The sequence below is a fragment of the Lolium perenne genome, chromosome 5 (genome assembly GCF_019359855.2).
Source record: "Lolium perenne isolate Kyuss_39 chromosome 5, Kyuss_2.0, whole genome shotgun sequence".
NCBI lineage: Eukaryota > Viridiplantae > Streptophyta > Magnoliopsida > Poales > Poaceae > Lolium > Lolium perenne.
Genome location: NC_067248.2, coordinates 40,761,839 through 40,906,017, shown reverse-complemented (window position 1 = coordinate 40,906,017; position 144,179 = coordinate 40,761,839). Strand labels below are relative to the sequence as shown.

Genomic DNA, 144,179 nt, shown 5'->3' with positions numbered 1-144,179 from the left:
AATTGATTCATCTATTAATAAATGCGTTGTAGTTGAAACTGCTGATCATGTTATTCCTGAAGCTTATATTGAAAAAACTCCTTTCCCTGCTAAAATGAAGGAGTATTCTGTTATAAATAGAGCGGTTCATAAAAGTGAAAAGAAGCCTGTAGAACCTGAAGAACAAATAAAAGTTGAACCTGCTGTTGCAATAGTTAAAGATCTTGTGACTGAAAATGTGGAGGATGGTCATATTATTTTCTGTCAAGATGCTTCTAATATTGTTTCACATCCTAATAAACCCAAACAAGTTAGTGTTCCTATGCTATCTGTTAGAATTGGTGATCATTGCTATTATGGTTTATGTGATATTGGTGCAAGTGTTAGTGCTATTCCTTATGAGCTTTACACGGAGATTATGCACGAAATTGATTCTTGTGAACTTGAAGATATTGATGTGGTTATTCAGCTGGCTAATAGAGAAACTATTTCTCCAATTGGTATTGTTCGAGATGTGGAAGTTCTATGTGGTAAGATTAAATATCCTGCTGACTTTTTGGTACTTGGTTCTGCTGCTAGTGATTATTGTCCTATCATTTTTGGTAGACCTTTTCTAAATACTTGTGGAGCTATTATAGATTGCAAGAAAGAGAAAATTTTGACTAAATTTGCTGGTGAATCTTATGAGTTTAACTTCTCTAAATTTACCAAAACTCCTTATAAAGCTGATTTGCCTAGTGATGATTTTAAAATGGAGCAGTGTGCATCTATTGTTCTTGTTCCTAATAATCCTTTGCAGCAACATTTGGAGAATAGCGAGAGTGAAGTTTTTAGGAAAGAAAGAGACGAGCTTGAGGAAATTTTTCTTCGCCAACCTATTCTCAAGCATGATTTACCGGTGGAAGATTTGGGTACAACACCGCCACCAAAGGAAGATTCTGTTTTTGAATTAAACCTTTGCCTGATAATCCTAAATATGCTCATATTGATGATAAGAAAATATATCATGTTATTATTAGTTCTAAGCTTTCAGAGATTGAGGAAGAAAGGTTATTGGAAATATTGAAGAAACACCGAGGAGCTATTGGCTACACTCTTGATGATTTGAAGGGGATTTCTCCTTCTATTTGCCAACATGCTATTAATATGGAAGATGATGCAAAGCCTGTTGTTGAACATCAGCGTCGTCTAATTCCGAAGATGAAGGAGGTGGTAAGGAATGAGGTATTAAAACTTCTTGAAGCTGGTATTATATATCCTATTGCTGATAGTAGATGGGTTAGTCCTGTGCATTGCGTTCCCAAGAAAGGAGGAATGACTGTTGTACCTAATGATAATGATGAGCTCATCCCTCAAAGAGTAGTTGTAGGGTATAGAATGTGCATTGATTTTCGAAAAGTTAATAAAGTTACTAAGAAAGATCATTACCCTTTACCATTTATTGATCAAATGCTAGAGAGATTGTCTAAAAATACTCATTTTTGTTTTCTTGATGGTTATTCTGGGTTTTCACAAATTGTTGTTAAAACTAAAGATCAAGAGAAAACCACTTTTACTTGTCCCTATGGAACTTATGCTTATAGGCGTATGCCTTTTGGTTTATGTAATGCTCCTGCTACTTTTCAAAGATGCATGTCTGCTATTTTTCATGGCTTTTGTGAGAGTATTGTGGAAGTATTCATGGATGATTTTTCCGTCTATGGGAATTCTTTTGATAGTTGCTTGCGAAACCTTTATAAAGTTTTGCAGAGATGTGAAGAAACTAACCTTGTTCTTAATTGGGAGAAATGCCACTTTATGGTTAATGAAGGAATTGTATTGGAACATAAAATTTCTGAGAGAGGTATTGAAGTTGATAGAGCTAAAGTTGAAGCAATTGAGAAGATGCCCTATCCGAGGGATGTTAAAGGTATTCGTAGTGTTCTTGGTCATGCTGGGTTTTATAGGAGATTTATTAAAGATTTCTCCAAGATTTCAAAGCCTCTTACTAATCTTCTTCAAAAAGACGTACCTTTTGTTTTTGATGATGATTGTAAGGAAGCTTTTGAAGCTCTAAAGAAAGCCTTAACAACTGCTCCTGTAGTTGAACCTCCTGATTGGAATTTGCCTTTTGAAATTATGTGTGATGCTAGTGATTTTGCTGTAGGCGCTGTTCTTGGACAACGAGTAGATAGAAAACTGAATGTTATTCATTATGCTAGTAAAACTCTTGATGCTGCTCAAAGAAATTATGCTACAATTGAAAAAGAATTATTAGCTGTAGTCTTGGCTTGTGATAAATTTAGATCTTATATTGTTGATTCAAAAGTTACGATTCATACTGATCATGCTGCAATTAGATACCTTATGACAAAGAAAGATGCTAAGCCGAGGCTTATTAGATGGGTACTTCTTTTGCAAGAGTTTGATTTACATATTGTAGATAGGAAAGGTGCTGATAATCCTGTCGCTGATAATTTGTCTAGATTGGAAAATATTGCTTATGATCCTGTTCGTGTTAATGATAGTTTTCCAAATGAACAATTGGCTGTAATAAAGGTGAGCTCGCGAGACAGTCCTTGGTATGCTGATTATGCTAACTTTATTGTTTCCAAGTACTTGCCTCCAACCTTTTCAGCTCAGCAAAGGAGGAAATTCTTTTATGACTTGAGGCATTATTTCTGGGATGACCCACACTTATATAAAGAAGGAGTGGATGGTATTCTGCGAAGGTGTGTTCCCGAATATGAACAACAAGAGATATTGAGTAAATGTCATGGTAGTGCTTATGGAGGACATCACGCCGGAGAAAGAACCGCGCAAAAGGTTCTACAATCAGGTTTTTATTGGCCAACTCTCTTCAAGGATGCGAGAAAGTTTATTTTATCTTGTGATGAATGCCAAAGGGTTGGTAATATCTCCAGACGTAATGAAATGCCTATGAATTATACTCTTGTTATTGAACCATTTGATTGTTGGGGATTTGACTTCATGGGACCTTTTCCGTCTTCAGAAGGTAACACTCATATACTTGTTGCTGTTGATTATGTTACTAAATGGGTGGAAGCCATACCTACAAAAAGTGCTGATGGTGAGACCTCTTTAAGAATGCTTTTAGACATTATTTTTCCTAGATTTGGAGTGCCTAGATATATTATGACTGATGGAGGTTCTCATTTTATTCATGGAGGTTTTAGAAAAACTCTTGCTAGGTATGGTATTAATCATAGAATTGCTTCCGCTTATCATCCTCAAACTAGTGGTCAAGTAGAATTATCAAATAGAGAGATTAAATCTATCTTGCAAAAGACTGTTAATAAAACTAGAAAGAATTGGGCTAGTAAATTGAAGGATGCACTATGGGCTTATAGAACTGCTTATAAAAATCCCATGGGAATGTCACCTTATAAAATGGTTTACGGAAAAGCTTGTCATTTACCTTTAGAACTAGAGCACAAAGCTTATTGGGCTGTTAGAGAGTTAAATAAAGATCCTAAACTTGCCGGTAACAAGAGGTTGTTGCAATTGAGTTCTCTAGATGAATGGAGAAGTGAAGCTTATGAAAATGCTAAACTCTTTAAAGAGAAAGTTAAAAAATGGCATGATAGAAGGATTATCAAAAGAGAATTTAATATTGGGGATAAAGTCCTATTGTATCGGTCTCGTCTCAGATTCTTTGTAGGGAAATTACTCTCGAAATGGGAAGGACCGTATGTTGTTGAGGAGGTGTATCGTTCAGGAGCAATTAAAATTAGCTCTCTCCAAGGCAATGCTACGCAAGTGGTGAATGGACAAAGACTCAAGCATTATATCTCAGGTGATTCCTATAATGTTGATGTTGATATTATTCGAGTGGAAACGCCGGAGGCTTTCATCAAAGGACAAGTTGACAGTCCGCCAGAACTCGACTTTGAATAGGTAACAGTACTGGTAATGAAAAGTATGCAATTTACTTTCCGAACAATATTTTTGCTGTTTTTGGAAAATATAGAAAATTACGAGATCGAAACGGAGTGGAAAAGACGCACGAGGGCGTGCCACCATAGGCCGGCGCGGCCTGGCCTAGGCCCGCGCCGCCCTATGGTCTGGCCACCTCGTCGCCCCTTTCCGACTCTGGTTCGATCTGGTACTTTCCTTTTGTCGAATTTTTTTTTGCTATATAATCCCCCGGACCCCTGGAGGTCCGTATATCGTTTTCTCGACGTGTTTTGTTTCGAGCTGTTTCTGCCAGGATCTATTTTCAGTTTAGAAGCACCATGGTCTCCAAGAACAAGGGCAAGGAGCTTCCGGATGAAGATAATCAAGATCTTGAGTGGAAAGAGGAGGACAAGAGCGTCAAGGAGGAGGATGAAGAAGAAGTGGAGGAAGACTCGCGCGCACACCCGCGTGCTACCGTCGCAAGCATCAATGTGGTGGACAACCCTTTTAGTGCAAACAAAAGCGCAAGAATTCACACCGGAGGATGGGTTCCACGTCATTACCTAGCTCCGAAGACATCTTTATCAGGCACTCACCACCCCTTCCACAATCTAATTTTCAATAATCAAATTGAAGGGACTCCCAAGGCAGCATTGCCTAGCAATTGGGATATAGATCGCTCTAACACTGCAGGAAGGAGGAAGCCTGAGGGTGAAGAGTGGGGAAATAACTCCAAGAGTTGGGACTCGCCGTCAGACAGACTTCTTAACCGCGTCAATCACAATTCGGAGATGATTCGCAATCTCACATACAAGATTGATGAGCTTCAGGAACTTATTGAAAAGCTTGTCAGGAATTCATCACCACCATCGCCGAAGGAGTAATTCATCATCGGTATTGGCATCCCCTTGGTTTGTTCCAAGCTTGGGGGAGTGCCGCGGTATCACATCATCACTACCTTTTACTTTTTATTGTCAAGTAGTGTCATATCATGAGTAGGGAAGTTATCATATAAGATGGGTTGCAGTTTGGAAGTATCTCTCCTTTAGTTGGTTATCTATGTACCCCTTGGTGTGAGTTATCGTTATGGAATATTAATGAGAAGTCTTATCATTTACATATTGCACATCTTATTTTAGTTTGCAATCTCTATTATATGATTTACCTTGTTGTTAGTATTGGTATCACTTTGGGAGCATTGAATAAATCTATTTGGTTTTGGCAAACTTAGCATTGGTCAATAGCAACAACACTTTGAGGTTTAAGTAGAAAAGAGAAATACATGTAGTTATTTCATTGTCTTTCTTTCTTGTTAGCTCATAGCTTATTATTCTGAAGTTAAAATTGTTTGTGCTTACAAGGAAGATGCATGATTGTTTCTATCACATGTATATTTGGTTGTTTCCTTCAACTCTTATGCTTGCTAATTAACCTTGCTAGCCAAAAACCTGTACTGAGAGGGAATATCTCTCGTGCATCCAAACCTTAGCCCAAACCTATGTCATTTGTGTCCACCATACCTACCTACTACATGGTATTTTCTGCCATTCCAAGTAAATACTTCATGTGCTACCTTTAAACAATTCAAAACTTAGTATCTCTTATTTGTGTCAATGTTTTATAGCTCATGAGGAAGTGTGTGATGTTTTATCTTTCAATCTTGTTGGGCAACTTTCACCAATGGACTAGTGGCTTCATCCGCTTATCCAATAATTTTGCAAAAAGAGCTGGCAATGGGATTCCCAGTCCTGAATTAATTAAACTAAATAGACACTCCTTCATGGTATGTGATTGATGGATGGCACCCGAAGGATTCGGTTAGCCATGGCTTGTGTAAGCAAAGGTTGGGGGGAGTGTCATCATCATAATAAAACTAAAATAAAAAGGCACTCCTTCATGGTATGAGATTGTTGGCAGGCACCCGAGGATTCGGTTAGCCATGGTTTGTGAAAGAAAGGTTGGAAGGAGTGCCACACAAAATAAAAATAAAATGGGAGCCGCTCTTTGAAGGTTGTCTGGCAAGGGGATTAGAGTACCCGCTACCAGTCGTTGACAACAACAAACACCTCTCAAAATGTTACTTTTATTATCTTTATATGATTTCAAAACTGAAAAGCTCTAGCACATGATTTAATCCCTGCTTCCCTCTGCGAAGGGCCTGTCTTTTATTTTATGTTGAGTCAGTAAACCTATTTCCCTCCATCTCAAGCAAGCATTTGAGTAGTTGTGATCAAACCATTATATTGTGATTTGCTTTATCATGTCTTTTATTCTTCCTTGTTTAGTACAAGTTTTATCTGAATGAATATAGCTTTGCAAGTTATCAATGATCATGAGGAAACCATTATGATTGAGTATGCAAGTTGTACCTTATAAATTTTAACATGAGAGCGCTGCTCAATGAGATAAGTATAATCTGTTAATTGTTCTCTGACCAAGAACGAAGTTTGCCATCAACAACTATGATTTCTTATGCACCTTTATTTGTGATTACTTTATACTTGTTTCAAGTTGAGTTATATGAGGAAGTTGTTTACTAGAATGTCTTGTGTGAATGAATATGATGCTTCTTGTCCGTATTTTATTTATCGACTCTTCACTCCATAAACATGTGGTCCTGTTTACTGAGTTCAGTTTCGCTTGGGGACAAGCGAAGTCTAAGCTTGGGGGGAGTTGATACGTCCAATTTGCATCACTATTTTATATCATAATTTGCTGTTATTCATTGATATATTTCATATTGGGACACAATACTTATGTTATTTCATCTATTTTGCATGTTTCATCATTATTGGAGGATCAAGCACCTGAGCCAGGATTCTGCTGGAAAAAAGCACCGTCAGAACGCAATATTTCGGAAGATCAACTGTGGAAGGAAATTATACCAAAAATCCTATTTTTCAAGATGACGAAGGAAGCCAGAAGGAGGAGCTGAGAAGGCCCAAGGTGGGGCCAGGCCACAGGCCGGCGCGGCCCATGGCCTGGCCGCGCCACCTTGTGGTGTGGGGGCCCCACAGCCCCACAGCCCCTTTCGCCTCCTTTTCTGCGCGAAACCCTTCGTCCCGAAAACCTAAGCCACAGAGGGTACCTCACGAAGAGTTACAGCCGCCTCTGCGGGGCGGAGAACACCAGAGAGAAAAGAGCTCTCCGGCGGGCAGGAATCCGCCGGGGAAATTCCCTCCCGGAGGGGGAAATCGACGCCATCGTCACCGTCATCGAGCTGGACATCATCTCCACCGCCATCACCATCATCTTCATCATCATCACCGCCATCTCCACCGCAGCACCTCGTCACCGCTGTAGCAATTTGGGTTTGATCTTGATTGTTTGATAGGGGAAACTCTCCCGATATCGATTTCTACTTGTTGTTGATGCTATTGGGTGAAACCATTGAACCAAGATTTATGTTCAGATTGTTATTCATTATCATATCACCTCTGATCATGTTCCATACGATGTCTCGTGAGTAGTTCGTTTAGTTCTTGAGGACATGGGTGAAGTCTAAATGTTAGTAGTGAACTATGGTTGAGTAATATTCAATGGTATGATATTTAAGTTGTGGTGTTATTCTTCTAGTGGTGTCATGTGAACGTCGACTACATGACACTTCACCTTTATGGGCCTAGGGGAATGCATCTTGTACTCGTTTGCCGATTGCGGGGTTGCCGGAGTGACAGAAACCTAAACCCCCGTTGGTATATCGATGCAGGAGGGATAGCAGGATCTCAGAGTTTAAGGCTGTGGTTAGATTTATTCTTAATTACTTTCTTGTAGTTGCGGATGCTTGCAAGGGGTATAATCACAAGTATGTATTAGTCCTAGGAAGGGCGGTACATTAGCATAGGTTCACCCACACAACACTTATCATAACAATGAAGATTATTTAGCCGTATGTAGCGAAAGCACTAGACTAAAATCCCGTGTGTCCTCGAGAACGTTTGGTCATTATAAGTAAACAAACCGGCTTGTCCTTTGTGCTAAAAAGGATTGGGCCACTCGCTGCAATTGTTACTCTCGCACTTTACTTACTCGTACTTTATTCAACTGTTACATCAAAACCCCCTGAATACTTGTCTGTGAGCATTTACAGGGAATCCTTCATCGAAACTGCTTATCAACACCTTCTGCTCCTCGTTGGGATCGACATTCTTACTTATCGAAAATACTACGATACACCCCCTATACTTGTGGGTCATCATTCCTATGCTATCTGTTAGAATTGGTGATCATTGCTATTATGGTTTATGTGATATTGGTGCAAGTGTTAGTGCTATTCCTTATGAGCTTTACACGGAGATTATGCATGAAATTGATTCTTGTGAACTTGAAGATATTGATGTGGTTATTCAGCTGGCTAATAGAGAAACTATTTCTCCAACTGGTATTGTTCGAGATGTGGAAGTTCTATGTGGTAAGATTAAATATCCTGCTGACTTTTTGGTACTTGGTTCTGTTGCTAGTGATTATTGTCCTATCATTTTTGGTAGACCTTTTCTAAATACTTGTGGAGCTATTATAGATTGCAAGAAAGAGAAAATTTTGACTAAATTTGCTGGTGAATCTTATGAGTTTAACTTCTCTAAATTTACCAAAACTCCTTATAAAGCTGATTTGCCTAGTGATGATTTTAAAATGGAGCAGTGTGCATCTATTGTTCTTGTTCCTAATAGTCCTTTGCAGCAACATTTGGAGAATAGCGAGAGTGAAGTTTTTAGGAAAGAAAGAGATGAGCTTGAGGAAATTTTTCTTCGCCAACCTATTCTCAAGCATGATTTACAGGTGGAAGATTTGGGTACAACACCGCCACCAAAGGAAGATCCTATTTTTGATTTAAAGCCTTTGCCTGATAATCTTAAATATGCTCATATTGATGCTAAGAAAATATATCCTGTTATTATTAGTTCTAAGCTTTCAGAGATTGAGGAAGAAATGTTATTGCAAAATATTGAAGAAACACCGAGGAGCTATTGGCTACACTCTTGATGATTTGAAGGGGATTTCTCCTTCTATTTGCCAACATGCTATTAATATGGAAGATGATGCAAAGCCTGTTGTTGAACATCAGCGTCGTCTAATTCCGAAGATGAAGGAGGTGGTAAGGAATGAGGTATTAAAACTTCTTGAAGCTGGTATTATATATCCTATTGCTGATAGTAGATGGGTTAGTCCTGTGCATTGCGTTCCTAAGAAAGGAGGAATGACTGTTGTGCCTAATGATAATGATGAGCTCATCCCTCAAAGAGTAGTTGTAGGGTATAGAATGTGCATTGATTTTCGAAAAGTTAATAAAGTTACTAAGAAAGATCATTACCCTTTACCATTTATTGATCAAATGCTAGAAAGGTTGTCTAAAAATACTCATTTTTGCTTTCTTGATGGTTATTCTGGGTTTTCACAAATTGCTGTTAAAACTAAAGATCAAGAGAAAACCACTTTTACTTGTCCCTATGGAACTTATGCTTATAGGCGTATGCCTTTTGGTTTATGTAATGCTCCTGCTACTTTTCAAAGATGCATGTCTGCTATTTTTCATGGCTTTTGTGAGAGTATTGTGGAAGTATTCATGGATGATTTTTCTGTCTATGGGAATTCTTTTGATAGTTGCTTGCGAAACCTTGATAAAGTTTTGCAGAGATGTGAAGAAACTAACCTTGTTCTTAATTGGGAGAAATGCCACTTTATGGTTAATGAAGGAATTGTATTGGGACATAAAATTTCTGAGAGAGGTATTGAAGTTGATAGAGCTAAAGTTGAAGCAATTGAGAAGATGCCCTATCCGAGGGATGTTAAAGATATTCGTAGTGTTCTTGGTCATGCTGGGTTTTATAGGAGATTTATTAAAGATTTCTCCAAGATTTCAAAGCCTCTTACTAATCTTCTTCAAAAAGACGTACCTTTTGTTTTTGATGATGATTGTAAGGAAGCTTTTGAAACTCTAAAGAAAGCCTTAACAACTGCTCCTGTAGTTGAACCTCCTGATTGGAATTTGCCTTTTGAAATTATGTGTGATGCTAGTGATTTTGCTGTAGGCGCTGTTCTTGGACAGCGAGTAGATAAAAAACTGAATGTTATTCATTATGCTAGTAAAACTCTTGATGCTGCTCAAAGAAATTATGCTACAACTGAAAAAGAATTATTAGCTGTAGTCTTTGCTTGTGACAAGTTTAGATCCTATATTGTTGATTCAAAAGTCACAATTCATACTGATCATGCTGCAATTAGATACCTTATGACAAAGAAAGATGCTAAGCCGAGGCTTATTAGATGGGTACTTCTTTTGCAAGAATTTGATTTACATATTGTAGATAGGAAAGGTGCTGATAATCCTGTTGCTGGTAATTTATCTAGATTGGAAAATATTACTTATGATCCTGTTCCTGTTAATGATAGTTTTCCAAATGAACAATTGGCTGTAATAAAGGTGAGCTCGCGAGACAGTCCTTGGTATGCTGATTATGCTAACTTTATTGTTTCCAAGTACTTGCCTCCAACTTTTTCAGCTCAGCAGAGGAGGAAATTCTTTTATGACTTGAGGCATTATTTTTGGGATGACCCACACTTATATAAAGAAGGAGTGGATGGTATTCTGCGAAGGTGTGTTCCCGAATATGAACAACAAGAAATATTGAGTAAATGTCATGGTAGTGCTTATGGAGGACATCACGCCGGAGATAGAACCGCGCAAAAGGTTCTACAATCAGGTTTTTATTGGCCAACTCTCTTCAAAGATGCAAGGAAGTTTATTTTATCTTGTGATGAATGTCAAAGGGTTGGTAATATCTCCAGACGCAATGAAATGCCTATGAATTATACTCTTGTTATTGAACCATTTGATTGTTGGGGATTTGACTTCATGGGACCTTTTCCGTCTTCAGAAGGTAACACTCATATACTTGTTGCTGTTGATTATGTTACTAAATGGGTGGAAGCCATACCTACAAAAAGTGCTGACGGTGAGACTTCTTTAAGAATGCTTTTAGATATTATTTTTCCTAGATTTGGAGTTCCTAGATATATTATGACTGATGGAGGTTCTCATTTTATTCATGGAGGTTTTAGAAAAACTCTTGCTAGGTATGGTATTAATCATAGAATTGCTTCCGCTTATCACCCTCAAACTAGTGGTCAAGTAGAATTATCGAATAGAGAGATTAAATCTATTTTGGGAAAGACCGTTAATAAATCTAGAAAGAATTGGGCTAGTAAATTGAAGGAAGCACTATGGGCTTATAGAACTGCTTATAAAAATCCCATGGGAATGTCACCTTATAAAATGGTTTACGGAAAAGCTTGTCATTTACCTTTAGAACTAGAGCACAAAGCTTATTGGGCTGTTAGAGAACTAAATAAAGATCCTAAACTAGCCGGTAATAAGAGGTTGCTGCAATTAAGTTCTCTAGATGAATGGAGAAGTGAAGCTTATGAAAATGCTAAACTCTTTAAAGAGAAAGTTAAGAAATGGCATGATAGAAGGATCATCAAAAGAGAGTTTAATATTGGGGATAAAGTCCTATTGTATCGGTCTCATCTCAGATTCTTTGCAGGGAAATTACTCTCGAAATGGGAAGGACCATATGTTGTTGAGGAGGTGTATCGTTCAGGAGCAATTAAAATTAGCTCTCTCCAAGGCAATGCTACGCAAGTGGTGAATGGACAAAGACTCAAGCATTATATCTCGGGTGATTCTTATAATGTTGATGTTGATATTATTCAAGTGGAAACACCGGAGGCTTTCATCAAAGGAAAAATTGACAGTCCGCCAGAACTTGACTTTGAATAGGTAACAGTACTGGTAATGAGAAGTTCGCAATTTACTTTCCGAACAATATTTTTGCTGTTTTTGGAAAATATGAAAAATTACGAGATTGAAACGGAGTGGAGGAAACGCACGAGGGCGTGCCCCCATAGGCCGGCGCGAGCCCCAGCTTGGCCGCGCCGCCCTATGAGGACACCGCCTCGTCGCCCCTCTCCGACTCTGGTTCGACCTGGTACTTTCCGTTTGTTTTTTAAATTTTTTACTATATGATCCCCCGGACCCCTGGAGGTCCGTATATCGTTTTCTCGACGTGTTTTGTTTCGAGTTGTTTCTGCCAGGATTTGTCTTTGATCTAGAAGCACCATGGTCTCCCACAACAAGGACAAGGAGCCTTCGGAGGAAGGTATTCAAGACCCCGAGTTGAAGGAAGAAGTGAAGGAGGATGAAGAGGAAGTCGAAGAAGTTCCGGAAGTACGCCCGCGCACCACCATTGCAAGCATCGGAGTGGTGTCAAACCCGTTCAACGCCAAGAAAAGCGCACAGATTAGCACCGGAGGAGGAGTTCCACGCCATTACCTAGCTCCAAAGACATCTTCTTCAGGCACTTACCATCCCTTCCGCAATCTAATCTACAATAATCAAATTGAAAGGACTCCCAAGGCAGCATTGCCTAGCAATTGGGATATAGATCGTTCTAACACTGCAGGAAGGACGAAGCCTGAAGCTGAAGGGTGGGGAAATAACTCCAAGAATTGGGACTCGCCGTCAGACATACTTCTTAATCGCGTCGAGCACAATTCGGAGATGATCCGCAACCTCATGTACAAGATTGACGAGCTTCAGGAGCTTGTGGAGAAGCTTGTGAGGAATTCATCACCACCATCGCCAAAGGATTGATTCATCATCGGCATTCGCATCCCCTTGGTTTGTTCCAAGCTTGGGGGAGTGCCACGGTATCACATCATCACTACCTTTTACTTTTTACTATCAAGTAGTGTCATATCATGAGTAGGGAGGTTATCGTATAAGATGGGTTGCAGTTTGGAAGTATCTCTCCTTTAGTTTGTCTATGTATCCCTTGGTGTGAGTTATCGTTATGAAATATTAATGAGAAGTCTTATCATTTACATATTGCACACCTTATTTTAGTTTGCAATTTCTACTATATGATTGATCTTGATTTTAGTATTGGTACCACTGGGGGAGCATTGAGTAAATCTATTTGGTTTTGGCAAACTTAGCATTGGTCAAATAGCAACAACACCTTGAGGTTTAAGTAGAAAAAGAGAAATACATATAGTTGTTTCATTGTCTTCCTTTCTTGTTAGCTCATAGCTTATTATTCTGAAGTTAAGATTGTTTGTGCTTACAAGTAAGATGCATGATTGTTTCTATCACATGTATATTTGTTTGTTTCCCTCAACTCTTATGCTTGCTATTTAACCTTGCTAGCCAAAGGCCTCAGATCGAGAGGGAATGCTTCTCGTGCATCCAAACCTTTAAACCAAAACCCATGCCATGTGTGTCCACTATAACTACCTATTATGTGGTATTTCCTGCCATCCCAAGTAAATACTTCATGTGCTACCTTTAAACAATTCAAAATTTATTACTTCTTATTTGTGTCAATGTTTTATAGCTCATGAGGAAGTATGTGGTGTTTTATCTTTCAGTCTTGTTAGGCAGCTTCCACTAATGGACTAGTGGCTTCATCCACTTATCCTATAGTTTTGCAATAAGAGCTGGCAACGGGGTTCCCAGCCCCAATTAATCAACTTTCATTAATAATTCTCTTCACGTGTTTTGCTCTGATTCATCAGTAAGCAACTTAATTTTGCAATAGACACTCCTCCATGGTATGAGATTGTTGGAAGGCACCCGAGGATTCGGTTAGCCATGGCTTGTGTAAGCAAAGGTTGGGGGGAGTGTCATCCTTAAATAAACTAAAATACATGTGTAAACAAAAGAGAAGAGGGATGATCTACCTTGCTGGTAGAGATAACGTCCTTCATGGGAGCCGCTCTTTGGAGGTCTGGTTGGCAAGGGGGTTAGAGTACCCGCTACCAGTCGTTGACAACGACAAACACCTCTCAAAACTTTACTTTTATTCTCTTTATATGATTTCAAAACTGAAAAAGCTCTAGCACATGATTTAATCCCTGCTTCCCTCTGCGAAGGGCTTGTCTTTTACTTTATGTTGAGTCAGTAAACCTATTTCCCTCCATCTCAAGCAAGCATTTGAGTTGTTGTGATCAAACTATTATATTGTGATTTGCTTCATCATTTCTTTACTCTTCCTTGTTTAGTACAAGTTTTACCTGAATGAATATAGCTTTGAAAGTCATCAATGATTAATATGATTGAGTATGCAAGTTTACCATAAGCTTTAATATGAGAGCGCTGCTCAATAGATAAGTATAATCTGTTAACTGTTCTCTGACCAAGAACAAAGTTTGCCATCACCAATTATGATTCCCTATGCACCTTTATTTGTGATTACCTTATACTTATTTCAAGTTGAATTATATGAGGAAGTTGTTCACTAGAATGCCTTGTGTGAATTAATATGATGCTTCTTGTCCGTATTTTATTTATCGACTCTTCACTCCATAAACATGTGGTCCTGTTTACCGAGTTCAGTTTCGCTTGGGGACAAGCGAAGTCTAAGCTTGGGGGGAGTTGATACGTCCAATTTGCATCACTATTTTATATCATAATTTGCTGTTATTCATTGATATATTTCATATTGTGACACAATACTTATGTTATTTCATCTATTTTGCATGTTTCATGATTATTTGGAGATCGCGCACCGGAGCCAGGATTCTGCTGGAAAAAGCACCGTGAGGATGCAATATTTCGGAAGATCAACTGTGGAAGGAAATTATACCAAAAATCCTATTTTTCCAGATGACGGAGAAAGCCAGAAGGGGGAGTCGAGAAGACCCAAGGTGGGGCCAGACCACAGGCCGGCGCGGCCCATGGCCTGGCCGCGCCACCTTGTGGTGTGGGGGCCCCACAGCCCCTTTCGCCTCCTTTTCTTCGCGAAACCCTTCGTCCCGAAAACCTAAGCTCCAGAGGGTACGTCGCGAAGAGCCACAGCCGCCTCTGCGGGGCGGAGAACACCAGAGAGAAAAGAGCTCTCCGGCGGGCAGGAATCCGCCGGGGAAATTCCCTCCCGGAGGGGGAAATCGACGCCATCATCACCGCCATCGAGCTGGACATCATCTCCATCGCCATCACCATCATCTTCATCATCATCACCGCCATCTCCACCGCAGCACCTCGTCACCGCTGTAGCAATTTGGGTTTGATCTTGATTGTTTGATAGGGGAAACTCTCCCAGTGTTGATTTCTACTTGTTATTGATGCTATTGAGTGAAACCGTTGAACCAAGGTTTATATTCAGATTGTTATTCATTATCATATCACCTCTGATCATGTTCCATATGATGTCTCGTGAGTAGTTCGTTTAGTTCTTGAGGACATGGGTGAAGTCTAAATGTTAGTAGTGAATTATGGTTGAGTAATATTCAATGTTATGATATTTAAGTTGTGGTATCATTCTTCTAGTGGTGTCGTGTGAACGTCGACTACACGATACTTCACCATTTATGGGCCTAGGGGAATACATCGTGTACTCGTTTGCCAATTGCGGGGTTGCCGGAGTGACAGAAACCTGAGCCCCCGTTGGTATATCGATGCAGGAGGGATCGCAGGATCTCAGAGTTTAAGGCTGTGGTTAGATTTATCTTAATTACTTTCTTGTAGTTGCGGATGCTTGCAAGGGGTATAATCACAAGTATGTATTAGTCCTAGGAAGGGCGGTACATTAGCATAGGTTCACCCACACAACACTTATCAAAACAATGAAGATTAATCAGCTGTATGTAGCGAAAGCACTAGACTAAAATCCCGTGTGTCCTCAAGAACGTTTGGTCATTATAAGTAAACAAACCGGCTTGTCCTTTGTGCTAAAAAGGATTGGGCCACTCGCTGCAATTATTTCTCTCGCACTTTACTTACTCGTACTTTATTCATTTGTTACATCAAAACCCCCTGAATACTTGTCTGTGAGCATTACAGTGAATCCTTCATCGAAACTGCTTGTCAACACCTTCTGCTCCTCGTTGGGATCGACATTCTTACTTATCGAAGATACTACGATACACCCCCTATACTTGTGGGTCATCATCTCCCAAAAATCTCTTTCTTTATAGCCATTAAGATAGGCTGAGTAATTTGAGAAGATGCTCACATATGTAATATGAATTGAAGCAAAAGAGTGCATCAAGAAGAAAATATGCAACACATTTAAGTCTTACCCACTTCCTGTCCATGGGAATCTTGTATACAAATAAATTCACAAAGAACAAAGTGACAAGCATGTGAAGGTAAAACAAGAGTATCTTTAAAATTTTCATCATGTAGAGAGGTGTTTTAGTACCATGTAAATTCTTACAACCATATTTTCCTCTCTCATAATAATTTTCAGTAGCATCATGAATAAACTCAACAATATAACTATCACATAAAGCATGCTTTTCATGATCTTCAAACACATAATTTTTATCAAGCTCAAAAATAGTAGGATTAAAACAATCAAACCCACTTTTAGCAATTTTATAACAAGATGATTGATCATTCTCAAGAAGTATGAGACTACTAGTAGCAATCCTATTTTCAATAGCATTATAATTTATAGCATCAAGTAACATAGGACCATCATCTAGAGCTTTATCATAAACACTCTCCAAGCAAAATTCTTTAGTTACATGCATTTCAAAATTAGGCACAAATAAAGGATTATCATGAGATTTATCAAAATAGCATGGATTATTATAAATAACAGGGGCATAATTATCATCACAATTTTTACTCATAGGGAATATTTCAAGAGAATCCTTAGGAACATAACATTCATCCTCCTTTGGTGAGCATGGAGGGCAATCAAATAATGTAAGAGATAAAGAGTCACTCTCATTAGAAGGTAGGCATGGGTAGAATATCCATTCTTCCTCCTTTTGTTCATCACTCTCCTCATCTTTTTCATCTAATGAGCATTCAGGTTCAGCAACATCTTCTTCCACAGGTTTCTACAAATTGTGGATACATTCTTGTGCATAATTGAGTCTCTCTTTATAATCAATGATATAACAATTATTCTGAAATTTTCTGTGCAATAATCAAGGATAGAAGAGACATAATCTTTAAGGTCATGACAAGCAACACAAGTTTCATAATTTTTAGACATGAAGGATTCTATTTCAGAGGCTCCCATAAATAAGACAAATTGTTCTACTTCTTCGAATCCTAGATGAATATAGTTATTCCAATGATAGTTCGAAATTAAAACTTCTTCACTGAAGCCACATTGGAATTTAAGATGTTTAGTGTCCTATTTAGAGCAACAATTTATATCATGGCGTTTAAGCAAAATTTTAGCAATTGTATCCAACTTTTTCAACACGCCACTCATTACTTATCCCTTATATGATTCTCTATACTTCATAAATAATTCTACAAGTTTCATAGAGTATAAAGCAGGTCCTTCCATAACAACAGTTTTTAGTTTTTCGATTTTTCAATTTTTATGGATTTTAGATATATAGGAAAAATAAAACAAGACAAAAATAAACAAAACAAAACAAAATGAAATAAAAACAGCGAGAGAGGTGGAGTGTACTCCCCAGGTGAACTTATAAGTAGAGCTATGCTCCCCGGCAACGGCGTCAGAAAATAGTCTTGATGACCCACAAGTATAGGGGATAGCAACAGTCTTCGAGGGAAGTAAAACCCAAATTTGTTGATTCGACACAAGGGGAGTCAAAGAATACTTATAATCCTTGACAGCGGAGTTATCAATTCAGCTGCACCTGGAAAAGCACTAGCAACAGGGTGATGCGAAAGCAGTGGTAATATGATGCGGCACCAGAAAATAGTTGCTACTACTTTGATGGCATGTTGACAGGGAAATGTGATGCAGCAGTAATATGACAGCAATAGTAACACAACAGCAATGACACTGGAAAATATCTCAGCGCGCAGTTGATTGAAAAGAAATTATGATGAAATAAAGGACCGGGGTTCCCGGCTATCTGCACTAGTGGTAACTCTCTAAATAACAAGTGTTGGGTGAACAAATTACAACTGGGAAATTGACAGAATTGAATTTAGCATTAAGACAAAATATTCAGTCTATTAATATCGTAGGCATGTTTTCCATATATAGTCATACGTGCTCGCAATGAGAAACTTGCATAACATCTTTTGTCCTACCAGCCCGTTTGCAGCGGGCCCTCGAGGGAAACTACTGGTAATTAAGGTACTCCTTTTAATAGAGAACCGGGGCAAATCATTAACACTTGGTGAAAACATGTGATCCTCACATCAAATCCATCCCCTCTGGTTATCCCAATTCGAGATCACTTTGGGACCTCGGGTTCCGGACAAAGACATGTGCATACAATTTGTAGATACAATCTAAGCAGCAATTATAGAGCCTAGATCTAAGATCATGCCACTCGTGCACTAGTGACAAGCATTAAACATAACAATATTGCTGCAACAAATACTTCACAAACTTATAAGATATACTGAACATAATGATCAATCCATCAGATCCCAACAAACACAACACCGATTACATACAAACTGGATATCCAAACAAGTTACATGAAGTCTGAATTATCAGGCTGATTCCTAAACAGGAATGTACATCATATACGTTGGGAACTTATATCATATACACAGATTCGTGCCGAGACATCAAATTTTCTTGAATATAAATTAAGACACGACTTGTAATATAAATCCATTAATCTACACTAGATCTAAGACATGACTTGCAAGGATACCACAACTGAGAAAATAACAGAAAAGCGAGTAGGTTGGTGTTCATGTACTGTGACTTCCCATCATTGGGGAGCTAGTATTGATTTCATGCATAACAATGAATACACTCGTCATTCGTGGCGAGAATCATTCTAGAAACCATACTAGTATAAGCCAATACTAACCCAAAGTTAAAGGATGTATCACGCAGGACAAACAAAAAATGAACTACTTGACGAGATAGACATCAATGCAATACAGAGGGAGAGAGGGAAGGGAGGGTTACCGGAGAGAGGTAGACCGGAGCACCGGAATGGCGGAAGGTGGAAGCATCGGTCAGATTCCAAGAACGATAGAAATGTGGAGAGGCTTGGTGGGATCCATCCATCTCGTCATCGGCCAGATGCACCGCCTCCCCCGGAGCTCCCCCCCTCCCGCAGTTCTCGTCGCCGCCCTCGCAAATCACCTTGCGTGCCACCGCTCTAGGTTTTAGACGGGGACAAGGATAATACACAAGGTCTGGGTGGTGGATTGCTTTTACGCAAAAAAAACATGGGTTGGCTCGTGATGGGGTTTTCCAGAGATTGCTTGAGATTGTTTCGGCCCAAAACTCCACTACCAAACGGGCTTTGGGAAAACTGGAGAATCGAGGATGGGCCGGGATAATACTCCCTAAACCCCTGAATACTCTGGTACCAAAAGATTCCTAAGTATAGTTATTTAGGATCTCATCATAAAACCGTCAAGGCCCGAAAGAAAAGCAAACAGTCGTCTATAAATAATGAAAGTGGTATCCAAGAACCATGGATTCCTATTATGGCCCCTCTAGACTACAAGATAAGCCATACCACTGATCTTTAGCATACAACCGAGCCCTTCAGCATATGACAAGGGCATGGACAATGGTTGCTAAGACCGTCTTATGTTAATTCCACCACATAATCTAGATATAACAATAAAACAATTGGTTATTTCGTAGTCAATCTCTAGTAATGAGGCATCATCAATATGTGGTGAGAGATATTTTGCTCAAAGTGATCTGTTAATTAAGAGCAAAAAACCTTCTTTCTAATTCTCTCTCCTCCACATTGTCAATTATCCTAGTTGGCATTGTTAAGATATAACCAATGTACATACCCTAAGTGGCAAGGTAGAATGGCTCGAAAAAATTAGGGCATTTCACATTCATGCGAATAGTGAGGGTCTTTCAATTAAAAGAGAAACCTAGCTCGTTATTAGTTCAATAAACTGTACCAATTCGGTGGGCGGTGGGAAGCGTGAATTAACAGAAAGATACCCAATGCACCGGCAGTCGGTTCGCTAGGTCTATATGGTCAATCATTCAAATAAGTTCTACCTTATACCCCCACGCAGCTTTGCTAATATTTCTCACAACTAGCTAAATGGGGTGGATCCTAGGTTCAAGATTATTATCAGAGTGGGAGCGATAGCCGTTATATGGTCGCTTTGGCTATGTAAAAAATGACAAGGTTTTTAATGATAAAAATTCTTCTTGTATGTAGGTCATCTACCGGTGTACGGCTTGCTCCGTTTATGGTCACCGCTCCAACGTTTGGAGGACCGCGACCTTTTTACGGAGGTATCTACACGACTGGAGAATATAGTCAAGGAGTTTATTACCTAACATGAGTGGCTACATAATCGTAGGATTACGGCTCCTATCGAGTAATTAATTCCTCATACTTTTAAGAGTTTTTGTAATTTGCTTTCTATGACTGTATTTCGTTGGATGACTATGTGCATCTTAGCTATGCAGAGGCCGTGTGCTTTAAGTAATAAAACGCCCTTTATCGAAAAATACAAATTCAGCATGCCCAACCAGGAGTTAAAATTTGAAACTCTACACTTCTCTTCGAAGACAATATTGTTACCACCACTCATGCTAATTTTGGCTGACTGGAATGTTGGTAAAGTAAACCCAAACTCCTGTCGCGATAGACGAAACCAATCTGCAGAACAAAGCTGAGGCATGGAAGAAACGAATCATATGCTTAATTGCTTGTCCAAGAAAAATCATTCTACGCCATCTCCATCCACCAAGCGACCTCGATTCTTTGATCCCACATCAAGTCCTCTTTAATTTTCCTTCAGAATACGTATATCCGTATATAAAAACATACCATCGCCATCAGCACATGCACGTCCGGCGACCCAGCGTTGTCCGGCGACCGGCGGTAGGCAGAGAGGCATGGATAAGAATAACGTCGCCGGCGGCAGGGCATACGAAGAGGAGGAGGGGGAGGAGCTGGACCCGGCGGTGGAGTGGAAGCAGGCCGGCGAGGAGCAGGACGTGGTGGAGATCCGGCTGCCGGGATTCAGGAAGGAGCACGTGCGCGTGCAGGTGGACAACTACGGCGTGCTCCGCGTCACCGGCGGCAGGCCGGCCAGGGGCGGCCGGTGGGTCCGCTTCACCAAGGACCTCCGCCTCCCCGACGGCTGCGACGCCGACGGCGTCCGGGCCAGGTTCGAGGACGACAGGCTCCTCATCACCCTGCCCATCGTCCCCGCCGCCGCCGGTGACGCGGCCTCGCCGACGACACCGTCGCCTGAGCCGTTGCCGAGGACGTCATCGTTCCAGCCACCTTCCTCAGTGCCTCCTCCTCCTTTACCTCCACCTCCGTTGCTAGAGGAGATGAAGAAGAAAGAGAAAAAGAAGATGGAGGGCAGGAAAGCGAGAGAGACGGCGAACGCTGGAAATGGAACACCGCCGGAGGTGACCGAGAGAAGGGAAGTGTCACCGAATCTGCTGACGCCGGCGAGCAGGGATCCAATATCGACGACGGAGCTGGTGGCGAACATGGCTGCCGCGGCGGCAGTTCTGGTGGGGATTGCGGTGTCCGTGTGGCACACCATGAGCGGCAGCAGCTAGTAGTCGTAACTTGAATGCACTGTAAAGCATTTGACTTGATGACGCTACACTGCTCACTAATTTCATATGTACAATGTAAATAGCACAGAGGCTTTATTTAATCTGTAAAGGATACTATCATGAAGTTTAACACATGCAATGCAACGGAGGCAATGGCAGGACCTCACTATAAAGAATTGGTGAGGCACGATGACAGAGTCTACATTTTAACAAATTGGGCCTAAATTGTTAAGGGTAACTGAGCTGAAGCTACAAAATAAGCTAAGCTGGTTTAGACAAGATTCAGGTTTGTCAAAAACAAAAATCTATTTGCAGAAATTATTATGGGCTCATGGAGGCCCCTCTAGCGTGCAATATTGTCAGTACTGAACAATGTTCAACGGGATTGCCAGCAGCCACCGATACTACGTTGTTTTTTCGATAAAGGGAATATATTAATAACGAGAGATACCAATTACACCCAGCCTCTGCAACAACGCACCACCCTAATGGCACTACGGATGCACACAACCAAAAAAAGGAAAAGAAAACTAAGAAACAAAAGTCCCGCTACAGTATCACCGACCTAACAACAGCAATACAACCACCACCATGACAACACCTGAATTGCAGACTCTCCAAAAAACGACGCCTCCAAGAAGGGAACAGTGCTCCAACACCGTCGTCGCCCGATCAAAGATCTTAGGTTTTCACCCTGAAGATAGTCCCCACTCTCAAAACAATGCCTCCACTAAGGTCACTGTCAGGCACAACCAGTTAAGGCCAGACCTTGGGTTTTCACCCTGAAAGGTAGGACTCTGCGCTTCACATGTATTGTCGCCCCCACTTTCATACCGCTGCTGTGAAGCCCGGACACCAAGCAAGCCCCTCAACAGCGCGGAGACTTGAACCTCCCTTAGCTAGTCCTCCCATCCGGCCTTCATGAAATTCTCTTCTTCCGACTTTCATCATGAATCCATAGTCACTTGATGTCAACACAGAAAAAGAGCTTCGCGCCGCTCCCTCCAGAACCAAACGGTCGGAATAAACACATGGGTGCGCACGACCGAATACCTCCGATCCAGCAAACTCCAGGCAAATCACTGTTACATTGGCCGGCGGAGCCTTCCGGAACTCAACCCTCCGGCCAGATCACGAGTCCAGGCCTCCGGTAGGTCCTCCTCTACACGCAAGAGAGGCCCTAGGACCGCCGCCTTTATTCAGGCCGGACCCCCACGTCGGCGACCATCCCGGGCTGGCCAACCCAACCCTCCACCGGCGACACCATCGCCGGCTTCCATGCACATCCGTCTCACCGCCGGATGGCGTTGATAGATCAAAAATCCACCACCACCAACCGCAGGCCGACCCTCTCCGACGAAGAAGAGGCCACCTCCTCCGTCAAACCCAAGGCTGCTGCCCCGGGCGCCCTCGTGTCGCGGAAGATGCCCGAGATCGCCTCCGCGCACCAACGAGAGGCGGGGGTGGATGGCATGGCGCAGACCGAGGGTCTGGCCGCCGCCCACCACCAACCCCTGCCGGAGTACTGCGGGAAGCCGACGAGAAGAGGGAGACTGCAGCGCCGCCCATCCCACCCGCGCTGACCGGTCCGCCAGGGGACAGCCGACGGGAGGAGGACCGCCGCCGCCGTCGCCCGTCCCACGCGCGTCTTCTCCGCCAAGCATCGAGGAGGTGGGGATCCGGCCGCCGATCTCCACGCGGCGACGAGGAAGGGCCCCCGCCGCCGCCACGCTCCGAGGGACTTTGCCCCCGGCGGCGCTACCGGCGACGGCGGCGGCGGAGGGCAGGGTGCGGGAGGGTTAGGGTTGGGGGCGGCTCACCGATACTACGTTGTGAAGGCATATTTTCTGAAATAACAAAGACTCAGAAAATCTTTACTTGAACATCCAAACGAACATTGTATATGCTTACCTTCAAACTATAATGTATGACTTTGATAACCTGGCTGCAGCAAAAAAAAAAAATACCGATGCTGCAACCATTTATTTAGATAAAGAATAATTGCCTACCCACAAAAACAAAGAACCATTGTCATATACATGGTTAACACGTAAGTTTAAATGTGAGACATATCAGTAATATGTTACGACCTTAACAGTAGCTCCCAATATAGATGACAGATATGTCCCAAATTTAAAAGTATTGTCAGAGCTAGTGGAGGGGGCACATCTCCGGTCATCCTGGTCTCACAATGCAACAACAAAAACTGGTTGATTGCCATCTCAGAGTAATGCATCATATGAAAGTAAATATATATACTCATATGCGGAATATATGCGGAATATATGTTATGATCGACATGGGGAAGAAGTCGTGGTCACTGATTCCCGACATCCGTCCGGGACATGTGTTGGTTAATATGGGTCTTGTCAATGTCTCATTAATAGTTTTTTTTAAGTAACTTTTGGTCTAAATTTTGGACTAGAAATTTTCAGATGAACTAAAACCGGGCATTGGTGCGATCTCACTTGAGACCTTGTTGACTAACTTGGAGTGCTTGCGGGACTTGTGATCAATAAATTTTCTGTAAATTTTGTTTTTCTTGTTGAAATTTGTGTTATTTCTTTTTCTACAAGACCTCTTGGAAAAATTATGCAAACCGACATACATATTCCAGATTTATTAATTCATGTGTACAACCTGATTTTTTTATTGGCCACATCCATGCGATTAACACAAATCAACATATTATCATAACTCTTAGCACATATCATTTTTTTTTTTATAAATGGAATAAGGAGAAACCAAATATACCCAGCATCTGCAACAACGCAATATCCTAATGAAACTACGGATGTACACAGCCAAAAAAAAGAGAAAAATAAATTAAGAAGTAAAAGTCCCGCTACAGTATTCTAGGCCTAGTGTGGTGACCCTGCATACCACTGCATGTTGTAGTATGCCAGTCGTTGATATAACATTCACGAAGTACCATTCCGCAAATATTACATCCCTCAGAGTAGTACAACAGAACATAGCAGGTCCATAACTCATTCATTTATTATTACAAACATAATACACATATCGTCTTGGAGCTCCTCTTGGGTCCTAAGAGGGATACTCCTGTGTTCGAGGCGAACCCAACTTAATTTACAATATAGAAGTCTCATTAAGTTATACATTTATTTCCTCGAGCAGCTATGTACTAAGAGTTCGCACTGCTCGGCTACTACTACTACTCGGTGCTTCTAGGCTTGATCTCCTCCGGAAGCCTCCCCGGTTCCGTAGACTATAAGGTAGTCTACGCCTTCAACACCTCCTGAGAGGTCTGGTTCTTCATAGCCGATGATCTCGGCTCCTTCAGGGTTGTTGTAGTCCTCCTCCAGACGATTCAGACAATCTAAGCAAGGGATTTAAGAGTGGGATGAGTACGAGCGTACTCAACAAGTTCATTATAGATAAGAGGTGTTTAATGCACTAGCTACGATATTAGACCAGAAAGTCTAATACCAATGCAGGTTTTGATAAACATTTCTTCAAGAGATTGCTTTTATTTCAAAGAGCTATGTCCGTCAGCCTTCACCGGTTTACTAGAACTTCATGGAGCTCCTTTCCGGCCGCGTTCGCAGTTCCATATCCCGGAACAGGGAGTGACAGGTCACGGTTCTTTACACTCTGCAGAGGTGTGTTGCTTTACCCATAAGAGATCTTAACCTTGGTGCCAACCGGGCAGCTTTCCCATCCACACTTCCTTCGGTGTGAGGCCCGGTATAAGGTCTAGCCAATCATGTTCCTCCGCTACCTCGAACACCCACCCTTTGTTACATGACCCGACCCTGGGTCCTCGCCGGTCCCATTATTCCCATAGATTTCAGGGTGGACCCCGACCACGACGACAGTCTGGGATCGAACCAAACTCCTTCGCCGGTAGCTGCAACCCATCCTAGACCGCAATACCGTGGGGACTTAAGGCTTCCCCAGCCAACCGCTTGTTCTTCGGGCGACAAGTGTCTACGGACTATGCCGTGGGGACTTAAGGCTTCCCCAGCCTACCGCTTGCCCTGACAGATACAAGTGTCTATGGTAAAGCGCATCCGTTGATGAACGAGAGGTGGAAACACTTTTGACTACTCCGTCCCACTCCGGATCTTATGGTTAACACGGGTATTACGGCACAAGAATCACTGGCGACATTTGTTGTTTAATCCTAGATGGATATAAACCCTTGCAATGGAACCTCCACCATATCAACACAATCCATGGTTCCATTGCCAACCACATAGTCATATTCATAGTTATGAAAATAGTGGTTTTGGTTTTTATGCAATAGTGATAATCATAGTACTTTGCAAGTAATTTGATAAAGATACTCAAATGGTATGAGCAAGCGATGAACTTGCCTGAACACTGCAAAGTTTTGCAGTTGGATGGTGTGGACTGACCCTTGTCCTCTGTTTCTGAAAAATAGCATCATTGTCCGATAAGGGCAATGGTTAAAGAAGCAATTATGCATGATTCCAGTTTTAGGGTTTGTTCCCCCCTTCCGATGTCGTTATTATTTCATGTAAGAGGTTAATACTAAGAATAATTTAGGGATACTTTATTTAAAGTAAAAATACAACCTTGAAATGTTGTCAAGGTGTTTTTAAAGTCCAAATGCATTAATGGATTTATTTCCATTATTGAAAATAATATGTGTGATTTAAATGATTATTTAAATCATCCAATTAACACTTATTCTTAGTTGTCTTCAATAATTCTCTTTGATATGTTATTTAGGTAGAGAATTTTATGCTGATCAATTATCATATTTTTATTTATTTTTTTAGAGCCCTGAAACATTTTCTATTTATTTTCAAAGTTTCTGGTTTATTTAAAAATGTGAAATGTCTATATTGCCCCTGGGCCCACCTATCAGGGTGGCCCAGCGGGTTAGGTCGCACCCGAGCCACTCTGTTGGCTCGGTCAGCCCACTCGTCTTCTCCTCTCTCCTCGCGCAGAACCCTAATCCCCTCCGCTCTCTAGCGACGCTCTGTCGCCGCCACCGTCGCCGATTTGTTCCGGCGGACTCCGACCGTACCCGGCGCTGAGATCGGTCACGGATTGACCGCCTCTCGATGCCGCATCCAGTGATCCACGTTGATCTGGGATTCGTCCTCGCCATCGCGCGGCCCCAACTCGCCTGCAACCCAGGCCGCAAGGATCCATGGCGATGCGCCGCCCACCGGCGCCCCTGATGTTGCGGTGTTGCCGCGCCTGGCCGTGGTGGTGCTGGGCGCGGCGGCGCTGCCATGGCCAGGCCTGGCCTGGCGCTGCCATGCCTCCGGCGTGTGCCGCCGTGGCCGCCATGGCCGCCATGGCCGCGTTTCTTCGCCCGCGTCACCTGTAAGTGCTCCTCGCCTCCCCTTCTCTGCTATCTGTGCTACCTCCTCCTCCTATTCGTCTAGCTCCTCCACTGGCTTGCTCTCCCTGTGGAGAAGCTAGCCGTGTAGATGTACTGCTACGGCTATGCTCCTGTGGCCTTACTCTATTGCTGATGTGCTTCTACTGCCTTGCTTGCTTGCTATGCTGCTATTGCCATGCTTGCTGGCTGTGCTGCTACTGCCATGCTTGTACTTGCTATTCTCTCTGAATTCCTATTCTGTGCCTCTATTCTAGTTGCTACACTTGCCAGAGTTCAAGTGTATTCATGTGTGATACCCTGGCTGGTTTACAGTGTGCCATTTCTTGCAATTATGCAAGTGCCAGAGCCATTGTGGCTTATTCTGGTGCTCAGTTTGATGATTGTGCTCAATTGAGCATTACTGTGGCTTACAGTGTTGTTAAACAAGGATTTGATGTGTGCCTTGCTTGTGCATCTTGATCCAGTGGCTCATCATGCCCTTGATGTGATCTGGATATAATCATGGATTATTATTTGATTATCTGTGAAGCATCTATTGATTAACTGTGGCTGTTTAATTCATATATTTTCTGTGTGATGCCAGTGATTGATTCTAGCATGCTTTGGCATGCTCTAGCAGGCTCTGGTGATCAATTGATCACCACTTGCTTGTTGATTGCATGCTTGATTGCTGCATGTGCCTATCTGGGGCTCCCTCTGGTGTCTGTGTGACACACATGCCTATGCTGGTGTGTGCTGTGGTTGGCTCAAGCAATTGCTGTTGCTTGCAGTGATCAATTGGATCCACTGCAAGGCTCTGGTGTATTGATTTCTTGTATATTCATTTATCTGTGTTGTCTTGCTTGGCTAAGTGGATAAATGATGTGAACTGCTTGCAGTTGTGATCATCTGACAGTTAATTTGATTTAGCTAGAGGGATGCCAACATCTGTTGGGTACCCTAGCTCATACTAAACCCTCTTGGGTAATGATTTGATGGCTGGAAATGTTGGCTGTGGGTTGAGGTGGCCTTGTCAGTCATTTGGTGCTGTCATGGTAGCTCCCCCTTTTTCTGTGGCTTGCTGTGGTGAATTGTTGCTCACTGGCTTGACCATATTTGGTTGCCAGATGCTTTTGATGTTGACAAACCTGGATAGACACATGATAGTCTATCCTGTTTGATGGTGTAGTGGCCATAGGTGCTAAGTAAATCTGGCTAGCTAGATAGGATCATCCCTTGTTGGATTTCTTTGATTATGTCACTGGTTTGGCATAGCCAATGTTCCCAGGGTGCTTTCCTATTGGTTTTCCTCTTGCTTTCTTGCACCAATTTGGCTAGTAGCCAGATGATGACTCACATATAGGGTATCTACCCACTTTGCTTCCTGTGACTTGTGCAAATGATGGATTTGTATGAGCAAAACCCTGCTTGCTCATGATTTGTGGTATACCTCACTCCAGCTCCTAGAAATTTGGGTGTTGGTGTAGAGGATGGCTTCTGTTTGGTTGATTTGCTTCAGTGATGAACTGGTGCTTGTCCTGCTCCTCCTTGTGAGCTTGTGAAGCTTGATTTGGTTTTGTGGAGGTTTTGGACAGGTTGAACAGCTCTGGCTGTTCTTCCTGTTCTTGCTGTTCTTACCCTTTGGAGATTCTGCCGATGAGCTGCTAGGGTTTCTGGCTGTGAAAAGGTTTTATATGAACCTTTGTTGGCTCCTCTTGTCGACAGCTTGGCCTGGCACCAATTTGGTGACTCTCCTGGTTGTGTGTGTGTGCTGTTGTACATGCACAGTGCCTGGTGAGCAGGATGTGTGTGTGTGTAGCCTGATGCTGTGCACTTGGACTTGGAGAGGATCAGCTCGGCTGATCTTTGTTCATATCCCCTCTATTTCATTTCTTTGCTAACTTGCCAAGTGGTATTGCCACATGGCATAATGTGGTGTTAATTTTGTTTGTGTGCAGGGATCAAGCATTTGATCAAGATGGATATGAAGATCATTCAATCCAAGTTCAAGTGAAGATTACTATGTAGTATTTAGGATAGAATCATAACTTGTACCTTTCTTTTATTTTCATTTTCTATCTTTTCCAATTTGTGTAATGTGTTGTAATATATCATATTTATATTCTGGATATTGTAAATGACATTGTATTATGTGTGATTATCAATAAAGCTCAAGTTTTCCTTAATGAGCTTTATCTAATTGTTTTCTATTTAAATTCTCAATTACTTATAAGTGTTTATTGAATTATCTCAAGTTTGAATTATGTGATATCAATTTGATGTTTGAATTTGAAATTCAAATTCAAATTTGGTTTGAATTCAATCATGCAACTTAACTTTTAATTCAATCATGCAACTTAAGATTGCATCTCTTCTCTCTTCTCAAAACCCTAATCTAGTTAAGTAAGAACAAGTTCATCGCACTCTCGAAACCCTAACCCTGTAGGGTGTCGAGAGAGAAACCTGTCCCCCTTCGATGCAGTTTTGTTTTAAAAGCGCGAAATTTCCCCGTAATTTACAATGCAATGCACATCCCTTTCTAAAATCTACCCCTCGATCGTCTCTAAACCTGGGACATTACAGCCTTTCCCCCTTAAAGAAAACTTCGTCCCGAAGTTGTGGTTGTAATACCTGAAGAGTTCGGGGTATGTTTTCCTCAGGTCTTCCTCCTTTTCCCAGGTGGCTTCCCTCTCGGGATGATGCTTCCATTGTATCTTGCAGTATTTTATGGCTCGATTCCTGAGTTGTTTCCAGTTCTCCTCGAGAATCTTCGCTGGCTTCTCGATGTATGTCAAATCTGGTTGTAACTCGAGCTCTTCATGTGATACTGGCTCATCTGGGGTCTTCAAACACTTTCGGAGTTGCGACACATGGAATACGTTGTGAACCTGAGATAACCTTCCTGGTAGTTCCAATTCAAAGGCTAACCCTTGGTTTTGACTCAGAATCTTGAAAGGTCCGATGTACCTAGGGCTTAACTTCCCCTTTACTCCAAATCTCTGAAGTCCTTTCATCGGGCTCACCTTGAGATATACCATGTCTCCAACTTGTGGCTCCCATGTTCTTCTCTTCTGATCGGCGTAACTCTTTTGCCGACTTTGGGCTATCTTCAACCTATCTCTGATAATGTCAATTATTTGTTGCTTTTCCTTGACATAATCAGGATTGAACTCTTTGCTTGCTCCGGCTTCATACCAACATATCGGTGATCTACACTTCCTTCCATATAGAGCTTCGAATGGTGCCATCTTGATGCTGCTTTGATAGCTATTATTGTATGAAAACTCTGCTAGTGGCAAGTGTTCCTCCCATGATCCTCCGAAGTCTAGGGCACAAGCCCTAAGCATATCCTCTAGGATCTGATTAGTTCTCTCCGTTTGTCCACCTGTCTGAGGATGATAGGCGGTACTATAATCCAACTTGGATCCTAAGGCTTCGTGTAGTTGCTTCCAAAATGCTGACGTGAACACGGATCCTCGATCCGACACGATCTTCTTGGGCACTCCATGTTTACTCACGATCTCTTTGATGTAAAGATCGATGAGTTTCTCTCCTTTATCCTGCTGATTTACTGCTAAGAAGTGTGCACTTTTCGTCAACCGGTCCACGATTACCCATATCATGTCCTTCTTTTTATTGGTCATGGGTAGTCCGGTGATGAAATCCATTCCTATCTCCTCCCATTTCCATTCTGGAATGGGTAAAGGTTGTAACTTTCCTGCCGGACTCTGGTGCTCAGCCTTCACCCTTTGGCAGGTATGGCATTCCGCCACATATTGTGCTATCTCTCTCTTCATGTTGTTCCACCAGAATAGCTTCTTTAGATCCATGTACATCTTTGTACTTCCCGGATGAATGGAATATGGTGTTTGATGGGCTTCCCGGAGTATTACTTCCTTGATTTCAGCAATATCCGGAACACAGATCCTCTTCTGGAACCATAATGATCCCGATTCTCCGCGGTGAAATTCTGATGGTCTTCCTTCATCTATTCTTCTCATCTCCTCCACGATGAATGGATCGTCCAACTGACCCACCATTATCTCATTCTTCAAGTTAACATTTAGCTCATCGGCTACTTGTAAAGCCGATAGTCCTTCATGAGCTTCTTTCTCCCAAAGTTGTATTTGGGCTTGGCTTATTTCCTTCCTCAACTCTGGTGATAACTCTTGTTCCACTCCTCCAGTGCTCTTCCTACTCAAGGCATCTGCCACCACATTGGCCTTTCCTGGAGTATAATTGATGGTCAAATCATAATCCTTGATTAGTTCTAGCCATCTTTTCTGCCTCATATTGAGTTCCTTCTGAGTGAAGAAGTACTTGAGACTCTTATGATCCGTATAGAGCTCACACTTGGCTCCATAGAGAAAATGTCTCCAAGTTTTAAGTGCAAATACAACTGCTGCTAATTCTAAGTCATGTGTTGGATAATTCACTTCATGAGGTCTGAGTTGCCTCGATCCATAGGATATTACTTTCCGATCTTGCATGAGTACGCAACCCAATCCATGCTTGGATGCGTCACAGTACACTGTGTAATCCTTGCCAACTTCAGGAACTGCTAACACCGGTGCTGTGGTGAGTTTCTCCTTTAGAGTTTGAAAACTCTTCTCACACTCCTCTGACCACATGAATGGTGTGTTCTTTCTTAACAGCTTCGTCATTGGTCCTGCTATCTTAGAGAATCCTTCAATGAATCTCCGATAGTAACCCGCCATTCCTAGGAATCCTCGGATTTCCTTGACGGTCTTGGGTGCTTCCCATTCTAAAACTGCTGCTACCTTACTCGGGTTAACAGCTATTCCATCTTTGCTAATGACATGACCAAGAAATTCCACTTGATCTAGCCAAAATTCACACTTGCTGAACTTGGCATAGAGTTGATGTTCTCTTAGTGTTTGCAACACTAACCTCAGATGTTCAGCATGTTCTGCTTTGTCTTTAGAATAGATCAAGATATCATCAATGAATACGATGACAAACTTGTCTAGATATGGCATGAAAATCTTATTCATGAGATTCATGAAAATTGCTGGAGCATTGGTTAATCCAAAAGGCACTACAAGGTATTCATGATGTCCATACCTTGAGACAAAGGCTGTTTTCGGAACGTCTTCCTTCTTGATCTTTATCTGGTGATAACCGGATCTTAGATCAATTTTGGAAAAGACTCCCGCGCCTCTAACTTGATCGAATAGATCTTGTATTCTTGGAAGTGGATACTTGTTCTTGATTGTGACGTTGTTCAAATTCCTGTAATCTCCGCACATTCTTCTACCACCATCTCTTTTATCTACAAAGATCACAGGTGATCCCCATGGTGAAACACTTTCTTGTATAAATCCTTTCTGTTCCAAGTCATCCAATTGCTCCTTTAGTTCTTTCAACTCCTTAGGCCCCATTTTATATGGTGCTTTAGCAATCGGAGCTATTCCTGGAATTAGGTCGATAGTGAATTCTATCTCCCTATCTGGTGGCATTCCAGGTAATTCCTTAGGAAACACATCCTGGAATTCATTCACTACAGGTATATCCTCTAACTTCACCTCCTTCCTGCTGTTCAGCTGTAGCTCAACTTCAATCTGGGTATGCTTGTCTCCTTGGTAGATCATTCTACTTCCATCGGGGATTTTCAAAGATACAGTCTTGTTCACACAGTCGATCAATGCTCCGTTAGCTTCTAACCAGTTCATACCAAGAATGACATCAATGTCCTTCATCGGTAAAATGAATAGGTCTGCGTCAAATGCGCACTTATTGATCATGATGACTTGTTTTTGTTTGGTATGGGTTACTACTATCGTTCCCCCCGCAGAAAGTATGGTTATGGGTGTATCTAACTTAGTGCAACTAATCCCATGTTTGATGATGAATTGTTGGGAAATGAATGATGTAGTTGCACCAGTATCAAAAAGTACTTTGCCAGGATGAGTGAGTATCTGGAGCGTACCTATCACTGCCTGATCGGAGTTAACCACCTCCTCCAGGCTGGTGCAGTTCAACTTGCCGAAGGGTTTCTTGTTCTCCCCGTTCCCTCCGATATTTCCTCCTCGGCTTCCTCCTCCTCCTGACTGACCTCCTCCAGTATTTCTCTTGGGGCAGTCCTTCAGCATGTGCCCCTCCTGGCGACAACCAAAGCATATTATCCTTGGCTTCCTACAATCCTTGGAAAAATGTCCTGGAAGTCCACAGCTTCGGCAAACCATCGGATTTGCAGTCTGAAACGCTTGGTTCCTCCAGCTATTATAGTAGTTGCTGTTGTTGTTGTTGTTGTTGTTGTTGTTGTTGTTGTTGTTGTTGTACCTTGGCTTGAAACTCAAGCTGGTATTTGGCTTGTTGCTGACAAACCTCTTAGGCTCAAACTTGGCCTTCTTCCTCTTCTCTTCTTGCAGCTGTTTGAAATCATCTTCAAGAGTGATGGCTGCATCCACCAACTCTTGGAATTCCATCGCTCTCATCATTCGGAGCTGTACCTTGAACTGGGGACTTAACCCCCGCAAGAACCTCTTCTTTTTCTTGTCCTCGGTGTTGACCTCCTCAACAGCGTACCGAGACAACTTTGAAAACTCCCTGACATAAGTCAGGATAGCTTTATCCTTCTGCTCGAGACTTTCAAATTCTCGACGCTTCAGTTCCACAATGCTTTCAGGGACATTGGATTCCCTGAACTTCCTCGCAAACTCCTTCCAGGTGAATACTTTTCCAGCCGGATAAACGGCTACGATGTTGTCCCACCATGATGCGGCAGGTCCACACAACAAGTGTGTAGCATAACGGACCTTCTCTTGGTCGTTGCAACCAACAGTATTGAGCTTTCGCTCAGTGTCCATAAGCCAGTCTTCCGCGTCCTTTGGCTCGAGCGCGTATGCGAAAGATATAGGTTTGGTGTTCTGGAAGTCTGACAAAGTGACTCCCTGATTCTCGGGTCTCTCTACCCGGTTCTGTTGCAGCAGCTCCTGGAAGAATTTATTCTGCTGCTCCAACGTTACTCGTTGTCTCACTTCCATCATCTGCATGTACTGGACAAAATTCTGCTGCGTCATGGGTGGTGGTGGTGGTGGAAATTGATTCCTGGCTACTTCATCAGCCTCTTTCTTTTGCTTTGCCTCACGCTCCATGCGCTGCGCTTCTGTCTCCTCTCCTACCGGTCCCGACATAACCCCCTAGTTCTGCAACACAAGATGATACTCAAAATTACTCCATGCGCAAGTTTTCTGAGCTCAACTTTGTGCACAGAACTAGTCATGCAACGGAAATCAAGAAGCAAATCCAAATCATACAAAACATATACCATGTATATACATACTTAAGTGGTCTTATTACAATACTCAAGTCGATGTGAGTATGCAAACTCACTTATTAAAGTATATGTACAAATTTATACAAATATTACACACTACAATACACGTGGTACTTGTGTATTGTAGTCTTTCTTCCCTTGGTGGTCTCTAGTCGATCTTCACTCCCGGTACATCCCAGGCTTCCATCCGGTCGAACGTGTCGTCCTCCTGACAAAACCTGGAACATAAGGTCTCCCCGTCGGCTGGTAGTCGGAATCAGATGATGATCCTAGGGAGAAATAAGTGTTCACGAACTGGTCATTCAGTGCATCATAGTCCACCCATCGGGTGTACTCCCCGGTGGCTCCACCATAGGTATTTCCAACATTCGTATCCGACTAAACCTGTGTCGGATACCCTCCATCTTCTTCCCCATTCCACAGATAACTCTGGTTCTGGGTCGTGGCGTCCTCATTCATCTCCCCGTCATAATATACTGAAGTACTATGGGTTCCAGCATCAGACCCCCAACGCCAACCCGTGGAGTTCTCTATAGGAGTCACGGAACGCTGATTGTTTCCGGATTCCTCTCCACCCTCATATCCTCTATAGGAACTACTAAGATAGTTCCCAGGTGTAACGGGTGTAGTTTCTCGTTCAGGGTGGTCAATACTAATATAGTCACCAGCTGAGTAAACTGGTGTGTGCACCTCATTCTCCATAGGTTCCTTCCCCTTAGTCTCCTCCTTGGGTTCAGTAAACTCCTCTAACATTGTATCAATTGCTCCCATCAAATGACGGTTCAACTGAAAGAACAATGATAGTAAGTTGCGGCTATTGTCCATGTATTTTGCAGCTTCTGCTGGTTTGTGTTTTGCATATTTGAAGTGGTTAAGCATGGGATCCTCCTCCTCTTCCATATGAGGAATGTGTGTAAATTCGGAACCCATAAGCTCTTTCGTCTTATGCTCCCGAATATCGGTTATGGCTCTCATCACGGCTATATGGTAGGCTGTGTTGGTAGTTCTGGCCTCACCTGCTGGCATTACTACGCTCATTCCTAAAGATTCAGGAAGTCGTAGCCCTACCCTACACTTTGCCAATACAGTACCATCGTAGTACATGTATTTCTTTACTTGGATCTGGGGATCACACCCAAATTCAAGTAACATGGCACGTAGAATATCCGCGAGTCCTCCTTCATATTCACTAAGTGTGGAATCCATCACTTTCACGTTTCGTCCCGGACGTGAACTTGCCATTGTTGGCTGTAGAAATAGAAAGAATATAAGATTAGTAATAATGCATCATAATAGAGATAATAAAGAATTATCGCACTAAAAGATATGATTGTTGTATTATCAATTGAATATACACCATATTTTTAGAGAATTCTTTACTAGTCCTATTTGACTCCTAACGTTCGGTCCCATTTACTAGGTTCCAACCTAAGGTCAAAGCTTTTGCTCTGATACCAACTGTGGTGACCCTGCATACCACTGCATGTTGTAGTATGCCAGTCGTTGATATAACATTCACGAAGTACCATTCCGCAAATATTACATCCCTCAGAGTAGTACAACAGAACATAGCAGGTCCATAACTCATTCATTTATTATTACAAACATAATACACATATCGTCTTGGAGCTCCTCTTGGGTCCTAAGAGGGATACTCCTGGGTTCGAGGCGAACCCAACTTAACTTACAATATAGAAGTCTCATTAAGTTATACATTTATTTCCTCGAGCAGCTATGTACTAAGAGTTCGCACTGCTCGGCTACTACTACTACTCGGTGCTTCTAGGCTTGATCTCCTCCGGAAGCCTCCCCGGTTCCGTAGACTATAAGGTAGTCTACGCCTTCAACACCTCCTGAGAGGTCTTGTTCTTCATAGCCGATGATCTCGGCTCCTTCAGGGTTGTTGTAGTCCTCCTCCAGACGATTCAGACAATCTAAGCAAGGGATTTAAGAGTGGGATGAGTACGAGCGTACTCAACAAGTTCATTATAGATAAGAGGTGTTTAATGCACTAGCTACGATATTAGACCAGAAAGTCTAATACCAATGCAAGTTTTGATAAACATTTCTTCAAGAGATTGCCTTTATTTCAAAGAGCTATGTCCGTCAGCCTTCACCGGTTTACTAGAACTTCATGGAGCTCCTTTCTGGCCGCGTTCGCAGTTCCATATCCCGGAACAGGGAGTGACAGGTCACGGTTCTTTACACTCTGCAGAGGTGTGTTGCTTTACCCATAAGAGATCTTAACCTTGGTGCCAACCGGGCAGCTTTCCCATCCACACTTCCTTCGGTGTGAGGCCCGGTATAAGGTCTAGCCAATCATGTTCCTCCGCTACCTCGAACACCCACCCTTTGTTACATGACCCGACCCTGGGTCCTCGCCGGTCCCATTATTCCCATAGATTTCAGGGTGGACCCCGACCACGACGACAGTCTGGGATCGAACCAAACTCCTTCGCCGGTAGCTGCAACCCATCCTAGACCGCAATACCGTGGGGACTTAAGGCTTCCCCAGCCAACCGCTTGTTCTTCGGGCGACAAGTGTCTACGGACTATGCCGTGGGGACTTAAGGCTTCCCCAGCCAACCGCTCGCCCCCGACAGATACAAGTGTCTATGGTAAAGCGCATCCGTTGATGAACGAGAGGTGGAAACACTTTTGACTACTCCGTCCCACTCCGGATCTTATGGTTAACACGGGTATTACGGCACAAGAATCACTGGCGACATTTGTTGTTTAATCCTAGATGGATATAAACCCTTGCAATGGAACCTCCACCATATCAACACAATCCATGGTTCCATTGCCAACCACATAGTCATATTCATAGTTATGAAAATAGTGGTTTTGGTTTTTATGCAATAGTGATAATCATAGTACTTTGCAAGTAATTTGATAAAGATACTCAAATGGTATGAGCAAGCGATGAACTTGCCTGAACACTGCAAAGTTTTGCAGTTGGATGGTGTGGACTGACCCTTGTCCTCTGTTTCTGAAAAATAGCATCATTGTCTGATAAGGGCAATGGTTAAAGAAGCAATTATGCATGATTCCAGTTTTAGGGTTTGTTCCCCCCTTCCGATGTCGTTATTATTTCATGTAAGAGGTTAATACTAAGAATAATTTAGGGATACTTTATTTAAAGTAAAAATACAACCTTGAAATGTTGTCAAGGTGTTTTTAAAGTCCAAATGCATTAATGGATTTATTTCCATTATTGAAAATAATATGTGTGATTTAAATGATTATTTAAATCATCCAATTAAGACTTATTCTTAGTTGTCTTCAATAATTCTCTTTGATATGTTATTTAGGTAGAGAATTTTATGCTGATCAATTATCATATTTTTATTTATTTTTTTAGAGCCCTGAAACATTTTCTATTTATTTTCAAAGTTTCTGGTTTATTTAAAAATGTGAAATGTCTATATTGCCCCTGGGCCCACCTATCAGGGTGGCCCAGCGGGTTAGGTCGCACCCGAGCCACTCTGTTGGCTCGGTCAGCCCACTCGTCTTCTCCTCTCTCCTCGCGCAGAACCCTAATCCCCTCCGCTCTCTAGCGACGCTCTGTCGCCGCCACCGTCGCCGATTTGTTCCGGCGGACTCCGACCGTACCCGGCGCTGAGATCGGTCACGGATTGACCGCCTCTCGATGCCGCATCCAGTGATCCGCGTCGATCTGGGATTCGTCCTCGCCATCGCGCGGCCCCAACTCGCTCGCAACCCAGGCCGCAAGGATCCATGGCGATGCGCCGCCCACCGGCGCCCCTGATGTTGCGGTGTTGCCGCGCCTGGCCGTGGTGGTGCTGGGCGCGGCGGCGCTGCCATGGCCAGGCCTGGCCTGGCGCTGCCATGCCTCCGGCGTGTGCCGCCGTGGCCGCCATGGCCGCCATGGCCGCGTTTCTTCGCCCGCGTCACCTGTAAGTGCTCCTCGCCTCCCCTTCTCTGCTATCTGTGCTACCTCCTCCTCCTATTCGTCTAGCTCCTCCACTGGCTTGCTCTCCCTGTGGAGAAGCTTGCCGTGTAGATGTACTGCTGCGGCTATGCTCCTGTGGCCTTACTCTATTGCTGCTGTGCTTCTACTGCCTTGCTTGCTTGCTGTGCTGCTACTGCCATGCTTGCTGGTTGTGCTGCTACTGCCATGCTTGTACTTGCTATTCTCTCTGAATTCCTATTCTGTGCCTCTATTCTAGTTGCTACACTTGCCAGAGTTCAAGTGTATTCATGTGTGATACCCTGGCTGGTTTACAGTGTGCCATTTCTTGCAATTATGCAAGTGCCAGAGCCATTGTGGCTTATTCTGGTGCTCAGTTTGATGATTGTGCTCAATTGAGCATTACTGTGGCTTACAGTGTTGTTAAACAAGGATTTGATGTGTGCCTTGCTTGTGCATCTTGATCCAGTGGCTCATCATGCCCTTGATGTGATCTGGATATAATCATGGATTATTATTTGATTATCTGTGAAGCATCTATTGATTAACTGTGGCTGTTTAATTCATATATTTTCTGTGTGATGCCAGTGATTGATTCTAGCATGCTTTGGCATGCTCTAGCAGGCTCTGGTGATCAATTGATCACCACTTGCTTGTTGATTGCATGCTTGATTGCTGCCTGTGCCTATCTGGGGCTCCCTCTGGTGTCTGTGTGACACACATGCCTATGCTGGTGTGTGCTGTGGTTGGCTCAAGCAATTGCTGTTGCTTGCAGTGATCAATTGGATCCACTGCAAGGCTCTGGTGTATTGATTTCTTGTATATTCATTTATCTGTGTTGTCTTGCTTGGCTAAGTGGATAAATGATGTGAACTGCTTGCAGTTGTGATCATCTGACAGTTAATTTGATTTAGCTAGAGGGATGCCAACATCTGTTGGGTACTCTAGCTCAAACGGAACCCTCTTGGGTAATGATTTGATGGCTGGAAATGTTGGCTGTGGGTTGAGGTGGCCTTGACAGTCATTTGGTGCTGTCATGGTAGCTCCCCCTTTTCTGTGGCTTGCTGTGGTGAATTGTTGCTCACTGGCTTGACCATATTTGGTTGCCAGATGCTTTTGATGTTGACAAACCTGGATAGACACATGATAGTCTATCCTGTCTGATGGTGTAGTGGCCATAGGTGCTAAGTAAATCTGGCTAGCTAGATAGGATCATCCCTTGTTGGATTTCTTTGATTATGTCACTGGTTTGGCATAGCCAATGTTCCCAGGGTTCTTTCCTATTGGTTTTCCTCTTGCTTTCTTGCACCAATTTGGCTAGTAGCCAGATGATGACTCACATATAGGGTATCTACCCACTTTGCTTCCTGTGACTTGTGCAAATGATGGATTTGTATGAGCAAAACCCTGCTTGCTCATGATTTGTGGTATTCCTCACTCCAGCTCCTAGAAATTTGGGTGTTGGTGTAGAGGATGGCTTCTGTTTGGTTGATTTGCTTCAGTGATGAACTGGTGCTTGTCCTGCTCCTCCTTGTGAGCTTGTGAAGCTTGATTTGGTTCTGTGGTGGTTTTGGACAGGTTGAACAGCTCTGGCTATTCTTCCTGTTCTTGCTGTTCTTGGTGTTCTTACCCTTTGGAGATTCTGCCGATGAGCTGCTAGGGTTTCTGGCTGTGAAAAGGTTTTATATGAACCTTTGTTGGCTCCTCTGGTCGACAGCTTGGCCTGGCACCAATTTGGTGACTCTCCTGGTTGTGTGTGTGTGTGCTGGTGTACATGCACAGTGCCTGGTGAGCAGGCTGTGTGTGTGTAGCCTGATGCTGTGCACTTGGACTTGGAGAGGATCAGCTCGGCTGATCTTTGTTCATATCCCCTCTATTTCATTTCTTTGCTAACTTGCCAAGTGGTATTGCCACATGGCATAATGTGGTGTTAATTTTGTTTGTGTGCAGGGATCAAGCATTTGATCAAGATGGATATGAAGATCATTCAATCCAAGTTCAAGTGAAGATTACTATGTAGTATTTAGGATAGAATCATAACTTGTACCTTTCTTTTATTTTCATTTTCTATCTTTTCCAATTTGTGTAATGTGTTGTAATATATCATATTTATATTCTGGATATTGTAAATGACATTGTATTATGTGTGATTATCAATAAAGCTCAAGTTTTCCTTAATGAGCTTTATCTAATTGTTTTCTATTTAAATCTCAATTACTTATAAGTGTTTATTGAATTATCTCAAGTTTGAATTATGTGATATCAATTTGATGTTTGAATTTGAAATTCAAATTCAAATTTGGTTTGAATTCAATCATGCAACTTAACTTTTAATTCAATCATGCAACTTAAGATTGCAATGCAATATCTCTTCTCTCTTCTCAAAACCCTAATCTAGTTAAGTAAGAACAAGTTCATCGCACTCTCGAAACCCTAACCCTGTAGGGTGTCGAGAGAGAAACCTGTCCCCCTTCGATGCAGTTTTGTTTTAAAAGCGCGAAATTTCCCCGTAATTTACAATGCAATGCACATCCCTTTCTATACCCCTCGATCGTCTCTAAACCTGGGACATTACACCTAGCAACAACAATACATCCACCACCAAGGCAACACATGAAGATATTCTCCGCTCTCAAAATAATGCCTTCAATAAGGTCATTGCCAGACACAACCAATTAATGTCAGACCTTGGATTTTCACCCTGAAAGGTAAGACTCTGAATTTCACATGTACTGCCGCCTCCACTTTCATACTCCTGTTGCGAAGCTTGGAAAACCTAGCAAATCCCTCATTGCTAGTCCTCCAATCTGGTCTCTGTGATATTCTCTGCATTTGACTTCACCATGGATCAAAATATCACTAGATGATAACAGTTTCTCGTCACTCCCTCCGAAACCAAACGATCGGAATAAAAGGTTGGTTGCGTGCGACCGAATACCACCCGATCCAGCAAACTCCAGGCAAGAGGTGCACTGTTACATTCGCCGGTGGAACTTTCCTAAACTCAACACTCTAGCAGGCTTTCATCTTTGCACAACAGAAACCATAAGATCAAGAAGAACATACAACAGGCATGCTTTCATCTTTGCACAACAGAAACTATAGGACCGCCACCTTTATTAAAGAACCGCGCTGGTAGCCTCCACGCTCCCAGTGGACAACGAGAAGACGACGTGTCAGGGACGAAGCAACACGCGGCTGCGAGGCATCAACCGGAGCACAGGGAGCGACCAAGGCCGTGTCCCAACCACGAGATCTGGCCTGCGCCGCCGCCGGCCACGATGCTCATGAGGCACAATAGCTCGGCGTGATGTCATAACCAACCACCACGGACTCCTCGCCTGTGAGACCGTCGACAACATCGCTGGGCCATCTCCACGGGAGCTGCGCCAGAGGCCCGCCTCCACTACAGGTCAGCAGCAGCACCGCACGTAGCCCTCGGAGACGGCGTGCCGCGCCAACCGGATGGGGCCCACCTAGCCCATCGTAGATCCAGGTCGAGCCCGCATGGCTACAGCGCTGCCTGCAGCATCATGACCCTACCGGAGCCAACTGCCTCGGCACAGCCACGACACGCTGCGGACGCCGTTGCCCTCCATCCTCGCCGCCTTGTCGCCGCGCCTCCGGAAACAACAGATCGGGTGCCGCCATCGGAGTTTCCAAGAGAGCTGCGATCTTGGAGTCCTTCCGCCCCCGCGCTGATACATCTTTGCTCGACAACGCCTCTGGTAGGGGCAAGGAGAGAAGGGGGAGGTCCTCTGCTGGGCGGCGCTTGAAGCTCCGGTGCGACTCGACACAGCCGCATGGGAGCGAGCGCGAGTTCATCAGATGGGCTTGAGTTCCTCAGATGCGCGAGTTCTTAACACATATCATGGTTATATATGTTTTAACATTGTTGATTCGGAGGTGCAACATTAATCCATTTGTCCACAAAAATCAGCATTGGGGTGGTGGACAAATTGCCCGATCCGATGGCTTGTCGAGCGATTTTTACAGAGCTTGTTCTGACATCATCAAGTCTGGCATTCATGCAACCTTCCATCAGCCTTACCATCTTGATGCAGGGGCACTCTGAAAAATTAATTCCTCCCTCCTTGTGTTTATCCCTAAGAAAGATGGAGCTGACCCCCTGCATGACTTCAGTATGATCTCCCTAGTCCACAATTTGATCAAGATGTTCACAAAGGTGCTGGCTAGCCGCTTTGAACCAAAGTGTACTTGTACTTAGCTTGACTTATACTCTACATAGAATCTCCACTACTTAAAAAGGAGGAACGTGTTCCCTATTCTGCCACTACAACCCGTTTTCGTCGTACTCCTCTCCCCTCGCACGTGCGTCTAACTGGGCCAAGCCCAATTAAACTTTTCGGCGGTCGTAACTCCCTTTGGCTTTCTTCACCAGAGAGATCGCACCCGTACGGCCATGGATTCCGTCCGCCAGCACATCCACCCGTCGGCGGTCGCCTCGCATGTAGCTCCGCCCGCCAGCCTACCAATCCCGTGCCGGCCTCCCGCCTCCCGCCTCCACCACTCCCACCGGCGAGCCCCAACCTGCTCCTCCTAGGGTTTTGTACCGTCCTCCACGCCCCGGTCCTGCCGCCCGCCGCCCCGATCCCGCTGCCCACCTCCCCAATTTGCGCCGCCGTCATGCCGCTGCTGCTCGGATCTTCGCGGAGATTCTTCACCTGCATGAGCCGCCGCGACCAGCTCTGCTCGCCGTCCGATGGGTCGCCGCGACCAGCTCCACCTCCGTGCGGAGGGGCCGCCACGACCAGCTCCACCTTCAGCCGCCGCCCCACTCGCTGTCGCAGGGGCCGCCGAGACCAACTCCACCTCCGGCGGAGGGACTGCCTCTCCTCTCATCGTTGCAGGGGCCGCTACCAGCTCCACCTCCGGCCGCCGTCCGCCCCTCCGCTCGCCGTCGCGGGGGCCACTGTAACATCCCAAATTTCAATAAAAGAAAGTTAGAGAATTCCAGAGAGCAATTTTTCAAACCAACAAAAACCTTTTTAAATTGCATATAGTGCCATGCATACGACTTGTGCATTTGATTGATATGCCATGATGATTGTTGTTATGTGTATAAGCTAAACCCTAAAACCCTAATGTGATCATGAGAAGATCACCAACCAAATAAATCAAAAAGAGAAAGAAATCAAATAAATGAAAAACCCTAAAACCCTCACATATGCCCTATGGCATTTTTATAAATTTTTACCCTAGACCTATTTGGTCTTCACCATGAGTTGAATAATGTTACTAAACACTTATTACAACTGTTGGAATCAAAGAATCCCAAATCAAATGGTTTTCAAATACAAAAATTGCTCACATATGATAATGGCCAAATCTGCCAATTATAGTCTGACCACTACTTTGAGCCCTTGCAATTCAAAATTTCCGATGTCAAATATTTGAAATGTTGGTGAAATGACTTGTGAATTGGTGAATGGAATTGAAATCACCACTTGAATGGTGGGAATGACACTAATGTTCCCACTTGAGTTAGTTGGCACTTGAATAAGCTTTTTCTCAAATACTTGTGAACTAAAATTGGCTTTATGCAAATAAACTAGAGCTTAGCAAACCTTACTAGAATGTCTAGCACTTACATTAGTATTAGGTTGCGAGTACTTGAAGTACTCACGGCTTTGTCCCTGGCTATTCAAATGGCCAGAGTATGAAGATGAACAAGGAGATGACCAGCAGGACGCCTACGACAACTAGGAGTCTTCTGACGTCAAGCGTTGGCCTGTGGACTAGAGAGTCCTTGTATCTTACGCTTCCGCTATGAACTTGTGTTTGTTCGATGATCACTAGATCATCTATTCGTGTAATATGGATGATGTGATTCAAATTTTAAGACATTATGGTTTATAATGAATGATGACTGTGATACTTAACTATTATGCCTCGCAACAACAATATTCCTGGGATTGCGATGTATGACATAATAGGCATTCGGACTTAAAAATCTGGGTGTTGACAAGTTGGTATCAGAGCCATTGTTTGACCTTAGAAGGCCTTAGTTAGAATGGGCGTTCTGAAAAACTTAACTTTGAAAATCAAATGAAAAGAATATTTGTGAAAATTTACTTACACTCTTGTCTTTGAGACTTTTCTAAAAATTTGATGAATCATGTTCTATCTTATTTGAATCTACCTAAAATTTTGCCACAATTTGCACTCTCTAACTTACTCATCCAATTCTCTTTCAGATGGAGCCGAATGAACCCATCAACACCAAGTTTTACCAGCTTGGGAACGGAGGAAGCTTGATCTTCGAGCACGACCTCAACGCCATCTCTGACTTTCTTGGGCGCCCACACCCCGAGTTCCACGGGATTCAGGTGGACGACACGCCCGGAGAAGAGTTGCAGTGGGTGATCACTGCCGACTTGAGGGGAAAGATGGAGCCTCCCACCTCGGAGAGGATCCTCTTCTCCTTCCGCGAGAGCAACTGGCTCGATGGACTCGCACGTGGCCTTCGGGAGGCACTTGCGTGCCTCTGTGGACAGAACATGGTGCGCATCCTCACTTCACGCTTCGCGCATCTCGTGAGGCGTGATGCCATGGGAGTGCCCATGGAGCTGCAGCCGCACCCAGAGTTGAGGCACCATGCTGAGCACCTGGACTTCATGCTCTACCAGACTCAGAAGGACCTCGACGCCACTCGCGCGTACGCGAACCAGACCCATGCTCACATCATCGAGCAGGGTGAGGCGATCAAGCTACTCAACAACGACCGCAAGAGCCTTCGCCAGCAGCGTGCCAAGAAGGACGCTACGATCGTGCGCCTTCGCGCCAAGATCGCGTCACTTGAGGCCACTGTCAAGGCCCAGGAGGATCAGCTGAGAGAGATGGAGGATGACGACGGAGGCATCGACCTTCAGGGAGGAGGAGCCTTCCTGAGTGACGACGACGACTTTGAGGAGGATGAGTTCACCGAGGAGGAGGACTACGAGTTCCTGGAGGCAGGACCTGACGACTACGTCCCGATCGACGTAGAGGATGAGGAGTAGTTGCACTAGTTTCACTTATGTAGGTGTGAGTTGTATCCCGTCCTTTGTATCGTAGCATGAGAATGGTTCTTAAAACCATTGGAGTTTGAATATGTTAGTTTGTACTATGTGTTGAATGAATGAATGAATGTTTGTCATGAAAAGATTACAAATTTCAAATTTTTTTAAACTTACCCAAAATAAACCATAGAATGTTCCCTCTTATCTCATGATCTTCTATATCTTCAGATGGCCCCTCCCAATCGCACCAACGACGCGATGATGCAACTGCTGCAAACCCTGCTTGCCGACAGGGAGACATAAAGAGCTGAACGTCAAGCCAACCTCACAGCCTTGCAGAACATTGCCAACCAAGGCCATGGAAATCATGACCACCCCGGATCCAAGCTCAAGAACTTCCAGAACACCAACCCTCCGGTGTTTAGCAAGACCGAGGAACCCCTTGATGCCGACGAATAGCTCCAGACTATGGAGAACAACCTGGAGGTAGCCGGAGTGGAAGCCAACGAGAAGGTCTTGTTTGCAACCCACTATCTCGCCGGGCCAGCCCGCGCTTGGTGGACAAGCACCCGTGCCATGAACGGAGGACAGTTCATGACTTGGGAGGATTTCAAGCTAAAATTTAGAAAGTACCATGTACCCCCGGGTCTTATCAAAAACATGAGGGATGAGTTCCGTGAACTGAAACAAGGTCGCATGACGGTGGTAGAATACTGCGACAAGTTTCTTACACTGTTGAGGTACGCCCCTGATGAGACCGACACCGTTGAGAAGAGGAAGGAGAGATTCTTGAACGGACTGCATGATGAGATGCAGACTGTCCTCGTCAACATCTCCTTCGCCGACCTTGAAGCCCTTGTTGACTCCGCCATCCAGATGGAGGGCAAGCTGAACCAAGCCAATGAGAACCGCAAGCGCCGCATGGCGAATCAAAGTGGGTCTAGCCATACCCAGAAGTACCGCCCCAGCTCAAGTGGAGGTTTCACTCCAAGAAACAACAACAAACCCCCGATGCAGAACTTGCGCCCTGGGTATCAGAACCGGAGTGGAGGAAACTCCAAGCCAGGAGGCTACAACAACAACAACTACTACAACAACAACAACTACTACAACCGCGCTCCGCCCAGAGCCCCCAACAACAACAACAACAACACCAACACCGCTCCCAGAACCGGAAGCAACGCCTTCCCCATTGCGACCAAGGACAAGGCCACCATCACTTGTTATGAGTGTGGCTTAGTGGGGCACTACTCCAACGAGTGTCCCAAGCGACTCGCCAAGCTCGCCGGCAACACCGCAGCACCTGCTCAGCAGCAACGCCGTGTCTCCACCGGCAAGAAGTTTGCCCCAACAACCCCAATAACCGCAACGGCCGCCTCTACCACATGAACGCCGAAGAAGCCCAGGAAGCACCAGATGTTGTACTGGGTATGTTTTCTGTCAACCACATCCCTGCCAGAGTGTTGTTTGATTCCAGAGCATCTCATTCTTTTGTCACCGAAGACTTTGCATCAACAAGTAAAATTCAACCCCTCAGTTTGAAGCATGTTATGATAGTTCAAATCCCCGGATCAACCACCAAAGCCAGAAAATTTTGCAAAAATGTACCTATCAAAATCCATGATGTAGATTTCTATGCCAATCTAATCATTCTGGGAACCAAAGGTTTGGAAATCGTCCTAGGAATGGACTGGATGTCCAAACACAATGGATTGATAGACTGTGCCAAGAAAGCCATAACCATGACTAGCAGCACCGGTATCGTAGTAGAGCACGTCTCTGAAAAACTACCCAGAAAATTTACCTGCAACCAAAGTGTATCCAAGCCAACTCTGGATCAAATGAGGGTCGTGTGTCGCTACCCTGATGTGTTTCCGGATGATCTACCCGGTATGCCCCCGGATCGGGATATCGAGTTCATCATCGAGTTAATCCCCGGAACTGGACCCATAGCCCAGAGAGCCTACAACATGAACGCAACAGAGCTTGTGGAGCTGAAGAAACAGATAGATGATATGTTAGCCAAGGGTCTGATCAGACCAAGTGCATCCCCTGGAGATCACCAGTTTTGTTTGTGGACAAGAAGGATGGTGCAAATCGTTTATGTATGGACTATCGTAAGCTTAACGATGTCACCATCAAAAACAAATACCCCTTACCCAAGATAGAAGACTTGTTCGATCAACTCACCGGAGCCAGAGTTTTCTCCAAGATAGATCTTAGAACTGGATATCATCAGTTGAAAATCCGAGCCACCGACATTCCAAAAACTGCCTTCACCACCAGATATGGGTTGTATGAGTACAACGTCATGTCGTTCGGACTAACCAATGCCCCCGCTTATTTCATGAATCTCATGAATAAGATCTTCATGAACTTTTTGGACAAGTTTGTCGTTGTCTTCATCGATGACATCCTTGTGTACTCCAAGTCCGAAGAGGAACATGAACATCATCTGGAGACTGTCCTAGAAACCCTTAGACACCACCAGTTATATGCCAAGTTCAGCAAGTGTGAGTTTTGGTTGGAGGAAGTTGGATTCCTGGGACATATCTTGTCTGCAGGAGGAATTGCCGTAGATCCCACCAAGATCAAAACTGTTATGGAATGGCAAGCCCCAACCACCCAAACCGAGGTCCGCGCTTTTCTTGGATTAGTCGGATATTACCGCAGATTTGTAGAAGGCTTTTCGAGCATCGCTCGACCAATGACCCAACTGTTGAAGAAGGACAGAAAGTTCGTGTGGACCGATAAATGTGAAGAGAGCTTTCAACAGCTCAAGAGTAGACTGACCACAGCCCCAATCCTGATCATGCCAGACATCACAAAACCCTTTGACGTATATTGCGACGCCTCCAAGACTGGTCTTGGATGCGTGCTTATGCAAGAAGGCAAGGTTGTATCCTACCTTTCAAGACAGCTAAAGCAACATGAACAGAACTACCCAACCCATGACCTCGAGCTTGCAGCCGTGGTCGTAGCCTTGAAAGTTTGGCGTCATTACCTCATGGGTAATCGATGCGAGATCTACTCCGACCACAAGAGCCTGAAATATATCTTCACCCAGAAAGAGCTGAACATGAGACAACGCCGATAGATCGAATTGATCAAGGATTACGACATGGAGATTCACTACCACCCCGGCAAGGCCAATGTGGTAGCAGATGCTTTGAGTAGACTGCCGTGTCAGTTGAACTCCATGCTCGCAACCGAACAACCCAGCTTGCATCAAGAGTTTGAACAGTTCAGACTTGAACTTGTTAGTGAAGGATTCCTCGCCAGCATAGAACTGCAACCCACCCTGGTTAGCTAGATCAAGGAAGCCCAGAAGGACAACGCTAGCATTGACATAATCAAGAAACAGATAGCCGCAGGAAAAGCCCCTGGATTCACCATAGATGAAGCCAGAGTTCTTTGGTACAAAGAACGCCTCTGCGTACCATTGGACTCAGACTTGAAGCAAGTCATCCTGCAAGAAGCCCATGACACTCTTTACTCAATCCACCCCGGAAGTACCAAGATGTACCAAGACCTGAAGGAGCAATTCTGGTGGCATGGAATGAAGAGAGAAATCGGCAGCTACATCGCCAAGTGTGACATCTGTCAGAGAGTCAAGGCAGAACATCAACGACCCGCCGGACTGCTACAACCTCTCCAGATCCCAGAATGGAAATGGGATTCCGTAGGAATGGACTTTATCACCGGACTGCCCAAATCTAGCAAAGGCAATGCCAATATGGGTAGTTGTCGATAGATTGACCAAAGTCGCCCATTTCATAGCCGTCAAGACCACATACCAAGGCCCAAAGTTAGCTGAACTGTACATCTCCAGAATAGTCGCCCTGCACGGAACCCCGAAGTCGATAGTGTCAGATAGAGGATCACAATTCACCTCAAGATTCTGGCAGAAAGTGCATGAAGGACTAGGAACCCGTCTGAATTTCAGCACTGCCTATCACCCTCAGACCGACGGACAGACTGAGAGAGTCAACCAGATATTGGAGGACATGTTGAGAGCATGTGTACTAGAATATGGATCCAAGTGGGAAGACTGCTTACCTTACGCAGAATTCTCTTACAACAACAGCTATCAAGCTAGCCTACAGATGGCCCCCTTTGAAGCCTTGTACGGAAGGAAATGCCGTACCCCCCTGAACTGGTCGGAAGTTGGAGAAAGCCAAGTCTTTGGCCTAGATGTTCTTCGTGAAGCCGAAGAGAAAGTACACAAGATCCGAGAGTACCTCAAGACGGCGCAATCAAGACAGAAGAGCTACGCCGACAAGAGACGTCGGGAGATGACCTTCGAGATCGGAGACTTTGTCTATCTCAAGGTATCCCCCTTGAAAGGAATGCAGAGATTCCAGCTGAAAGGAAAGCTCGCACCCGATATGTCGGACCCTTCAAAGTTCTGAGCCACCGAGGCGAAGTATCTTATCAACTGGAGTTGCCTGAAGAGATGTCGGCTGTACACGACGTGTTTCATATCTCACTCCTCCGGAAGTGCCTTGAAGTCCCTGAGAAGACCGAAGTGTTCAAGAACATCGATCACCGATCTGTGGATATCAACAAGGACCTGACTTACCGAGAAGTGCCGATTCGCCTCCTGGAGGAAGCTTACCGAACCACCCGCACCCGAAGCATCAAGTTTCTGAAGATACAATGGAGCAATCACACTGAAGATGAAGCCACCTGGGAACGCGAAGACTTCATGAAGAAGGAGTACCCAGATCTCTTTAGTACCTAACTTTCTTCTCGATCTCGGGACGAGATCTTTTGTAAGGGGGAAGGGTTTGTAACATCCCAAATTTCAATAAAAGAAAGTTAGAGAATTCCAGAGAGCAATTTTTCAAAACAACAAAAACTTTTTTAAATTGCATATAGTGCCATGCATAGGACTTGTGCATTTGATTGATATGCCATGATGATTGTTGTTATGTGTATAAGCTAAACCCTAAAACCCTAATGTGATCATGATAAGATCACCAACCAAATAAATCAAAAAAAAGAAATCAAATAAATGAAAAACCCTAAAACCCTCACATATGCCCTATGGCATTTTTATAAATTTTTACCCTAGACCTATTTGGTCTTCACCATGAGTTGAATAATGTTACTAAACACTTATTACAACTTTTGGAATCAAAGAATCACAAATCAAATGGTTTTCAAATACAAAAATTGCTCACATATGATAATGGCCAAATCTGCCAATTATAGTCTGACCACTACTTTGAGCCCTTGCAATTCAAAATTTTCAAACTAAACCTTGCTAACTCTTTGCACCACATTCAAGACAACATCTAGGTGAACACTTTTTGTAAAGATCACCATGCCAAATTCTTTCTTGATCATTAGCTATGCTCATCCAAAGTTGCAACATTTTAATAGATGCAACAATCTCACACTTAGCCAAATTTGCAAAACTTTGAATTTAACAATTCCACCACCACACTCCATCACCTCTGGTCATTTCTAACTAAATGAAATACTCACAATTCAAAACTTGCAACCATTTGAATTTAATCAAAATTGGATAAAATTCACAAATAGCATCTATGTAACTATTTGACACTATTTAAAATAGTGCTCTACACAAACCTAATCTACACCACACTACTCTAAATGGTTCCCCTGCCCCCTCTCACCCTTAATGACAAATAGAAACCCTAAGGAGGAGCTAGGCATGGCATGGACATGGCCATGCCGGCCATGGACACCATGTCCACCCAACCCCTCTCTCCTTCCTTCCCCAACCCTGGCCACCGTGCCAATGCTTGCCACCACACCCTACTGGATCTCCTAGAGCAAGCCTTGGTCGAGGAGGAGCTCGACAGCCGCCGGAACGTGCGCGCCCAGCACGGCGACGCCATGCCGAGGACGTCGCACGTGTGCACGCCCGCAGACGCCGCTGGACACGCGCCGCCTCGCCACCCTACACCTTGCCTGGACCCCCTGTGAGCGAGTTGAGCACCTGCGTGACACCGCGACGCCGCCAGACACGCGCGCAACACCAACCCGAGCCCGCCGCCGCCGCCAGAGAAGGAGACCCTGATCCGCCGCAGACGCGCCCGACGCGGAAGCAATGCGACCAAACCACGCCCTGCACGACCAAGATGTCGCCACCCAGAGGACCGCCATGATGCACTGAGCAGTGCGCCACCCTCGCCTAGCTCGATAGACCGCCGGAGAAGCCGCGCCATGGTCGAGTTCACCGCAGCAACCACGGCCACCCCCTCGCCTATAAAAGGAGACCTCCCCTCATCGATCTAAGCACACAATCGCCGTCCCCTCTTCTCACTCGACCACCAGAGCCACTCCACCATCGACATTACCTACTGACGCCACCCAATCGAAGCCTCACTGCCCGTGATCGCCGCAGAAGCTCGCCGTCGATTGGAGCCACCCCAGGACAAGCCGACGGTACCAGGAGCTTCGCCGTCGTCGACATCGTCCTCGAGCACACTGCCCACCCTAGCTGGAGACACGATGAGCTCTCCGACCCCCTAGTGCCGCCACGCCAGTGAGCTCCTCTCGCTGGAGAAGACGATGGCCCTGTGCCGTCCGATTCGCTTCTAATCCAACGCGCCAGATTAGCTCATACCGTTTCGGGTTTGAATAGCCGCTGACATGCGGGACCCACCCTGTCAGCACGTCGCGCGTCTGTGGACCGTGGCTGGGCTGGACTGGGCCGTTTTAATTCGAATTGGCCCAGTTTCGTTTTCCCGCCGGCCCTGTAATTCAAATTCCATTTAATCAAATCCAAATAATTTCAATACTGCCCAAACTTTGAAAATCCATAGATTCAAATTGGCTTAACCAAATGCAATGAATTTTATATTGTTGGAAAGCTAGTAAAAAGATCTACAAAGTGCCACTGGTCCCATGTCAAGATTAGTTGTAGAATTAATCTGATAAAAAGAAGAAGACAGGGACTTTTCTCTATTCAAATAATTATTAAAAATCAACTAAAATAGATATTAAGTTAATTCCAACTCTAATAGCTCACATTTGACTTACACTAATTGTTTATGCAAGAAAATGGTGTGGTCACTTTGCATGATCATGCCCTAGTTTAATTAATTGACAATAGGGCTAGTTTATGTAGTTGATATTGTCCAAAACTATTAAGTAAATCATATGAAGTATTATACTTCATTTAAAACTTGTCTCAAATGAATTCATGTGATGTTTGGACCCCTGGCCAAACTCACTTATATGAATTACTTGGAGATTTAAATCATATGTAGCATTAATAAATGGTATGAGGTGGTCTACCTCATTTAAATCATTTTCTCAAATGATAATGATGAATGTTTGACTTAGGTCAATATAAGTTCATATATGATTGTTTGAGAAATTAAATCTTATGAAGATTTCAATGAGAGGAAATTATTTCTCAAGAACCTATGGAAACTATCATTTACATATTAAATAAAAAGAAGTAAATTCTCCTCAAGCAACACAACCCATGCACCCTAATTAGATTATTTGTGTGCATAGAATAGTTTGTGTGATTATATGTGATGTATGGAATAGCCATTGAATTAGTGAGTAATTATACTCGTATTCAAATTTAGACGCTAGCACCGGAGAGTACACGGAAGAAGAAGGTTGCTACCAGGAGGAGGAGGAGGAGAATTTTGAGAACTACCAAGGCAAGCTAATATTCTTGCAAAGTGCAAAGCCCCTTGGGGCAAGGCACCATAGTCTTACCTTTTCTTACCATAAGCCTATCCCAAGTTTCTACATTACAAGTTTTACTTGTTGTTTTCCAAGAGTTACTTTTATAATTAACTTTGGTCAAAGTGAAAGAAGTTACTAGAGTAGTAAAGTTAGTATCAATCTAGCAAAGCAAGGTAGCACCCCTCATGATTTAGAGCTAGTGCTAATGAAATAAAACTTGACTACTCTAGATGGGAACAATATGACTTGGAATGAATTTGAAACCTTGGAATGATGAAGCATTCCATTGAATGATTTTTGAAGGCGAATATGACCAAGAGAAGATGGTGATTTTTGATAAAAATGATATGGGTTTGAATGCGATACCTTTCCAATATTGAGTACCCCCACAATACCTGATTATGGGTAGGGCTTAACTGGAAGTTTATGCATTTTAGTATGGGTTCCCTCTGAACACACATCATAGGGGTTATGCTTGAGGCTGCCTCCGTTGTTGAGGAAAGATGTGAATTGAGGTGAATTGTACGGCCAAGCCCTGTGCAGTTCCCAAGTTGACAGTTGGTCTTCACTGGGAGGCCAAGCTCATGGGGAGAGGTGCTCATGCTAGGATTTATAAGTGAAAGGTTATGGTTGATGATCCGCGTACTGTGTTACGACGATTCGGGGTAATCCCGACGGATGAAATCAAATGTTGTGGCACAAGTGTGCAACCTCTGCAGAGTGTCAATCTATTCGAATAGCCGCGTCCACGGTTACGGACGGTTGGAAAGGCCATACAGTTTCCGATGTCAAATATTTGAAATGTTGGTGAAATGACTTGTGAATTGGTGAATGGAATTGAAATCACCACTTGAATGGTGGGAATGACACTAATGTTCCCACTTGAGTTAGTTGGCACTTGAATAAGCTTTTTCTCAAATACTTGTGAACTAAAATTGGCTTTATGCAAATAAACTAGAGCTTAGCAAACCTTACTAGAATGTCTAGCACTTACATTAGTATTAGGTTGCGAGTACTTGAAGTACTCACGGCTTTGTCCCTAGCTATTCAAATGGCCAGAGTATGAAGATGAACAAGGAGATGACCAACAGGATGCCTACGACAACTAGGAGTCTTCCGACGTCAAGCGTTGGCCTGTGGACTAGAGAGTCCTTGTATCTTACGCTTCCGCTATGAACTTGTGTTTGTTCGATGATCACTAGATCATCTATTCGTGTAATATGGATGATGTGATTCAAATTGTAAGACATTATGGTTTGTAATGAATGATGACTGTGATACTTAACTATTATGCCTCGCAACAACAATATTCCTAGGATTGCGATGTATGACATAATAGGCATTCGGACTTAAAAATCCGGGTGTTGACAGCCACCCAGACCAACTCCACTTCCGGCCGCAACTCTGCTCGCCGTTGCTGGGGCCGCGGCTAGCAGTTCCACCTCCGGCCGACGCTCTGCTCGCCGTTGCAAGCGGCACCGCTCTTCTCGCCGTCGGTTCAACGACGGAGGTGACGCGCAGGAGATCGCTAGCATTCGCGAACACACGCAGGGGCTCCGTACCTTGTGCTCGTCGTCGCTGCAACGATGAAGGCGACGCCCAGGAGCTCCGCCCCCGCCATCGTCTCTGGCTCCCTGGCGCAGGTCTGTATGATCTATTGCTCAAGTTCCCATTGTCTAGCGACCTGCAAATTTAAGATCAACAATGGGCATGGTGACATAGGCATCCCAAATGGGCCTGCCTAAGATAGTACCCGGGGTTTACTGAAGGCCCATTACCCGAAGAATAAAAGATTCGGGAGCCCAAGATATTATTAAGGAAGACTAGAGTTGTAATAGGAAGTGTTATTTGTAATCTTACGGGATGAGTTAGAAACCTTCCCGGACTCTGTAACTTGTACGGCACGAATCCCTCGGCTCCGCCTCCTATATAAGGGGGAGTCGAGGGACACAGAAATCATCGAATCATTGTTTACAAACCCTAGTTTCATAATCGTCGAGTACTTTTCGGCTGAAACCTTCGAGATCTACTTGCCCTCTACTTCCAACTAAACCCTAGTCTACAATCTGTAGGCATTGACAAGTTAATACCTTGTCAATTGGCGCCATCTGTGGGAACTAGAGGCGTCAAGGATCTGGTCTCGATGGCGCGTTCAAGATCATCGACTTCATCAACCGCAAAATCATCGACTTCATCAATCGCAAGCAACGCAATGGATCGAGGTAAACAGATCACTACTGGTCCTGTTGATTTTGTTCCTCACCCGCCCTCCCGTTTGGATGCATATGCGTATCTGGAGGAGCCTATGGAGATGACGTTCGGAAGGTTTCACTTTCGCGTCGAGAAAGAGGGATCGTATCGTGTCGAACTTCCGATTTCGTCGGGATCGTCGGCGGTCGATTCCGATTTTTCAAGCTATACATCGTCAACCGAATCAGGAGAGGAAGAAACTTCGTCGTCACGCTTCATCAGCACCAGGGCGAGAGAAAAACTCGCCAAGATCTTCAGCGACATGTCGTTTGAGTCATCTGCGGACTCATATATAAGCGATGGCTCAAGCAGTGTCGACAGCTACAACTTCATCGACAAATCTACTACAGTGGGCAAGGTCTTCGCCAATCTTAACGATGGTGTCACCAAACCCAACATAGATCTGAATACAAAATATCATCAGATTTATGTCATCGGAGAGCCAAGCCATGACCAAGAAGAAACATCTGAGGCTTTCGACGATTTGGGAAATCCATACATTGATCCCTCTGATTTGCGACGAGGTCTAGGCAATAAATATATCGGGCCACAGCCGCGAGACAGAGTTCGACTCCCGCAAGCAGCATGGGATAGAGCCGCGAGAGCTATGGATGGCTCAGAACCAATGGCCACCATAGCCACGCCAGAGGAATTACAAGCATATCAATATAGGCTTGCACGAGCGGCAAGGGAATTGGAAAAACAGGCAGCCGAGCTAAACAGAAGAAAGGAGGCAGCCTCTGCATCAAGTAAGCGAAGGGCAGAGCTGAGTCGACAATCTAGAACTTCGGGAGATAGCCACAGAGAAGCTCGGAACAGAGCAAGATCAAGGTTACAAAACGTACCTGAAGCAGAAAGAGAGCACTTGGTGCAAAACCTCGACATGTCTTTTATGTCGATAGACACGAGAGGAAACATCATACCCAAGACACCAGAAGCTGGGTATATGGCGACGCAAGCTTTTATCCTTGCATCCAAACCACCCCCAGGAGATCCAAGGGAAGCACTGTACAACATGGCAATGGCAGGAGTTGGAGCCATGGGAACGGCGTTTGTGACAACACCTCCCGAAGGAACAGCAAGGCAAAATAGTCCATGACCTGCGGCAGCAGTAGCGGCGGCTCCCGAAGGACCAAGTGGAGCAAGGGACACGGCAGCACAAGCAAGAGTCGACAGAGCACGACAAAGCAGGAGGGAACATCGGCAGTCCCCAGAATTAAACGACGAGGATATGTGCGGCTTGCCGTGCTTCACGAGGAGAGTGCGAAAAACTCGAGTCCCTTCGGGATTCAAGTTACCTGATAATTTCAAAAAATTTGACGGCCTTCAAGATCCAGAGGATTGGCTAGTTGATTATCTCGAGACGGTGAAGCTCACAGGAGGAACCAGAGCAACAGCTATGCAAAGCATCCAGGTGCATTTGAGTGGAGCCGCACGATCTTGGATAAAGAAACTTCCTCCAGGATCCATAGATAGCTGGGAAAGCTTCGAGGACGTGTTCGTCAAGAATTTCCGGTCCACGTGCAAGAAACCTGCGTCATTAGAGGAGTTGAGACTGTGCCGACAAAAGCCAGACGAGCCAATGAGAAAATATATCCAAAGATGGAACATCATCAAAAACTCGGCAGAAAATATATCTGACGAGAGAGCGATAGATGCGTTTGTCGCAGGAATCAGGCGTGGAGATTTTGTCGAGGACCTGGGGAGGACCAACCCAAAGACAGTATCTGTTTTAATGGAAATAGCAAACAGATGGGCAGATGGAGAAGATGCTGTTCACAACAAACGGCACAGGTCGCCAGAGGAAGACCGCGGTCGAAATTATCAGCCAAGGCGATGATTCCCTCGGCAGTACCCGAGCTATGATGCTCCAGGCCAAATCTCGGCAGGCTTCCGAGCAAACACCGGAGGAAACAATAGAGATGATTATCAAAGAAGCAATGAGCAGCGAAGCGACAATAGAGATGACTCTCGAAACAATAGGAAAAATAGCGGGCCAAGGTTCCCAAGGCCTTTCGTGTCTCCCGAAGAGATGATGAATGGGCCGTGTCAGATGCACTTTTTCCTCGACAGCAATGGGAAAAGACAGTCAGGACATCTGCAGAAAGATTGTCGCAATTTCCAGGCGATGTTAAGGTGGGCAGGGCATGCTAATGCTCAGGCAGCACAGAGAAATCCTCGAGAACCCAGGAGTGAGATTCACTTGCCACCTCCTCCCGCGATTACAGACGACAATCGACATCAGCTCAGAATAGCGGCAACACCTCCACCACCGCCCTATGTTGATCCTAATTCTAACGGTGCGGTCTCGATGATTCAGAAGGGAAGGCCATCCAACAGAACTCAGAAAGTAATCTCGCGACAGGTGTTTATGGCAGAAAAGATGCCTCCACCAACAGTCGAGTATCTTAATTGGTCAGGGCAAGACATCGGCTTCACCATCGCGGATCATCCACAGCAAGTTCCTCGACCAGGACAGTCAGCACTCATACTACCAGCGGTCATCGCAGGATTTGATGTGTCTCGCGTATTTATAGATGGAGGCAGCAGTTTAAACCTTATGTATGCAGATACATTGAGGAAGATGAACATATCCCTAGCAAATCTGAAGCCAACAGACACGAGGTTCCATGGTATCACACTGGAGAAACCAAGTTATCCACTGGGAAAGATTAATCTCGACGTTCAGTTTGGAACCCGAGAGAATTATAGAATCGAGAAGCTGGAGTTTGAAGTTGTGGATTTTCCGTCGCAGTATCACGCTCTGTTGGGACGACCAGCATATGCTAGATTTATGGCGGTACCACATTATACATACCTGTTGTGGAGGATGCCTGGACCTAAGGGATCAATCACAGTCAAAGGAAGCTTCGCCTTAGCCGATAAGTGCGATAAGGATTTTCATCGGATATCAGAAACTTTCGGGATGCAAGCTGAGTATTTGGCGTCAAGGAGTATGACTGACTATGACGTGCTGCCAGACGTTGGAAGGCCAAATAAAGAATCAACTTTCAATAATGAGAAAAATTCTAAGGAGGTGCAGATTCACCCGACAGACCCGAAAAAGACGACGTCCATCGCAAACGACATGGACCTCGTATAGGAAAGCGTGCTCGTCGAGTTCCTCCGTGAGAACTGGAAAATCTTTGCATGGTGTCCAGCTGACATGCCAGGAGTACCCAGGGAACTTGCCGAGCACCACCTAAACTTGGATCCACTAGCAAGACCAATCAAACAACCTTTGCGGCGTTTTTCGGAACCAAACCGCAAGGCTATGCTGTCAGAAATCGATCGACTACGAGAAGCTGGTTTTATCAAGGAACTGCACACAGAGGCCACATGGGTAGCAAATCCTGTGTTGGTGCCGAAGAAAAACACTAAGGTCCTTCGCATGTGCGTCGACTTTACGTGCCTCAATAAACATTGTCCAAAGGATCACTTTCCCCTCCCGAGGATCGATCAAATTATCGACTCCACGGCTGGATGTGAACGTCTTTCCTTCCTGGACGCATATTCTGGTTATAACCAGATCCGATTGAAAGAAGAAGATGAAGTAAAGACAGCGTTCATCACACCTTATGGCGTGTTTTGCTACAGAACAATGCCCTTTGGTCTGAAAAACGCGGGAGCAACATATCAGAGGATGATGCAGAAGTGTTTGGCGACACAGATTGGGAAAAACGTGCAAGTATACATCGACGATGTCGTCATAACGTCAAAAAAGGGGGCGACGCTGATCGAGGATCTCAAGGAAACCTTTGACAACCTCGACAAATTCTGCCTCAAGCTGAACGCGACGAAGTGTTCTTTCGGCGTCCCAGCAGGAGAACTTCTGGGGTTTCTAGTTTCAGCAAGAGGGATTGAAGCAAATCCCGACAAAATACAAGCTATCGTAACAATGAGGAAGCCAACGAAGTTGAAAGAAATACATCAGCTAACAGGGCGAGTCGCAGCTTTAAGCAGATTCGTCGCCAGGCTGGGAGAAAAAGCGTTACCATTTTACGCTCTGATAAAGCAAGGAGAAAAATTCCAGTGGAACGAAGAGGCCGACAGAGCTTTTGAGGATCTGAAGCGCACAATCTCGACACCACCAATCTTGGTGGCGCCGAAGGAAAAGGAACCTCTCCTGCTGTACATTGCAGCCACACCCCAAGTGGTTAGCACGGTGCTAGTTATTGAAAGAGAAGAAGAAGGAAAACTCCATGGAGTGCAAAGGCCGGTATATTTCATCAGTGAAGTTTTATCGCCTTCCAAACAGCGGTACCAGCGATGCAGAAACTAGCATATGGAGTAATTGCAACGGCAAGGAAGTTGCGCCACTATTTTTCAGCACACCCGATAATAGTAGTCAACGAAGCACCTCTTTCAAATATACTGAACAATCCAGAAGCTACAGGGCGTGTCTCCCTTTGGGGAATAGAACTTTCCCCTCGGGACATCACGTATGAAAAAAGAAAGGCAATCAAGTCGCAAGTTCTGCCAGATTTCATTGCAGAGTGGATGGAGTTGCAAAACACGGGACCCCCAGATTTGTCGAGAACTTGGACCATGAACTTCGATGGGTCCAAGAGAGTAGAAGGAGCTGGCGCAGGAGTGGTACTTATATCACCTGAAGGCGACAAGTTAAAATACGTCCTCCGGATGATGTTCCCTAACGCATCCAACAATGAAGCAGAATATGAAGCCCTCATACACGGGATGAAGATGGCGAAAGCTTGCGGTGCAACTCGATTAAAAATCTTTGGCGACTCACAATTGGTGGCTCAGCAAGTTATGAACCAATGTGACGCAGTCAATGATAGCATTATGGCATACAAGGAGGTGTACAATGAGCTCGAGAAGCTGTTTGATGGGTGCAAGGTAAATCACATCAGTAGATTGAGCAATGATGAAGCAGACGTTCTCGCAAACATCGGGTCGCAGTGCCTCCCAATCCCGCCAGGAGTATTTTGGGAAGAAATAGCGGAGAGATCCACGAAGCCGAAAAAGGTGTAGAAAAAAGCAAAGGAAGAAAAAACTTCGGCGCCCCTCAAAGAAACCACGGAGGACGAAGAGGACCAAGAGCTTGTGATGATGGTAGAAGTTCCTTGGATGCAAGCATATATATCATATATCCTCAGGAAAGAAATACCCGACGATCCAGTTGAGGCAAGGCGAGTTATTCGATGATCCAAAGCTTTCACAGTGGTCAAAGGGGAGTTATACAAGTGAAGTATTTCAGGCGTCTTGCAAAGGTGTGTCACACCCGAAGAAGGAAGAATAATTCTGAAGGATGTACACGAAGGAATATGTGGCCACCACGCAAGTAGTCGAGCAATTGCAGCCAAGGTTTTTCGGGCAGGATTTTATTGGTTGACAGCAATCGAGGATGCCAAGGAAATAGTACGAACCTACGACGTGTGCCAAAGATTTGCCGCAAAACCTCACTCTCTAGCGGCAGAATTAACACCAATACCATTGTCGTGGCCCTTTGCCCAATGGGGACTTGATATGGTGGGCAAGTTGCACAAAGCTTCGCCAGGAGGATATGAGTACCTGCTGGTCGCTGTCGACAAATTCACCAAGTGGGTAGAAGCGAAGCCAATAAATTCACCGGATGCAGCGTCGGCAATAAAGTTTGTGAAAGGCCTCGTTTTTCGGTTTGGAGTGCCTCATAGCATTGTTACAGATAATGGTTCAAACTTCACGTCCAAGGAATTCAAGGAGTACTGCGCAGAAGTAGGCATTAAATTGCACTTTGCGTCAGTTGGGCACCCGCAAACCAATGGCCAAGTCGAGAAAGCCAATGGCATCATCTGCAACGGCATCAAAAAGCGCCTGCTAGGACCGCTTGAAAAAGCTCGACATACCTGGCCAGAGGAATTGCCAAGTGTTTTGTGGAGCATCCGAACAACACCAAATACGGCGACACAAGAAACTCCGTTTTTTCTCGTCCACAGAGCCGAAGCTGTATTACCAATTGAAATAGAGCATGATTCTCCAAGAGTAACAGAGTATGACGAAGAAACATCACAAAAAGCTCGGGAGGATGATATGGATGCACTCGATGAAGCCCGAGATGAAGTACTTTCTCGAGTCACCAAATACCAGCAGGACCTCAAAAACTATCACAGTCGATGGTTAAGACCCAGATCTTTCCAGGTCGGGGATTTGGTCTTGCGGTTAAATCAAAAAAGCACCGAAAAGCTCGAATCACCGTGGCTAGGCCCTTACGTCGTCACGGAAGTCATCGACGGAGGAGCATACAGGATCAAGGACAAGAAGACAGGGGCTCCCGAGAAAAACCCTTGGAACGTGGCGCAGCTCAGGCGGTTCTACGCTTAGAGTCGAAATATAGTCCTCCTCTGTAAAAATACAATGTACTGAAACGCCCGCGAGTTTTCAGACGCACTCTTTTCCTTTTCGGGGCACCGAGTGGGGCCGGAAAGGTTTTTAATGAGGCGGGCTCGCGGTGCTGCAATATAATAAAGATAGTGGAGATATACTTCTTATTCTTCGATATGCTCGGGGGCTCAACGCCTTCAAGTTACAAAATACGTACAATATAGATAAACTAGTCTTACCGAAATATTTCGCCTTTGTACACTAATACCTCGCCAAATATAAACATCGGAAGCTAACAATTATAAATATAGTGTACTCGTCAAAATCTTATTGCTTTGGTCTAAAAACCTCGCAGCAAAAATATAGAACTTCGACACTAAGATACTCGGGGGCTTGCAACCCATCAATGGAAATATAAAGACATCTTCTTACGACAAGAGGAAAAATCTTCGAAATAGCAAAACAGTACAAACTCTAGCCAGAGGCTCGGGGGCTCCAACAATATAAGTCCACTTTACAATATACAACAAATTTCTTTGGAACAAAAAAGAAATCAAAAAAAAGATACAAACACAATGTCTCGCAATATAGTACAGTTCAATCAAGGCCTAAAATACTATCTATGGACAAGCCTCTGGTTGTTTTGTGTTCAGCATAGGTCCCCTTGACGAAGAATTCTGAATCCATCCGAAGAAGTTCATCCATCATCGACTCGGCCACAGGAGTTACCATCTCATTGATTGTGTCAATATCATTTTTTCGCCGCGATTTCTTGGCCAGACAGTCAGCAACAATCTTCGTCAGGTCCAACTTTGGATGGCAAATGTTTATCATAATCATGGCGAACCTTGCTCCAGCAGTCAATTGAGCTCGCACAAAATTATGAATGCGAGGGGCATCTCTAAATTTCTCCAGTAATAGAGGAAGAGTTTTGGGAGCCTCATCTCGAGGAAATAAAGTCTTGTAAACCAGGGTCAAGGTTCTCGTGCAAAAATTGAGAAATTCGCGCACCTGGCAAGCACGATCTTGGAACCTGACAATTTGCTGGGTTCGTTCAGGGGTGGCCCAGAATAAACAACCATGGTTAAGAGAAAGATTGACGAGAAGATTCGTTCTCTCGTTTACTCTTTGGTCTTCGGCGGCAGCATCAAGAACCGAGCCTATTAAGCGACAAAGCAAGAAATTTAAGGGGAGGCACAGTAAAACAAAGAAGAGGCAGTGTGAGGTTGGGAAAAGCATACCTAGCATATCTGTGCTAGCTTCAGACATCAGCTCGAGCATGCTATTTTCTCGAGTAGTGGCTTTCTCAGCTTCCAACACAGCAGCATCCTTGGCAGCCATAGCCTCTTTGGCTTGTTGGAGAGCAATTTTCTCTCTCTCAGATGCTTTTCGAGATTGTTCCATCATCGCCAAAGTTTGTTTCTTCATGGATTGAAGTTGTTGTCGAAGTTCTTGCAAATCTTGCGACAAAGGTTCACTTGAAGAATCTTCGATAAGGGTTTTCTTCGAGAACGAAGAAGCAGGCGAAGCATCGGCAGAGCAAGGATTGGTCGAGTAGTTATCAAATATTAACCGGCAAAGAAAATCCCAGGATCAATGATAGTGCCAGGAAGAATTTCATTGATTTCCAGAAAATTTACATGGATATTACAGAAGTTCTCCAAAAGGACTACTAGGATAATTGTCGCCAAAGCTAAAGTGACGACAAGGGCAAAAGAAACAGAAAGCAAAGAAAAGAAAAAAAAAGAGGCATGCAACTAGACCTCCGGCCTTGATGAGCTAGGAGTTGCAGATGGCTTGATCCCGAGATAGGCCAAGATTTTCTTCGTGTTGGGCTTGGCTGCCTTGATCAACGATCGCCATTTTGTTTGTTCTATTTGCTCGGTGTCACCAACCTTCATCCAGTCAACAGTTTGTTGGCTGTCAGCGACCAAGGCAACAGTGTTCTCGACAGCAATCTTCATGTTCTCCTGGCGCATCTTCAGTCCAAGATCCTCCGGCGGATTGAAGTCCTTGGCAAGGGCAAGGAAAGTCTTGGGCACCTCTTTCTTCGGGAAGAAGTAGGGGAACAGCTTCGACAATCCTGCGTCAGCATTCACCACGCCTTCGCGAACTTCTTGGCCATGAAATTCCAGATAAGATAGTGCGTCAAGGAGAGGATCATTGGTGGGATTCTCAAGATCAAACTCTTGGTTTGTTTGAACTGCCACAGAAAATATATGTTGGTCGACAGCAAGTAAAAAGAAAAAAAAGCAAGTCCTAAGAAAAATAGAAGGGATCAACAATGTTACCGAGGAAGCGCCGATTTTGCGTGTTCAAGCGCTTGAGGATCCCCTTTTCACGAGTAGCCTGCGTGGCCTTGTGCTCGTTTAAAGCAGTTTCGGCATCCTCAAGTCTCTTTTGCAGATTTTCGACACCAGTAGCTTTTGCCTTGGCTTCATCAGCCTCTGCTTTGGCTTGGCTAGCGTCAAGTTCAGCCTTCTTGCGAGCCGTTTCACTTTGCTCCAGTTTTTGAGCAAGAGTGTCGACAAGCTTGTTGGCCTCTGCAAGTTTCTCTGCCAAAATAGAAAGGAATCGTCAAAATTGCGACAAAAACAGAAGCAAGAAGTTATAAATAAGGGGTAGCAAAAAAGTTATTACCTTCAGTCTTGCTGGCATACTCACGGTACCCAATGAATTGGGACCCGATGCGAACAAGCTCTTTGATCATAGGCTATCAAAGAAGAACAAAGAAAGAAAACATCGGTACGGGAAAAATATGAAGGCATAAAGAAACAAACAGAGGAAATATAGAAACGGGCAAGAAAATAAAAAACTTACATCATCTAAGAGAGGATTAGAGGAGCTACCCAACTGAGGGGTAGGCTCCACAATCGTTTCCACCCTTGTCCTTTTTGGTGAAGGAGCAAGAGGGCTTGAAGGAGGAGTGGTGGTGACGACGTTTTGTTGAGGAGGCGAGGATTCTTCTCCCTCAACTGGCGTCTCCGAAACAATTAAAGTATGTGACGTGCTTGTTCGAGGAGCCACGTCAAGAGTTGGTACTTCTTCCTCATCATCACTGTGATTAAAGATCGACAGCACAAAAAGCAAGATAAGACAAAAATCTTCGAGTACATAAATAAGGGGATATCAAAGTGACTTACGAGCTGATGAGGGATTCAAGATAGGGATCATAAGTTGCCTTCTGACGTGAAGGATCAACTTCTTCGGCTTTGGAGGTGCCGGAATCTTCGACATCATTCCTCTTCCTTTTGTTCCTCGGAGAAACAGCAGGAGGAGGAGACAGTGCCGACGCAGTGCCTTCAGAGGCAGCATCTTTTTCAGAAGATCCCGCAGATTTTAGAGAATCCACGGGTTCATTCACAAAAGAGGGGGCTTCTTGGTTGTCATCAGTGACAACGGCCCTTTCCTCGACTTCTCCACCTTCAGGAAGAGGAGGAAGCGAGACAAGGTTTGGATGGTTCTGTACAAAACAAAAGTGAAACAAGGAAAGATATCAGAAAAGGAGTTAGAAAAAAGATAAGCAAGGCAATAACAAATTAATCGACAAGGATTACCTTGGGAAGTGGATTGGCGGCGCTGAATGGTTTTACACGGCAAGAAGAAGGGACAGGATCTTTTTTGCTGAGAGAGGAGATTTTTCGGACAAGTTTCTCTAAGTCCTTGACCTCTAAATCCACCGACAGCCGATCTGCATCCTTCTCGCCAGCATATTTCCAGAGAGGATATTTGCGAGCCTGAAGCGGCTGCACTCTAGTCCTAAGAAAGTATGCAGTGATTTGGATACCCGATAACTCTTTGCCGCGAGTATTTTGCAACTCGTGGATGCGAGCCATCAAGGTTTCTGTCGACGCCTTTTCTTCTTCGGTAGCCTCTGCATCCCAGGAGCAGCGGCGAAGGATTTTTTCGGCGCCATCAAAAGGAGGGATGTTGTCTTCAGCACATCCGTCGTTCTCCTCCTGAATGTACAACCATTTCTTGCACCACCCTTGAACTGAGTCAGGGAGTTTGACGTCGAAGTAGTCGACAGTGGGCCGAACAGAAATTACAACGCCGCCTATATTATAGGCGACATTGGGCGAGCCATTACGGCGGCAGAAGAAAATGTGCTTCCATAGCGCCCAGTTAGGCTGGACGCCAAGGAAGGCCTCGCAAAGGGTGATGAAAATGGAGATATGGAGGATTGAATTTGGCGTGAGGTGGTGGAGTTGTAGACCATAAATGAAGAGCAGTCCGCGGAGAAAAGGATGAATGGGGGCGGAAAGACCACGGATGAGGTGATCGACAAAACTTACCCGGTACCCCGTTGGAGGGGTTGGGTAGCTCTCCTCACTGGGGAAGCATAGCGCTTTGGGCTTCTTGCTGATCCCCAGTTTCTTCAGCATGTTGATGTCCTGGGTGGAAATCTTCGATCTTTCCCACTCCACGGCGGCCATGGAGGACTCCGGCGTGCTGTGCCTTGTCAATCGACGCGGTGGCATCAACAATGGCGCAGGGTTTGCAGCTTGGAGACGAGGAGCTTAGGTGGCTGTGGGTCGCAGGAGGAAATTTGCAGATGAGAGCAGGAGAACGGCGCGAGCGGAAGTGCTCGAGGAGGAAGAAGAAGATCTTATATAGAGGTGCGGTGAAGCGGCGGACCGTTGGATAAGAAAAATGTGTGGCAGATGATAACCACGTGGACACGAGGGTAAAAAAGTAATTCAACATTGGAGAAGTTACGGTACGTGCGCCAGAAAAAGCGGAGGACATGTGTCCCCCACTTGCACGACGTGTCAAGATAGTGGATCAATTGGGCCCGCAAGGCAGTGGGAGAAGGTTTTTCGCGATTTTTGACTCACAATCGTGGCTATCGTCAGCAATAACGTCACCTTGGTAGAAGAAAAAATTTGACTCCACAGTTTCATAAAAGGCGACATGGAAAAATAATGCAGAGCTTTTGATAAAATACAAGTTTTTGATCAAATGCTCGGGGGCTACTTTGGAAAAAAGAAAAAAAAAGATCTAGAAAGACAAAATAGAAATGGCGTGAGCCTATGACCAAATACAAATATTTGTTCATAGCCTCGGGGGCTACTCCCATCGGGAGCGCTGTTCGCGCACCCGAGAAATTATAAGACTTCGGGAGATAAAAAGAAAATATAGCGGCATAAGGCGTGGAGCCTACAACCAAGTACAAGTCCTTGGCTGTAGCCTCGGGGGCTACTCCCATCGGGAACGCTGCTCGCGTGCCCGATGAAATCATGAAAAAAGAAGCGAAAAAAGAAAGAGAAAAAAGAAAGATAGCAGAGCAAAAGAGTATATTTCTAGTTATAAATAACTCTGCATATACTCCCATCGGGAGAGCAATACAAGTCATCTTTGACTCGATAAAATGTGCCATTCCAACAGCCGAATAAGCACTCGACAATATATTCTCAGAACGCCAAAGTTGCGATCAATTTCTGAATGCCGCAAAATTTGCGAAGGTAAGACCCCAGATCCGTTCTGCTGGGCGTGGCATCGCCGAAGACTGCGCTCTGCTACTTTTATCCGTATCAGCAGATACGAAGAAAAATCCTAACGGACGCGTTAGGTACCCGATAAATTTTACTGGGACTCGACAGAATGGTAAGACCTTAAGCGGCACCTGTCGAAGTTTACACCAGTATCCCGAGATCATGTCCAGGGATGTGATCTTGAAGTAGGTTTTTGCGGATTGCCACTAGAGCAGTTAACTAGTACCTGATCCGTCAGATGAACTAGCCCCAACTACCATTATCCCTGTACAATATAGAAGTTTATGAGAAGAAATATAGAAAAGTTAAAGTTGTCAAATAAAAATAAACAGTGGAGATTTTCCTTGACTCTACGATTCAAGCAAAATCTCGGGGGCTACTGACATAGGCATCCCAAATGGGCCTGCCGAAGATAGTACCCGGGGTTTACTGAAGGCCCATTACCCGAAGAATAAGAAGATTCGGGAGCCCAAGATATTATTAAGGAAGACTAGAGTTGTAATAGGAAGTGTTATTTGTAATCTTACGGGATGAGTTAGAAACCTTCCCGGACTCTGTAACTTGTACGGCACGAATCCCTCCGCTCCGCCTCCTATATAAGGGGGAGTCGAGGGACACAGAAATCATCGAATCATTGTTTACAAACCCTAGTTTCATAATCATCGAGTAATTTTCGGCTGAAACCTTCGAGATCTACTTGCCCTCTACTTCCAACTAAACCCTAGTCTACAATCCGTAGGCATTGACAAGTTAATACCTTGTCACATGGTGATATAAGGTCAATGCAATGTAAGATCAACAAGGCAATGCATGGTTACAAGGAAATCCATATGATCTTTATCAAATTTTCTATGTTGAGCATATGATTAATTTTCATGGACTGCTGCCTCTTGACAAGGCTCTAAATACTTGTTGGTTGAGAGAAGTCACCTAAATTACTCCCAGGCATTAGCGAATTATTGTGTAACATCATAAGAACATTTTTCGAGCATTGCATTAGAGAATTATGGCATACCTCGACAAGATACTAAATATGATTTAGTTCAAAGACGGGAGTCAGAGGCTACAAACAATGAGAATACACTTTGAACGAAATGTCTGTCCCAGGTTTGACAGTAGCTACATTACAATCTAAAAAGTCAGTATTTCCATTTTTTTATAGGTTTGCCGCTTTATATTTGGGCTTAGGGCAGGGGCTCCGTGCCTTGTGCTCGCCGTCGCTGCAACGACGAAGTATACCTCAACAAGATACTAAATAGGATTTAGTTCAAAGACAGGAGTTAGAGGCTACAAACAATGACATAAGAACATTGTTTGAGCATTGCATTAGAGAATTATGGCATGCCTCGACAAGATACAAAATAGGATTTAGTTCGAAGATGGAAGTCAGAGGCTACAAACAATGAGAATACACTTTGAACGAAATGTCTGTCCCAGGTTTGACAGTAGCTACATTACAGTCTAGAAAGTCAGTATTTCCCTTTTTGGATAGGTTTGCCGCTTCATATTTGGGTTTAGGGCAGGGGCTCCGTGCCTTGTGCTCGCCGTCGCTGCAACGGCGAAGGTATACCTCGACAAGATACTAAATAGAATTTAGTTCAAAGACAGGAGTCAGAGGCTATAAACAATGACATAAGAACAATGTTTGAACATTGCATTAGAGAATTATGGCATACCTCGACAAGATACTAAATAGGATTTAGTTCAAAGACGGGAATCAGAGACTACAAACAATGAGAATACACTGTGAACAAAATCAAATACATTTTGAATGAAATGTCTGTCCCAGGTTTGACAGTAGCTACATTACAAGTCTAGAAAGTCATTATTTCCCTTTTTGGATAGGTTACCGCTTCATATTTGGGTTTAACACTACTCTAAATATATGTGCCTATTTCAAAGAGAATATAAAATTACAGGAATCTTGTTCCTCGTGTGATCTATCATTACTAACTACCTTTTCCAGGTCTTCTGGCAAACACAGGAATCTTTTTGGGTTACCCCTTAACTCCTGGGAATCATCTTAATATTCCAGATACCAAACTCCAACCTTAATTCAACTTGGTACTCCTAAGTTCTGAATGTTAATTTCCTTGTATGATTGTCAACTGGGCAGTAATGTAGCAGGCATTAGAGAATTGTGGAGTACACTTTGAACGAAATGTCTGTCCTAGGTTTGGAAGTCATGTGATATCCATGTTAACTTAACAATGCATTGAACATTCACAGTTCTAGAGGGGGAATAAAAGTGGGACTTGCTCAGTTGTATAACATTACATACACGCAGGACAAACTTAGTTGTTAACACAGAAGTGATACTGAAGAATGTAGAATATCATTATATCATAGCCAGTGCATGGCTTCAGTAATCTTCGTTTTCTAACATTGTCTTACAACTTCCAACCTCTTGACATCTAGCCAGTACATCCCAACATGTTTGTATGTTGCAGCGGATGCCATCTTAATTAACAGGTCTTTTAATTTTCAAAAGTTTAACATTGCAACCACTGATGAGGTGACAATCTAGATTGCAGAAAAGTTTAATTCGAGTAAATGGGCACCTGACTTGAAGGAGGCGGTCGAAGAGCTGCAGAGAGTAGACACCCTCCTATAGGCGAGGTAGATGATGCCGTATGAATTTTTATGCATTTGTGTCTTCAAAGTAACAAATAAGCGGATATAGGTGAATCTTGCAGTTTTTTTCCATTCACATAGTCCAGCATGCAAATAAAAGCAATATGAATCTGTTCAGTTAATTAATTTTCCATATATAAGTAGAACGGCCACTTTGGAGTAATAATCTTTTGAAACTTGAATAAAGCTCTGTACAGATTTTCACTTCACGTGCTGGATTCAGCTGTTCATCTAAACCTGAATTTATGCGTGTCTGAAGTGAGTCATTCTCAATTCAGCCATGTGTTTCCCTATATTTATTCCTCACATCTTATTTGTTGTATATCTTTGATTGGTCCGAAGTACTTCCTAATCTGATCTGTTGTGTGATAGCTTATACAGAATTGCAAATGACTAACTCAGCTATAAGCCAAAACAAAACCCATCAAATAGAAAAGTCGCATTTCCTGAATTTATTATTTTCTCACTGAACTGTTGTATGTTTGGGTTCTCGTGGATACATTGTTGTTCTTCAATGATCTTTGCTTTATTTTTTTCATGTGCCTCTGGAATTTAGAGGTTAGTTCTTGGATGATGTTTTTGCCGAATAGAAACGTTTCCCAACAAGAGCCTGAAGGCATACTGATAGTTTTCCTTTTGTTTTATAGGCTTAACTAATTTTCCTGGCATTTAGAGTGTCGAGGCTTGCTTTGGCCTGCCAAATTTCTGCGGCAGGTATGGCATGGATTCTTGACATCGCCAACCTTAGTGTATGATATTGTCTCTGTCTTTGTCTGAAATTTCGGGTTTGTATTTTGCTCTCTCTTACCTGCAGGCTATCTTCATGCTGGAGCTTGCCGCGTCGAGTGGTTGCGGCTTGGATAGAGGTTTGCCTGTGCTATACGTAAGTTTGACCCCTCTGAATATAACTCGACATTTATGTTTCTGCTTGCATAGCCTTGTTTCTGCGGTTACTTTTGCTTCTTTGCCTGCTGACATTCTTATTAGTACAAGGGTATTATTTGTTGTGTAGCAAGGTACTGAATGCACTTAGTTGTTTTACATATATTTAATTTTTATTTGGTGGTTAGGGTCAATTTCAATTCATTGACTGAAACAATTACAAATGCTTTGGAAGGGAACTGGCATCCAGTTCATAAGCGATTACATTTCTAGCTATATTAGTCTTTCCAACAAGTTTTCTTCTATTTATTTCAGTTCTGAATAATGTTCTTTCCACATTCCTATATGTAAAACTAGAAGGCAATTATTCATTATCCTCTTGGAAAATAAAATTCATGTTATCTCACAAGTGAAGTGTTTCTCTTTCATATCATAGATTAAGCAGTCCATCTGCACGGGTGAACAATATCATCCCCGGGGATGAGGGTGGCCGGAGCTCTTTCTAAGGGGCCAGTCACCTCCTGGAGCCGATTGACATGGACCTCATGAAGATGGTCTACGTCGCGATCGATGAGGAGAAGTCCGAGCCACCGGTGTGCCTGGTGCGAGGGCTGTCGGTGCAAGGTACATTCCTGGATGATCTTTTGCTCCGTGTTACGGCATGAAGGCGAGTGCAGTGGTATGTGATGGCGGTGCTGAAGTCTTGGCTGAAGTGGCCAAAATTAGGTACATGTGTTTGATCTCATGTCGATGATGATTTTTAATTAAACCGCAGCAGTATCTCGGTGTGAAGAGGGGTGCGACAGAGATAAAACAACATCCATTCTCCAAGGGCGTGAACTGGGATCTCATCCATTGCAGCACGCCTCCTGAGGTACCAAGGCCCGTGGAAGCAGAGCTGCCCATGAAGTACATGATGCCAGTAGCCATTGCCAACAACAGCAAGAGGGCGGTAGGGGCATGAACACGAAGTTCCGGAGGGAAGTACCTTAACTTTTGAGTTCTTTTAGGGTTGTGCCTAGCGGTAGAGCTATTGCTTGCATGCTGTTTGAGTTAGGTCAGTGTGGTGTTGTGATTTGATGTGGTTTTGTTTGTGTCACCACTGTTACTTACAAACTTCTTGCTTCTAAAGTGGCCAAAATTAGGTAGATGTGTTTGATCTCATGTTGATGATGATTGCCTTTCTTCAAAGAGGTTTGATTGTGTCAGCTGTGCCTTTGGATTCATAAAGGAACATGCTAAATTATCATCATTAGAGTTACAATGTTATCTTGTTATTGCGTTCGGTATTATCATTATTGGTATTATCATGTTGTAGTACATTATGATATCCCTGATTGTTGAATTATCATAGTGAGTTGTAAATTATATATGTGCATTGAGAAATGAAATTTAAGGACCCGTGGCAACGCACGGGCATTTGTACTAGTTAGATAAACACCAAATTAGTTTGTATAAGATTTGGTGCTTGTTGTTCAATTACTCTGGAACTGTTGTTATCTATCCCAAGAGGTAATATAGAGAGATCGAGCGGCGACCCTAGAGGTGCGCCAAAATAAATCTAGAATTTCTACAGTCAACACAGCTCGCAGATATACCTTGCATCTGCTGATGCTTCCCAGGTGCTCTATGCCTTCATGTACACCATTGGGATCGATTGATCGAGCGAGATTTTCAGTTAGGTTGGTGGGTACCCCTATCGAGATTTTTGGATACGTTGGTGCTTCTCCCACATGTCACATGTCATAAAGCTATCAATTGTTCAAAGACCAGTTAATCTGGAACCTAATGTGGCGGGATGAAGCTTGACTGATAATAAATGTTTTCAACTTTCTCAATTTACAAGTTGCTTGAAAAAAATGTTGCTGGTTCTAACAATATATAGATATATTTGAAAATCAAAGTTATCTTTGAAAATGAAGATTTTCCAGTGGAAAGTATATGATGCTATTTTTACTAGAGACAACTTAAAAAAAGAAAATAGACGGTTCCCCTAGCTGCTTCTTCTGTAATTAAGGTGAGAATGCAAACAATTTTTTTTTTCTCTTGTGTTGTTGCTACAGTGGCTTGGGGTAAAGAAATGGGCCTATCTCACTTGGTTAGGAAAATTGATGTACAACCCAGCCACTTAGGTTCAAGTCCCAAGGGACGCATATTTAGGTTTTTATTATTTTTAAAAAATCACTATATAGGTTTTCCCTAAAAAAAGGTGGCTTGGGGTATTACTGGCCCATGTGTGGGTGCTAATAGTTGTCTTTCAAATCGTTGGCAATGTTTGGCTTGGTCGTATGCTTAACCATGGGACAAGAAGTTCGTTGTTGTGTTAATAGCTAATGTTTTTTCGGGCCATTTAGACTTTCAAAAACAAGACGTTTGATGGTTTTGTGCTAAGGTCTCCTGTGTCAGTGATCGTCAATATTTGTTCATTTCTGAATTACTGGGTAGGTCTATACTCGGAGGAAAAAGCTGTGAAGATCAATATGGAGGCAAAGGACAAAGCGACCAATATGGTCAAAGTGTTCCATGCAAGGGATTATGTTGTGCAAGCTCAAGCTCAAGCTCCAGCTACATACCTACAGTGCCGATTCAAGCATCTTGAACATGTTTGATGTCTCATGTTTGTAGTGGACCTTGATGGTCTTAAACGGTGTTTTTTTTGTTCTGTTCATCCTAAAATTCTGTTAGGATTTGCGTTAGTGTTATCAGCTTTTTTTGCCCCGTGGTGCATATTCCATATCGAGTATATGTGAGCAGGTTTTCTGGTGGTGTACCGGCGACGTCTTTCATGTTTCATGTTTTCTACGTTCATGGTCTCTTTGTTCCAAAGACTGTTTTTTTTTTGAAACAAGGGGCAAAAGATTTGCCACCATTCGTTAATTAAAAAGAAGGGTCTTGACAAGACAAAGTTCCGAACCCAAAAGAAAACTAAGGGATTACTCTCCCGTTATTACAAAACTCAGACACTTCGCACCCGCGGCCACCCACAGCTTAGCTTCGGTCTTGATGATGTCGAGGAGGATGGTAGGGGGAGCGGACTTGTGGTTGTACACCCTAGCGTTTCGTTCCTTCCAAATGGTCCAACTAACAAACATGGTTAAGGAGGCCATTGCCTTTTTGTTAGCCGTTGCATCCTTCAACATCTTCGCCCACCAATCCTCAAGGGTGAGGTCGTCCGTCCACTCATGGGTGCAAATGGCATGGATGCTACTCCATCCCTTGACCATTCCCCAAAGGTGCTTGGAGTAGCGGCAATGGGAGAAGAGGTGAGCCACCGTCTCTTGAATTTGGTTGCATAGTGGGCAAAGACTGCAATTGGTCCTACCGGAGCCTTCCAAACAAGCTTGTTCATGTTGGTGGTCAAGGCTCTGAAGAATTGCGCATTGTGGAAGAGGAATATTCCCTGTTCGTAGTAATGTCCCGTGTGATTGTATCCTCAATATGGTCATCGAGTTGGATGCCACGGAGTCGCGTCCATAACCGGATGTACTCATGTATGTGTTGGACGGTGAGGTTTATGTCCATCCTAATTTTTCTTACCCACGCATTGGCCAACAAAGCTTGATGGACCTTCCATTTCTTTCTTGTGGAGACTTCATAGATTAGAGGTGCAATGTCTTTGGGCTACGAACCATTGAGCCATGGGGAATCCCAAAAACTACCAACCTTTTTATTCCCAATAGTATTAGTAGTGGAGGCACAGAAAAGGGCCATGTCAACCTCGTCGCATGGGTTGCCCATGCCAACCCAAAGCTTGGATGTCTCCACTCGAACCATGGCCATCCAAACCGGAGGGTTCTCGCAAATTTCTCAATGTGGAGAATTCCTAAGCCACCAAGCTTCTTTGGCCTACAAATCGCCTCCCAATTTAACTTGTATTTGCCTCCGGTGACCTCTTTGGTGCCAGCCCAAATGAAAGCACGTTCAATTTTGTTCATGGATGCAATGCATCCTAGCGGAATCCTAAGAGGCATAAGATGGAAGATTGATTGGGAGGTGAGGACAGATTTGGTAAGGGCTCCTCTACCGGCCGCATTAATGTTTTTGTCATCCCAAGTGACAAGTGTAAGAGCAAGATCTATATCCCTTGTTTTGTGTGTTTGATAACAACAATCGAACAATTCTAACTTTGCACAAAGTTTGTCATTGATAGGTTTGCAAGGTGTACGGTGCCCTCGCCGGACACACTATGATCAGAAGACCGAAACGTAGTTCTTAGGCTTTCTGGTTTTGTGTGTGTGTCGCGAGGTAACATGGTAGGAGAGGAAAAGAGGAAAAAGCTGTTTTAGCCATAGCGGTACTACCGGTACCAGGAGCGGTAGTACCGCTACACCTACTGGTACCGCCCGAGATACCGCTCTGAGGATTGCACGTGAAATTGTCCCGCAGAACAGGTTGCGGTACCTTTACGGTACCTTGAGCGGTAGTACCGCTTGCAAGCGGTAGTACCGCCCACGGTACCACTCAAGTACCGTAACACGTTACGGCGGTACCGCTCTAGTACCGCTTTGGATCCAGTAAGGTCTGGACCCTATTGCGGCACCTCAAGCGGTACCGCGAGCGGTAGTACCGCTATGTGTCCACGTGGACAAGTTCTGTGGGGATTCGAACTCAGAGCGGTAGTACCGCTTCCCAGAAGCGGTAGTACCGCTTAGGCAAAAACAGCACATAACGTTTGGATTTGGAGGGACCTATAAAAGGGCCCCTTCTTCTCCAGCCCAATTTAGCTCTTCTCTCTCTCTCCTCCATTGTTGCTGAGCTCAAAATTGAGGGGATCTCCCCAACCATCCAACCAATCTTGCCCATACTTTGAGGAGTGGTGGAGGAGACCCCGATCTATCATTCTACCGGAAGAAAGTTCGCCAATTCGTGGTACTCCTTAGTGGATCTTGGTGGAAGAGTTCCTATGGTGGAACATTGGAGATGTGCAGCTATGGAAGCTAGCTTGGTGATGTACTAGCTCCATAGGGTGTTGGGAGCATCCTTGTGTGTGGAGCTCGCCCCAACCTTGTGAAGGAATCACCGCCTCGACCGGTGCCTTAGTGGAAGAGGGGGAGCACCTTCGTGGAGCTCTCTCGAGGAAGAAGGTGAGGCCTTACTTCGTGGTGTGGCCGTCTAGTCTCTTGTGTGAGACTAGCACCTCCTCAACGCAGACGTACTTCCTATTGTGGAAGGAACTGCGGTAAACAAACCTCGCCTCATCTCCGCGCCCTCCGGTTGTCTCGCTCCTTACTCTTACTATCTTGTTGATTTCTTTACTTGTTGCACTTGTCCTAGTATCGTTGTAGGAACACCGCTATCGCTAAAGCTATCACCTTTACCTTCCGTTGCGCTAAAATTGAAAAAGGCTAAAACTTATCGTAGCGCCATTCACCCCCCCCCCCCCTCTTGTTCGCTATGATCCATTCAAGTGGTATCAGAGCAAGGTTTTCTTGCTCGGGCTTTACCGCCTAAGAAATGGCCGAACAAGAGGTGGTTGTGAATGGAGTCCTTCCCCGTGAGCAATCATCTCCATCATCAAGTGCCGATAATACTCCGGCTACTTTGGATGACCTCAAGAAATTGGAGTCATCCATCATATCTCAATTGAAGGCTATGATGATGGAGTTGATTACTCCAAAATCAAACCCCATCATAGATACTAAGAGAGGTGTCGATGTTTCCCCACCACAAGTTAACACTTTTCCTTGTGTTGGAATTGTTGAGCGATCAACAAATCCACCTCGGGAAAATGATCTTGAGGACGTTGACACCTCATCAAAAGGGAAGGATGAATCTCCGGTTGCGGGACAATTAAGAGATATTCATGCGGTGTTTCCACCAAGTGATTGTGCCGTAAATGTCCCAATACCCATGCCATGCATTTTGCCTCATGGTTCACCACCACTACTTGAATCTAATAGCTTTGGTGATTGGAAATTCTTAATGCGTTCTCATTTGCGCAGTGCTTCTACCGAGCTTTGGCGCATCATTGAAGAGGGATATTCACCACAAGACCCAATGAACTTGACAAGAAGGGAAGTGGTGGACGACCAACTCAACGCCATCGCCATCAACATGATTCACTTGGCCATTACTCCCAAGGGACGCGCTCATATCTGCTCACTCAAGACCGCCAAGGAAGCTTGGGACGAACTTGACATGCTCTTCCTCGGACATGAGAACATCCAAAGCTCTCGCTTTAATGAAGTGAACAACATGGCCATGACGAAGTCAATGGCCATATCTAAGAAGAATGCGGGAGACCGTGTTGCTCACACCCACAATACCCGCAAGCTCAACCTTGCATTGAAGATGAAGGACTATGGAGCTAGTGAAGGTAATGTGAATCCCATTGAGTGGAGTCCGGATGATCTCAAGGCCGAATATCATGAACACATGGCTCTTGCCGCCAAGAGTTTTTGGAATGGAATCAAGAGACGAAGCTCAATACCATCTTGCTACAATTGTGGCGACACAAGGCACCTTGTTGCGGAGTGTATCTATGAGAGAAGGAAAAGATCATCTTGCTACAATTGTGGTGACAAAAGGCACCTTGTTTCGGAGTGTATCTATGAGAGGAGAGATGAACATGATGGAATGCTCATTCGCAAGAGCGGGTTTAGATCTCTCTCCAAATGGCTCTCCAAGCTTTCCTCCAACAATGACGACACCAAGATTTCTTCCACCGAGAAGCCTAGAACTAACATGCTAGGAGATGAAGACCATAAGGTGGAAAATGAAAGGCTTGAAAAGAAGAAGGAATTAGAGTTTCTCTCTCTCACCCAAGCTTATGAGGAAAAAGTGTGCAAGCGTATGACTCTTGAAGCTAGTGCTCTTATTCTTGAAGACTTCAACAATTCTCTCATCTCCCAACTCATCAAGGACCGAGATTATGCTCTTGGTTGGTTGGACAAGCTCAAGGCAAAGAAGTGTTATCTTGAAGAAAATCATGAATGGTCGCTTGAGGATGTTGCAACCTTTACCAAGAAGAAAGAAGATGAAGGTCCTATTCATGTTGTGACAAGCTCCTTGACGAAGTTTGCTTCTTGAGAAGACACAATGCAAAATTCTTAGAAGTCATCTCAACTCAAGAGAAGGCCTTGGATGAATACTATCGCTTGAGAAAAGAGAAGGTGCAATGTTGTGATCATGAAGAAGAGATTGCCACTCTAAATAAACACAAGGCCAAGCTAGTTGAAGTGAATGAAAGGCAAAATGAATCCTTGTTGGAGTGGATCCGTTTGAGCAAAGAAAATGACACTTGTTGTAATCATGAGGATGAAATTGCGTATCTTAAGAGAAGCAAGGACAAACTTATGATGATCAAGCTTATGCAAGATGAAGCCATAGAAGAATACAAACGCTCAAGCAAGGATTACATTTGTCGTAATCATGAAGACGACATTGCCACTTTGGAGAAACACAAGCATTCACTCTTGAGAAGAAATTCTCTTCTTGAGGAAGCTCTATTGGATCGTGAAGATGAAGCTAACAACTTGAAGTCCGAGATTGAGAGTCTCCAAATCCAAATCCAATTCTTGGAAGGAGTCATTGAAGCCTACGAGGACTTATGCAATGAAGGAGAAGTGGCAATCATGCCAAAGAAGATCGAGAGAGGAAGAAGGATCAATGAAGCGAAGAATATGAAGATAGGGCCCATTGAAAAATGGGCTCCTATTTCCAACTCTTGATCCATGGAAGTCCTTGCTTTTGGAGGTGCTTATTGGGTGGTTAATCTTGAAGCCACAAGTCTTATGTCCGGAAGCAAGGAATTCGTTGTCGTCATCAAGTCACTCATCTCTATCTCTCTCATGACGACAACACAAACAAGCTTAAAGGTATTGGAGCCTTGACAAGGTGGTGATCAAGTCCTACCTTGTCATGACTCTTGCATATGTTCTGTTTGTTCATTGCATTACACTCTTGGGTCTTTGTACCTACTATTATGAACATGTAGTGGTCCTCTTGTGGAGCTAGTCTCCTCAAGAGGCCACGGCCTAGGACTAATGGAATTTGCTTCTTTGTGTAGAGATTGTGTTTTGTAGGAATTGTGTTGAAGGAAATGAACCATGATGGAGTTTCTCAAACAATTTAAATACAAATTCTATGACATAATCCTTGCAAGAAGAAGCAACAATGGAATGGAGTTTATGCTCAAGATCTTGGATGTCTTCATTGGCAAAGAAGAAATCCACTATTTTCTCCTAGCCATACTCTTACCCTAATCTCATGGGGTTGCCGGAAGTGAGAGACAAACCTAAGAAGACACTCAAACATGATGATGGAGTATGATTCTATTGTGTGGTTTGTGGTTTTGAGTGATGAGACCTTTCGATGGATATGATAGTTCTTTGGAGGAGGCGAAGTGCTTCTTGTGAGAAAGGAGATGCAATTCCCCCGGTTACCATAGGAAGGATGGGTGTTGGCACTCGCCGATCTCAAAAGCTACCTTGATGTAGCCCCGCTCACCGACGACGCTACACCAAGACCAACAAGTCCCCCAAGTGGACCGATGACGCGAGCTCGGGTTAAAGCACTACATGATGAGGTGAACTCGCTCCTCACCACCCTTAATCTCGGTACTTCTTTGGATGGAATGCTACCTCATGCCGATGTGCTTTGTGTCATTAGGTACAAGGCGCATCAAGACCCCGGAGAGGAGGACACACCATGGTCAAGGGAAGGAGAGGAGCAGCGGGACATGGAGATGATCACGAAGCTGGACCCGACGTCGCTCGAAGCACTCAAAGGAAGAGAAGAATACTGGCCGGCCCAGGATCCGGTCAGACCGGCCCCACAACCGGATCATCTGGTCCCAGGCCCGGTCAACCGGGCGCCCAACCGGATTTCCCTGCATCGTACCGGGAAGCAACCGGACGGAAACTTGCGAGGTTTCCGGTTGGCGCCCGATCGACCGGCCCCAGGACCGGACCACCCGGTCACAGGCCCGGTCTGACCGGCCCCAAACCGGATCCGACGGAAATGACTCACCAAACTGCCTAAGTTATCCACTTGTGTACCTTTTCGCCTTGCTGGCCATGTAGGCCTATATAAGTAGCCTGGACCTCTCCTTTACCCCTTAGACTTAAACTGAGCTTAAACACTACTTTGAGCTTTGTCTCCCTAGGGTTAGCATCCCTTTGTAATCAAGGCACTCTTGTTGTTGATCTTGACATTGTTGAGTGAGATTCTAGTGCAAGTCACTCTCTCTCCCTCACCAATCTCGTTTTCTCCAACACCAATCTCTCACCGAGAATTCTGCCGCGTGCCTCTTCCGGGTGATTCTATTGACGTGGTCCATCGAGCCACGGGGGTAAGTATCAGGTGTATCGGATTGGTGTGCGTGCGTGAGTACCAGCGTTCCTCGTGTTCTTCATGTTCCTCGCGTTCTCCCACCTCTTCCCTTGGTTTTCGGGGTCAAATCGCGAGATCGGGTCAATCCCTAGATCTCAGATCTCATCATATGGTATCAGAAGCTCTTGGTTACCGCGATTTTGACCCTCCACCCACCCGATTTCGTTCCTAGAAATTTTTTCACAAAATTCCCAAAAATAGCCCTAAATTGCCTCTTGACCGATCTGTGATTTGGTTGCGTTCTGAGTGGTTTTGGTCCGTGGATTCGGTGTTGTTGTGCTTGATCTACTATTTCCCCAACTTTTAGCCTCCAATTCCATCGTTTCCCGTCGATTTGCTCTTTTGGTTTTGGTTTGGGGAAGAACAGGAGAGAGAAACCGCGAAATCCGGTTGAGAAACCCGGTTGACCGGCCCCCAGACCGGACCAGCCGGCCCAGCACCCGGTCGACCGGGCGCCAACCGGACCAGCCGGTCCAGAACCCTGTCCAACTGGCCCCAGACCGGGCGCAGCTCCGCGCCCTCCTCCGAGCTCGTTTTTGGCTACCACCAACACCACCACCACCACCATCATCGCAGGTATAACTTGCAGTTTTCCCTTGTAACCCTCTTCCTTCTGCGATCTATCATATCGAGCATTGCTTGTTTAGTGTTGCGAGACATTGCACGTGGCCCCGATTGTGAGGTGTGTGTGTTGTGTGGAGTAAAGCATACAAGCAAACACTCGTGTGGCAAGATAGCAAAAGCGAGGCTAACGCTAACATAGTGCGTGAAAAAGCCCCAAAAACACAAAAAGAGTGCAAGTCGCACCATACATCCATACATACAAAAGCGTGCAAGTGCCACCATAGATACAAAAGAGTGCAAGTGCCACCGTGTACAAAAGAGTCTTAAGCTTTTAAGCAAACGAGAGAAGAGAAGAGAGGCCGCGTGTGAATCTTGTTGTCTCCTCATTTGCAACCAAAGCTTTGGCTCTCCTTGTGTTAGTGTGACACCGAGCACCTTTACATACACTTTCCCACTCACTTTTGGTTGCACTAACCCCGCTTATCCCGTGTGTGTGTTCCACAACTTTTCCGTGTTTATAGTGATCTTCACATTGACATTTGGATTTTTGGACCTCGCCCACTTTTAACAACATACTCGATCTTGGATTTCGTCTTTTGGCTTTCCACAACACTCACCTAACACCATATTTGCTAGCTTTTGCGTGTGGTTTTGCGTGTGTCCCCGATACACTTGATCTTACTTTTGGCTTGGTTGATTGCCTCAATACTATCTTACCATGTAGGAGTGCGAGGTAGTCTCCTTCCACTAACATACACAACATAGTTCTTGTCTTTCCATCATGGATAGGAACGGAGATGACCCAAGGGATGGAGAAGTCCTCCGCAACACCGAGAGGTTGGCTACTCAACACAACCTATGGACGCAACGCCAAGAGTTCAAGGAGCAACTCACCCTCTTCGAGACGCGCATCGATGAGCAATACGACGAAGTGGCACACAACTTCTCCGCCGTGAACCAAGACTTGGCTCTTCTTCGTGAAGCTACGGACAACTTGAATGGCCAAATGGTGGCCAATGATGCAAACATGGAGCGGCGCATGGATAGCCTCGAGCGCGCCATCACCAACTTGGGTCGCCATCGCTGACACCGCTCTACTTCATCATCCTCAAGCTCGCCACAAGATTACTACTCTCATGGTGGCCATTCGTCCTCAAGCTCCTCCTCAAGGCATGAAGACCATCTTCGACCTCATCGCCCACATGTTCGTCATGAAGACTCTCGCTCCAACTCTAGGCGAGGAGAATTCCATCGCCATGCTCGTCCACATGAGCGTCCTCCACAAGACCAAGTCCTACAACAAGATCGTCACCAAGCGGATCGACATGCCCACCATGGGCGTGACGACCAACCCCAAGACCAAGGTCTTCAAGATCAACCTCGGCGAGATCTCTGACGTCACCCTCGCCATGACCAACGTGGAAGAGGAAATCCACTACATGATCAAGATGAGAGAGCTAACAATGAGCCTCGTCAACAACCTCGACAAGATCTTCAACAACATCATCACCGTGAACCAAGTGAAGCTAGTGTCCACCTTCAACGCCAACCCAATGCTATGGTTGGCCTTGGAAGACCTCCTATCCCACCTCAAGCCGCAAGAGATGAAGGCATCCGTCCTCGCCGAAGAAACTTGGAGGATGAAGAGAACATGTTTGGAAGGCTCAAGTTCACCATGCCGAAGTTCAAGGGTGAAGAAGATGCCGAGGCTTACCTCTCATGGGCACTCAAGGTTGACAAGATATTCCGCATCCACAACTACTCCGGTGCCAAGAAGGTGGCTATGGCGTCTCTTGAGTTTGAAGATTATGCCAACACTTGGTGGGAGCAAGTCCTCACTCTGAGGGAACAAAAGGGTGAACCACCAATTGACACTTGGGAAGAGATGAAGGAAGAGATGCACGCTCGCTTTGTCCCAACACACTACATGACCGACCTCTTCAACAAGCTCCAAAAGTTGGAGCAAGGCACCAAGACCGTTGAGGAGTTCTTCAAGGATATGGAGCTCACTATGATGCGAGCCAACATCCAAGAATCCGAGAGCCAAACCATTGCTCGTTTCTTCAATGGCCTCAACTACCCCATCAAGAGGATTGTGGAGTTCCAACCATACTCCAACATGGTTGAGTTGGTCCACCAAGCATCGAAGGCCGAGCGTCAAGTCATTGAGGACATCAAGTACTCCAAGTCCAAGTCATATTTCGCCTCCAAGCTCGCTACATCAACTCCTCCACCAAGTGTCAAGCCCGCCGTATCCTCTACACCATCCAAGCAACCGACTATCCAAAGTCGCATGAAACAAACGGTGTCCTCTACCACCTCCTCTAAGGCATCTACGGGACCCTCTAATGTCACTTGTTTCAAGTGTGGCACCCAAGGCCACAAATCATTTGAGTGCAAGAACACCAAGGTTATGATCACTATGAAGAACGGTGACATAGAGACGCTAAGTGAGGATGAATATGAAGCCCTTGTGCAAGCCGCCGTGGCAAATGAAGAAGCTTATGAGGAAGAAAGTGGAGAAGACCCTCTCTTATGTGAGCATGACCCAAGTCCCTCACTTGTGGTCACAAGGGTGCTAACAACTGAACCTCAAGCTATGGAAGACCAACGGTGCAACATCTTCCAAACCCGTGCCGGTATTGGTGGCAAGTCGATCAAGATCATCATCGATGGTGGAAGTTGCCATAACCTTGCAAGCACCGAGTTGTGTGAGAAGCTCAACCTCACTCTCCGCAAACATCCTCACCCTTACAATATCCAATGGTTGAGTGACAAGGGCAACGTCAAGATACAACATACCGTCACCGTCACCTTCAAGATTGGACCTTATGAGGACACTATTGAGTGTGACGTGGTACCCATGACGGTGTGCCACATGTTACTTGGCCGCCCTTGGCAATATGACAAGAAGGCTATACATGATGGACACTCCAATGCATACACCTTCAAGGTCAAGGACAAGAAGTTCGAGTTACGCCCGATGACTCCTAGCCAAATCATCGCGGATAATGCGAAGGCTTTAGTGTGGGCACAACTACGCACCCACCATAGTGAGATGAGAGGAGAGGGAGCGACCCACCACAAAGATAGTGAGCGCCACAAGCCATATATGAGTGAGACAAAGAGTGTCCTACTAGCCACCAAGAGTGAGTGGAGAGAGGTCCAAGACAACCCATCCACCATATTGCACTATGTGCTCATTTGCAAGGGACCATCGTCGGCGACTAACGACTTAACCAACATTCCTTCGTCTTTGTTGTCTCTTTTGAAGGAGTTTCAAGACGTCTTCCCCGACGAGCTCCCTCATGGACTTCCACCACTTCGAGGCATAGAACACCGCATCGACCTCATACCCGACGCTCCGCTTCCAAACCGTGCCGCCTACCGCACCAACCCCGAAGACACAAAGGAGATACAACGCCAAATACAAGATCTCCTCGCCAAAGGGTACGTTCGTGAAAGCCTTAGTCCTTGTGCGGTTTCCGTGATTCTTGTGCCTAAACCGGATGAGACGCAACGGATGTGTATGGATTGTCGCCCCATCAATGCCATTACCGTCCGATACCGCCATCCCATTCCGCGTTTAGATGACATGCTTGATGAGTTAAGTGGTGCCACGATTTTCTCTAAAGTCGATTTGCGTAGTGGCTACCACCACATCCGCATGGCCATTGGTGATGAATGGAAAACGGCATTCAAGACCAAGCTCGGTCTCTATGAATGGCTCGTTATGCCTTTTGGTCTTTCCAATGCTCCATCCACTTTTATGCGTCTTATGAATCACATCTTGCGTCCTCTCATTGGCAAGAGTGTGGTTGTCTATTTTGATGATATTCTCATTTATAGCAAAAATCTCGAGGACCATGTGCAACATGTGAGAGTGGTCTTATGCATCTTGCGTCTTGAGAAGCTTTATGCCAACCTCCCCAAATGCACTTTTGCTCAAAACAAATTGGTTTTCCTTGGCTTTGTGGTTTCCGCTAATGGGATTGAAGTTGATTCTTCCAAGGTGGAGGCCATCCAAAATTGGCCTACTCCTACAAATGTTGGTCAAGTCCGAAGTTTTCATGGACTTGCCGGTTTCTACCGTCGCTTTGTGAAATATTTTAGCACCATTGCTTGCCCTTTGAATGAACTTACCAAGAAAAATGTTCCGTTTGTTTGGGGCAAGGCCCAACAAAATGCTTTTGATGAGTTGAAGAAATGCCTTACCGAAGCTCCCCTTCTTGTGCTTCCAAACTTTGCAAAAAAATTTGAGATTGAGTGTGATGCAAGTGGACTTGGTATTGGTGGCGTTCTTATGCAAGAGGGCAAACCCGTGGCATATTATAGTGAGAAGTTGGATGGCGCACGCCTCAACTATCCTATTTATGACAAGGAGCTCTATGCTTTGGTTCGTGTTCTTGAAGTTTGGCAACACTATCTTTGGCCAAAAGAGTTTATCATTCATTCCGACCATGAGTCCTTGAAATATTTGAAAAGCCAACACAACTTGAACAAATGACACGCAAAATGGGTCGAGTTCATGGAGTCCTTCCCATATGTAATCAAATACAAGAAGGGCAAGGACAATGTTGTGGCGGATGCTCTTTCCCGCAAAAACACCCTTTTGCTTACTCGCTTGGATTTTCATGTTTTGGGACTTGAAGAGATCAAAGAACTCTAATCTTCCGATTCTTTCTTTGCACCGATATTTGAGAAGTGCTCCGTTGAACGAGGAGTGGATAATTTCAATTTGCATGATGGCTACTTGTTTAAAGCTAACAAGATTTGCATTCCCGAGTCTTCTCTTCGAAAGTTGCGAGTCACATGGAGGTGGTCTTATGGGACACTTTGGACGTGACAAGACACTCGCGATGTTATCCACTCATTACTATTGGCCAAAGATGAAGCGGGATGTGGAGCGCCTATGCAACCGTTGCAGTACATGCCTTCAAGCTAAGTCCACCACCAACCCTTATGGTCTTTACACACCTTTGCCTATTCCATATGCACCATGGACCGATATTAGCATGGATTTCATCTTAGGATTGCCTCGCACCAAGCATGGTCATGATTCCATATTTTTGGTAGTGGATAGATTCTCTAAGATGGCTCATTTCATACCTTGCCATAAGAGCGATGATGCTTCACACATTGCTTCATTGTTTTTCAGGGAAATTGTTCGCCTACACGGAATACCGGCAAGCATTGTGTCGGATCGAGATGTCAAGTTCATGAGCTATCTATGGAAGTCGCTCATGGCCAAGTTTGGAGTGAAGCTCTTGTTCTCATCATCCTCCCACCCGCAAACGGACAGACAAACGGAAGTGGTCAATCGAAGCCTCTCCACTCTCCTACGCATTCTAGAGAAGAAAAACTTGAAGTCATGGGAAGAGTGCCTTCCGCACGCGGAGTTTGCCTACAACCGAGCCAAGCACAAGACAACATCACGGAGCCCCTTCATGATCGTCTACGGCTTCGAACCTTCCACGGCACTCGACATACTACCACTCCCCCTTCATGAGAGGACGAACATGGACTTCGACAAGCGCACCGCCGCCATGAAGAAACTACATGAAGACACAAGAGCGACCATACAAGAACATGTGCTTCGTCAAGCCAACCGCCTCAACGCTAAGAAGAAGGAAAGAATATTTCAAGAAGGAGACCTCGTTTGGATCCACCTCCGGAAGGAAAGATTCCCTCATGAGCGCAACTCCAAGCTCAAGCCAAGAGGAGATGGCCCCTTCAAGGTCCTCAAACGCATCAACAACAACGCCTACATCATCGACATCCCAACCTCCAAGTACTTGGTGAGCAACACGTTCAACGTCTCGGACTTGTCACCCTATCATGGAGACGAGGAGGAGCACGAGTCGAGGACTACTCTTTCCCAAGGGGGGGAGATGATGTAGCCCCGCTCACCGACGACGCTACACCAAGACCAACAAGTCCCCCAAGTGGACCGATGACGCGAGCTCGGGTTAAAGCACTACATGATGAGGTGAACTTGCTCCTCACCACTGTTAATCTCGGTACTTCTTTGGATGGAATGCTACCTCATGCCGATGTGCTTTGTGTCATTAGCTACAAGGCGCATCAAGACCCCGGAGAGGAGGAAACACCATGGTCAAGGGAAGGAGAGGAGCAGCGGGACATGGAGATGATCACGAAGCTGGACCCGACGTCGCTCGAAGCACTCAAAGGAAGAGAAGAATACTGGCCGGCCCAGGACCCGGTCGGACCGGCCCCACAACCAGATCATCCGGTCCCAGGCCCGGTCAACCGGGCGCCCAACCGGATTTCCCTGCATCGTACCGGGAAGCAACCGGACAGAAACTTGCGAGGTTTCAGGTTGGCGCCCGGTCGACCGGCCCCAGGACCGGACCACCCTGTCACAGGCCCGGTCTGACCGGCCCCAAGCCGGATCCGACTGAAATGACTCACCAAACTGCCTAAGTTATCCACTTGTGTACCTTTTCGCCTTGCTGGCCATGTAGGCCTATATAAGTAGCCTGGACCCCTCCTTTACCCCTTAGACTTAAACTGAGCTTAAACACTACTTTGAGCTTTGTCTCCCTAGGGTTAGCATCCCTTTGTAATCAAGGCACTCTTGTTGTTGATCTTGACATTGTTGAGTGAGATTCTAGTGCAAGTCACTCTCTCTCCCTCACCAATCTCGTTTTCTCCAACACCAATCTCTCACCGGGAATTCTGCCGCGTGCCTCTTCCGGGTGATTCTATTGGCGTGGTCCATCGAGCCACGGGGGTAAGTATCGGGTGTATCGGGTTGGTGTGCGTGCGTGAGTACCGGCGTTCCTCGTGTTCCTCGCGTTGTCCCACCTCTTCCCTTGGTTTTCGGGGTCAAATCGCGAGATCGGGCCAATCCCTAGATCTCAGATCTCATCATACCTTCTATGAGTGCCGGGAAAGGACGAAGTTCCACCTATGTGGAGCCATCTACACCACAAGGCCAAATCTTTTCCATTGGACAACCAAGTGCTAGATCACCTCTTCCACAACCTCAAGCTCGGCATCAACAACTATGAGGTCATGGCGAGGACCCAAATCATGACAAAGATCAAGAAACCTCACAAGAACCTATCCTTTTGATCTATTCTCGCCGGGGTGCTAAAGCGTCAAGACTTTTTCATAATTCAAGTAAAGTACAAGACATACTCAAGAGCAAGATATGATGGGGTCCAACGGTATAGCAATCCCAAGTATCAATTCTTCCCAAATGTGCCCGACAAGACAATGGACTCACACTCTACCGATAATCATCAAGGTTTGCCTCTCTACCTTTGTGCTTCTCATCCGGACATTGTGTCAAAAGTGGATACTTATACCACTCTTGTGCCATATGTCTAGATGTAAAGCACGCATGAACATAGGGGGGTGCGGTTTAAATTTATTGAGCTATCCCTCCCCCCATGATGCATAAAGGAACCCAAAGCATATGCTATTCGTCAATCAAGTGACTATGAGCTTCATGTTGAGTTGTAGTCGTGAGTCCTAGGTCTCTACGCGACCTCACATTACTAAACTCTTAGACGGTGGCTTCGACCACCAACCTCCTCCTTGAGGAGTTTTTGTTCCTTTTGTTTTTCTTTTCCCTTCTTGTTTTTGTTGTTCGTTTCTTCTTTTCTCTTTGTTTCTTCTTGGGAGATTCACCCAAGCTTGGCTTTTCTTGCTTTGATTCTTGCAAGCTTGGTTGGGTAGTACCTTAACAGTTCCGTCATCTAATCCTAAGCCATCATCTATCTCTCGAACCAACTCAGTCTAAAAGCACAAGTCTACACCAAAATCTGAGTGTCTTTGAGTTTGGAGGCCGGTACTACCGCTTCTCATGCCGGTACTACCGCTTTGGGCAGTAATCTGACGAAACTGTATTTTGTCCCCAGAGCGGTACTACCGCCCGAGGTACCAGGTAAGTATCGGTAAGCGGTACTACCGCTTTTTATGAGCGGTACTACCGCTTGCGTTTTTGACTAGAGGTACCGGTTGGGGTCGGGTTTCATCCCAATCCACCATAATTCCTCATCCACCTCGAGTCAACAGCTCCTCCAAGCTCAAGACCTCGAGGAGATCGGCCCCAATCTCCTTTTCCAGCCGCCGCCGGCCAAATCTCCTCCGTGGAGAAGCTTCCCCACCCTCTTCTCTGCCATGTCCTCCGGTATGAACCCTAATCTCTCTCTCTCTAGGGTGTGTTGAACTCCCTAGATGCATAGGCTAGGGTTTGATGGAGATTTATGGTGGAGAAACCTTCTTGGAAGCTCTACATGTGCGGGGATACTAGCTAGCAACAATGTGTGACACTAGGATCTACTTTGCCATGTCCTCAATCTCGATCTAGATGTGTTGAGCTTGAGCGGTAGTACTGCTCGTTCACGAGCGGTACTACCGGTCCAAGCGGTACTACCGGATCGAAATTGCGGTACTACCGCTTTGACTAGTATCACCAATGTTGCTTGTTAGTGTCCTTTTTGATCCTTAAATTCATGGCTTGTGCACTTATCCCCTATTCCCTCCCAAATCTTTGCTATTCACAGGAGCACCTAATACCCGTGGTGGCAAGGTTAAGCCATCCTTTCGTCGTCATCGAGATGAAGACGAGCAAGAGGAGATCGTACCGGCAAGAACCACCAAGAGACAGAGGGAGGCAGCAGCTAGAACCGCCCAAGGCCCTCAGAAATCAATGGTTGATGTCAAGAAAGCCCAATTCTTGGAAATACGAGGGGCCAATCCGTATTTATTGCCAAGGAATGCCAGTCAATGCCCCAATTCGTACTTCCATCATGTCAATGAGGAAAGGATCTATAACGAAGTCTATGGGGCCAAGGAATTCAACTGTTGCCCCCAATACTCCATCAGCATGGATAAGCTCAACTCCAACCTCGAGTATTTTGGAGAAGCTCTTGAGATTTGTGATGAACAAGGACTGATACCTGTGATGACCTTGTAGGGATTCGTTGCATAGAAAACAAAAAATTTCCTACCGCGAGAACGCAATCCAAGCCAAGATGCAATCTAGAAGACGGGAGCAACGAGGGGATGATCGAGACTCACCCTTGAAGATTTCCAAAGCCTATAAGAGTAGGCTCTTATTGCTGCGGTAGACGATCACTTGCCGCTTGCAAAAGCGCGTAGAAGATCTTGATCGCGGTGCCACGAACGGGCAGCACCTCCGTACTCGGTCACACGTTCGGTGTTGATGAAGTCGACGTCCACCTCCCCGTTCCAGTGGGCAGCGGAAGTAGTAGCTCCTCTTGAATCTGGCAGCACGACGGCGTGGTGACGGTGGTGGTGGAATTCTCCAGCGGAGCTTCGCTAAGCGTGCGGGAGAGAAGGAGGAGTGGGGCGGCTAGGGTTTGGGGAGAGGGGGGCGCCGGCCACTTGAGGGGTGCGGCCACCTTGTGGTGTTGGGGTGGCCGGCCCCCTCCCCTTGGCCCTCATTATATAGGTGGAACACCCAAGAGTTGGTCTACAAGTCTTCGAATAAGACCCCAAACCAAAACCTTCCATATGACATGAAACATACCCAAGCTAGGACTCCCACTAGAGGTGGGATTCCCACCTTCCCTTGGGAGGGGGTGGCCGGCCACCATAGGTGGAGTCCACCTGGGACTCCACCCTCTAGGGTTGGCCGGCCATGGTGGTGGAGTCCCTTCGGGACTCCGCCTTCCAAAGTGACTTTCTTCCGGAATATTCTAGAACCTTCTAGCACCTTCCATAAATGCACCGGATCATTTTCAAACTCATAAAATGACTTCCTATATATGAATCTTATTCTCCGGACCATTCCGGAACTCCTCGTGATGTCCGGGATCTCATCCGGGACTTCGAACAAATCTTCGAACTCCATTCCATATTCAAGTTCTACCATTTCAACATCAAACCTTAAGTGTGTCACCCTACGGTTCGTGAACTATGCGGACATGGTTGAGTACTCTCTCCGACCAATAACCAATAGCGGGATCTGGAGATCCATAATGGCTCCCACATATTCAACGATGACTTAGTGATCGAATGAACCATTCACATACGATACCAATTCCCTTTGTCACGCGATATTTTACTTGTCCGAGGTTTGATCGTCGGTATCACTCTATACCTTGTTCAACCTCGTCTCCTGACAAGTACTCTTTACTCGTACCGTGGTATGTGGTCTCTTATGAACTTATTCATATGCTTGCAAGACATTAGATGACATTCCACCGAGAGGGCCCAGAGTATATCTATCCGTCATCGGGATGGACAAATCCCACTGTTGATCCATATGCCTCAACTCATACTTTCCGGATACTTAATCCCACCTTTATAACCACCCATTTACGCAGTGGCGTTTGATGTAATCAAAGTATCTTTCCGGTATAAGTGATTTACATGATCTCATGGTCGAAAGGACTAGGTAACTATGTATTGAAAGCTTATAGCAAATAACTTAATGACGTGATCTTATGCTACGCTTAATTGGGTGTGTCCATTACATCATTCATATAATGACATAACCTTGTTATTAATAACATCCAATGTTCATGATCACGAAACCATGATCATCTATTAATCAACAAGCTAGTTATACAAGAGGCTTACTAGGGACTCCTTGTTGTTCACATAACAAACATGTATCAATGTTTCGGTTAATACAATTATAGCATGGTATGTAAACATTATCATAAACACAAAGATATATTATAATAACCATTTTATTATTGCCTCTTGGGCATATCTCCAACAGTCTCCCACTTGCACTAGAGTCAATAATCTAGTTTACATTTGTAAAGATATAACACCTTGGCCTTCTGGTGCTTTATCATGTTTTGCTGACGGGAGAGGTTTTAGTCAACGGATCTGACATGCTCACAAACGTATGTATTTTGCAGTTCATTTGCGTCTCAACGCATCACTCATTTCCAAATGAGTCAGCATTAAATATGTTTGGTCTTCTGGTGGAACCTTAATTCCGCGGTCTGAAATATGTCACTAATATTGTCACACACACAATATAGCTTCAAAGTTCTGACACTATCGGAACTACACCAAGTTCTCAAAGAACTTCTTGACTTTAACATCCTCAGTCATTGTCAAAACAATGACATAATCTGCCTTTGTTTGTAGAATCCGTCACAACATTTAGAACTCATCTAAATCTAACATAGACAACTTCTATCTCATTGTGCTACCTTTTAAACAACACTTAGTCTAATTTGAGATTGAAATTTTATTTTCATATGTGACTAAACAAATATCGGTGCAACACCTTACAGTGATTTGTTTGTCATTTCTCCATACAAAACTATATAGATATCCTTGGTTCTTCTTAAGTACTCAAGAATATTCTTTACTGTTTTTCAATGATCATCACATGAATCATTCTGGTATATGCTCCTAACTCTTTAGAGCACAGGACATCTGATTTTGTACATATTCTTCGTGATCTAAAATCACTCATGTGTTTTTACTCATCGAGTGTCAGATACACTTAAGTCTTGTTAAAACTTCACATGACAAGAACATTTTCTTAATATTTCTATATTGAACTATTTCAATATCCATTCTATGTACTTTGACTTAAACATATTATGTGTTTCAACCTAACTTCATAGATCTTGACACAAAATTTGTTTCAGTCCATATCCTTTCATTGAAGTTAATTTCTCAATGAAAACTTTTAATCAATTATATAATTACATCATTTATAACCAACTATATGTCTTCTACATAAGTATTATAAATATGTCTCAGCGCTCCCACTTAATTTCTTGCAAATGCAAGCCTCTTCATCGTCTCTGATGAAACCAAAAACTCTTTGACTATTTCATCCAGTGAAGATTCCAACTCCGCGATACTCACTTCATCAAATTGAAGTTTGTATATCTATCTAGTATTCCACGGATTAGCAAAACTCTTGGTTGTATCTTGTATACACCTTTAATACACACTTCTGATAAGTAATGTATTTTGCCATCCTACTAACATATTTCATAAAAGAAATATGTAGTGATTACTAGAATAATCCATATAGACTATAAGCATTGTTACGGAAGATCTAATCTTGTCGTAGTCAACTCTTTGAACTTTGTCGTAAACGGTTTTTCGACAAGTCAAGCTTCTTCAAGGATATTTCATCCAAGTCCATCAATTTTATAGATCCATTTACTTTCAAAAAGTATTCATCTATCTTGGATTTCATGGCGTATAGCCATTTTAACGGAGTCAGGGCCCATCATAACTTCTTTGTTTGTAGTTGGTTTATCATTGTTCAAAATCAATCCTTTTTCCACAAATCCTTTATTTGATCACAAAGTAAACCATACCTACAAGGTTCAATATGTACTTCGATCTCCATGGCTAAAACACTTTGTAGTCATGGGAGCCATGATCGTCGTGGTCGCTTCCGGAACCAATTTCCGATGCTGCGCTACTCTAATCATTATGCTTAGGTTCATTAAACCTTATCAAATTCTATTGTCCTCCCACTCAAATACTTCGCTAGAAAACAATTTCTTGGAAATAAGAAACATTGACAAACACTTTTGTCTTTGTCTTCATAGTGGGAAGAATTCCCAATCAATTTTCTGGGATAACCAACAAAGACATTCATCCGATTTTGGTTGTAAACTTATTTACTTATGCTATGCATACCAAAAATTTAAGAAAGGGCTATTAAGGTTCATACCCATGCCATAACTCGTATGGTGTCATTTCTACAGATCATGATGATGCTCTATTTAGTGTAAAAGCGGTAGTCTCTAAAGCATAATCCACAAAAATATAATGGCATTAATATTTTATCTCATCATTGACCCAACAAGGTTTGGATACATCTCTCGGATACTCCATCATCACTATGATATTCCAAGAAACGTGAGTTGTAGAACAATTTCATAACTCTCTTAGATGTTCGCTAAAACTAGTAATTCAAATATTTCCACTATGATCTAATTATAGATATTTGACTTTTCTATTACGATGATTTCCACTTCATGCTGAAATTTATTTGAATCCATTCAAATGTTTCAAACTTCTTCCTTATCGAATATATCCACATATATATACTCAATTCATTGTTGGAAGTTTTCATGAAGTAGAAGAATCTCCCGCACACAACTATGCCCAGTGAGCCACATACATCATCATGTATGTTTTCACTAAGTTAGTTGCCCGTTCAACTCTTGGCCTATGAACGGTATTTTAGTCATTTTCTTTAGAAAAGATTTGCAAGCGCCAAACGATTCAAAAAATCAAATGACTCCAAAAATCCATTTGCATGGAGTTCCTTCATGCGTTCCTTTCTAACATGACCTAAATGGCGGTTCCACAAATAAGTGGAATTCAAATCATTTGCCTTATGGAATTTTAGCGTCAGTATTATGTGTGTGTGTTTCACCATTAAAATTTATAATAACTTATCCATCGTACATGGAGTAATGTCATAATTTGAACAACTCATTGTTTTCATTTGGCCAGAGAAAAATAACAATTATTAAGTTCTTTATTATAAATTCTAAGGGCTAGATAGAATGCCAACGATGAACATAATAACACTTTATTTTTGTTCCAGACGTGCATTTCTATCATATTCCTTGTCAGTCACTTAGGCCATTGTATTCTTGTATTGCGTTGTTTTGTATGACACTTCATACCAACCAATATGGTAGAAATACCCAAGAATTTCATTGTGTGACCAAACGAGGAATACATCCATAACATGTATATTATTTATATACACATGAGCTAGACTTTCTAGTCTTTTCTTTCTTTCTGCCAAAATATTTTTTGCAGTTTCTCTTTTAGCTTTCCTCATTATTCAGAAAACACTTCATCTTTAATAACTTCTAGGTTTGTTGGTCAAATACCAATAACCTTGAGGTTCTTACTTTGAAGTTGATCATCATATGACATGTGTTCTAGATTTCACTATTAGTAACTTTGTAATACGATGAACAATTTCACTCATAATTTTATCCATCAATTCATGATGACTTTCTGAGACCATGTCTGTACATGTTAGGCTCATAAAGTTTAACCTTAGTATTCGCATGTGCAAATCTGGCTTGCACCCGTTGTATGCACACGTAGAATCTATAACACCCAATCATCACGTGATGCTTCGAAACGACGAGTCTTAGCAACGGTGCATAGTAAGGACGATCACTTCATGGATATGCGAATATCGTTAGTGCCCCAATAGTTGGAGGATTGTGACGCCTGGCGTCTTCAACCTTCATACATTCCCATAAAACTTATGAGTTTATGTAGTCTCACCAAATTTATATTCTATCATCTTGCAATAAGGTCTTAGATATCACATATATCTCATACCTTGATTATTTCTAAAAACTAAATTTTCAGCTCCTTACTTTTCAAACAGATTTGAACTTCAAGTTTCACGGAGACAAGATAACTTTAGGTACTAATTGAAACCATAGCTCTTTGAATCAACAATGTGAGGTTTACTAAAAGTTTGCAATAGGACTTAATCAATTCTTGATTCTTTAACAATACGGTACCAATCCGTAAAGTTTCTTGTCAGATTTTAACAGTATTTCTATCTCAATAATAAGACTAGCGCATGGTAGAAAACGGATGCCAATACTACAAAATTAATTCAAAATACTACTCAGACTATGTTTATGATAATTAGTTCATGTTTTAATCTAATTACTAATGAACTCCCACTTAATACAACATCCCTCATAGTTGTTAAGTGGTACACGATCCAAATCCACTACACCAAAACCGATCATCACGTGAGATGAGGTAGCTTTAATGGTGAACATCAACATGTTGATCATATCATCCATATGACTCGTGTTCAACCTTTCAGTTTCCGTTGTCCCGAGGCCATGTCTGTACATGCTAGGCTCGTCAAGCAAACCCATGTATTCCGCGTGTGCAACATGGCTTACACCCGTTGTATGTGAACGTTGAGTCTATCACATCCGATCATCACGAGATTCTTCGAAACGACGAACTGTACAACGGTGCATACGAGGGGAGAACACTTTATTATCTTGATATTAAATATAGGGATCATCTTATAATGCTACCGTCGTGATCTAAGAAAAATAAGATGCATAAAAGGATTAACATCACATGCAGTTCATATGTGATATGATATGGCCCTTTAGTCTTTGCGCCTTCGATCTTCATCACCAAAGCACGGACATGATCTCCATCATCAATGGGCATGATCTCCATCATCGTCGGCGTAGCGTCAAGGTTCATGGCGCCGTCTTCATGGTTGTTCACCTCATGTAGCAACTATTACAACTAATTTGAAATACTACTCAACATGAAATTTAAAGACAACCATAAGGCTCCTGCCGGTTGCCACAATACAATAATGATCATCTCATACATATTCATCATCACATTATGGCCATATCACATCACCAAACCCTGCAAAAACAAGTTAGACGTCTCTAATTTGGTTTGCATATTTTACGTGGTTTAGGGTTTTCGAGAGAGATCTAATCTACCTACGAACATGAACCACAACGGTGATACTAATGTTATCAATAGAAGAGTAAATTAAATCTTCACTATAGTAGGAGAGACAGACACCCGCAAAGCCTCTTATGCAATACAAGTTGCATGTCGAACGAGGAACAAGTCTCATGAACGCGGTCATGTAAAGTTAGTCCGGGCCGCTTCATCCCACTATGCCACAAAGATGCAAAGTACTCAAACTAAAGACAACAAGAGCATCAACGCCCACAAAACCATTGTGTTCTACTCATGCAACCATCTATGCATAGACACGGCTCTGATACCACTGTAGGGATTCGTTGCATAGAAAACAAAAAATTTCCTACCGCGAGAACGCAATCCAAGCCAAGATGCAATCTAGAAGACGGGAGCAACGAGGGGATGATCGAGACTCACCCTTGAAGATTTCCAAAGCCTATAAGAGTAGGCTCTTATTGCTGCGGTAGACGATCACTTGCCGCTTGCAAAAGCGCGTAGAAGATCTTGATCACGGTGCCACGAACAGGCAGCACCTCCGTACTCGGTCACACATTCGGTGTTGATGAAGTCGACGTCCACCTCCCCGTTCCAGCGGGCAGCGGAAGTAGTAGCTCCTCTTGAATCCGGCAGCACGACGGCGTGGTGACGGTGGTGGTGGAATTCTCCGGCGGAGCTTCGCTAAGCGTGCGGGAGAGAAGGAGGAGTGGGCGGCTAGGGTTTGGGGAGAGGGGGGCGCCGACCACTTGAGGGGTGCGGCCACCTTGTGGTGTTGGGGTGGCCGGCCCCCTCCCCTTGGCCCTCATTATATAGGTGGAACACCCAAGAGTTGGTCTACAAGTCTTCGAATAAGACCCCAAACCAAAACCTTCTATATGACATGAAACCTACCCAAGCTAGGACTCCCACTAGAGGTGGGATTCCCACCTTCCCTTGGGAGGGGGTGGCCGGCCACCATAGGTGGAGTCCACCTGGGACTCCACCCCCTAGGGTTGGCCAGCCATGGTGGTGGAGTCCCTTCGGGACTCCGCCTTCCAAAGTGACTTTCTTCCGGAATATTCTAGAACCTTCTAGCACCTTCCATAAATGCACCGGATCATTTTCAAACTAATAAAATGACTTCCTATATATGAATCTTATTCTCCGGACCATTCCGGAACTCCTCGTGATGTCCGGGATCTCATCCGGGACTTCGAACAAATCTTCGAACTCCATTCCATATTCAAGTTCTACCATTTCAACATCAAACCTTAAGTGTGTCACCCTACGGTTCGTGAACTATGCGGACATGGTTGAGTACTCTCTCCGACCAATAACCAATAGCGGGATCTGGAGATCCATAATGGCTCCCACATATTCAACGATGACTTAGTGATCGAATGAACCATTCACATACGATACCAATTCCCTTTGTCACGCGATATTTTACTTGTCCGAGGTTTGATCATCGGTATCACTCTATACCTTGTTCAACCTCGTCTCCTGACAAGTACTCTTTACTCGTACCGTGGTATGTGGTCTCTTATGAACTTATTCATATGCTTGCAAGACATTAGACGACATTCCACCGAGAGGGCCCAGAGTATATCTATCCGTCATCGGGATGGACAAATCCCACTGTTGATCCATATGCCTCAACTCATACTTTCCAGATACTTAATCCCACCTTTATAACCACCCATTTACGCAGTGGCGTTTGATGTAATCAAAGTATCTTTCCGGTATAAGTGATTTACATGATCTCATGGTCGAAAGGACTAGGTAACTATGTATCGAAAGCTTATAGCAAATAACTTAATGACGTGATCTTATGCTACGCTTAATTGGGTGTGTCCATTACATCATTCATATAATGACATAACCTTTTTATTAATAACATCCAATGTTCATGATCACGAAACCATGATCATCTATTAATCAACAAGCTAGTTATACAAGAGGCTTACTAGGGACTCCTTGTTGTTCACATAACACACATGTATCACTGTTTCGGTTAATACAATTATAGCATGGTATGTAAACATTATCATAAACACAAAGATATATTATAATAACCATTTTATTATTGCCTCTTGGGCATATCTCCAACAGACCTTCTCTCACAACTACTCCAAGGAGGTGATATGCCAATTCTATGCCACTGTTGTTTTCCTTGAGGATGAAGGAGGCTTTCGCTCGTTGAAATGGATGACTAGGGAGCATGTGATGGAGGCCACATGGGAGGATTTTGCTAGAGGCATCGGATATGAGCTTCACACCTATGAAACCAACATCTTCAAGATCCACCTACAACCCAAGCCAATGGCCAAAGAGAAGATGGCCAACCTCTACATTCCCGGAAGGATGTTGTGTGGGAGTGCGTACAACCTCCTCCCCGTCTATGACATCATGAATCGCATCTACCGCAGCACCATCAACCCCAAGCACACCAACCATGATGAAGTGCACGGATTTCTTGTAAACCTTCTTGTGCGCACTCATGAGTTGAGGGGCCGCGGCAAGCAGCTGGACGTCATGGACTATATTTGGCATGAGATGCGTGACTGTGCCTTTCTTCGCAAGCTTCCTCAATATGCACCCTACATCATGAGGCTCATTTGTCTAAAGTGGGATCAAGAGGGCCGTGGAGATCTTCTTGAGCAATGCCGCCCCAACATCACTATTCATAAGGACAAGAGTCCTCTTGTCAAGAACCATGACCTTCCAAGGTATGGCAAGGGAGCTCCCAAGGACAAGGACGAAGACGAAGCCGATAGTGATGACTCCGACTACGTGCCCAACTCCATCAAGACCAAGGGTCTCTTCGTCAAGCTCACCGCTCGCCTCAAGAAGTCCTTTTGCTTCAAGAGGGACCTTGAAGATAGGATGTATCAAGCTCATCACGACAACAAGAAGATCCGCCAACGCCAAAAGGTGATGATGAGGCACATGCAGCTTCCTGTCTCCGAGGGTTCCGAGGACAACATCACTCCTCCCGGTGAGTGGAAGTCAAAGCTAGTTTGGTCAAGTTCCGAGGACTCCATCCCCGAGCCACCTCATGGCAAGGGCCTTGCTCAAGAGGAAGACGATGATGAAGGCGAGTATGAAGAGGAGGCGGACGTTGAGGATGAGGGTGACGAGAATGAAGATGACGACGACGACGAGGATGATAATGACGAGTGATTCCCCTTGGGGCGTTAGTATGCTCCTTCTCCATTTTTGGTGTCTTGATGCCAAAGGGGGAGAAGTTGATCTATTAGGACGGGAATTTGCATGGGGATGCCAAGGGCTTGGTGCTTCGTTTTGGTTCTTTCGGCCTTGGCATCAAACCTTCACCTAGTTATTTGGAACTTTATTCATATTATGTGTGCTTGCTATTCTATTTGTGGATCTCCCGATCCCCCGGTTTGTATTAAGACTTAATCGTTCGTAGCTTAATGGTCTTCACTATTTATCTTTTGATTGGCTACGTCAATTTTATGGAGGCTCTCATTATTATGAGTTTGGGTTTTCTCAAGGCAAAGGTATGAAAAGTTTCACCCAAACTCTCCTATATGCACGTATACTTGCCTCCATAGTGTGCTTGTGCTACATGATCTTGTCATATGCTCTTCTTAGCACTTGTGCTTGGTTTGTAGAATCTAGGGGGAGTTTCTCTCTAGGATGTGTGCATTTGTATACAAATGCATATTCTAAATATGCACACATCTAGGGGGAGCTTCGCATACTCTTGCAAACCAAATACCTTATCATAATATCCTATGAATTATTGCAAATTCGTGTGTTGTCATCTAACACCAAAAAGGGGGAGATTGTAAGAGCAAGATCTATATCCCTTGTTTTGTGTGTTTGATAACAACACTCGAACAATTCTAACCGTGCACAAAGTTTGTCATTGATAGGTTTGCAAGGTGTATGGTGCCCTCGCCGGACACACTATGATCAGAAGACCGAAGCGTAGTTCTTAGGCTTTCTGATTTTGTGTGTGTGTCGCGAGGTAACATGGTAGGAGAGGAAAAGAGGAAAAAGCTGTTTTAGCCATAGCGGTACTACCGGTACCAGGAGCGGTAGTACCGCTACACCTACTGGTACCGCCCGAGCTACCGCTCTGAGGATTGCACGTGAAATTGTCCCGCAGAACAGGTTGCGGTACCTTTACGGTACCTTGAGCGGTAGTACCGCTTGCAAGCGGTAGTACCGCCCACGGTACCGCTCAAGTACCATAACACGTTACGGGAGTACCGCTCTGGTACCGCTCTGGTACCGCTTTGGATCCAGTAAGGTCTGGACCCTATTGCGGTACCTCAAGCGGTACCGCGAGCGGTAGTACCGCTATGTGTCAACGTGGACAAGTTCTGTGGGGATTCGAACTCAGAGCTTAGGCAAAAACAGCACATAACGGTTGGATTTGGAGGGACCTATAAAAGGGCCCCTTCTTCTCCAGCCCGATTTAGCTCTTCTCTCTCTCTCTCCTCCATTGTTGCTGAGCTCAAAATTGAGGGGATCTCCCCAACCATCCAATCAATCTTGCCCATACTTTGAGGAGTGGTGGAGGAGACCCCGATCTATCATTCTACCGGAAGAAAGTTCGCCAATTCGTGGTACTCCTTAGTGGATCTTGGTGGAAGAGTTCCTAACTTCCTATGGTGGAACATTGGAGATGTGCAGCTATGGAAGCTAGCTTGGTGATGTATTAGCTCCATAGGGTGTTGGGAGTATCCTTGTGTGTGGAGCTCGCCCCAACCTTGTGAAGGAATCACCGCCTCGACCGGTGCCTTAGTGGAAGAGGGGGAGCACCTTCGTGGAGCTCTCTCGAGGAAGAAGGTGAGGTCTTCCTTCGTGGTGTGGCCGTCTAGTCTCTTGTGTGAGACTAGCACCTCCTCAACGCAGACGTACTTCCTATTGTGGAAGGAATTGCGGTAAACAAACCTCGCCTCGTCTCCGCGCCCTCCGGTTGTCTCGCTCCTTACTCTTACTATCTTGTTGATTTCTTTACTTGCTGCACTTGTCCTACTATCATTGTAGGAACACCGCTATCGCTAAAGCTATCACCTTTACCTTCCGTTGCGCTAAATTAAAAAAGGCTAAAACTTGTCGTAGCGCCATTCACCACCACCCCCCCCCCCCCCCCCACCCCCCCCTCCCTCTTGTTTGCTACGATCCATTCAACAAGTTTGCCAGTCATTTTGTCCTCAAACGGTTGGAAGTCCACTCTTTTGAGTTTCCAAACCCAAAGACTGTATTTCCGTTAAAAGCAGCATATAATGAAAAAAGTAGCCCATTTGGAAAAAAGAAATGTATTTACAAGTTTACATACACGTATGTGTTTGGTGTCAACAAGTATTCCGGCCGGTACTACTACGTACTTTGGATGGTATCACGATTTGGACTCCCTATCGAGTACGTCCTACCGGTACTACTACTCTGGACGGCGCTCGAATCGTATCCGATCCGATTCGTATTTAGTATTTGTTGCTTACGTCGTGGCTACTCTACCTGCCTTTCCTTTGCAGCATCCAGCTAAATATATATGCAACGACGGGCAAACCTGTGGATCAATCTTCCTGCACATCAAGCACGTTAGCGTCTCAACTCTCAAGGGCACGCCATGGCGCCTTCAAGGAAAAGCCGAGGAGCAAAGGCATGCGCGCCCGAGACTCGGACGCCGTGGAAGCTGCCGATGGATCTCCTGCTCGAGATCATCGCGCGCTCCAACTACCGCACCCTTGTCCGCTGCGCCGCCACTTGCAGACTCCTCCGGCGTGGGATCCTCAGCCCGCTTCTCTACCGCCGGATTACCCAAGCGTCTCCATCCATCCTCGCCTATCTCTGCGATGACGCCAAGAAGCCCCTCGCCCTGCTCCACCCAACTACCGGTCCCGCCCTCTCCTTCTGCCACAAACACGTCGTGCAATTCTTGTCACGCAGGGCCGTCACACTCCTCAGCAGATACAAACCCGTGGCGTCTCGTCGCGGCCTTGTCGCCCTCGCCCGCATAAAAATGAAGAACCGACCCGAGGCCGACAGCGGCTCCGATATGTGTGTGTACGACCCTATGAGCGGCGCACAGACATTCTTCCCCAGCCCGCCCGAGAGCCGGAGGCGCAGTCCATACCGCGCCCCCAAGTACTTCTTGCTCACCTCTGCCGACGGCATCGATAGCTCCTTTCTGCTGTTGGTCTTCCATGACCATGGATGCTTCTACAACGTCAACTTAGGACATAGCGTCTCAGTAAGTGGTAAATGGAAGCATATATGGTATGGGAGAGACGATGACTTCCCGTGTTGGTCTCTCAAAGATCACGGCAACCCCGCTATCCTCGGCAGTGGCGTCCTCCACTGGCTACCGTGTCGTGGCAACAAAATAGTAACCTTCGATTTGGGCACAGAGGAGCCAGGCTCGCTGGACCTCCCTCCCACCAACTGCAGCGTTAACAACGGCGGTAACCAACTCTACTTGGCTACGACGCCAGATAGAAAACGGCTGAAACTGTTCTCCATTCAACGGTTCATCATGTTTGTGTGGCTACAACTCCCAGTCACAGCAGCAGGTGGTAGTGGTTGGTGGCTGGAGAGTGTGATCCACATGGAGGAGAAGCTACGATCGCTAGACCCTCATATCAAACATATTGAGTTTGAGGGCAACGGGAACACGACCGGTGAGGTTGTGTTTCTGGTGGACACTTATAATCGTAGTGATACCATCATCGTCTTTGACTTGGAGACCAAGAAGATGCACAGGCAGAAGCAGGGACTATCATTGTTGGAGATCGACCTTGAGTCTCGGCTACAAACTATGAAAATATTTTCCTAATTAGCTAGACATGTAAAAAAAGACTCTGTTTCATAATTCATAAGTCATGTATCAATTTCGTTACTATTTACCCTGGTATTGTGTACACTTCATGCAATTTTTTTGAATCAAAAGTTTATCCATCGTGCATTACTATTTGGAACTGATAGCCGGCCAATATAGACTTGTCCTTAAGTTTGCTTGTTTCTTTGCTAGCTGACGCCAAGTCTAAATCTTGATCAAGTTGCATCTATTTGCAAATGCATCCATGTCCATTTTATTCACTCTCGCCATATCATTAATACGTTACTACATCCTTATCGGTAGACGGTAGACTTCCCATATAGATAACAGATATGTCCCAAATTTAGAAAACATTGTCAGAGCTAATTGAGGGGATGCATATCTCGATCCGGTCAGCCTGGTCACAATGCAACAAGAAAAAAATGGTTGATTGCCGTCTCAAAGTCCACATCATATGAAAGTAAATCCATACGAGGAATAGATGTTGCCATCGACATGGAGAAAAAGTTGTGGTCACTGATTCCCGACATAGAAATGTAAGTGGGATCTTGCCAATGTCCCACTTAGAGTTTATATTTAAAAAGGGTTTTAACTTTTGGTCTAAAATTTGGCCTAGAATTAAGAAGTGGGCCATTGGTGGAATCTCACTTGAGATTGTTGGCTAAGTTAGAGTGCTTGGGGGACTTGTGCTCAATATATTTTATGCAATATTTCGTAATTCGTTTTGTTGAAATTTGTGTTACGGAGTATTACTTTTATGTTTAATGATTCTAGATCGAGGACATCTCGGAAAAGTTGCACAAACCAACATACATATTCCGAATTTCTTAATTCATGCGCACAAGCTGATTTTTTGCTGGCCACGTCCATGCGTTCAATACAGATCTACATATCACTATGATTCTAACACATATCATGCATGGTTATATGTTTTTTAGCATTGTTAATTTGGTAATTTGGAGAGGCAACATAAATCCATTTGTTCATTTGGTGAGCAAGAATCAGAAGTGTCGTTTTGACTTTTTTTTACCAACAAACAATCAACTACTATGACATGGGAGCGCTTGATGGTCCGAGTCCAGGAAGAATTTTGGCTAGGTCGATGGGTGCCCTACGTGTCATTGTCATACTATAGCAAAAGTGCCCGTGTGTTGCACCGGGATCCACTCTCAATCATCCGTGTTGAAACTTCTTCACTTTCACCATCATCCATGGTGGTCATGATTTCTCCTAATCATTACGAACATAACCAAATTTTAAGAAGATTATAGATTACAAGCCCCTCACTGCATCGACTTATAAATATGAATTCAAACAAATTCAAAGCTAGTTGTCCATTGTGCCAACTGCGTCACCAGTTGTCCGGCAACATGCCACTGCTACCCTTTGGTGCATTAGAAATGAACACTGGGCTTCTCCAGGTGTACTGTTGGGAGGGAGGAGGAGCACGTCACGCCGATGCCCAGGTGTGCGTGCTCGCCGGTCTACCAATGTAGCTAGGCACCGAGGCAAATAAATTATGGATTCCAACTTTTGAGCAGACAACAATCTACGATTGAAGATTTAGACACAATGAGCATATGGTTGAATTACAAAAAATTCTATCTCCTTGTGGAAAAATGTATAATTAAGAGCAGCAAAAAAAACTTGTTTTTCGAAAAAAATTATCCAATCTTCCACCGCATTGAGTAAATTTAAAGTCTGCCAACTCATTGCGTCAATAGCTTGTCCCTACATTCGGACCTTTCGGCGGCCACACTGTTGATTCATTGCCGCTGCTACAGCTCCAAGGCAGAGCACATCTCCACTGCGCGCCGCTTCTTATTTCCCCATCCAGCCAGTCCAGTCCACGCACTCCAACACAAGGGAAGTGGAGTAGCAGGATGCCTGCCCATGCCCAGCCATGGCAAGATGGGCTCGCGTGAGTTGACTACGGCGCCGAAGGCCAGGGAGACCGGGGCTGCCGCACGCGAGGGAATAGGCCCAGGGCAAAGCGTCGCTGCGCCCTCCTCGAGCACCAGCTCCGCCCATCTCGATGCGCGCATCCCCGCCGCTCGCGCCTTGCCCCGAGCTAATAGCATCCGGCAGCTGCTCGCCGCTCTCCGGCCGCCAACCGACGACTTGGCCGAGATCTGCTCAGAGATCATTCCCTTCTCTCCCGTCTTGCCGTCGGGCAGGAGCCTCCCCATCTCCCTCGTGCTCGATATATCCGCACCAGTCCCACCGATTTCCACAGCATATCCGAGCTTCCCCTTCTCCCTTCTCTGAGCTCCAGCTCTGAATTTCTATTCGCGTCGGCTGGCTCTCCTCACGCGGTCAATCTAGGCGCTTTTCTCTCTATGCCATTGATCCATTAGGTCATGTAATTGCTGCTGATGATTGGAATTTCTGAGCGTATATGAAATAGCCATAAAGAATCGATGTGGGACAATTCAACAAAAATATGAGTACTTTTTCTCGGCCGGGAACCACCCTAGTTATTTTAAAAGCCCAGATCTAACAGCTAAATCAAAGCCCAGGAGCGCTCCTTTCGTGAGAGAAAATAAATGCCGAACCGGTACCGTGGTACTTTGATGTATTATGTAGTTTGGTGGGAGGGCAAAACGGTCCAATAAAAAGCGTTGACGAAATTTTTTGGCAGAAACCTTAGCTTCTTTATTATTACTAGGAAAAGTGCCCGTGCGTTGCACCGGGTGAGTAAAGTGTGCATATATTCCGCCCAAACACGATTGTTCCACCGATGATCTTTACCAGCAGCGTGGCACTGAGAACTTGTGTGAGGTCCGCCACCATGACAGCGAGCTAGTACTCAGAGTAGCTACTCTTCGTGCCGCCATCAGCTGCTTCCCCGATGACCTTTGGATCGCCATGGTTACCCCCTCGTGATCGCTTCGACGACAACATAGAAGGTTGTGGCACTGCTAGAAAAATACGAACGAATTTACCCATTCTACAAGTACAGTGAATTTGTTTCTGTGTCTATAGACCCCCTAATAAAAAATAAAACCAGTTAAAAATTTCTTGTGGAAGAAGTATAAATAAATTCGAACATAAACAAATTGTTTGCATCAATTCCTGTAACTTTTCTATTTGGTTATAGAGTCTGAAAGATGTCGACCGAGATGATTGACTGAAGAAATCCTTGAAAAAACATGACCTCCTTGTATACATGACCTCCTTGTATGCCAAAGTCAGCATATGTCGTTGCTCAACCAATCAAGCCAAGTATATGTAGGCGTTGGCCTTCTACAGGTCACGATCCAAGTATTTGCTGATGATAAGATCGTCAATTCCCTTGATGATTGGTGAGACCCCTGCCAAAGTGCCAAGCCAAGCCAAGCCAGCCTTGTGCCCCTGTGGCCGAGTCTTCACAGGTAGGGAGCTTGTTTTCCTTTCCCTACTTCCTCACTCCTCAGATTCACATACAGAAATCGTACCGCTCAGTTTGGCTTCCTTCTACAGCTGCGGCAAGAAGCTCTGCCGGCCGCATCGAGCACGATTCCATCTTCCACGTTTGATTTTATTTAATTTCTCTATACTATTGCCTCATGGAACTACTCTCGGTTTATTCCACCATCCAATTTGAGAGATAGGTGACCCCGGCAAGCCCACGATCCTGTCGCGCCTCGTGCGTGCCGCGCGCTTGCGCTCTGCCTTGTTGCCGCTCTCTCATCGAACGTCTCGCGAGCAATTCATCCACCTCCAAGCTAGCTCCCGATTTGATTAATTCAGCAGCCACGTGCCATGGACCTGTGTGTCGCTTCGACGGCCTCCGCAGATGTCGAAACGGTGGTGAACGCAGGAACTCTGGATTGCTAGTGCGTCGAGGGCTCGGGCGCGGCCCTCCAGCGCAGCCCATTGCAGCTCTCAGGTCGCGTCCATCGGCTGTGCCCGCTGCGCCGCTACACGAAGCAATTCGTCGCAAATCACTCTAAAATCAGACCCCCACAACAAATCCAAGAACTTAAGACAGGAAACCGCCAATGCATCCAGAGGCAAAGACCAGGAATAATTAAGAGGATGGAAAAGCTTACCGGAAAGTGGAGACGGAGGGCTGGTGCTCCAACAAGTTCCTCCCTCACCTCCGTCCCTCCCGCCCCCTCACCTCAGAGCAGACTGTCGCGCCTAGCAAGTTCCTTATACCTCGGAGCAGCTTGCTGTGCCCAGGAATTTCCGCAAGTCGACACGCGACCGGCCGCTTTCCCGCGGGCAAACTCCTCGGCGTCTTCCAGGCCGCCGCCAAGGCTGGCGCACAGAGGGGAAAACAGAGCAACAACGATCAACTTGAAGAGAGAAAAACTAATCCCCTGTTTCCTCACAGATCGGGTCAACGCCGATGCATTCAACCGGTCGTAGGAGGGCGATGGCTCGACTGGGAGGAGTTGGAGGGTCTGGCTCCCTCTGCTGACGACGTCCGTCACGGCTCAGCTTCGCCCCGCGCGCGCCTCCACCTCGCCAGGACCCCGCCGACAGGATCTCTGTGTGTGGCCATCCATGAGCCGCCGGCCCGCTACCCCGTTTCTGCTCGCGGAGGCTGGCGCCGTCCTGTGCCATCTCATCTCTAGATCGGCAGAACGCCGACGATCGGCCACGAAACCAGGCGTCCTGCCCTCTCTAGAACTTCCGAAGTGGATCGGCGGTGAAACCGTCATAGGTCTCGATCGGATCGCGTTTCGCCACCCAAATTTGATGGAAACCCTGATATGCGTTTATATCGATTATTCTTTGGGACTCTATTTTGGAGGAGGCCGGGAGACCAGACCTTATACGACCTTACATGTTACGGTGAGCTACCACCACACGAAATTAACGAACGGCGGGCCAACGAAGCCACGAAGGGGCGGACGAACGAACCAACGGACGACAGAAACATGTACGGACGAAACCACGGAAACATTAGCTCCTTTATTATTAGGTATAGATATAGATATAGATTAGGTATAGACTAGGAAAAAACCCGTGCGTTGCACCGGGAGAAAAACACCAATGTTTGGGAGAAAAATTACGATACAAATTTTGCACCAAAGCACTCAACTGCCTTGTGTCGGGGCACCGATGGCCTTACCCTGCATGCCACCACCTCGATCGAGAGCCGCCCTATGCCGGGACACCGGGGGCCTTCGCGATGCAAGCTAACATATCTTGGGGGCCGGGGAATCTGCTTGCGATACCTTGCTGCCTCTAGCGTCTACCGCCGCACGCCGATTGCCGTATCTTCGAGTGGTGGGCCGTCCCTGGTCGGCTGGTCTTCTTCAGCTTTGCGTCGCTGCAGATGGACGAATAAAGGTGATAACCATTAACCAGACAAAAATAAAACAACTGTAACTTGAAAATTGTGGTAAATAACCGAGGAATAAAAAAAGACACACCGCCCATACGGCCTAGCAGGTCCGGCCAGCCCGAGATACCCTTTGCCCTACGTACTCCACTTCTTTCCCCAAGCACGCCGCCAGCCCGAGCCAGAACACGCGCACGCACCTCCATCTATCCGAGCGACGCTGGCTTTCTCCATCGTACCCTCCATCAACGCGCCCCGGCAGGCAGCGGCCTTCATGCATCCCCCTCTTCCTCACCATCTCTCTCCCACGCAGCAACCGGCAATGTCTCCTGGCCGACCTTGCCTCTTCCGGCCGGGTCTTTTCACTGCCGGAGTCCGGCACCCCACGGTCTCAATCTGAATCTCTTCGACGCCTCTAGGGACCCGAGCTCCCGGCATCCTCTTCCGTACCTCCAACGTGACGCTACGCGCTAGGCGTCGTTGCCGGTTGGCCATGGCTCTCACGGTCGGTTTAGTTTAGATGACACCAGTCACCAGGCATCCCCTCTTTTTAACTCCATCTTGTTGATTCACCTTGCTGATATTCTAGCTAAATTTGATAGTATATAAACAGGTGTTACTCATTGTAAGAAAACAATGTGGGACTATTCAACCCGATTTGATCGGTTTCTTCCTTAATTTCTGTTCTTTGCTTGTATTCGTACACACACAGGCCAAGTCTACACGTTGTGGCCCAGTCTGCGTGCTACGGCCCAAACGATGGACAAAGCAGACGAGGAAGGAAGCGATCGGTAATGCTGGCTAGGTTGGAACCGTTTTTCTTCTGACGTGGCAATCTGCTTGTATTATGCGATTTGGTGGGAGGGTAAAATGGTCCAATAAAAAGTTGGACGAATTTTTTTAGGGAGAAACCTTACTTCCTTTATTAGTAGGTAAAGATAAGGTAGGTATAGGTATAGATAGGCCCCACCTGTCTGTGTCTAGGGCTAGGGTATGAACCGGTACACTTAATATTTCCATTTAATTCAAAAACCAGAAAATAACTGAAATTTTCCGAAATAAATAAAATTTATTTTAGCTCAGAAAAATATAAATAAGATATCAAAATGCTCACAAAAATAAATCCTATTCAACAAAAATATAATACAATTTTTTGTCAAAATAAAAATCACTTATTTTAACTTTTATTATTTATGCCTTTTCTTTTATCCTTAATAGGAAACATGCCCATGCGTTTGCAACGGGACAGGAAAAAATAACATTTATGACCTTAAATGTTTGCCCAAAAGTTGTTCGACCCATGTAACCCACCTTAGTTCGCCTTTCATCGGAAAATTTAAATTGTATTATATTTCCGTGACCACTCATATCACCTCCTGCTATACCCTCTCCTCTGCTGGGATCTAGATGGAGGCATACTCTGGAGCAAATCACCAACAATGGTACGAAAGATTAGTATCAGCTTACACTTCCCATTCCTTTGTTTTGTGCACGGCGGCAGAAGTTTTGGTCGCAGTGGTCGGCTGCTTGGCCCGTCACGCACAAATCTTGATGGAGGTTACGCGGTTTGAGCAAAGCCCAACTGTTGCACTACAGCCATTGACAAACTATTGATTTAATTTAGCTCACACCACTACACATTATAGGCAGCATCCTCCTTTTATTCATGCAGGCAGCCCATCAGACCCTCTTATCTCCTTCTGCAGCTGCCAATCATATTCAAATCAGGATGGGATGTGTTCGTCTGAAGTTTTATTTGTGTACAGATGGTAGCAATGTGAGCTCTCCGATGCACGAGGGGTCCTTCGTTTGCACCGATGATTAATCAATAGAGTGTCTCCTAATAATCATCAGATTGTTTTGAAAAAAAGATTTCAGATCGCCTAAGATATCTGTTTTGCAAATAGTATAAGATGTTATTTTGAAGCAGTAGTACATAGTACTGTCTACAGCACCGATCACAAAATCCTCTGAAGGATGCAAGAACCACCAGAGGCACCAGTTACATACAAACACTATGTACTAACATTATTACTGAACTTGCCATGAAAGTGAATTTGTTGTCCAGTTGGCTGTCGCAGCAACGCGGCTGGAGCTCCCAGATGCACAGATGGCATCAGCCATGTCCAAAGACAACAACCATAGCACATGCCCATCTCGCTTGTTGTTGCTCGCACATGAAGCATGGGGAGGCGAGACCGCGCAAGTTGTTGCCTGACTTGCCGAACGGCGCGCGCCGGCGGAGCAGCGCAGGGTGAGAGGTGGAGTACGCAACGGAGCTTGCGAGATTGAGGCGCGTTGGCGGCGCGCAGGGTGTCGTTGCGGTGTGCGTGGGATTTCCACGAGAGCTAATGCCTGTCTTCCTAGCGCAGGCGCTGGTTAATTTAGCCGGAGAGCACGATCTTTTTAATGGGGCCGGAGCAAATACTGGGGCTCTCGTTGGTGCAACGTACAAATCCGAGCGACGAGCCAACGCGGTGGCTCATATCACGAGCTCGACCCAGGCAAGCCAACAGTCATCCGATCGCGGTGGCGCCCGCGCCATGGTTTCCCGGCTGGCACGTTTCGCTGCGACGAGCCGACGACGGCCGCCGCCCTCGCGGGGCTGACGGGTACGGCGGGAGTACACCGTGGAGTCCTCGTACGCCGAGCTCGACTCATACAGGTCGGTATCAGATCGCCACGACGCCGCCGCCATAGTTTGGCAATGACGATGGAGTACATCGGGCTGGGCGGCGTGCATGCCATTGACCTCTGGACGGCTGAGAAGATTCTACATCCTGGGCTGACTCGAGGTCCGCCGCCACCTCTTTCTGCTCCTTCACGAGATCATGGAAGACTTCTTCGGTAGTTGTCGCACGATGCATCGTTGTATATTTATACATGAGAGATTATAGCCTGCCGTACACGACATGGATTGGTTCAGTTCTTCAATACACGAACACGACGACATCGATTCAGCTATTCCATATATATGCAATTTGAAGTTTGTGGCTCGGTCTGTTTTTCGTGAGCTGTACACGATGTGGATCGATTCGTCCGTGCGTTGGCTACTTCCATCAACAGTTCGACACCAGGGAGGAGTTTGGGTTTGTGGGTCAGCCGGTTTTTCTTGACTGTTTATGCGGGACGGGTAAGGAAAGTAAAGGAAAACCAACCCGTTTGTGTTCAAATCAGGGAGGAGTCGTGGGCGTCTGGTTTTGTTGTCCCGGTTCCCGTGGGACGGACGGACGCAACACGAATACACGATGTAGGAAAGAAACGTAAAGTAGGAGGACGAAAGCGCATTGATACGGACAAAACCAAGGAAACGTTAGCTCCTTTATTATTAGGTATATATAGATATAGATATAGATATAGATATAGATATAGATATAGATATAGATATAGACTAGCACAAAGCCCGTGCGTTGCTACGGCGTTATAAGTTACACGTGGTAAATTTAAATTTTATATTTGTAAACCTTTCAAAAGTTGATGATGTTTTCTATTTTTTTACAAATACATGAATTTTTGACAACAATATTAGGGTGATTAGTGTAGGAAGAAATATGTATAAAAACAGACGACTTTGCTACTTCTTGGATTAAAAAAAGATTGATGTACAAAGCAGGCACCTCTGTGACTCCTAGCAGACTAACATATATTTCAGCTGGGTTGATGCTGCACATGTAGCCAACTTACAGTGCGTTATATAGCTCATCTTATTGTTGTCCCAGTCGTATCCAAGAAGATTATTTGCAGGTTATTTTTTGAAAACCTTTTTTGTACACAAGTTTGTAATTACAGTCGTTTACAGTCAGGTCCATCGGCAGTTTTTTCTAGCTGGAATACCTGTTGAGCCTTTTCATAGATCCTGCAATTAGGGGTTGTAGACGTACGGAAATTTTCTTATGTAAAATAGCTTATGGGATTAGGTGGAGCTTAGAGAATAATTTACGCCCCTAGAATCACGGGAGGCAACCAGATTTAAACCAACTGAATCCACCCACGTTTGCCCGTAAGTTTATCCCGTAACAGTAAGTCGAGCATTATTTGTTGTAGACTTAGCTTCTCTAATACAACTATTTTGGATTATCCTTGTACGTACGTGTTCATCAGTTATATTGGAGTATCCTATTACGTGCTCCATCAGCAGCACTTGGCTAGAGTATTGTCGTTTGCCTTCATAAACGTACGTTATCGATCAATCAGTGTTCATAGGACTGAGATTCAGAGAGAGAAAGGTTTAGTACCTCGAGGATGGTTTTGGTTTCAGCTTCCGCGCCTTTGCTACACCTCGTTGGGCATTCTAGCAGCAGATCACAGGTCACAACGCTGTTATATAGGTAAAAATATCTTCTTTTTCTGTGGTGAAGCCTAAGGTCTGATGTGCTAGGCTGCCGCCTCCCTTTTCTCGCCGGCCGTCGCGTGCTCCTTTCGTATACTGCCACCGCAGAGTCCCTTCCTTTCCCTTGCCGGCTGCCACCACCTCCTCCATTCCCTCGCCATCAACCGCGCCCTTCTCTCGTGAGCTCGCCGCTTGCCGTCCAACCGAGATGGCAAGGTATGCATCAATTTCAATTAATAGTAAGCATCGAAACACCTTTCTTCACATATCGGAGACGGTATGGCCGGAGAGCATGGACCCAGGTTGGGAATTTGCGCCGTGTGAGATAACAGAGTCAAGCGCAGGCCACTGCTCCTGGCGCTGCGATGCAACGACTTGGGCCGAATCACTCTGATCTATGCTATCACGATGGATGTGCCGATCAGGATGAAGGACGATCTGACCTGGTTTTTCTTTACGTACATCCCGTCCGGTTTTCTTTACATAGATGGGTTTTTTTACGTACGAAACAAAGCACAGACGGCGGTGCTGGTTTATTTACGTAGAGATTCTTTGATGCCAGTTAACGAATTTCTAATGTTGATAGATTTCATGTGTATAACAGAGTTTTGATGCTGATTGACTCCAGATCCACGAGGAAGAGAAACATGGACCGGAAGTAGACAAGTTGATGCAAACGAAGATCGCCTCGAACCTAGGAGCACGATTAAGACAATGTCAGCAGTGTCTCCTGTCAGCGCGTTGAAGAGGATGAACCGACCAGCGTTGGCCGAAAAAACGACCATGTAGGCTTTGTGCTGGGGCAACCTGGACTGTCGGCGGAATCACGGAACAGTTCTTGTTGGTTTTGTGATCGATCACTTTTTTAATAGGGAAGCGATTGCTACCTTGGATTTGTAATCAAGTCGGAAACTGATCTATACATCGTTTGTTTTAGGAACGGATGGAAAACTTTGGAGCTCGGTTTGGACTGTGCGGATTTGGGCCAACGTTTCTTTTCCTAGCATTTAGGCTACGTACCTAGAAATTTGGGCCTCACGTTTTTTAAATCTTACTTTGCATATAGAGGCCCAAGTGTGACACCAGGCAGCCACCTATTGCAATTTAATAGTAAAGATTTCCATATAGAGGCCCAAGTGTGACACCAGGCAGCCACCTATTGCAATTTAATAGTAAAGAAAAGATATAGGTTCATACGTATATAGAGGTTGGCGTCAAGTAGTCCGGCCGGTATATTACTTTGGAGGGGACCCGGCCGGACTGGTAGAACTAACCTTGCAAGCAAACGTTGGAGGGGACCCGGCCTGACTGGTAGAACTAACCTTGCAAGCAAACGTATCCGATCCGATCCAGTCTTAATTACATCGTGGATACTCTACCTGCCTTTCCTACTATCTTTGCAAGGTAAATAAATATGCAACGACGATCTGCAAATCAGGCCTAGTAAGCGTCACACGGGCACGCCATGGCGCCTTCAAGAACAAGCCAACGAGAGAAGCCATGCGTGCCTCAGAATCTGACGCTGTTGATGGATCTCGTGCTCGAGATCGTCGCGCGCTCCAACTACCGCACCCTTGTCCGTTGCGCCGCCACCTGCAGACTTCTCCGGCGTAAGGTCCTCAAACTCCTCCGGCGTGAGATCCTCTGCCCGCCTCTCGACCGCCGCCTTACCCAAGTGGCTCCCCGCATCCTTGCCTATCTCTGCAACGACGCCAAGAAGCCCCTCGCCCTAATCCACCCGTCTACCGGCCCTACCTTATCCTTCTGTCACAAACAACTTCCGCGATTCTTGTCACGCAAGACCGTGACCCTCCTTGACAAATACAAGCCCGTGTCATCTCGTCGCGGCCTCGTCCTCCTCCACCGCATCAAAATGAAAAACCGGCCTGAGGCCGAACGTTGCTTCGATATGTGCGTGTATGACCCTATGAGCGGCGTCCAGAAGTTCTTCCCTGACCCGACGGAGAGCAAGAGCAATCAATACTCCGACCTCAAGTACGTTGTGCTCACCGCTGCTGATGGCATCAGCAGCTCCTTTCTGCTGCTTCTCTTTGATGTACACCCCAACCGATGCTACGTAAGTAGCGTCTCATTATGTGGTACACGGGAGTATGTATGGAATGGGAGCGACCGGGACTTCCCGTGGGGGTCTCTCAAAAAGCACGGCAACCCCGCTATCCTCGACGGTGGTGTCCTCCACTGGCTACCGTGTCGTGGCGAGAAAATAGTAAGCTTCGATTTGGGCACACGGAAGCCGGGCTTACTGAACCTCCCGCCGACCAACTGTGATGTTAACCATGGTGGTAACCAGCTCTACTTGGCGACGTCGTCGGACAGAAAACTGCTGAAATTGCTTGCCATTCAACGGTTCACCATGTTTGTGTGGCGACAGCTTCCTGTCTCAGCGGAAGCTGCTGGTGGTTGGTCGCTAGAGACTGTGATTGACATGGAGGAGAATCTACGCTCGCTGGACCCTCGTATCACAGATGGTCCAAATAAACGTATTGAGTTTGAGGGCAACGGGAAGACCACGGGTGAGGTTGTGTTCTTGCTGGAGGTACAAACACAGGGTTATACTGATTTTCATAGTGAAGCCATCATCGTCTTTGACTTGGAGACCAAGAAGATGCATAGGCAGAAGCATGGATTATCATTGTTGGAGATCGACCTGGAGTCTCGGCTACAAACTCTGTGAAAAATAAATCTTACTTGGCTAGCTAAGTAAAAACGGATAGGACACCAACGAATTCTACCAACTCAGACGATGCATGTCTATGTGCTACTATTCAAACTCCTTTTTTTCATTTCCTAAGTCATGTACATTTTTCTTTAATATTTACCTAGGTATTATGTACGTTTCATGCGAATTTTATGTATCCGGAATTTATTTGTCAGGTATTATTATTTGAAATTGATAGACGGACAATATAGACTTGTCCATAAGTTTGCTTGTTCCTCGCCGCAGAGTTTTAATTGGGATCAAGTTGCATTTCTGAGGGATCTGGTGAGCTTTCCTGATCAAGCAAATGAGTTTTACAACTGTCAACGATCTGTTCCAACATGTTGGTTGGTACAACGTCATCCAGCTCGCCACGCACACTCTTTCCTAGATTGGCTTATGGGCGGAAACGATGCCTCTCCCTGGCTCGTGTTACGTGTTTATATAGGGTAGAAAAAGCCTCTACCATGGCATACATTATACGGTATACATGTTGTCTAACAGCCCCCTTAATCTAAACTTCTATGAAGGTTTAGATTACGTCTAAATTCCTGTAAGCGTACAACAGGAAGAGCTTTAGTGAACCCATCTGCTACTTGATCTTTGCTTGATATAAACTTGATGTGAAGCTGTCTCCTTGCCACTCGTTCACGAACAAAATGAAAGTCTATCTCAATATGTTTGGTGCGTGCATGAAAAACAGGATTGGCAGACATGAACGTAGCACCCAAGTTGTCACACCATAAGCAAGGCCTTTCTGTCAGTCGTACACCAAGCTCACGAAGAAGGGACTCAACCCAAATAAGCTCAGTTGTAGCATTAGCTAAAGCCATGTATTCTGCTTCTGTACCTGATCGAGACACTGTTGGTTGCTTTTGAGAACTCCATGAGACCAGATTTGGTCCAACGAAAATGGCAAAACCTCCAGTGGATTTTCTATCATCTAAATCTCCTGCCGAGTCTGCATATGTGAAGGCACTCAACAACATGGAACGTGACATCTGAAATGTAATACCAAGATAGACAGTATTGGACACATAACGAAGAATCCTCTTAACTGCAGTCCAATGAGATGTCATGGGAGTATGTAAGTACTGACACACTTTGTTGACTGAAAATGATATATCAGGACGAGTCAATGTGAGATACTGAAGAGCTCCCACAATGCTGCGATATTTTGAGCTATCTTCAGTGCCCAATGGCTCCCCCTCAGTGAGAGATAGCTTATCTGTGGAGGAGAGGGGGGTGGGCGAGGCCTTGCAGTCTTTCATACCAACTCTTTCAAGAAGATCAGTAGCATACTTTTGTTGTGTGAGAACCAATCCACGGGGAGAACGTGTTACCTCAATGCCAAGAAAGAAGTGCAGTTCACCAAGATCCTTGATGGCAAAATGAACATTGAGGTCCTTGAGAAGAATATCTATAGCTGCATCTGAGGAACTGGTTACAATAATATCATCAACATATACTAGGACATAGATCATAATGGTGGAGTTGTCATATATAAAGAGAGATGTATCAGTCTTGGAGGGAATAAAACCAAGATCATGAAGCTTGGAACTCAGCCTTGAGAACCAAGCACGAGGGGCCTGCTCCAAACCATATAGGGCTTTATCAAGCCTGCATATGTAAGTTGGAGCATCAGGATTTTCAAAGCCAGGGGGTTGTCGCATATAAACTTTCTCTTCCAGAACACCATGTAAGAACGCGTTCTTGACATCTAGCTGCCGAAGACTCCAGCCTTTGGAAACAGAAAGGGCCAGAACAGTGCGAATGGTAGCTATTTTAACAACAGGGCTAAAGGTATCTTCATAATCAATGCCAAACCTTTGGTTGAATCCCTTTGCAACAAGCCGAGCCTTATACCTATCAATAGTGCCATCAGAATTTCTTTTGATGCGATATACTCATTTGCAGTCAATCAAGTTCTTGTGCTTGGCAGGAGGAACAAGAGCCATGTATATTATTCAAAAGAGCAGTATATTCTTCCTCCATTGCAACCCGCCATTGAGGATGTGAAAGAGCTTCAGACAAATGTTGAGGTTCTCCTGAAGATGTGAGTAAACCATAGCGCACGGTACCAGCCTTATAAATTTTGGGCTTACGAATACCTTGCTGCAGACGTGTACGCATGCCCGGTGCAGAGGAGGCCACAGGCGCTGGTGCTGCAGAGGATCCCGCAGTAGTAGAGGCAGGCTGGGCCGGCGTTGGTTGGCGCGCCATAGCGCCGTCTGTCGGAGGCGTGGTCGTGGGAGAGGAGGCAGGGGCACGTGCCTCCCGCGGTGGTTCGGCGCGAGGCGGAGGAGACAGCGCGGGAGCCGAGCTGGTGCAGACACGTGGCGGCAACTGACTGGGCGCGGCATCGCTGGCGGGAGCAGCGTCGCTGTCTCGTCCTGGCAGCCAGTCATTGGCGCGACCAGGGGAATCAGGCGGCGGCCGATCCAAGGAGGATGGCGAATCCGCCTGGGATCGCGTGCCGGCATTGCCCCGTGGCGGTGTAGACGGGGCAAGATCTTGTTCTTGCTCGTCCGTGGCCATTTCTTGAGCATTTTTAGCGAAATTTTCATCAGACTGATCATGGTTAGCGACAACAGGCACAATAGGCAAAGGCATGTAGTCATTAGTTTGTGCATCCCCAATAGTGGAAGTAGATGAAGATATATCAGTGGGAAGCAAAAGAATTTCATTACGGAGGCGACGGCCAGCATTAGGATGAAGTTCAGCAAAGGGAAAAACTTGCTCATCAAAAACAACATCACGAGAGATATAGACACGTCCAGTTTTGACATCAAGACATTTTACACCTTTGTGAAGAGGGCTATACCCAAGGAAAACACACCGTGTAGATCGAAACGCAAGTTTTCGTTTGTTGTAGGGCCGAAGATTTGGCCAACAAGTTGTTGCCTTCCAAAACCCACCGGCGAGCAGCGACGAGCAACACGAAGAGCCGGGAGGCTTCCAGGACGGCTGGTGGGCCCTGGTCCCTCGGTCGACGGCCCGCAATGCTCCGGCACACGTCCTGGCGGTTGCAAGGGCGTGCCACCTGACCTATACCTGGTCAGGAAGGTGTTTGATTGCTTCGATTAGTTTCCTGCATGGTAGACACATAAACATTAAATGAGCCTCGATCGGCTCTCAGGTTACCCTGCTCATCGGCTCAAAGAGCCGATTGACCCATGGTTCATGTTAGATCTTGCAATAACATGGGTGTCCTGCTTCATTAAAATTAAGCTAAATCGATCTACGATAGTTTAGGGTTTTCACCGTATAACCGGAGCATCCTACGCGTAATTGAGCCTAGCAGATACGAAAGATGATGGAAAACTAACCCTAAAAGAGGCCTAAAAACCAACATGGAGTCGATTCCCGGAACATCCCTTCTAGGATCAGCAAACCATACCTAACGCTCTACCGGATCGTTCAACCCGTTTGCAAGGCCTAACCATACGGATATCAAACTAATCCTTGAAGAACAAGGAGCAACTATAACAGATCGAATCTACTAAATAAAGATGAAGCAAGATGCCACCCTTAAACCTAAGATAGGTGTAAGGGCGGCTAGACATCGAGGGGCAGCATAGCTAAGCAAGCATATCAGAAGAACAACGATGCAAGCCCCAAAACATCTACGATAAGTAGTGTTACTCGCCATCAACAAGGCTTCAGTACGAGCAACACCAGATAACGAATAAACCTATACTGCCTAGATCGCAAGATGCGATCTAGGCAGCATGATGCTTACCCGGAAGAAACCCTCGAAACAAGGGGTGGCGATGCGCCTAGATTGTGTTTGTTGTGAACGTGGTCGTCCTCCTTTCTCAATAACCCTAGATACATATTTATAGTCCGGGGACTTTCTATCTTTGAAATAAACCTAACCGTGTACGGGCTAAACTCTATCTCTGAATTCTAAACTAAGATGCGATCTATCATAATGTACAGATACACGGGCAATCTAGCCCAAACTCTCGTACAAGGCCGATTTAAAGACACTTTATACGCATATCCTTCAAGCCCATCTCAATCACGGTCCATCTCCTGCTCTGGCTAAATTCTGGTGATAACACATGCCCCCCTGATACGTCTCCGACGTATCGATAATTTCTTATGTTCCATGCCACATTATTGATGATATCTACATGTTTTATGCATACTTTATGTCATATTTATGCATTTTCCGGCACTAACCTATTAACGAGATGCCGAAGAGCCAGTTGCTGTTTTCTGCTGTTTTTGGTTTCAGAAATCCTACAAAGGAAATATTCTCGGAATTGGACGAAATCAACGCACAGGGTCCTATTTTGCCACGAAGCTTCCAGAAGTCCGAGGGAGAGTCGAAGTGGGGCCACGAGGTGGCGACACACCAGGGCGGCGCGGCCCAGGCCCTGGCCGCGCCGGCCTGTGGTGTGGGCCCCTCGTGACGGCCTTTGACCTGCCCTTCCGCCTACTTAAAGCCTCCGTCGCGAAACCCCCAGTACCGAGAGCCACGATACGGAAAACCTTACTGAGACGCCGCCGCCGCCAATCCCATCTCGGGGGATTCTGGAGATCGCCTCCGGCACCCTGCCGGAGAGGGGAATCATCTCCCGGAGGACTCTTCATCGCCATGATCGCCTCCGGAGTGATGAGTGAGTAGTTCACCCCTGGACTATGGGTCCATAGCAGTAGCTAGATGGTTGTCTTCTCCTTATGTGCTTCATTGTCGGATCTTGTGAGCTGCCTAACATGATCAAGATCATCTATCTGTAATGCTATATGTTGTGTTTGTCGGGATCCGATGGATAGAGAATACTATGTTATGTTAATTATCAATCTATTACCTATGTGTTGTTTATGATCTTGCATGCTCTCCGTTATTAGTAGAGGCTCTGGCCAAGTTTTTGCTCTTAACTCCAAGAGGGAGTATTTATGCTCGATAGTGGGTTCATGCCTCCATTAAATCTGGGACAGTGACAGAAAGTTCTAAGGTTGTGGATGTGTTGTTGCCACTAGGGATAAAACATTGATGCTATGTCCAAGGATGTAGTTATTGATTACATTACGCACCATACTTAATGCAATTGTCTGTTGTTTGCAACTTAATACCGGAAGGGGTTCGGATGATAACCTGAAGGTGGACTTTTTAGGCATAGATGCATGCTGGATAGCGGTCTATGTACTTTGTCGTAATGCCCAATTAAATCTCACAATACTTATCATCTCATGTATGTGCATTGTCATACCCTCTCTATTTATCAATTACCCGACTGTAATTTGTTCACCCAACATGCTATTTATCTTATGGGAGAGACACCTCTAGTGAACTGTGGACCCCGGTCCTATTCTTTACATCGCATACAATCTACTGCAATTGTTCTTTACTGTTTTCTGCAAACAATCATCTTCCACACAATACGGTTAATCCTTTGTTACAGCAAGCCGGTGAGATTGACAACCTCACTGTTACGTTGGGGCAAAGTACTTTGGTTGTGTTGTGCAGGTTCCACGTTGGCGCCAGAATCACTGGTGTTGCGCCGCACTACATCCCTCCGCCATCAACCTTCAACGTGCTTCTTGGCTCCTCCTGGTTCGATAAACCTTGGTTTCTTTCTGAGGGAAAACTTACTGCTGTGCACATCACACCTTCCTCTTGGGGTTCCCAACGGACGTGTGTTTCAGGCGCATCAAGACTGTTTTCTGGCGTAAGGTCCTCAAACTCCTCCGGCGTGAGATCCTCTGCCCGCCTCTCGACCGCCGCCTTACCCAAGTGGCTCCCCGCATCCTTGCCTATCTCTGCAACGACGCCAAGAAGCCCCTCGCCCTAATCCACCCGTCTACCGGCCCTACCTTATCCTTCTGTCACAAACAACTTCCGCGATTCTTGTCACGCAAGACCGTGACCCTCCTTGACAAATACAAGCCCGTGTCATCTCGTCGCGGCCTCGTCCTCCTCCACCGCATCAAAATGAAAAACCGGCCTGAGGCCGAACGTTGCTTCGATATGTGCGTGTATGACCCTATGAGTGGCGTCCAGAAGTTCTTCCCTGACCCGACGGAGAGCAAGAGCAATCAATACTCCGACCTCAAGTACGTTGTGCTCACCGCTGCTGATGGCATCAGCAGCTCCTTTCTGCTGCTTCTCTTTGATGTACACCCCAACCGATGCTATGTAAGTAGCGTCTCATTATGTGGTACACGGGAGTATGTATGGAATGGGAGCGACCGGGACTTCCCGTGGGGGTCTCTCAAAAAGCACGGCAACCCCGCTATCCTCGAAGGTGGTGTCCTCCACTGGCTACCGTGTCGTGGCGAGAAAATAGTAAGCTTCGATTTGGGCACATGGAAGCCGGGCTTACTGAACCTCCCGCCGACCAACTGTGATGTTAACCATGGTGGTAACCAGCTCTACTTGGCGACGTCGTCGGACAGAAAACTGCTGAAATTGCTTGCCATTCAACGGTTCACCATGTTTGTGTGGCGACAGCTTCCTGTCTCAGCGGAAGCTGCTGGTGGTTGGTCGCTAGAGACTGTGATTGACATGGAGGAGAATCTACGCTCGCTGGACCCTCGTATCACAGATGGTCCAAATAAACGTATTGAGTTTGAGGGCAACGGGAAGACCACGGGTGAGGTTGTGTTCTTGCTGGAGGTACAAACACAGGGTTATACTGATTTTCATAGTGAAGCCATCATCGTCTTTGACTTGGAGACCAAGAAGATGCATAGGCAGAAGCATGGATTATCATTGTTGGAGATCGACCTGGAGTCTCGGCTACAAACTCTGTGAAAAATAAATCTTACTTGGCTAGCTAAGTAAAAACGGATAGGACACCAACGAATTCTACCAACTCAGACGATGCATGTCTATGTGCTACTATTCAAACTCCTTTTTTTCATTTCCTAAGTCATGTACATTTTTCTTTAATATTTACCTAGGTATTATGTACGTTTCATGCGAATTTTATGTATCCGGAATTTATTTGTCAGGTATTATTATTTGAAATTGATAGACGGACAATATAGACTTGCCCATAAGTTTGCTTGTTCCTCGCCGCAGAGTTTTAATTGGGATCAAGTTGCATTTCTGAGGGATCTGGTGAGCTTTCCTGATCAAGCAAATGAGTTTTACAACTGTCAACGATCTGTTCCAACATGTTGGTTGGTACAACGTCGTCCAGCTCGCCACGCACACTCTTTCCTAGATTGGCTTATGGGCGGAAACGATGCCTCTCCCTGGCTCGTGTTACGTGTTTATATAGGGTAGAAAAAGCCTCTACCATGGCGTACATTATACGGTATACATGTTGTCTAACAGCCCCCTTAATCTAAACTTCTATGAAGGTTTAGATTACGTCTAAATTCCTGTAAGCGTACAACAGGAAGAGCTTTAGTGAACCCATCTGCTACTTGATCTTTGCTTGATATAAACTTGATGTGAAGCTGTCTCCTTGCCACTCGTTCACGAACAAAATGAAAGTCTATCTCAATATGTTTGGTGCGTGCATGAAAAACAGGATTGGCAGACATGAACGTAGCACCCAAGTTGTCACACCATAAGCAAGGCCTTTCTGTCAGTCGTACACCAAGCTCACGAAGAAGGGACTCAACCCAAATAAGCTCAGTTGTAGCATTAGCTAAAGCCATGTATTCTGCTTCTGTACCTGATCGAGACACTGTTGGTTGCTTTTGAGAACTCCATGAGACCAGATTTGGTCCAACGAAAATGGCAAAACCTCCAGTGGATTTTCTATCATCTAAATCTCCTGCCGAGTCTGCATATGTGAAGGCACTCAACAACATGGAACGTGACATCTGAAATGTAATACCAAGATAGACTGTATTGGACACATAACGAAGAATCCTCTTAACTGCAGTCCAATGAGATGTCATGGGAGTATGTAAGTACTGACACACTTTGTTGACTGAAAATGATATATCAGGACGAGTCAATGTGAGATACTGAAGAGCTCCCACAATGCTGCGATATTTTGAGCTATCTTCAGTGCCCAATGGCTCCCCCTCAGTGAGAGATAGCTTATCTGTGGAGGAGAGGAGGGTGGGCGAGGCCTTGCAGTCTTTCATACCAACTCTTTCAAGAAGATCAGTAGCATACTTTTGTTGTGTGAGAACCAATCCACGGGGAGAACGTGTTACCTCAATGCCAAGAAAGAAGTGCAGTTCACCAAGATCCTTGATGGCAAAATGAACATTGAGGTCCTTGAGAAGAATATCTATAGCTGCATCTGAGGAACTGGTCACAATAATATCATCAACATATACTAGGACATAGATCATAATGGTGGAGTTGTCATATATAAAGAGAGATGTATCAGTCTTGGAGGGAATAAAACCAAGATCATGAAGCTTGGAACTCAGCCTTGAGAACCAAGCACGAGGGGCCTGCTCCAAACCATATAGGGCTTTATCAAGCCTGCATATGTAAGTTGGAGCATCAGGATTTTCAAAGCTAGGGGGTTGTCGCATATAAACTTTCTCTTCCAGAACACCATGTAAGAACGCGTTCTTGACATCTAGCTGCCGAAGACTCCAGCCTTTGGAAACAGAAAGGGCCAGAACAGTGCGAATGGTAGCTATTTTAACAACAGGGCTAAAGGTATCTTCATAATCAATGCCAAACCTTTGGTTGAATCCCTTTGCAACAAGCCGAGCCTTATACCTATCAATAGTGCCATCAGAATTTCTTTTGATGTGATATACCCATTTGCAGTCAATCAAGTTCTTGTGCTTGGCAGGAGGAACAAGAGCCATGTATATTATTCAAAAGAGCAGTATATTCTTCCTCCATTGCAACCCGCCATTGAGGATGTGAAAGAGCTTCAGACAAATGTTGAGGTTCTCCTGAAGATGTGAGTAAACCATAGCGCACGGTACCAGCCTTATAAATTTTGGGCTTACGAATACCTTGCTGCAGACGTGTACGCATGCCCGGTGCAGAGGAGGCCACAGGCGCTGGTGCTGCAGAGGATCCCGCAGTAGTAGAGGCAGGCTGGGCCGGCGTTGGTTGGTGCGCCATAGCGCCATCTGTCGGAGGCGTGGTCGCGGGAGAGGAGGCAGGGGCACGTGCCTCCCGCGGTGGTTCGGCGCGAGGCGGAGGAGACAGCGCGGGAGCCGAGCTGGTGCAGACACGTGGCGGCAACTGACTGGGCGCGGCATTGCTGGCGGGAGCAGCGTCGCTGTCACGTCCTGGCAGCCAGTCATTGGCGCGACCAGGGGAATCAGGCGGCGGCCGATCCAAGGAGGATGGCGAATCCACCTGGGATCGCGTGCCAGCATTGCCCCGTGGCGGTGTAGACGGGGCAAGATCTTGTTCTTGCTCGTCCGTGGCCATTTCTTGAGCATTTTCAGCGAAATTTTCATCAGACTGATCATGGTTAGCGACAACAGGCACAATAGGCAAATGCATGTAGTCATTAGTTTGTGCATCCCCAATAGTGGAAGTAGATGAAGATATATCAGTGGGAAGCAAAAGAATTTCATTACGGAGGCGACGGCCAGCATTAGGATGAAGTTCAGCAAAGGGAAAAACTTGCTCATCAAAAACAACATCACGAGAGATATAGACACGTCCAGTTTTGACATCAAGACATTTTACACCTTTGTGAAGAGGGCTATACCCAAGGAAAACACACCGTGTAGATCGAAACGCAAGTTTTCGTTTGTTGTAGGGCCGAAGATTTGGCCAACAAGTTGTTGCCTGCCAAAACCCACCGGCGAGCAGCGACGAGCAACACGAAGAGCCGGGAGGCTTCCAGGACGGCTGGTGGGCCCTGGTCCCTCGGTCGACAGCCCGCAATGCTCCGGCACACGTCCTGACGGTTGCAAGGGCGTGCCACCTGACCTATACCTGGTCAGGAAGGTGTTTGATTGCTTCGATTAGTTTCCTGCATGGTAGACACATAAACATTAAATGAGCCTCGATCGGCTCTCAGGTTACCCTGCTCATCGGCTCAAAGAGCCGATTGACCCATGGTTCATGTTAGATCTTGCAATAACATGGGTGTCCTGCTTCATTAAAATTAAGCTAAATCGATCTACGACAGTTTAGGGTTTTCACCGTATAACCGGAGCATCCTACGCATAATTGAGCCTAGCAGATACGAAAGATGATGGAAAACTAACCCTAAAAGAGGCCTAAAAACCAACATGGAGTCGATTCCAGGAACATCCCTTCTAGGATCAGCAAACCATACCTAACGCTCTACCGGATCGTTCAACCCGTTTGCAAGGCCTAACCATACGGATATCAAACTAATCCTTGAAGAACAAGGAGCAACTATAACAGATCGAATCTACTAAATAAAGATGAAGCAAGATGCCACCCTTACACCTAAGATAGGTGTAAGGGCGGCTAGACATCGAGGGGCAGCATAGCTAAGCAAGCATATCAGAAGAACAATGATGCAAGCCCCAAAACATCTACGATAAGTAGTGTTACTCGCCATCAACAAGGCTTCAGTACGAGCAACACCAGATAACGAATAAACCTATACTGCCTAGATCGCAAGATGCGATCTAGGCAGCATGATGCTTACCCGGAAGAAACCCTCGAAACAAGGGGTGGCGATGCGCCTAGATTGTGTTTGTTGTGAACGTGGTCGTCCTCCTTTCTCAATAACCCTAGATACATATTTATAGTCCGGGGACTTTCTATCTTTGGAATAAACCTAACCGTGTACGGGCTAAACTCTATCTCTGAATTCTAAACTAAGATGCGATCTATCATAATGTACAGATACACGGGCAATCTAGCCCAAACTCTCGTACAAGGCCGATTTAAAGACACTTTATACGCATATCCTTCAAGCCCATCTCAATCACGGTCCATCTCCTGCTCTGGCTAAATTCTGGTGATAACACATGCCCCCCTGATACGTCTCCGACGTATCGATAATTTCTTATGTTCCATGCCACATTATTGATGATATCTACATGTTTTCTGCATACTTTATGTCATATTTATGCATTTTCCGGCACTAACCTATTAACGAGATGCCGAAGAGCCAGTTGCTATTTTCTGCTGTTTTTGGTTTCAGAAATCCTACAAAGGAAATATTCTCGGAATTGGACGAAATCAACGCCCAGGGTCCTATTTTGCCACGAAGCTTCCAGAAGTCCGAGGGAGAGTCGAAGTGGGGCCACAAGGTGGCGACACACCAGGGCGGCGCGGCCCAGGCCCTGGCCGCGCCGGCCTGTGGTGTGGGCCCCTCGTGACGGCCTTTGACCTGCCCTTCCGCCTACTTAAAGCCTCTGTCGCGAAACCCCCAGTACCGAGAGCCACGATACGGAAAACATTACTGAGACGCCGCCGCCGCCAATCCCATCTCGGGGATTCTGGAGATCGCCTCCGGCACCCTGCCGGAGAGGGGAATCATCTCCCGGAGGACTCTTCATCACCATGATCGCCTCCGGAGTGATGAGTGAGTAGTTCACCCCTGGACTATGGGTCCATAGCAGTAGCTAGATGGTTGTCTTCTCCTTATGTGCTTCATTGTCGGATCTTGTGAGCTGCCTAATATGATCAAGATCATCTATCTGTAATGCTATATGTTGTGTTTGTCGGGATCCGATGGATAGAGAATACTATGTTATGTTAATTATCAATCTATTACCTATGTGTTGTTTATGATCTTGCATGCTCTCCGTTATTAGTAGAGGCTCTGGCCAAGTTTTTGCTCTTAACTCCAAGAGGGAGTATTTATGCTCGATAGTGGGTTCATGCCTCCATTAAATGCGGGATGTGATGAAAGTTCTAAGGTTGTGGATGTGTTGTTGCCACTGGGATAAAACATTGATGCTATGTCCAAGGATGTAGTTATTGATTACATTACGCACCATACTTAATGCAATTGTCATTGTTTGCAACTTAATACCTAAGGGGTTCGGATGATAACACGAAGGTGAACTTTTTAGGCATAGATGCATCTTTGGATAGCGGTCTATGTACTTTGTCGTAATGCCCAATTAAATCTCACAATACTTATCATATCATGTATGTGCATTGTCATGCCCTCTCTATTTGTCAATTGCCCGACTGTAATTTGTTCACCCAACATGCTATTTATCTTATGGGAGAGACACCTCTAGTGAACTGTGGACCCCGGTCCTATTCTTTACATCGCATACAATCTACTGCAATTGTTCTTTACTGTTTTCTGCAAACAATCATCTTCCACACAATACGGTTAATCCTTTGTTACAGCAAGCCGGTGAGATTGACAACCTCACTGTTACGTTGGGGCAAAGTACTTTGGTTGTGTTGTGCAGGTTACACGTTGGCGCCGGAATCACTGGTGTTGCGCCGCACTACATCCCTCCGCCATCAACCTTCAACGTGCTTCTTGGCTCCTCCTGGTTCGATAAACCTTGGTTTCTTTCTGAGGGAAAACTTACTGCTGTGCACATCACACCTTCCTCTTGGGGTTCCCAACGGACGTGTGTTTCACGCGCATCAAGACTGTTTTCTGGCGCCGTTGCCGGGGAGATCAAGACACGCTGCAAGGGGAGTCTCCACTTCCCAATCTCTTTACTTTGTTTTTTGTCTTGCTTTATTTTATTTACTTTGTTTGCTGCACTTAAACAAAACACACAAAAAATTTGTTGCTAGCTTTACTTTATTTACTGTCTTGCACTCTATATTAAAAACACAAAAAAAAATTAGTTACTTGCATTTACTTTATCTAGTTTGTTTTATTTACTACTGCTAAAATGAATACCCCTGAAAACACTAAGTTGTGTGACTTCACAAACACTAATAATAATGATTTCCTATGCACACCTATTGCTCCACCTGCTACTACAGCAGAATTCTTTGAAATTAAATCTGCTTTACTGAATCTTGTTATGAGAGAGCAATTTTCTGGTGTTAGTTCTGATGATGCTGCTGCCCATCTTAATAATTTTGTTGAACTATGTGAAATGCAAAAGTATAAGGATGTAGATGGTGATATTATAAAATTGAAATTGTTTCCTTTCTCATTAAGAGGAAGAGCTAAAGATTGGTTGCTATCTTTGCCTAAGAATAGTATTGATTCATGGACTAAATGTAAGGATGCTTTTATTGGTAGATATTATCCTCTTGCTAAAATTATATCTTTGAGAAGTAGCATAATGAATTTTAAGCAATTAGATAATGAACATGTTGCTCAAGCATGGGAGAGAATGAAATCTTTGGTAAAGAATTGCCCAACCCACGGACTGACTACTTGGATGATCATCCAAACCTTCTATGCAGGACTAAATTTTTCTTCGCGGAACCTATTGGATTCAGCTGCTGGAGGTACCTTTATGTCCATCACTTTGGGGGCGGCTACAAACCTTCTTGATAATATGATAATAAATTACTCTGAATGGAACACGGAAAGAGCTTCACAAGGTAAGAAGGTAAATTCTGTCGAAGAAACCTCCTCCTTGAGTGATAAGATTGATGCTATTATGTCTATGCTTGTGAATGGTAGATCTAATGTTGATCCTAATAACGTTCCTTTAGCTTCATTGGTTGCTCAAGAAGAAAATGTTGATGTGAATTTCATTAAAAATAATAATTTCAACAACAATGCTTATAGGAACAATTCTGGTAATAACTATAGGCCATATCCTTCTGCTAATGGTAATGGTTATGGTAATCCTTATGGGAATTCTTACAACAATAATAGGAGTGTACCCCCTGGTCTTGAAGCCATGCTTAAAGAATTTATTAGTACACAAACTGCTTTTAACAAATCTGTTGAGGAAAAGCTTGATAAAATTGATATTCTTGCTTCTAAGGTTGATAGACTTGCCTTTGATGTTGATCTTTTAAAATTGAAAGTTATGCCTAATAAGGATATTGAAAATAAAATTGTTACTACAGCAAATGCCATCCAAGTTAGAATTAATGAGAATATAAGATTAATGGCTGAATTGCGTGCTAGGTGGGATAGAGAAGAAAATGAAAAACTAGCTAAAGAGAATAATGTAGCTAAAGTTTGGACTATTACCACCACTAGTAATGATAATGATTCACATGTTGCTACACCTCCTACTATCAATGGTAAAATAATTGGTGTTGGAAATATTTCTACTCCTAGTGCAAAGCGTACAAAACTGCCTGAAATTGCTAGAACTACTGAAACTGCTTGTGATAAAACTGCTGAAATTTTTTCCAACATTGGGGATGATGATCCCATTGCTGTAGCTCATAATGATTTAGATTTTGATGATTGTCACATCTCTGAAGTTATAAAGTTCTTACAAAAACTTGCGAAGAGTCCCAATGCTAGTGCTATAAATTTGGCCTTTACAAAACATATTACAAATGCTCTCATAAAAGCTAGAGAAGAAAAACTAAAACTTGAAACCTCTATTCCTAGAAAGTTAGAAGATGGTTGGGAGCCTATCATTAAGATGAGGGTCAATGATTTTGATTGTAATGCTTTATGTGATCTTGGTGCAAGTATTTCTGTCATGCCTAAGAAAGTCTATGATATGCTTGACTTGCCACCATTGAAAAATTGTTATTTGGATGTTAATCTTGTTGATAATGCTAAAAAAGAAACCTTTGGGGAGAGTTGATAATGTTCGCATTATGGTTAACAATAACCTTGTCCCCGTTGATTTTGTTGTCTTGGATATTGAATGCAATGCATCTTGTCCCATTATATTGGGAAGACCTTTTCTTTGAACCGTTGGTGCTACTATTGATATGAAGGAAGGTAATATTAAATATCAATTTCCTCTCAAGAAAGGTATGGAACACTTCCCTAGAAAAAGAATGAAGTTACCTTATGATTCTATTATTAGAACAAATTATGATGTCGATGCCTCATCTCTTGATATTACTTGATTCACACTTTATGCGCCTAGCTGAAAGGCGTTAAAGAAAAGCGCTTATGGGAGACAACCCATGTTTTTACTACAGTACTTTGTTTTATATTTGAGTCTTGGAAGTTTTTACTACTGTAGCAACCTCTCCTTATCATGTTTTTGTGCCAAGTAAAGTCTCTATGGTAAAGTTGATGCTAGATTTGGATTGCTGCGTAGAAACAGCATTGCTGTCTGTCACGAATTCGCGTAGAAGTCTCTGTAAAAAAATCAAAAAAATCTGCAAATTTACGTGTGTGATCCTCAGATATGTACGCAACTTTCATTAGTTTTGAGTTTTTCCGTTTGAGCAAGTTAAGTGCCCCTTCCAGGTTCGTCTTTACGAACTGTTCTGTTTTTGACAGATTTTGCCTTTTATTTCGCATTGCCTCTTTTGCTATGTTGGATGAATTTCTTTGATCCATTAATGTCCAGTAGCTTTGTGCAATGTCTAGAAGTGTTAAGAATGATTGTGTCACCTCTGAACATTTGAATTTTTGATTATGCACTAACCCTCTAACGAGTTTGCTTGAAGTTTGGTGTGAAGGAAGTTTTCAAGGGTCAAGAGAGGAGTATGATATACTAAGATCAAGAGGAGTGAAAGCTCTAAGCTTGGGGATGCCCCAGTGGTTCAACCCTGCATATTTTAAGAAGACTCAAGCGTCTAAGCTTGGGGATGCCTTGGGCATCCCCTTCTTCATCGACAACATCATCAGGTTCCTCCCCTGAAACTATATTTTTATTCAGTCACATCTTATGTACTTTGCTTGGAGCGTCGGTTTGTTTTTGTTTTTGTTTTTGTTTGAATAAAATGGATCCTAGCATTCATTGTGTGGGAGAGAGACACGCTCCGCTGTTGCATATGGACAAATATGTCCTTAGGCTTTACTCATAGTATTCATGGCGAAGGTTGAATCTTCTTCGTTAAATTGTTATATGGTTGGAATCGGGAAATGCTACATGTAGTAATTCTAAAATGTCTTGGATAATTTGATACTTGGCAATTGTTGTGCTCATGTTTAAGCTCTTGCATCATATACTTTGCACCCATTAATGAAGAAATACATAGAGCTTGCTAAAATTTGGTTTGCATAGTTGGTCTCTCTAAAGCCTAGATAATTTCTAGTATTGAGTTTTGAACAACAAGGAAGACGGTGTAGAGTCTTATAATGTTTACAATATATCTTTTATGTGAGTTTTGCTGCACCGGTTCATCCTTGCGTTTGTTTCAAATAACCTTGCTAGCCTAAACCTTGTATCGAGAGGGAATACTTCTCATGCATCCAAAATCCTTGAGCCAACCACTATGCCATTTGTGTCCACCATACCTACCTACTACATGGTATTTCTCCGCCATTCCAAAGTAAATTGCTTGAGTGCTACCTTTAAATTTCCATCATTCGCCTTGCAATATATAGCTCATGGGACAAAATAGCCTTAAAAACTATTGTGGTATTGAATATGTACTTATGCACTTTATCTCTTATTAAGTTGCTTGTTGTGCGATAACCATGTTCCTGGGGACGCCATCAACTACTCTTTGTTGAATATCATGTGAGTTGCTATGCATGTCCGTCTTGTCTGAAGTAAGGGAGATCTACCACTATGGTTAGAGCATGCATATTGTTAGAGAAGAACATTGGGCCGCTAACTAAAACCATGAATCATGGTGGAAGTTTCAGTTTTGGACATACATCCTCAATCTCATATGAGAACACTAATTGTTGCCACATGCTTATGCATTAAAGAGGAGTCCATTATCTGTTGTCCATGTTGTCCCGGTATGGATGTCTAAGTTGAGAATAATCAAAAGCGAGAAATCCAAAATGCGAGCTTTCTCCTTAGACCTTTGTACAGGCGGCATGGAGGTACCCCTTTGTGACACTTGGTTAAAACATGTGTATTGCGATGATCCCGGTAGTCCAAGCTAATTAGGACAAGGTGCGGGCACTATTAGTATACTATGCATGAGGCTTGCAACTTGTAAGATATAATTTACATGATACATATGCTTTATTACTACCGTTGACAAAATTGTTTCATGTTTTCAAAATAAAAGCTCTAGCACAAATATAGCAATCGATGCTTTCCTCTTTGAAGGACCTTTCTTTTACTTTTATGTTGAGTCAGTTCACCTATCTCTCTCCACCTCAAGAAGCAAACACTTGTGTGAACTGTGCATTGATTCCTACATACTTGCATATTGCACTTGTTATATTACTTTACATTGACAATATCCATGAGATATACATGTTATAAGTTGAAAGCAACCGCTGAAACTTAATCTTCCTTTGTGTTGCTTCAATACCTTTACTTTGATTTATTGCTTTATGAGTTAACTCTTATGCAAGACTTATTGATGCTTGTCTTGAAGTACTATTCATGAAAAGTCTTTGCTTTATGATTCATTTGTTTACTCATGTCATTACCATTGTTTTGATCGCTGCATTCATTACATATGCTTACAATAGTATGATTAAGGTTATGATGGCATGTCACTTCAGAAATTATCTTTGTTATCGTTTACCTACTCGAGGGCGAGTAGGAACTAAGCTTGGGGATGCTGATACGTCTCCGACGTATCGATAATTTCTTATGTTCCATGCCACATTATTGATGATATCTACATATTTTATGCATACTTTATGTCATATTTATGCATTTTCCGGCACTAACCTATTAACGAGATGCCGAAGAGCCAGTTGCTGTTTTCTGCTGTTTTTGGTTTCAGAAATCCTACAAAGGAAATATTCTCGGAATTGGACGAAATCAACGCCCAGGGTCCTATTTTGCCACGAAGCTTCCAGAAGTCCGAGGGAGAGTCGAAGTGGGGCCACGAGGTGGCGACACACCAGGGCGGCGCGGCCCAGGCCCTGGCCGCGCCGGCCTATGGTGTGGGCCCCTCGTGACGGCCTTTGACCTGCCCTTCCGCCTACTTAAAGCCTCCGTCGCGAAACCCCCAGTACCGAGAGCCACGATACGGAAAACCTTACTGAGACGCCGCCGCCGCCAATCCCATCTCGGGGGATTCTGGAGATCGCCTCCGGCACCCTGCCGGAGAGGGGAATCATCTCCCGGAGGACTCTTCATCGCCATGATCGCCTCCGGAGTGATGAGTGAGTAGTTCACCCCTGGACTATGGGTCCATAGCAGTAGCTAGATGGTTGTCTTCTCCTTATGTGCTTCATTGTCGGATCTTGTGAGCTGCCTAACATGATCAAGATCATCTATCTGTAATGCTATATGTTGTGTTTGTCGGGATCCGATGGATAGAGAATACTATGTTATGTTAATTATCAATCTATTACCTATGTGTTGTTTATGATCTTGCATGCTCTCCGTTATTAGTAGAGGCTCTGGCCAAGTTTTTGCTCTTAACTCCAAGAGGGAGTATTTATGCTTGATAGTGGGTTCATGCCTCCATTAAATCTGGGACAGTGACAGAAAGTTCTAAGGTTGTGGATGTGCTGTTGCCACTAGGGATAAAACATTGATGCTATGTCCAAGGATGTAGTTATTGATTACATTACGCACCATACTTAATGCAATTGTCTGTTGTTTGCAACTTAATACCGGAAGGGGTTCGGATGATAACCTGAAGGTGGACTTTTTAGGCATAGATGCATGCTGGATAGCGGTCTATGTACTTTGTCGTAATGCCCAATTAAATCTCACAATACTTATCATATCATGTATGTGCATTGTCATGCCCTCTCTATTTGTCAATTGCCCGACTGTAATTTGTTCACCCAACATGCTATTTATCTTATGGGAGAGACACCTCTAGTGAACTGTGGACCCCGGTCCTATTCTTTACATCGCATACAATCTACTGCAATTGTTCTTTACTGTTTTCTGCAAACAATCATCTTCCACACAATACGGTTAATCCTTTGTTACAGCAAGCCGGTGAGATTGACAACCTCACTGTTACGTTGGGGCAAAGTACTTTGGTTGTGTTGTGCAGGTTACACGTTGGCGCCGGAATCACTGGTGTTGCGCCGCACTACATCCCTCCGCCATCAACCTTCAACGTGCTTCTTGGCTCCTCCTGGTTCGATAAACCTTGGTTTCTTTCTGAGGGAAAACTTATCGCTGTGCACATCACACCTTCCTCTTGGGGTTCCCAACGGACGTGTGTTTCACGCGCATCAAGACTGTTTCGGCGCCGTTGCCGGGGAGATCAAGACACGCTGCAAGGGGAGTCTCCACTTCCCAATCTCTTTACTTTGTTTTTTGTCTTGCTTTATTTTATTTACTTTGTTTGCTGCACTTAAACAAAACACAAAAAAATTTGTTGCTAGCTTTACTTTATTTACTGTCTTGCACTCTATATTAAAAACACAAAAAAAAATTAGTTACTTGCATTTACTTTATCTAGTTTGTTTTATTTACTACTGCTAAAATGAATACCCCTGAAAACACTAAGTTGTGTGACTTCACAAACACTAATAATAATGATTTCCTATGCACACCTATTGCTCCACCTGCTACTACAGCAGAATTCTTTGAAATTAAATCGCTTTCTTGAATCTTGTTATGAGAGAGCAATTTTCTGGTGTTAGTTCTGATGATGCTGCTGCCCATCTTAATAATTTTGTTGAACTATGTGAAATGCAAAAGTATAAGGATGTAGATGGTGATATTATAAAATTGAAATTGTTTCCTTTCTCATTAAGAGGAAGAGCTAAAGATTGGTTGCTATCTTTGCCTAAGAATAGTATTGATTCATGGACTAAATGTAAGGATGCTTTTATTGGTAGATATTATCCTCTTGCTAAAATTATATCTTTGAGAAGTAGCATAATGAATTTTAAGCAATTAGATAATGAACATGTTGCTCAAGCATGGGAGAGAATGAAATCTTTGGTAAAGAATTGCCCAACCCACGGACTGACTACTTGGATGATCATCCAAACCTTCTATGCAGGACTAAATTTTTCTTCGCGGAACCTATTGGATTCAGCTGCTGGAGGTACCTTTATGTCCATCACTTTGGGGGCGGCTACAAACCTTCTTGATAATATGATAATAAATTACTCTGAATGGAACACGGAAAGAGCTTCACAAGGTAAGAAGGTAAATTCTGTCGAAGAAACCTCCTCCTTGAGTGATAAGATTGATGCTATTATGTCTATGCTTGTGAATGGTAGATCTAATGTTGATCCTAATAACGTTCCTTTAGCTTCATTGGTTGCTCAAGAAGAAAATGTTGATGTGAATTTCATTAAAAATAATAATTTCAACAACAATGCTTATAGGAACAATTCTGGTAATAACTATAGGCCATATCCTTCTGCTAATGGTAATGGTTATGGTAATCCTTATGGGAATTCTTACAACAATAATAGGAGTGTACCCCCTGGTCTTGAAGCCATGCTTAAAGAATTTATTAGTACACAAACTGCTTTTAACAAATCTGTTGAGGAAAAGCTTGATAAAATTGATATTCTTGCTTCTAAGGTTGATAGACTTGCCTTTGATGTTGATCTTTTAAAATTGAAAGTTATGCCTAATAAGGATATTGAAAATAAAATTGTTACTACAGCAAATGCCATCCAAGTTAGAATTAATGAGAATATAAGATTAATGGCTGAATTGCGTGCTAGGTGGGATAGAGAAGAAAATGAAAAACTAGCTAAAGAGAATAATGTAGCTAAAGTTTGGACTATTACCACCACTAGTAATGATAATGATTCACATGTTGCTACACCTCCTACTATCAATGGTAAAATAATTGGTGTTGGAAATATTTCTACTCCTAGTGCAAAGCGTACAAAACTGCCTGAAATTGCTAGAACTACTGAAACTGCTTGTGATAAAACTGCTGAAATTTTTTCCAACATTGGGGATGATGATCCCATTGCTGTAGCTCATAATGATTTAGATTTTGATGATTGTCACATCTCTGAAGTTATAAAGTTCTTACAAAAACTTGCGAAGAGTCCCAATGCTAGTGCTATAAATTTGGCCTTTACAAAACATATTACAAATGCTCTCATAAAAGCTAGAGAAGAAAAACTAAAACTTGAAACCTCTATTCCTAGAAAGTTAGAAGATGGTTGGGAGCCTATCATTAAGATGAGGGTCAATGATTTTGATTGTAATGCTTTATGTGATCTTGGTGCAAGTATTTCCATTATGCCTAAGAAAATCTATAATATGCTTGACTTGCCACCATTGAAAAATTGTTATTTGGATGTTAATCTTGCTGATAATTCTACGAACAATCATCTTCCACACAATACGGTTAATCATACGGTTAATCATTTGTTACAGCAAGCCGGTGAGATTGACAACCTCACTGTTACGTTGGGGCAAAGTACTTTGGTTGTGTTGTGCAGGTTCCACGTTGGCGCCGGAATCACTGGTGTTGCGCCGCACTACATCCCTCCGCCATCAACCTTCAACGTGCTTCTTGGCTCCTCCTGGTTCGATAAACCTTGGTTTCTTTCTGAGGGAAAACTTACTGCTGTGCACATCACACCTTCCTCTTGGGGTTCCCAACGGACGTGTGTTTCACGCGCATCACCCCCTGGTTTTGATAATGATAATTTCAAAACCACTATGTTTTTTCTTCGTAGGGTCACGTCGTGGCAGAGCAGAACCGTCACAGTATCTTTCCATCATGATGCCTTGCCTTCTCAACTTCTCTGCACAATTTGACAGTTTTGGCATCATGTCCTCGAAACTGCCACAGCATTGAATCGCCTTTCACTAGATCCCCTTTATTTAAACTCCACTGAGCCGTTTGCTTCCTCATCGCCTCCTCATCCTCTGTTCCTTTGTAGCACTCGAAAGCCCTTCTTCCACCATGGATTCCTCCTCCTCCTCTGCCTCCTCAGGCCTGTCCTTCCAATCCTCCTCCTCCAGCGAACCGGAGCCGGAATTCAACCTGATGGCAGCGTACGAAGCCCTCGCCCCAGCATGGTGGGACGAGAGGGATTGGGTCTTCACCGACGGGTCAGAGGATGACGCCTCCCTGACCGACGGGGAAGACAACCTCCAATTCCTTGTGGATGGGGGGTTGGAGGAGGAGAGTGACGACGACCTCTTCTCCTGGGACGGCTTCTCCTCATCCGACGAGGAGGAGGAAGAGGAGGACAACACCTCCTCCGACGAGCCGCCGGTGAAGCGCTTTCGCGCCGGGTCGGATACCGATGACGACGATGATGATGACGACAAGGAAGAGGCCCCAGCCGAGGGCTACGGCAGCAGTGACGAGGAGCTCACCGGCAGCAGCGCCGACGGCAGCTACGATGGCGACGACGAGGGCAGCGACGGCCCCTAGGCTAGGGCCCACTAGCATAGAACTAGTAGTAGCAATCGGCTCTTTTGAGAGCAAACCACCCTTTTGAGAGCAATCGGCTCTTTCTTGTAAAAATTCCTCTTTCGATCAATGAAGAGTACTTTTCCAATTTTGACTTTCCAATTGTGCAATTCGATTCTTCTAATTGTCAAAGTAACTCTTCCGATTGTCAAAACAGGTCAACGCTCCAAGGACCGATAGCAAAGTATCGGTCTTTCACCGTTAGACGCCCATAAGGCCAAACTCAATGACCTAATTAGACAGGTTCAAGCAAACATTCCTCAAATTCAGACTGTAACTTGATACCTGATCAAAATATTCTGTACCTCTAGAGTCGATGGCTGCGCATCGGCTGTTTTATTCTTAAGTCGATGTCTGTGCATCGGCTGTACCTAGCATCCTGTTGCTTTGCACGTATATTTCTTTTTATCGGCCGATTTCATACATCGGCCCCCATATTCCATTGTTCATCATCCCCATACTTGGGAAGAGAATTGTTTTTTTTTACTGGCCAATTTCGTGCATCGGCCTCCATATTTTACTGCCCATCATCCCACATACTTGGGAAATACTTCTTGAGATGCTGGCCATTGACGGCCACTGGGAACTTCACCCCATCCAACTGCTCGAGCATGTATGCATTGCCCTTCAAAACTTGGTCGACTCTGTACGGCCCGTGCCAATTTGGAGACCATTTACCATACACTTTATCCTTAGTCCCCAACGGCAACACAGCTTCCCATACCAGATCACCAACGTGGAACTCCTTCGGCCTCACCTTCTTATTATATGCGCGAGCTACCTTGGCTTTGTTCTCCTTGATTTTCTCAAGCGACCATAGTCTGAGTTCCGTTACATCCTCAATGTTGTCACTCATCAGGGCTGCATATTCTTCAGTTGTTAAATCATTCTGAAACGTAGTCCGTCTTGAACCAGCCGTGATTTCCCAGGGCAACATAGCTTCTTGTCCGTAGACCAGATGGTATGGCGAGGTCTTTATTGCTCCATGACACGACATGCGATAGGCCCACAAAGCCTCTGACAATACCTCGTGCCAACGCCTAGGATGCTCGTCGATTTTCCTCTTAATCAGCTTGATAAGGCTCTTGTTGGACGCTTCAGCCTGCCCATTCGCTTGAGCATAGTATGGAGACGATCGGATCAGCTTAATTCCCATGTCCTCGCAGAACTTTCTAAACTCGCGAGAAACAAAAACCGAACCTCCATCGGTCGTGATAGTCTGGGGAATCCCGAATCTATGAATGACATGCTCCTTCACGAAACTGATGACATCTTTCGATGCTACTGACTTTATAGGGACGGCCTCCACCCACTTAGTAAAATAATCTGTAATGGCCAGAACCCACTCATGGCCTTTGCTCGATGGAGGATGAATTTTGCCGATCATATCCATGCCCCAACCTCGAAATGGCCAAGGCTTGATGATGGGATTCATCGGTGATGCAGGTACCATCTGAATGCTCCCAAACTTCTGACATGCTTGACACCCTTTATAATACTTAAAACAATCCTCAAGCATGGTTGGCCAATAAAATCCTGATCGCCTGATCAGCCATTTCATCTTATGAGCCGATTGGTGAGTTCCACAGGCACCTTCGTGTACCTCGTGTAAGAGCCGATTTGATTCGGCTGGTCCCAAACATTTGAGGAGTAACCCTTCTAAAGCCCTGTAAAACATGTCATCCCCAATCAGGACGTACTTCATGGTCTTGTATCTTATCCGTTTAGGTGCCCCCCGAGCCGAATCATTCAAGTAATTGAAAATATCGGCTCTCCAGTCGTCTGGTTCCATGAACTGCACCTGAACATCGGTTCCATCTGCTACGTCCTTGTATCCTGATGCCATTTGTGCGAGATCGTTCGCCTCGACATTCTGCGACCTTGGGATCCAATTGAAATTTATATACCTGAACTGTGCCATCAGCTCACGGCATTGCATCCATAATGGGAAGAGTGACTCGCTCTCACATTTGTATTCCTCCGTGAGTTGGGAAATCACCAATTTGGAGTCTCCAAAAAGTTCCACTGCTTCTGCCCCGGCTTCCAATAGCAACTTCATTCCCTTGCATATTGCTTCATACTCAGCGACATTGTTGGTGCAAGGGGTAGGCAGCCTGATGGAGAAAGAATATGTTGCCCCCCGAGGCGACACGAGCAGAACGCCGATGCCGCAACCATCCTCACAGACCGATCCATCGAAGAACATGGCCCATGCACGCACAGACAGTGCTGCTATATCAGTGTTTATTCGTTCAGCAATAAGATCGGCCAACGCCTGTCCCTTGACTGCTTTCGCAGGTTGATACCGGATATCAAATTCCGATAATGCAAACATCCATTTACCGAGTCGGCCTTTCAACACAGGAGCCGACAACATATGCTTGATGACATCTGATTTGCATATGACGATAATTTCTGCTGACAGCAAGATATGCTGAATCTTGGTGCAGGTGAAAAACAAACAGAGGCACAACTTCTCGATCTCAGGGTACCTCGTTTCTGCATCCAACATCCTTCTGCTGAGGTAGAAAACCACTCTCTCCAGACCATCATAAACTTGCACCACCACTGAGGCTATGGAGGTGTCAGGTACTGACAAGTAAATGTAGAATGGCCTGTCTTGCTGTGGCGGAACCAACACAGGTGGCTTCGTTAGATACTCCTTAATCTCGTCAAATGCTTGCTGTTGCTCTGCCCCCCAGCGAAACTCCTCATCAGATTTAATTTTCACCAAGCCCATGAATGGCTCGATTCGCCCTGACAGATTGGAGATGAATCGTCTAACGAAATTGATTTTGCCGATGAGACACTGGAGTTCTTTCTTCGTGGTAGGTGGCTTCATCATTCGCACTGCCTCTTGGCTTTTCAGGCCGATCTCAATTCCACGTTCATGAACCAAGAAACCCAAGAATTGACCGGCCGTTACACCAAAGGCACACTTCTTTGGATTCATGCTTAGTCCGAACTTTCTAGTTCGGTCCAGGATGTGTCGCAAATCCTCCAAGTGTCCTTCCACTGCAATAGACTTGACCACCACGTCATCAATGTAAATCTCCACCAATTTGCCGATCAGATCATGAAAGATGTAATTCATGGCTCTTTGGTACGTTGCGCCGGCATTTTTCAGCCCAAATGTCATGACTACATACTCAAACAAGCCCACCGAGCCTGGTACTCTGAATGCAGTCTTGTGTATATCTTCTGGAGCCATGAAAATTTGGTTGTAGCCGACATTGCCATCCATGAAAATTAGAACCTTATGACCAGCAGCTGCATTGATCAACGTCTCTGCTACCGGCATTGGGTACTCATCCTTTGGAGTGGCTCTATTGAGATCCCGAAAATCTATGGCGACGCGCCATCGGCCGTCCTTTTTCTCTACAGGTACGACGTTAGAAATCCACTCAGCATACCTGCATGGCCTGATGAATCCGGTGTTCAGCATTTTCTCGATCTCTTTCTTGACTTCTACCAGAATTTCGGCCTTCATCTGTCGTGCTCGCTGCTGGAACGGCCGAAATCCTTTCTTCAGCGGGAGCCGATGCTCGATGATGCTCCTGTCTAACCCAGGCATCTCTGTGTAATCCCATGCGAAGCAGTCTGGGTACTCTTTCAACAAGGCTATCATCTGGCTCCTTAGCTGCGGATCTAACTTTTTGCTGATAAATGTTGGTCGTGGCTTATCCCCAGGACCAATGTCAATCTCTTCTAGCTCATCAGCTGATGTAAACCCATATCCTAGCTTTCCGTCACCTGCGAGATCGATGCTGAACACAGGCAAAACATCTGGTGAGGATAATATGGGCCGATTGCCTGAATCGGCCTCCTTTTCCATTGCATTACTCAATGAAGGTTTACAACTTATTTGTGCTTTACGACGACTACGTGACATGCTTGAGGTGGGATCATTGCTTTTTATTTTTTGGGGCCGATCGCAGGGATCGGCCTTGCCACGTACGTCCATTGACTTTAGTCTTGCTACTCCGTCAGGCCGGTGGATAAGACCAGCCTCACCCCGTTTTTTGACGCTTCGATGCGCTCACAGCCGTCCAAACTGATTCCAGAGATCGGCTCTTGATCGTCTGCATCCCAAATATTCATGCCAGCTAGTGAGATCTCGATCGAGTCATCTGCATGAACGACCTCCACTTCATCTCCATCCCACTGTATCAGGCATTGGTGCATCGTAGATGGAATGCAGCAGTTAGCGTGAATCCAATCCCTCCCTAGCAGGACAGCGTAGGTGCTCTTGCTATCGACGATGAAGAATGACGTAGGGATGGTTTTTTGACCCACGGTTAGATCAACGTTCAGCACGCCTTGCGCTTCTGATGCTTGGCCGTTGAAATCGCTTAGTGTGACGTTGGTCTTGATCAGATCTTCGTTAGAGCGTCCCAAACGCCGTAGCATGGAGTATGGCATTATATTGACTGCCGCTCCCGTGTCGACCAACATCTTGTTGACAGGCTGCCCGTTGATATAACCTCTTAGGTGCAGGGCCTTCAAGTGCCTGTAGCTCCTCTCTCATGGCTTCTCAAAGACAACTGGTCGTGGACCGCAGTCGAACTGTGCTACTGGCACTTCTTCAGTTCTTGGAGCATAAAACTCCGACGGCAGTATGAACACCATATTTGTGTCAGCCGATGCCTCTGCATCGGCTTTTGTCTGCTTGGGGCGCCATTCTTTCTTTTGTGGCCGCATCTCCGTCTCCAATGTTTGTTGAATTTTCACGGCCAGATCGGGCCGTGCTTTCCTCAACGTGTACAAGTACTGCGCCTCGGCTTCCTCCAAGTTACGTAGCCGCTGAACCCTACGCTTCTGGGAATGACTGAGTCCATCAGGGCACCACCTTGGCCGGTGGTATCTATCTTCTTCTTCATCCTCTGACTCCTCGAAGTCTTCCTCTCAAGATGGCTCAGTTCGTCGGCTCTGAGGTGGGAGAGGCCCTAGATGCTTGAACACCGACACCTCACTTGTGCCCTTCCTCTGCTGTCTACATTCTGGGCAGTTGTTGATTGTGGGCAATCGGCTCATTCCTGAGTCCCAGCAGTGCTTAAAGAAAGGACAATCCCAGTCTGTCCATGTCTTCTAGCTCTCTTGATCTCCCTTTGGCGCGGCGTTCATATCCTTCGTCGTCTCTGTCATGTCGACGATGTTTTCTGTTGTCTGCATCTGACCGACGATATCTGTTGTCATCTACATCGTACCGCTGGCGTCGGTCGTACTGGTACTCATATTTGTTAAGGAGATGCGCGGAGAGTGGTCGTTGGTACCGCACGCTTCTCACTTCTTCCTCGGTGAGGTACCGTCTGTTATCATATTGGGGCCGGTCGCGTGGATCGGCCTCCTTCTTATCCTTGCCACGGGAGTGGCTGCTCTCCTCTTTATCTTTACCATGGCGGTCTACAGTGAAAGAGAAACCCAGCTGACGCTTCGTGGAATGGTTGAGCTCCACCATGTTGACGCCAGGAAACGGTTGCAAGTCCACTTTCATGGCAAACTGACCGAAGATCAATCGTCCTTGTTCTATTGTCATTTGAATCTGTCCACGCAACACCTTGCAGTCGTTGGTGACGTGTGGTCCCACCGGGCGTGCCAGAATGTGTTTCCTGCCAAAACCCACCGGCGAGCAGCGACGAGCAACACGAAGAGCCGGGAGGCTTCCAGGACGGCTGGTGGGCCCTGGTCCCTCGATCGACGGCCCGCAATGCTCCGGCACACGTCCTGGCGGTTGTAAGGGCGTGCCACCTGACCTATACCTGGTCAGGAAGGTGTTTGATTGCTTCGATTAGTTTCCTGCATGGTAGACACGTAAACATTAAATGAGCCTCGATCGGCTCTCAGGCTACCCTGCTCATCGGCTCAAAGAGCCGATTGACCCATGGTTCATGTTAGATCTTGCAATAACATGGGTGTCCTGCGTCATTAAAATTAAGCTAAATCGATCTACGACAGTTTAGGGTTTTCACCGTATAACCGGAGCATCCTACGCGTAATTGAGCCTAGCAGATACGAAAGATGATGGAAAACTAACCCTAAAAGAGGCCTAAAAACCAACATGGAGTCGATTCCCGGAACATCCCTTCTAGGATCAGCAAACCATACCTAACGCTCTACCGGATCGTTCAACCCGTTTGCAAGGCCTAACCATACGGATATCAAACTAATCCTTGAAGAACAAGGAGCAACTATAACAGATCGAATCTACTAAATAAAGATGAAGCAAGATGCCACCCTTACACCTAAGATAGGTGTAAGGGCGGCTAGACATCGAGGGGCAGCATAGCTAAGCAAGCATATCAGAAGAACAACGATGCAAGCCCCAAAACATCTACGATAAGTAGTGTTACTCGCCATCAACAAGGCTTCAGTACGAGCAACACCAGATAACGAATAAACCTATACTGCCTAGATCGCAAGGTCGTCCTCCTTTCTCAATAACCCTAGATACATATTTATTGTCCGGGGACTTTCTATCTTTGGAATAAACCTAACCGTGTACAGGCTAAACTCTATCTCTGAATTCTAAACTAAGATGCGATCTATCATAATGTACAGATACACGGGCAATCTAGCCCAAACTCTCGTACAAGGCCGATTTAAAGACACTTTATACGCATATCCTTCAAGCCCATCTCAATCACGGCCCATCTCCTGCTCTGGCTAAATTCTGGTGATAACACAAGCGCAGCCAAAGACACGAAGAGACTCGTAGTTGGATATGGTATTCATGAGACGCTCAACTGGTGTCTCAAAGTTGATGACTTTGCTAGGAAGAAGGTTTATCAGGAATGTGGCTGTGAGAAAGGCGTCATCCCAAAATTTTAGTGGCATGGAGGCATTGGCTAAAAGAGACAAACCAACTTCAACGATATGGAGATGTTTGCGTTCAGCAGAACCATTTTGTTGATGAGCATGTGGATATGAGACATGGTGAACTATGCCAACCTTTTGAAAGAAACTGTTGAGTTTTTCATATTCACCATCCCAATCAGTTTGCATAGTTTTAATCTTTCTTTCAAACTTTCGTTCAACATACTTCTGAAAGATGAGAAAAACTTGATACACTTCAGATCGTTTCTTAAGCAAGTAAATCCAGGTGAACTTGCTAAAATCATCAATAAAACTGACATAATACTCATGTTTACCAGCGACAGTCTTTGGACCCCATATATCAGAAAACACTTGTTCAAGAGGAACTGTAGAGACACTAGTAGATACAGGGTATGGCAACTGGTGACTCTTAGCTAACTGACAAGCATCACAGACATAGGGATTTATTTCTGGTGAATAAGATAGTTCATTTTTCCTAATTATTTGATGCACCAC

At 44.8% G+C, this 144,179-nt stretch overlaps 1 protein-coding gene across 1 annotated transcript; it reads left to right on the top strand.

Annotated features, from left to right (window-relative positions):
• Positions 1 to 20,656: 20,656 nt before the first annotated feature.
• On the top strand, positions 20,657 to 21,356 carry LOC127304472 (uncharacterized). Its single transcript, XM_051335147.2, has one exon. It carries the CDS (start codon positions 20,676 to 20,678, stop codon positions 21,354 to 21,356), a length of 681 nt encoding a protein of 226 aa, XP_051191107.1. The 5' UTR covers positions 20,657 to 20,675.
• The last annotated feature ends 122,823 nt before the right edge of the window (positions 21,357 to 144,179 follow it).

What these genes read in the sequence shown, in the direction of transcription:
- LOC127304472 (XM_051335147.2), top strand. Translation starts at nt 20,676, where the DNA reads ATGGATAAGAATAACGTCGCCGGCGGCAGGGCATACGAAGAGGAGGAG.